This window comes from Myotis daubentonii, chromosome 5 (genome assembly GCF_963259705.1).
Source record: "Myotis daubentonii chromosome 5, mMyoDau2.1, whole genome shotgun sequence".
NCBI classification, from domain to species: Eukaryota; Metazoa; Chordata; class Mammalia; order Chiroptera; family Vespertilionidae; genus Myotis; species Myotis daubentonii.
Window position 1 is genome coordinate 8,038,039 of NC_081844.1, and position 144,179 is coordinate 8,182,217.

The window sequence follows — 144,179 nt, forward strand, 5'->3', positions numbered from 1 at the left end:
ATGATAACATACCCTTGAAATGTCTGGGTAACTTGTGATTTCCCTGTATCTGGAGCCCCTGGGGCAGGGCCAGGTGTGCTGGGCCCAGGACAGATGCAGCAGATTCTTTCATTTGTCATGTTAATTGTTCCTGCACCCACCTAAGTATATGTCCATCATTTTACTTTTTATCCTATCACAGAGGTTTCCCCCACTTCGTTTAATCCCACCTCCTTAAATGTGTCACCAATGAATTTCATGTATAAATACGGATGTAACCCTGCCATTCTCCGGAGCATTATCTCAATTCATTGAGGTTCTGCTTCCCGGCCTATGTCGGCAGTTTGGCTCAAATAAACTCACAAAAATTCTTTACAGGTTTCAATGGTTTTTTACGTTAACATTAATTGGCGTAGTCAGCAGGATTCCAAAGCAGCTCACCCAGGACCATCCCTTGGACTTTGACTCGGTGCTAGGATCCAGCAAAGGGCCCATTGAGCCCGCCGGTTCTCCGCCCATTGGGTGAACATGGGTGAGTTTCTCTTGGATCCAGAACCTTCCCTTCCTTTGGTCGAAGGTCGGACTTTATTTGAGCTGTTTTAAATCCTCGATGTGGAACCAGGGTTGCTAAGACCCCAGGTTAAGGGTTCACAGCAGAACCCAGGGTAAGGCAGGATTGGAGGAAAAAATGGGAGGCTGGGTTTGATTTCGGCTTTTTTTTTTTTTAATTAAAACGTCTTTCTGAGAGTCTGAGCAAAAAAGAAAACCTTCACTGTATAAATGGCTTATCTAGGGGGCCACCTTAAGGCTTGGTCTGTCTGGGCCCTAAACCTTTCCTGTGGTTTTAGACAGCCTGGAGAGAAACTGAGGCCACATTTGACCCACTGCATAACATGTCTAGAAAGTTTGCTCAGACTACAGATATTCAATAATAATAAAAATTTAACATGGGAAATTGTGCCTCCAAGGCCAGAAACTCCCGAGACACCAGCCCTCATTTAATACTCCTGATAGGAAGCCTTTACTTGCAAGTACTTTAAAATATTAACTGAGAAATGGCTAAAATGCAGTTTGTTTGGAGTACCTATGTTAATATTTTGCATGCAGAAATTAGAAAATGCCAGCTCTGAAATTAAACTGAATGAGTACATGGGAAGCATATCTTAATTTGGAAATTAGAAGCTTCTAGAGAAAAGCATAGGAAAAATTTTTTCTAATAAGATGGAAATTAATAAAATTTTAGAGACTGTCTCAGAACTATTTTGAAGTTAATTAATGTCTAGTCTACACCCTGTTTTTCCCTAAGCCCATTGTTTGTTTGTTTTTTGAATAGTCCATTGGGAATATACTGAAATTCTAGAGAGGGGAAGTTCTTGAACCAGGGACAAAAAGACACTGCTTTGGTAGTTTCTAATGCTGGACATTCTTTGGTGTAAACTTTTAGTGTGTTCTGTGCGCCTTGATGTTTTTGTGTCTTTGTTGTAGTGAAATAGGAAAAAATTTAAAATGTCTTTCTATTAGTCATGACTTTGGGAAAAATACGCCATTTGAGTCATTTGCTGAAACTTCTCCAAAGCAGGATGTGGGGAAGGGGAGAAGGGAACACATGGCGATCCAATATAGATGCCTCCTCCCCAAGTATTCTAATTTAAAGTCTCCTTTGAAAAGTTTTACAAAATTTAAAAATGCATCTGGTACTTCTGTTCACATGTGAAGAGAAAAGTTGGTTTAAAACTAATGTGCGCAATTGTCCTGTTTTTGGACATTTAGATAGAGTTTTAAACTGGAGTCTCTTCATACACGTACAGAATAAAACCCAAGACTGATTATTTCTTAGAAAAAAAATGGCGAATTTTACCCAGGGAAGAAATGCAGGCTTGTTCTAGCAACAAGCCTCCAAAAGAAAATTCAGTAAAATTGTCTCTGTTACAAAAATTTGCCAAAGTAAATGCCTTAATAATAATAATTGGATTTGAATCTCAAGAAATTATGTAGCTACAAATTTGCTTCTTGATTTTCCCCAGAGAAAAATGGTCGTTTTAAAGTCAAGGGCTGGGCCAGGCCCATTTGCCAGTCTCAGGTGTGGTTTTCCAGAGCTGCTGGGAACTTGAGACCTTAAAGTTTACTGAATCAAATGATAAAAACTTATGTCTAGGTATTTTGAAGTGACATAATACATAATATTGATCTGAGTGTGCCTCGTACGAAATCTAGAGGGTAGAATTGAATCTGTTGGTTGATTGTGTCTTATATTTTTGAAGTTTATTCTTAAAAATGTTACTGATTAAGAAATGCTAAGTATTTGACTTGCCAGATAAAAGTTTAAGGTCGGATTGAATTGGGAGAAATGTGTAGTTGTGGTAGCTAGATGCCTAAAATGTAGAAATTTTTGAGAAAATAATTTTGCTTTCTCTGAAATAATTAGGAATTCAAAATATGCTGCTTATTGGTCTGGAAAAAAAATGAAAGAAAGAGGATTAACTCTATGATCTCAACTGAAATTCTTAATACAAAAAACCAGTTTAAATTTAATTGCAAAGAACAGTGCAGACAGCCATCACTTTGGGCTGCGTGATTTGGCAGCCGCCATGGTGGCCACATGGCTTGCCCCTCCCCTGGGGGCCGCCATCTTGAAACAGCAAGGCCAACCCATCCCTTTGAATTAGCCAATCGGGAGAGACCATGCCCTTGAGTTCTAGTCAGGAGTAAGGGATGGTCACTGGGTTGTTAAGGCATCTGCATCGGAAAGAACTCGCAGGGCCAGGTTCAGACAGGAGGCTCTCAATGGGGTAGGGTAGCAGCTGTCCCGTCAAGGACTGTGCAGCCAAGAGTCGGGATCCCCGTGGGGGCGTCTGCCAGTGATGCTCTGGTGTTTGCTTTTCACAGATTGGGAGTTTATGAATTATTTTCAATGCTGAATACGCTGCTTGCAATAAGCCATGTGCCTCACTTTAAAATCCTACATATTATTTATTAATTATAATGGAGTCTAAAGGTATACAAATTTTATATTCTCTATGTCATTTTACAGAGATTATTACTTACCAAAATTGTTGTCTTGGAATGTTAAAAGCAAAGTTTTTATCAAATCTATAACCATGCCACTTTTAAATTTTGTCATTCATGGACAGCTTTATTCTGATGCATTTGTAAGGTATATTATATGTTTGAGAAAAAAAATCCAAAGGACTCTGACTTAATCTAAATTGCAGGCTTGTAAGCAGGTCATATTTTTAAACTGGATGAAGATTTATAGAACTTCAAGGAATAACTGGATTCAAAACCTACTGGCAAATAATCAGGATAAACAAAAATAACTATGGGACTAAATGAATTGAGGATAATTTTTCTTATGACTGTTTAAAATATTGTTGACTTTTAAATCTTTTGTTTCCCAAATATAAGGAAAAGTAAAGAGCAGACATTCTGCATTGTAGGAACTTACAAAATTGGTAACAGATTCATTTCACAGTGCACTCCCGGGCAACGAAGATTTCAAAGATCATGGCTTACAACCAGGAGATTTGGTGTGTTGGAAAAGATACCAAATAAAAGACTTTCTCCAACCTCGTTGGAGACGACCTTACCAGGTATTACTAACTAACCCATGTGCAGCTAAACTTAAAGGAGTTAGCTTTGGATTCACATTTTTCATTTGAAAAAGGCACCTGACTGTGAATGGACATCTACTTCCATCTCTGACACCCATCTCCATCTGGAGCGGAGATCAAAGACTTTTCAAGGACGAGAAACAGCAGAGGTCTTTCAAGGATGAGAAGTTGCTGACCACGAAGGCAGACAGCTATCCCAAGATGACATCAAAAAGGCCTGTATACTCATAAACTGATACTGCTAGCCGTGGTGATTCAAAGTTTTTGATGGGGAATGTTATCTGACTTTATTGTTTAAGTATGTGTCTTTGTTTAAAATTATTTAGCTAGTAAAATTTCTGTGTCTCTTAAAAAAAAATACGTATGTATTGCTAATCTGAGAATGTTAATTATTTACATGTCACCTAAAAATTAAGGCTAAGAGTTCTAACTAGCTGGGAAGTATGGCCTAGGTGTGATGGAGGAAGGTAAAGAGAAATACTTAATGGAAGGTCTGAGGCATGGTTATGCATTTTTGAAGGACATAGAAAGAAGGTTTGAAGGCTAATTTGAAAGTGTGAAATTTATGAAGGTTTTGTATGTGATGAGAAGGAAAAGAGAAATGTTAAAAGAAAGTTGAATGCATGATAGGCCAGTAAGCTGGAACAAGTAGAATAGGGAAACTGAGCAGAAAGCCTGTCTTCCTTAAACCAAGGACACTTGGGAGTAAATGATTTGCATTTGCCACCCTAAACAAAGGTTAAATCGTTTATGTCAATCTGATTAGTGTCTTTTGCGGTCCACACCCAACGACAAATGAAGTTAGAAAATAAGCCTTATTTTGATTAGTTCTTTTAGAATGTATGTTAAGGAATTTTAAAATTGCTCAAACCTTGCTGCCTTGGGTCCGGTTCTGCGTGTGTAAGAAGGGACAGAGTAAGGTTTTTAGTAGCAGGAGTGAAGAGGCAGGCAGGGCAGGAGCAGGCCAGAAGAAGCCGGCAAAGCCATCCAAACCACCCAGCCACTATTGGCCAGAGCCGCCTCGGACTGGCAACAGCTGACTCTGACTAGGATGGTTGATACAGGAGCAGAGCACTCAGTAGTTACTCAGAAGGTAGCTCCCCTCACCATTATTGGAGCTACCGGGACCACAGCTGCAGACTGTTCTGCTGCCCCTGCTGATGTCAGTTAGGCGGCCACCAGGTGGTTCATGAATTCCTGTATTTGCCAGAATGCCTGTACCCCCTTTCTTGGATGTGATCTCTTACAGAGATTACAAGCCACCCATAAGCTTGTTCGAGACGCCCTGCGAATGCCACCTCGGACTCTGTACATCCTTTCCAGCCTGGGGACTCGGTGTGGGTAAAGAAGTTCATGACCCAAGGACTCATCCCAACTTGGAAAGGACTATACACTGTTGTCCTGCTGACGGCATCCAGACCAGGCTACACCACTCCCAGCTCCTGCACCAGAAAACGGCCTTGATCCCGGCAGCCAGCGGCCTCACCCGTGAGAGCCAGGAGGAGGCTCGACGTCCGCAAGAGTGGAACTGGACTTCAGTGAGGACAGTACTAATGGGGACCGTGGCACTAGGGCACTTGGTAACTGTAAGAACATTTTTTCTAGCCGGTGAGAAAGTCCATGGCCAAGTGGAGCTAGATGCACTAGGAGACAGGAGAGCAGGAACAGAATAGAGAATGCCCTTAGAAGAACTGGGGTGAGTAAATATGCCAAACTGGCAGTTTAGAAAAATTAATTCGGTCAAACTACTTGTAGTTAGGGGGCAGTACAATCCCCTAACTAGTAAAGATGAGTCCATGATTTGACTCATGTACATAAAACCAGTGGGGAATGAAGTATACATCATCCCATTCAATTGAATGACCATCCCATTGATTGTTATCTTACTGGTTTTGGAAAGCACGTTCTTCTGTACCTGGGAAACAGGACAGCGCAATTATCCTAGGTTGTTTTAGTGACCACAGATAATGCATTCCAGTTGACTCAGTGGTCCCAAGGCCAGGGCAGCGCAATTACTCTAAATTTAATAAATTCCTGGCAACTCAGTGGTCTCAAGACCCGAGGACTCTGGATAAGGTGTTTCTGTCAATTCAGTAACCCCGAGACCCAGGTCTATAATTGACATGCTTGGTTCTGCTTCTGTAAACTGTTCTTTTGTGAACCAGGTTCCTCATTCCAAACCCTGGGATGTAATCAATACCTTTGTGACTTTTGTGTTCATGATATGTAAATGTTATACTAGATGCAGAAAAGTAAAACTTAAGACAAACAGCAAAAAGACTCGGATTATGATGGCTCAAAAATTAGAAACGATCCAGAATACTTTTTAACAAGGACATATAGGACCTGACTGCCTCCCATTTACCTGCCCTTTTTAAAATAATAATAATTCGACCTTAAATGCCATCTAAGGTTATGGTCTTGCCCCATCGCCAGTGATCCACCTGTTCAGCAAGACATGCTGACACTGAGACATCCTAGGAATGAGCCTTCCTAGCACTGTGGGACTCCATTATCCAACCAAAAGGTTGGTCATCAAATGCATCCTTTGGATTGATTTATGACCAAAAGGGGGATGTGTGAAAGAAAGGGGCCACATGCTGACCTGACAAGCTCAGGAGAGGCCTGCATGGCGGTTTTGCAGACTCAGAGACCTAAAGTAACCACAAAGGATGGTCTGAAATTAACCTTAACTAAAAGCAGTTATGGTGGGCAGTTACGTCCTAAGCCGATATCTTCACTGATAAGGTCAACCTTTACTGTAGCTGAGCCTATCTGTCTTTTTGCATCTATGATAACATACCCTTGAAATGTCTGGGTAACTTGTGATTTCCCTGTATCTGGAGCCCCTGGGGCAGGGCCAGGTGTGCTGGGCCCAGGACAGATGCAGCAGATTCTTTCATTTGTCATGTTAATTGTTCCTGCACCCACCTAAGTATGTGTCCATCATTTTACTTTTTATCCTATCACAGAGGTTTCCCCCACTTCGTTTAATCCCACCTCCTTAAATGTGTCACCAATGAATTTCATGTATAAATACGGATGTAACCCTGCCATTCTCCGGAGCATTATCTCAATTCATTGAGGTTCTGCTTCCCGGCCTATGTCGACAGTTTGGCTCAAATAAACTCACAAAAATTCTTTACAGGTTTCAATGGTTTTTTACGTTAACAAACCTTATCAAGAGTAAATTGAGAAGTCGTCTTATTGATGAGAACCTGGAATCGTGCCTAAAATTAAAAACAACAACATGCAAACCTGACTTACCCAAACTTTCCAAGGAGATGCAAGGCCATTGTTCACATTAGTGTTTGTCAGTCATTGTCATGATTTAATTTTATGGATATTGTAAGGTAAATTGTAAGGAATTTAATTTTATCAATAAATAATATCATTATTAAGTTTGATATCAAGTTTTATTCAACGTACCTATAGTTTAACTAAGATTTAAAACTTTAAGTAAAGTTTATTAAGTTAATTTTAGGGAATGTTGTGGGGTGAAAGAAGATGTAGTGTCGAGGACTGAGAAAGGTATGTTGAGATGGTTTGGACGTATAGAGTGGATGAACGAAAGGAGATAGATGAAACAAGTCTACAGGATGAGTGTGGATGGGAGAGTTGGAAGGGTTCAACCTCAGTGAACGTATCTCAATCAGATTGAGGACGTATTTAGCAAAGGCCAGTTTAGGAGTACCCTAATTAAGTTAATAACAATGTACCTACCTATATAGTTTAAGTTTAAAAAATTTGGCTCTCAAAAGAAATTTCAATCATTGTACTGTTGATATTTGGCTCTGTTGACTAATGAGTTTGCCGACCACTGTCCTAAGCCAGTATTTTCTCTGCCTAGGTCAATTTTTACCTTAACTGAGCCTATGTCTTTTTGCATCTAGGATAACTTCCCTTTCCCGCCCACCCCCATCCCTGGGGCACAACCAAATGCCCTGGGTGTCAGTACAGGAGACCATAAATTCCTTCATTGTTATTGTTATCATGTTAATTGTGTTAACTATCCTCCACCCACCTAAGTATGTGTGTATCATTTTACTTTTTACCCAATCCCGGAGGTTTCCCTGCTTTGCTTTCTCCAAATCTATCACCAGTGGCCTCCTTCGATTGCAATGTATAAAAATAGATGAGAAACCGCCATTCTTGGGAGCATTATCCCAATACGTTGAGGTTTTGCTTCCCGCAATTGTCGACAGTGTGGTTCAAATAAACTCACAAAAATTCTTTACAGATTTGAATGGTTTTTTGTTTTTAACAATGGAAAGGAACACTTTATATTTTTAATTTTTTATTTATTTTTAGAGAGATAGGAAGGGAGAGGGATAAAGAGATAGAAATGAAAGGAAACATCAATCAGCTGCCTCCTGCACAGCCCCTACTGGGGATCCAGCCTGAAACCCGGGCATGAGCCCTGACCAGGAATTGAACTTGGTTCGTGGGTTGATGCTCAACCATTGAGCCACTCCAGCCAGGCATAAGGAACACTTTATACAGGACAATTATAACAGAGGCAATGCAACGATGGAACCAGATCTGCTCAACTCCAAATACAGTAAAGATGGCTGAGGTTTTACAGCCAGGGAGAAGAGTGAAAATTCCTAATAGAGACCCCCAGTAGAAGTTGCCAGAAGCTCTACCCTCTGAGTTTCTTCAGCACCCTCTCCACCAGACTGACTGATTTAGCAGACCTGGGTTTTTGTTTTTTTGTTTTGTTGCCCTTACATTCATTTTGGTATGGTTTTCCCCTTTTCAGTCGATCTGAGTACTGTCAGCCCCCTCATTTCAACTCCTTTTCTTCATGTTGCCCTCATTGTCTAGCCCTTTATGTCTCTTTTTCAGTCTCTTACTTTGATAGATACTATGTTCTGTAAATTATTTGATTTCATGAAAAACCAGTGCTTTTTGTTTTTTGGCTGCCATAACAAATTGCCACAAATGTATTGGCTAAAAATTTTTTAAAAATTGCCCTGACTGGGTAGCTCAGTTGGCTAGAATATCCTTCTGAAATCTCAAGGTTGTGGGATAGATCCTTGGTCAGGACACATACAAGAGTCAACCAATGAATGCATAAATAAATGGAACAACAAATCTCTCTCTCTTTTAAAAAAATCAATAAAAAATTACCTTATAGTTCTTCAGGTCTGAAGTCAACTATAGGTCTCACTGGGCTAAACTCGTGTTGTCAGCAGGCTGAGTTCCTATCTGGAGTTTCAGGGAGAGAATCAGCTTCCTCACCTTTTCCAGACCCAGAGGCCTATTTCCTGAGTCCCTCCCAGTGGGATCACCCTGAAACCTTTTCTTCTACTTCTGAGGGCTTTTGTGATTGTATTAGTGATACCTGGATAACCCAGGACACTCTCCATAATTTAAGGTCAAATGACAGCAAATTTATCCCTTCTGCTGCCTCAATCCCCCATTTTTATGTAATGTGACATACTCATAGATTGGGGATTTCCATGTCTCCATGGTGGTTGGCCATGACTGTGTGACCACACTAATTGTTGTAATGTAGCCCGCGAATCACAGAAGGACGCCTCAAGAAGTCGAATTAAAGAGTCACATTTATTGCAATCCGGGACTATGAGGGGTCATCCCCAAATCTCATAGTAACCATTTAGTCACAGTTCCAGGATTATATAGGCAAAAAATCACACAGGTATTGATTACATCTCAGGGTTTGGAATGAGGCACCTGGCTCGCAAAACAGCAGATTACAGAAGCAGAATTAAGCATGTTAATTACAGTTTCGGGTCTTGGGGTCACTGAATTGACAGAAATACATTATCTAGAGCCCTTGGGTAACCTGGGTTAAACTTAGGCATGTTATCTAAATTACAGTTTTGGGTCTCGGGATCACTGAGTTGATAGAAACACATTATCTAGAGCCCCCAGGTCTCCCGACCACTGAGTTGTCAGGACAATTTAGAGTAATTGTGCTGTCCTGGTCTCGGGACCACTGAGGCAGCTGGAACGCACCACCTGTGGCCACTAAAACAACAATTTAGAGTAATTGTGCTGTCCTGCTTCCCAGGTACAGAAGAATGTGCTTCGATAACCAGTAAGATCACAATTAATGGGATAGTCATTCAATCAATAAGGCGTTCAATCAAAAGGGATGATTTATACAATTCAGAAAATCAAAATAACCTGTCCATTGTTAAAAAAGCAAATAGGTACCATACTTCATTCCCCACTGGTTTTATGTACATGAGTCAAATCATGGACTCATCTTCATTAGTGAGAGGTTTGCACTGTTCTTTAACGACCAGTAATTTTACAGAATTGATTCTTTTCTGTATGGTTCTTAGGAGGCAGTTTACTAGGCAAGGTCCAATGGTTAAAGCTAAGATCAGTAGGGCCAGAGGCCCTGCTGCTGCAGACAAGAGGGTAGTTAACCAGGGGGACCAATTAAACATACTTTGGAACCATGTTTCTGATTGTTCTCTTTTTCTTTCTCTCTCATCTAAGTTTCTTCTCACTAAGGTCAAACTCTCTCGGATTATTCCTGAATTATTGGCATAAAAACAGCAAGTTTCCCCAAGAGCCATGCATAATCCTCCTTGTTTCATGAAGAGAAGGTCCAATCCTCATCTATTCTGTAATACTACTTCAGCTAAGGAGTCTACTTGCTTCTCTAGACGGGAGATGGAACTTTCAAGGTGTCTTATGTCCATATCTACCTGCTTACTTAGTTCCCTTAGATTCATATCCCCTTTTATTAGAGCCGAGGCTCCAATAGCAGTTGATCCTGCAATACCCAGGCTTATTAGGAGGGGAACCAAGACAGGAGCCCTTTTGTATCGGTTTGATGAAAGGCCTGAGTACATGTGGGCTCTTCCTTTGTTCCCGTTGTATATGAAAATCTGTGGGAGGATATAAACCAGGACACAGAGGAGGGGGTCCTCCCCTTCCTTGAATAGGTCTGAGGAGGCACACTTGGTTAAGCCATTTGTGCAAGCTAACCAGGTCTGTTCAGGCGCTTGGTAATAGGTAGTGAAGCTACTATCTCCCCAATGGGTTTGATTACATGAGTCTGCATAAGGGGATCGTTGGAGGGGAAAGTTTGGCGAGAGCAGACAGGTACCTTGTCCTTGAAGATCCCCCAAGGTTAGCCTAGGCTGATCCCAGGAACAACTACTCGTTCCCTGGAACTGGGGGATCTCCTGGGAAATTCCCACACCTACATAATAGGGTGGTCTGGGGTCTAAACATAACCAACAGTCCCCCCCCCAACCGTAGGCTGTGAGGTATTAATGAACTGATGCACAGTTCCCAACATCTTCAGAAGGGAAGACTCCTGAGAAGGGCTGTGAGGTAAAAGTGAGGTGCTTGCCCTAGTTTCTCTGGTGGGCTCAGGCGAATTGGGCAAGGCCTGGGGTGGCTTAACAGGTATGGGCAGGACCAGGCTGAGGGCGGATCTGTAGGTTTCTCAGGCTCTGGTTTGGCCCTCCTCTGGAGTGTGAAGAGAGCTCCTGGGTCTACACTATAGGAATAGATTCTTATTCCCCAGGTCCTTCCTGTTGACCAATAGAAATCTCCTTTGCTGATAACTTTTATTTCTACTGGGTTACATTCTGTTATTTTACAAGGGAAAGAGGGGCCCGTGAGGAGTTTCTGGAAGCTTATATGGGGGTCACTATTTTTCTCATGTCCTGAGATGGTAGAGATAGTCTCACATCCCCAGGAGGGGCAGTAAAATTGCCTTGAATCCCGGCATTTGGCCTCAACCTCCCCGGAGCCAGGGCAGATGTAGACTCCCATTGTCTGCAATCTCCTCTCTTGGCCTACCGTGCCACAACTTGCTTGAAGCCCCCCTAACACCCGGCGGCCTAAAGGGACAGGTCTAGGGGGGGTCCTTACTACTACCAAAGAACATAGATCAAGGACGAAGACTGCTTGTTGTCTTTCCTCTACAGTAGTACGGGCGATTACTTGCCCCATGACCCCTTTTCGGACGGAGTTCCCAGTCCCATAGTATTGGTTTATGGGGATTCCCATTTATACAGAACAGAAAAAAGATTAGGACCTTGATACCCGAGAGAGTCTTATCTTTAAGGGGTCCGAGGTGGTGTCGGCGGTCCATTCTTCTCCTGCAGCCTTCAGTTGAGAGTGGTGTAGCCAGGTCTGGATGCCGTCAACCTTGATAGCTGTGGGCGTAGTCAGGATGACAGTGTAAGGTCCCTTCCAAGTTGGGGTGAGTCCTTGGGCAGTGAACTTCTTTACCCACACGGAGTCCCCAGGCTGAAAGGGATGTGCAGGGTCCGAGGTGGGCACTGGCAGGGTGTCTCGACGAAGCTATGGGTGGCTCTCTGGGTATACTGCAGAGCCTGCAAGGACTTGAGCAATGAACGGTTATGACTTTTAATTCCTCCCCTAACTTTGGGCAGGATAGGGGAAGGTTTACCAAACATGATTTCAAAAGGAGAGAACCCCTCCCGGTTAGGGGTACACCTGGCCTGTAAGTAGGCAAAGGGCAGGAGGTTGGTCCAGTTTTCACCAGTTTCTGGGATAAATTTAGTTAAAATCCTTTTAGAGTCCTGTTCATACCTGCCCTGAATCTGTGGCCGGTATGCACAATGGAGTTTCCGATTTATGCCTAAGACCTTAGCTATACTTTGAGATACCTTGACTACAAGGGCGGGGCTGTTATCTGATCCTATGACTGCTAATAGCCCAAATCTAGGTATAGGCAGTTTCTGTCCTGGTGGCATAGGCTTAAACCCATCCCGAGAAAGAGTCTATAAAAAACTAGCAGGTACTCATACCCTGATGCTGGTGGCTTAATCTCTGTGAAATCCACCTCCCAATGCTCTCCTGGGGAGTTTCCCCGGGCCTGAATTCCCAGGGGGACTCTCTTACCTTGCTTAGCATTTACCTGTGATCTGCCTCACAAAAGTTCAGAAGTCTTGGTGACGCCTAAGTGGGCAGCCTGGTGTAACTGGGCAACTGAAGTCCGACCTGGAGCCTCTGGGACCAACAGTCTGCCATCTGGTAGAGTCCACCAACCATTTGGTCCTCTGGTAGCTCACTTCTGTTCTGCCAATACCTTCTCTTGTAAAGGCCCTACTGGTTTTTGGGCGGCTTCCTTGGCAGCTTGGTCTGCAGCTCGGTTTCCTTGGGCAGTCTAGGCTGACTACCACCTCCCACTGTCCCATCTTGTACATAACAGTACCTTGTCTGGTGAAGATAGCAGGACATCTGTCAAGTCTGGGCAAGCTGCATCTGTTACCTCTATGCAGTCATCATCTGGGAGCAGGCTGGCAGGGTTGATGTAATCAGATGCGAGGCTGGTCCAGGAGAAGAACTTGGTACTGGGTCACCCTGGTGTTTGACATCCATCTCTCCGGAGCACCTCGAAGGAGGGCTTCCACAGCATGGGGTGTTGTCAGGGCTAGTTCCTGGCCCAAAGTCAGCTTATCTGCCTCCTTTACCAGCAATGCTGTGCTGGCCACTGCCTGGAGGCATGCTGGCCACCCTGCAGCCATGGGGTCCAGTCTCTTAGACAGATAGGCCACAGGTCTCTTCCAGGGATCTAGAGTCTGGGTGAGAACCGCTTTGGCAATGCCCCTTACCTCACTCACGTAGAGGTGGAAGGGCTTCCTGAGGTCTGGCAAGGCTAGGGCAGGTGCTGAGACAAGAGCCTTCTTTAGTTTCTCAAAGGCCCGTTGCTCCACTTCGGTCCAGTTTAGCAATCTCTGCAAACGCCAATATCCACAGGCGGCAGTATCCAACTGCCCCTAAGAATTCCCGAACCGGAGCTGGAGTGGCGGTGGCTTGCAATTGGACTACTACAGGAGCTTGATGACTTGCTAACCCCGGGGGGTTGTTTTCTGCCCAAACCATGGGAAAGAGACGTACTTTCCCCAAGTAAGCAGAGTCACATTGGCCCTTTCCTGCAAGAGATATTCATCTGAGAGAGGACAGGTTAGAAGAATGCAGCCAGGGGAGGATGGGTCTGGGCCTGGGTTTCTTGGATCCATGGTGAAGTGTGCTCCATCCCCCTCAAAGGATATGGTGTCTTGTAGTTTCTGTAAGAGATCACGTCCAAGTAAGGGGTACGGGCAAACTGGCATGACCAGAAACAAATGTGTTACCATGTTCTTTCCAAGGTCCACAGTCCTCTTTGATGTCCAAGGAAAAAGGCAGTTCGTCTGGTGGCTCCCTGGACCGATGTCTTCTTAGATGTTACGGGTCCCATTGGCTCTGTCAAGACTGAATAGGCTGCTCCAGAACACACCAGGAAACTAACTGGGAGTCCTATTTATAAAAATGATTATTCTGGGTTCTAAGGGGTTCAAGGAAAAGGAGTCCTGGCCCTATTAGTCCCCTTCCCTGAGTGTAAATCCTTCAGAGCCTGGGTTTTCCCTCAGCCTTCCGCTTTCCTTTGTAAACCTACCAGGATTTTTTCTCTTCCAGTGCCCCTACTTCCTACAATAGGCATACTAATGCCTTCCTAGTTTGCTGCCGGCCTTTTCTTTCCTTAAGTCCTATTTCTCCTCCGTGGTGTCCCTATTGTTAAAGACTTTCTGGGCTACCTCTACCAGCTGTGACCATTCATTCCTTCTACTGTCTTTTAAGCAGCCCCCCCCCCCCAAACCCCAACAGAACGCGGTGAAAAGTGTCCAAGGAGGCCTTGTCCCTGGGGGTTCTTGGGGCTCATTGGGGCAGAGGGAGGCACAAGGAGGCACAGGGAAATTTCCTCCTCACCACCTACTCAAAATAACCCCTCGGGGGATGAGAGGCAGTTACACCCCGGTGAGCAGAGGACCGGAGGGCATGGGAGATGGGAGCCGGATAGGCGGAGGCGGGGAGCTCGGCGCAGGTCCCCAGGTGACCAGTGGAGGTGCTCCCGCCACAGGGGAAGAGGCATTTTCATCTGGCAGCCCTTTTCTCTCTGTTCCCACTGGGAAAAAAGCGCTTGCCTCCATCCAGCAATGGTGGCATGGTGGGGGCCAGCAGCCCTTAGCTGGCCAGGGGAAATATGCCCTGCATATTACAATGCGCTCCTGTGGCAGTGGGTTGGGTACCAGGCCCCTGCCATTGTACCCATCCCCTGTGACAGAGCAGCGATCAGGCCTCTCCCAAGGGAGTGCACTGGAAGCGGATATCAGCCCCTCCTCTGCTAGCAGCAACAGGTACCGAACCCTTTCAGTACGATTAACCAGCTTCATTCCAGCCCAACCTTACAGATTCCAGGGCCCGTTGCCTTCCTTTAACCAGCAAGCCAAATGACACTGGCCTGTATTATTTAATTCAGGACAAGCAGGGGGAAGGGCCCATAAAATCTCTGCCCTGAGGAACTGTGAGCCCCACCCTTAAATGTCCCAATCAGACTAGAAAAGCCACAAATACCTTTTAAATCTACCCCAGAATTCCAAAATTTCAACCCAGCACAGAAATATCACACAGCAAATCAAAGTCCCTAGTAAACAAACAGAAATTTTTACTAGTTAGGCGGGCCGATTCCACCTCTGACAGAGAGCAAGCGCCCTTGGGAAAAGAACCCAGTTTGCTGTCGGTCAGAGCACTCAGCCTTGAAGAAATCAAGTGTGTGTGTTTTTTTTCGCAGACTTCCACACTTACATGAACAAATAATTATACACAGGCGCGCGCCACATTTACACCACAAAATACCAACAAATCAGTTTCAATTGTAGAGATACAGAACAAGTCCCTGAACAGAGGCAGTAGAAAACTGCCTAGGAACGCTTCTCTTCTACCTTTTTTTTTTTTTAAAAGACAGGCCAGACTCGAACCCTTTGCCAGTCCGAGTTTTGACTTCCCTCCTGGAAGTCCCAGAGACGGTGAATACCATCTAGAAGCCATTCCTCCAGATACAGGACAGGGCCTATGCCAGCTTCCCCTCCATATAAGGACTCACAAAGACTCAGCAATGCAAAATTATAACTTTACTTTCTAACACTGAATTCCCCCCCTCTGCTTTTCTTTATTAATGACTTGAGATACACACAGATGTAATAAAAATTTACATAAAAGGCTCAAGCATCTTCGAGATCTTCAGGCATCACGCTCATTTCATGACAATTGCCTCCTGTTAATACTGTGTAACAGAAACTGGGCATTCACAGGTATGCCATTACTCAAATATATTCCTATCTTTTTCAAAATAATTCTTCATTGTTGAAAGTATTACATATGTCTCCTTTTCCTCCCTATTGACCCCCTCCAGTCTGCCCCCACCCCAGGCACTCACCACTCCATTGTCTGTATCCATGGGCCATGCGTGTATGCATACAAGGTCCTTGGTTGATTATCTCCCACCTATCCTCCCTCACCTTCCCTCCAAGAGTCCACACTCTGTTCCATGCTTCCTTGTCTCTGGATCCACTTCTTCATCAGTTTATTTTGTTACTTAGATTCCACATATGAGTGAGATCATATAATACTTGTCTTTCTCTGACTAACTTATTTCACTTATCATGATACTCTCCACTCCTTCCATGCTTTCTCAAAGAGTAAGATATTCTACTTTTCACTGCTGCATAGTATTCCATGGTATAAATGTACCACAGCTTTTTTTTTGTATTTTTTTTTTATTGATTAAGGTATTACATATGTGTCCTTATCTCCCCATTGCCCCCCACTCCCCACTCATGCCCTCACCCCCCTGTTGTCTGTGTCCATTGGTTAGGCTTATATGCATGCATACAAGTCCTTTGGTTGATCTCTTCCCCTTACCCCCACCCTCCCCTACCTTCCCTGTGAGGTTTGAAGGTCTGATCGACGTTTCTCTGTCTCTGGATCTGTTTTTGTTCATCAGTTTATGTTCATTATATTCCACACATGAGTGAGATCATGTGATATTTATCTTTCTCTGACTGGCTTATTTCGCTCTAGCATAATGCCCTCCAGTTCCATCCATGCTGTTGCAAATGGTAAGAATTCCTTCTTTTTTTACAGCAGCATAGTATTCCATTATGTATATGTATCATAGTTTTCTAACCATTCATCTGCTGATGGGCACTTAGGCTATTTCCAAATCTTAGCTATGGTAAATGGTGCTGCTATGAACATAGAGGTGCATATATCCTTTCTGACTGGTATTTCTGGTTTCTTGGGATATATTCCTAGAAGTGGCATCACTGAGTTAAATGGGAGTTCCATTTTTATTTTTTTGAGAAAACTCCATACTGTTCTCCACAGTGGCTACACCAGTCTGCATTCCCACTAGCTGTGCACGAGGAGCCCTTTTTCTCCACATCCTTTCCAGCACTTGTCTTTTGTTGATTTGTTGATGATAGCCAGTCTGACAGGTGTGAAATGGTACCGCATTGTCATTTTGATTTGCATTTCTCGGATGATTAGTGACTTTGAGCATGTTTACATGTCTCTTGGCCTTCCTTATGGCCTCTTTTGAAAAGTTTCTATTTAGGTTTGCTGCCCATTTTTTGATTGGGTTGTTTATCTTCCTTTTGTTAAGTTGTATGAGTTCCCTGTAAATTTTGGAGATTAAACCCTTATCAGTGATAACATTGGCAAATATGTTCTCCCATGCAGTGGGCTTTCTTGTTTTGTTGATGGTTTCTTTTGCTGTACTGAAGCTTTTTACTTTGATGTAGTCCCATTTGTTTATTTTCTCTTTAGTTTCCATTGCCCTAGGAGCTGTATCAGTGAAGATGTTGCTTTGGCATATGTCTGCTATTTTGCTGCCTGTGGATTCCTCTAATATTTTTATGGTTTCCCGTCTTATGTTTCAGTCCTTTATTCATTTTAGTTTACTCTTGTGTATGGTGTAAGTGGTGGTCTCGTTTCATATTTTTGTCCAATTTTCCCAACACTATTGAAGAGACTATCTTGACTCCATTGTATGTTCTTGCCTCCTTTGTCAAATATTGATTGAGCATAGTGGTTTGGGTCGATTTCTGTGTTCTCTCTTTTGTTCCATTGATCTATATGTCTGTTCTTGTGCCAGTACCAGGCAGTTTTGAGAACAGAGGCTTTGCAATAGAGCTTGATATCTGGTATTGAGATCCCTCCAACTTTGTTCTTCTTTCTCAGGATACTGCAGCTTTTCGGGGTCTTTCTTTTATTCCAGATGAATTTTTGGAGAGTTCGTTCTAGGTCTGTGTAATATGCTGTTGGTATTTTAATGGGGAGTGCATTGAATCTATAAATTGCTTTGGGTAGTATGGACATTTTAATGATGTTGATTCTACCAATCCATGAACACGGTATGTTCTTCCATTTGTTTATATCTTCCTCCATCTCTTTTTTCAGTGTCCTATACTTTTCCAAGTACACGTCTTTTACCTCCTTAGTTAAGTTTATTTCTAGGTATCTTAAATTTATTGTGTGCGATGGTAAATGGGATTATTTTTAAAAACTTTTTCTGTAAGTTCACTACTGGTATATAAAAATGCCATAGAATTCTTGGTGTTAAATTTTTATCCTGCTACATTGCTGAATTCATTTATTAAGTCTAATAATTTTTTGATGGAGAATTTAGGGTTTTCTATGTACAGTATCATGTCATCTACAAATAATGACAGTTTTACACCTTTTTTTTCCAATTTGGATACCTTTCATTTCTTCTTCTTGTCTAATTTCTTTGTCTAACACTTCCAGAACTTTGTTGAACAGGTGTGGTAAGAGTGGGCATCCTTGTCTTGTTCCTGTTCTTAGGTGAAATGGTTTTTGCCCATTGAATATGATGTTGGCTGTAGGTTTGTCATATATGGCTTTTCTTAATATCCCTCTATTCCCATTTTTTTGAGGGTTTTTTTTATCAAGAAAGGGTGTTGGATTTTGTCAAACGCTTTTTCTGCAGCAAGTGATATGACTCTTTAATTTTTATCGTTCAATTTATTTATGTGATTTATCACGTTTATTGATTTTTGGATATTATACCAGCCTTGCATCCCTGGAACAAATCCTACTTGGTCATGGAGTATATGATCTTTCTGATGTAATGCTGGATCTAAATTGGTAGAATTTTGTTGAAGATTTTGGCATCTAAGTTCATGAGGGATATTGGCCTGTAATTCTCTTTCATAGTGTTGTCTTTATCTTGCTTTGGTATTAGGGTAATGCTGGCTTCATTGAGCTTGGAAATTTCCTTCCTCTGAGTTTTTGGGAATAGTCTGAGGAGGATAGGTTTTAGTTTTTCCTTGAATGTTTGGTAAAACTCCCCTGTGAAGCTCTCTGGCCCTGGGCTTTTGCTTGCTGGAAGCTTTTTGATGACTGCTTCAATTTCCTCCATAGTTATGAGCTGTTGAGATTTTTAGATTCTTCCTGATTGAGTTTTGAAAGGTTGTATTTTTCTAGGAATATGTCCACTTCCTCTAGGTTGTCTAGTTTGTTGGAACAGAGTTGTTCATAGTATTTTTTAACAATCTTTTGTATTTCTGTGAGTTCTGTTGTTATTTCACATCTTTCATTTCTAATTTTGTTTTTTTGGGTCCTCTCTCTTTGCTTCTTGGTGAGCTCGGCTAGAGGTTCATTAATCTTGTTTATCCTTTCAAAGAACCAGCTCTTGGTGTTGTTGATCTTTTGTATTGTTTTTTTGTGTTTTTTTTTTTTTTTGGTCTCTATGTCATTTATTTCTGCTCTGCTCTTTATTATCTCCTTCCTTCTGCTCACTCTGGGCTTTTCTTATTGCTCTCTTTCTAATTGTTTAAGTTGTATAGTTAGATAATTTATCACCATTTTTTCTTGTGTGTGTGTGTGTGTGTTTTTCAGGTATGCCTGTAGAGCTATAAACTTCCTTCTCAGGACTGCTTTCACTGTATCCCATAGATTTTGGATTGTTGTGTTTTCATTGTCATTCGTTTCCAGGATGTTTTTAATTTCTTCTTTGATCTCTTTGGTAACCCCATAATTGTTTAATAGCATGCTATTCAGCTTCCAAGTGTTTGAATTTTTTGATTGTTTTTATTGTAGTTTATTTCTAATACTAGTGGCCTGGTGCACGAAATTCGTGCACAGGGGAGGGGGTGTTCCTCAGCCTGGCCTGCACCTTCTCCAATCTGGGACCCCTCAAAGGATTTCCTACTGCCAGTTTACAGGGTCAGGCCTAAACCGGCAGTCGGACATCTCTCTAGCAATTCGGAACTGCTGGCTCCTAACCACTCACCTGCCTGCCTGATTGTCCCTAACCACTCTGCCTGCCAGCGTGCTTGCCCCCAACTCTCCCCCGCTGCCGGCCTGCTTGCCCCCAAATGCCCCCCACCAGCCTGATTACCCCCAACTGCCTCCCCTGCCAGCCTGCTCACCTCCAACTGCCCCCCTTGCTGGCTTGATTGCCCCCACCATCCCTCCCCACTGGCCTGCTCCCCCGCAACTGCCCCTACCCCTGCTGTCCTGATCACCTCCAACTGACTCCCACTGATGGCCTGCTTGCCCCCAATTGGCCCCACTGCTGGTCTGCTTACCTCCAATGGCCCCGTCCCCCACCAGCCTGATCACCCACAACTCCCCTCCCCTGTTGGCCTCTAATTGCCTCTACCTCAACCCTGCCACCATGGCTTTGTCCAAAAGAATGTGCGGAAAGTCTCCCGGAAGGTCTCCCAGTCTAATTATCATATTACCCTTTTATTAGTATAGATAGAGGCCTGGTGCATGGGTGGGGGCTGGCTGGTTTGCCCTGAAGGGTGTCTTGGATCAGGGTAGGGGTTCCCTTGGGGCATGGGGTGGCCTGGGAGAGGGGCCTGTGGTAGTTTTCAGGCCAGCCACACCCTAATGGGGTGAGGGTCCCCGCTGGGGGTGTGTAGCCAGCCTGGATGAGGGGCTGAGGGCTGTTTTCAAGCTGGTCACAGCCCCTTCAGGGTGGGGGTCCCTGCTGGGGTGCCTGGCCACCCTGGGTGAGGGGCTGATCACTGTTTGCAGGCTGGCCACACCCCCTTCAGGGTGGGTTCCCACTGGGGTGCCTGGCCAGCCTGGGTGAGAGGCTGATGGCTGTTTGAAGGCTGGCTATATCCCCTGGTGACCCAAGCTCCCAGCCCCTCCTTTTTTCTTTTTCTTTTTTTTCAGTGCCTCCTTGAGTGGAGGGAAGCTGGTATCTAGGATTTATTTATCTTCTATAATTGAAACTTTGTAGCCTTGAGTGGAGCCCAGGGTGGGCCAGACCAGGTGGGAAGCTTGGCTTCCTCCATTGCCGGGGGCAACCCAAGCCTCCTACTTGCTCCAGCTCCGTGGCCGCTGCCATCTTGGTTGGGTTAATTTGCATACTCACTTCTAATTGGCTTGTGGGAATGGTTTGTGGGTGTAGCAGAGTGATGGTTTATTTGCATGTTTCTCTTTTATTAGTTTAGATTATGCCATTGTGATCTGAGAAGATGCTTGATATGATTTCAATCTTCTTGAATTGGAGAGACTTTTCCTGTGACCCAATATGTGGTCTATCTTTGAAAATGTCCCATGTGCACTTGAGAAGTTTGTATATTCCATGACTTTGAGGTGAAATGTTCTGAAGATGTCAATTAAATCCATCTGTACTTGTGAGTCATTTAGGATTGTTGTTTCATTGCTGATTTTTTGCCTAGAGGATTTATCCAGTGATGTCAGTGGGGTATTAAAGTCCCCTACTATAATTGTACTGTTGTTGATCTCTCCCTTGATATCTTCCAGGAGTTTTTTTTTTTTTAATATTTGGGTGCTCCTGCATTGGGTGCATAAACGTTTACCAGGGTTATATCCTCTTGTATCAATCCCTTTAGTATTATGAAGTGGCCTTCCTTATCTCTTGTTATGGCCTTCACTCTGAGGTCTGTTTTGTAAGATATAAGTATTCCTACCCCAGCTTTTTAAAAAATTTCCATTTGCCTCAAAGATATTTTTCCATCCCTTCACTTTCAGTCTGTGTGAGTCCCTTGTTCTGAAGTGGGTCTTTTGTAGAGAGCATATATCTATGGGTCATTTTTTTTTATCCATTCAGCCAATTGATGTCTCTTGATTGGAGCATTTAGTGCCTTCAAGTTTAAAGTTATTATTATTTTTTTAAATATATTTTATTGATTTTTTACAGAGAAGAAGGGAGAGGGATAGAAAGTCAGAAACATCGATGAGAGAGATCAATCAGCTGCCTCCTGCATGCCCCACAGTGGAGACATGCCTGCAACCAAGGTACATGCCCTTGACCGGAATCGAACCCGGGATTCTTGAGTCCGCAGGCCGACGCTCTATCCACTGAGCCAAACCGGTCCGGCTAAAGTTATTATTGATAGGTACTTATTTGTAGCCATTTAAATTTTTTTTTTTATGCCTATGTCCCTTCTTCCCTTTTTATTTCATCTTTTTACACCAGTCCGTTTAGCATTTCTTGCATTGCTGGCTTAGTAGTGATAAACTCCCTTAGTTTGTTTTGTTTTGTTTGTGAAGCTCCTTATTTCCCCTTCAATTTTGAATGATAGCCTTGTTGGATAGAGTATTCTTGGTTTCAGTCCCTTGCTTTGCATCACTTTGTATACTTCCTTCCATTCCTGTCTGGCCTGATGTGTTTTTGTTGAGAAATCATTTGACAACCTAGTGGGAGATCCCTTGCATGTAACTTTCTGTCTCTCTCTTGCAGCCTTTAAGATTCTCTCTTTGTCCTGAACGTCTCCCATAATAATTACAATGTATCCTGGTGTGGGTCTTTTCAGTTCATTTTGTTTGGGACTCTGCTTGTGTGACTTTTTTCTTCCCCACATAGAAAGTTTTCTGATATTATTTCTTCAAATAGGTTTTTTAACCCTTGTTCCTCTTCCTGTCATTCTGGCATTCCTATTATTTGTATGTTGCTTTGTTTCATGTTGTCCCAAAGCTCCCTTAGGCTCTCTTCCTGATTTTAATTTGTTTTCTCCAATTGCAGTTCAGTTTGGCTGTATTTTGCTTCTCTGTCTTCTAATTCACTAATTTGGTCCTCTGCTTCTCCTAGTCTACTGTTGAAACTTTTCATGGTGATTTTTTTTTTATTGCAGCTATATCACTCTTTATTTCTTCTTGATTCTTACCTAAGTTGTTGATTTTTTTCATCCATCTGGTTTATGAACAGCATGACCCTTATTCTGAATTCTTTTTCTGACATATTGCATGTCTCTATTTCACTTAGCTGCTTTTCTGGCAATTCTTCCTTTTCTTTCTTTTGGGGGTTTCTTTGTCTCCCCATTTTTGGTCTGACTGAGGAATCTAGTTGTCAAGTTGTGCAGGGTCTGCTCTTTGGGTGGCGTTTGCTTCTCGGGCAGTGGCTGTTCCTCAGGTGGTCGTGACAGTGACTGCTCTTCAGTTGGAGGTGGCTCCTCTGATGGGTGCTGCTCACAGAAGTAGTGGTTCCACTGGCTTCTGGGGGCAGGCTGCTCATGCAGCTGCTGCTCCTTTGACTGGGGCAGGCTGCTCACAAGGCTGCTGCTCTATAGACAGGGTTGGAATGCTCATGGGGCTGCTGCTCCTTGGATGGGGGTGGGCTGCTCACACAGCTGCTGCTCCTTGGGTGGGGGCAGGTTGCTCACAGGGCTGCTGCTCTTTGTATGTGGGCAGACTGCTCACGCAGCTGCTGCTCCTCGGACGGGGGTGAGCTGCTTGTGCAGCTGCTGCTCCTTGGATGGGGACGGGCTGCATTGGGCTGCAGCTCCTCAAATGTGGGCAGGCTGCTTGTGTGCCTACTGCTCCTGGGGCAGGCTGCTCACATGCTGTTTGCATGGTCACAATGCCCTGGGCTAAAGCATTGGTACAGTCAGAAGGGAGTGTGCTTTGAAACTCACAGGAGCCCACACCTGGGGTGGCTGGAGTCTTGGTGATCATGGGACTACAGCTGAGGCAGCAGGTCCCTGGTAGGGGTGGCTGTATTGTTCCAGGTGTTATCTGAGGGCACCCTGGGTGGAGGTGAGGCTGGAGTCCCAGTCACAGCAGCTCTCCCCTTCAAAAAGGTGCAGCCTCCATGGAAGAGCTGGCTGCTCCAGGACTGTTTGCAATGGTAGCAGAGGCTGCCTGGTTAGGCGTGCCCAGTCAGCCTGCCCCCAGAGGTCCTGCGGGAAATAACTGTGCCTCACTCATGCACAGACATGCACCCCACACGTCCACACACTCCTATTTTGCTCCCTTACTCACTCAGGCTCTCTCCCTCACTGCTACCTTCTTCCTGCCTCTGTAGTTTGGTCTGGAGTGTTATTGACCCATTCGTGGATGGAGTCTCCTCTCTGGGTCTCTGCTTATGTGGCTTGCTCTCTACCACATTGGTCAAACAGGATAAAATTTCACCTTGACAAGACACGACACAAAGGGAACAAAACACAAATGTACTCACAACACTGATAACCCCAATATAAGTGACCACCAGAGAAAAGAAAATTAGGAGAGAGGAAAGAGAGCACAAATGATATCGAAGAGAGAAAAAATGGTATGAGAGAAAAGAAAAAGAACAAAAAGGAAGAAAAAGGAAAAAAAAATATATATGGGGAGAAAACACCAGAGAACAAACAGATAAACCAAAACATACAAACACCAACTACTCAGTAAAAAGGGTGGGGGCAGAATCTTATATACAAAAAGTAAGGTTAAAGAATTGCATGAACATGGGGAGGACCTCAGTTCAGAATAGAGAAAGTAGAAAGAGGATGCGTGGATAAGAAGAAAGAGAAAGAGAAGAAAAAAATAATAATAATTAATTTAAAAAATAAGATAAAATAATTAGAATGATAAAAAATAATGCAAAAAGAAATAGAAAATAAACAAACAAAAAAGTAAAATAAAGATAAGTAGAGAAAAAAACAATAATAAAATAAAATAAAAATAAAAATGAAAAAGTCAAATGTTGTTCCTTTCTGCCAATTAAGATCCCACTCTTCTGTAATGTCTGCCACTTCTCAGTTTCCTGTTGCTGGGACTGAGGCCTCTCTTTAGGCCAATGCCTAAGGGCTCTCAGGGACTATTCTGATTTTTTTTTATGGTATCCTTGTTCCACTCAGTGTGTGGCTGTATTGGTTGCTTGGAGACTGCAGGGAGGGGCGATCTCTTCAGGAGAAAATGGCTGCCTAGGTGCTCTGTGTCAGGTATGACTCAATGCCAGACTCATGGCCACCTCTCTCTGACGCTCTCTTCTCCTTGGCCTCTCCCCGGACTCCACAAGTCTGTACCTCCACCTGCACCTCATTCATGGGTGAGTGTCTGTATTTGAAAGGTCCTACTAACTAGGTTCAGCAAGCAAAAGTAAAGACAAAAAAGAGGGGAAAGAGCTGAACCACTGCGAGCCCCTCTACTCCTGGCATGGCGTGGCCTGGGCTCAGTCTTTCATGGCTGTGGACCCAGATCTAGAATCCCCTGCCACCAACAGTCCTGTGGACCTCCTTTCCACAGTCAGATGCTGTGCTATGCCTGTCCCAAGGGACGTGTCCTCGGTGCCATGTGGTTTCCCTTTGATCCTCTGGGCTTGGAGGTCTCGCAGTTCTCTCCAGCCAAATCCCTGATTTTACCATTCTCCAGGCATCCTCTTCCCTTCCTGGCTGCAAATTGTCTCACCAGCAGTGTCTACTTTGTCAATTCAGGGTGGATGTTATTTGATTTAGTTGCTCATTCTATCTGCTGTGGGATAAGGCTCGGGACACTTCCCTCTATTCCGCCACCATTTTGTCTCCTCCTGTACCACAGCTCTTTTATCCACTCATCTACTGATGGGCACTTGGACTGTTTCTAGATCTTAGCTATTGTAACTTGTGCTTCTATGAACATAAGGGTGCATATATTCTTTCTGATTGGTGTTTTGGGTTTCTTAGGATATATTCCTAGAAGTAATAGCACTGGGTCAAATGGCATTTCCATATATATTTTTTTGAGGATACTCTATACTGTTTTCCATAATGGCTGCACCAGTCTGAATTACCACCAGCAGTTTACTAGGATTCCCTTTTCTCCACATCCTCACCAGCACTTGTCATTTGTTGATTTGTCGATGGTAGCTATTCTGACAGGTGTGAGGTGATATATCAGTGTTGCTTTAATTTGCATCTCTCTGATGATCAGTGACTTTGAGCATTTTATAATTATTATTTTTTGTTGTTAATCCTCACCCAAGGATATTTTCCCATTGATTTTTAGGGAGAATGGAAGAGAGAGGGAAAGACAGAGAGAAACATTGATATGAGAGAAACACATCGATTGGTTGCCTCCTGCATGAGCCCAGGGCTCAGGCCAGAGGGGTGCCAGCAACCAAGGTACATGGCCTTGCCCAGAATTGAACCCAGGACCCTTTGGTCTGCAGGCCAATGCTCTATCTACTGAGCCAAACCAGCAAAGGCTCATATGTCTTTTGGCCATCTATATGTCCTCTTTGGAGAAGTGTCTATTTAGGTCCTTTGCCCATTTTTTTTTTTTTATTGCTTAAAGTATTACAAAGGGTATTACATATGTATCCATTTTATCCCCCCGCCCTAGACAGTCCCCTAGCCTCCCCTATCACCCAGTGTCTTATGTCCATTGGTTATGCTTATATGCATGCATACAAGTCCTTTAGTTGATCTCTTACCCCCCTACCTCCTGCCCCCCAACCCTCCCCGGCCTTCCCGCTGCAGTTTGACAATCTGTTTGAGGCAGCTCTGCCTCTGTATCTATTATTGTTCAAAAGTTTATAATGGTCTCTATTGTCCATGAATGAGTGAGATCATGTGGTATTTTTCCTTTATTGACTGGCTTATTTCACTTAGCATAATGCTCTCCAGTTCCATCCATGACGTTGCAAATGGTAAGAGTTCCTTCCTTTTTACAGCAGCATAGTATTCCATCGTGTAGATGTACCACAGTTTTCTAATCCATTCATCTACTGATGGGCACTTAGGCTGTTTCCAGATCTTAGCTATGGTGAATTGTGCTGCTATGAACATAGGGGTACATATATCCTTTCTGATTGGTGTTTCTGGTTTCTTGGGATATATTCCAGAAGTGGGATCACAGGGTCAAATGGGAGTTCTATTTTCAGTTTTTTAAGGAAACTCCATACTGTCTTCCATAGCGGCTGCACCAGTCTGCATTCCCACCAGCAGTGCACAAGTGTTCCTTTTTCTCCACATCCTCTCCAGCACTTGTCGTTTGTTGATTTGTTGATGATAGCCAGTCTGACAGGTGTGAGATGGTACCTCATTGCTGTTTGGATTTGCATCTCTCGGATGATTAGTGACTTTGAGCATGTTTTCATATGTCTCTTGGCTTTCTGAATGTCCTCTTTTGAAAGGTGTCTATTTAGGTCCTTTGCCCATTTTTTGATTGGATTGTTTATCTTCCTTTTGTTAAGTTGTATGAGTTCCCTATAAATTTTGGAGATTAGGCCCTTATCAGATATGTCATTGGCAAATATGTTTTCCCACACAGTGGGTTTTCTCGTTGTTTTGTTGATGGTTTCTTTTGCTGTGCAGAAGCTTTTTATTTTGATGTAGTCCCATTTGTTCATTTTTTCTTTAGTTTCAAGTGCCCTAGGAGCTGTATCAGTGAAGAAATTGCTTCGGCATATGTCTGAGATTTTCTTGCCTTTGGATTCTTCTAGAATTTTTATGGTATCCTGTCGTACATTTAAGTCCTTTATCCATTTTGAGTTTATTTTTGTGTATGGTGTAAGTTGGTGGTCTAGTTTCATTTTCTTGCATATATCTGTCCAATTTTCCCAGCACCATTTATTGAAGAGACTATCTTGGCTCCATTGTATGTTCTTGCCTCCTTTGTCAAATATTAATTGAGCATATTGGTTCGGGCCGATTTCTGGGCTCTCTATTCTATTCCATTGATCTATATGCCTATTCTTGTGCCAGTACCAGGCAGTTTTGAGAACAGTGGCTTTGTAATACAACTTGATATCTGGTATTGAGATCCCACCTACTTTGTTCTTTTTCAGGATTGCTGCAGCTATTCGGGGGCTTTTTTTATTCCAGATGAATTTTTGGAAAGTTCGTTGTAGATCTCTGAAGTATGCTGTTGGTATTTTAATGGGAAGTGCGTTGAATTTATAGATTGCTTTGGGTAGTATGGACATTTTAATGATGTTGATTCTACCAATCCATGAACACGGTATGTTCTTCCATCTGTTTATGTCTTCCTCTATGTCTTTTTTCAACGTCCTGTAGTTTTCTGAGTAGAGGTCTTTTACCTCTTTAGTTAAGTTTATTCCTAGGTAGCTTAGTTTTTTTGGTGCAATGGTAAACGGGATTGTTTTTATAATCTCTCTTTCTGAAAGTTCACTATTGGTGTATAGAAATGCCTCAGATTTCTTGGGGTTAATTTTGTATCCTGCTACATTGCCAAATTCATGTATTAAGTCTAGTAGCTTTTTGATGGAATCTCTAGGGTTTTGTATGTATAATATCATGTCGTCTGCAAATAAGGACAGTTTTACTTCCTCTTTTCCAATTTGGATGCCTTTTATTTCTTCTTCTTGCCGAATTGCAATGGCTAACACTTCCAGTACTATGTTGAACAGGAGTGGTGAGAGGGGGCATCCCTGTCTTGTTCCTGTTCTTAGGGGAAATGGTGTTAGTTTTTGTCCGTTGAGTATGATGTTGGCTGTGGGCCTGTCATATATGGCTTTTATTATGTTGAGGTATGATCCTTCTACTCCCACCTTGCTGAGAGTTTTTATCAAAAATGGGTGTTGAATTTTGTCAAATGCTTTTTCTGCATCAATTGATATGACCATGTGGTTTTTTTCTTTCAATTTGTTTATGTGATGTATCACGTTTATTGATTTGCGGATATTGTACCATCCTTGCATCCCTGGGATAAATCCTACTTGGTCATGGTGTATGATCTTTCTGATGTACTGCTGGATCCGATTTGCTAAGATTTTGTTGAGGATTTTGGCATCTATGTTCATGAGGGATATTGGCCTGTAATTCTCTTTCATTGTGTTGTCTTTACCTGGTTTTGGTATTAGGGTGATGCTGGCTTCATAGAATGAGCTTGGAAGTGTTCCTTCCTCTTGAATTTTTTGTAGTAGTCTGAGGAGGATAGGTTTTAGTTCTTCCTTGAATGTTTGGTAAAACTCCCCTGTGAAGCCGTCTGGTCCTGGGCTTTTGTTTGATGGAAGCTTTTTGATGACTGCTTCAATTTCTTCCATAGTTATTGGCCTGTTGAGATTTTTAGATTCTTCTTGATTGAGTTTTGGAAGGTTGTATTTTTCTAGGAATTTGTCCATTTCCTCCAGGTGGTCTAGTTTGTTGGAGTAAAGCTGTCCATAGTATTTTTTAACAATCATTTGTATTTCTGTGGGGTCTGTTGTTATTTCGCCTCTATCGTTTCTGATTTTATTTATTTGGGTCCTCTCTCTCTGCTTCTTGGTGAGTCTGGCTAGAGGTTTATCAATCTTGTTTATCCTTTCAAAGAACCAGCTCTTGGTTTCATTGATTTTCTGTATTGTTTTTTTGGTCTCTATGTCATTTATTTCTGCTCTAAGCTTTATTATCTCCTTCCTTCTGCTCACTCTGGGGTTTTCTTGTTGCTCTCTTTCTAATTCTTTGAGTTGTAGAGTTAGATGATTTACTACCATTTTTTCTTGTTTTTTGAGATAGGCCTGTAGAGCTATAAACTTCCCTCTCAGGACTGCTTTCAATGTGTCCCATAGGTTTTGGATTGTTGTGTTTTCATTGTCATTAGTTTCCAGGATGTTTTTAATTTCTTCTTTGATCTCATTGGTAACCCAATCAATATTTAATAGGATGCTATTCAGCTTCCAGGTGTTTGAGTATTTTGGGTTGTTCTTATTGTAGTTTATTTCTAATATTATGCCATTGTGGTCTGCGAAGACGCTTTTTATGATTTCAATCTTCTTGAATTTGGGGATACTTTGCTTGTGACCCAATATGTGGTCTATTTTTGAAGATGTCCCATGAGCACCTGAGAAGAACGTATATTCTCTGGCTTTGGGGTGAAGTGTTCTGAAGATGTCTATTAAGTCCATCTGATCTAGTGAGTCATTTAGGATTGCTGTATCTTTGCTGGTTGTTTGTCTGTAGGACTTATCCAGTGATGTCAATGGTGTATTAAAGTCCCCTACTATGATTGTATTGTTGTCGATCTCTCCTTTGATATTTTCCAGGAGTTTTTTTATGAATTTGGGTGCTCCTACATTGGGTGCATATATGTTTACCAGGGTTATATCTTCTTGTTGTATTGATCCCTTTAGTATTATGAAGTGGCCTTCCTTATCTCTTGTTAAGGCCTTCACTTTGAGGTCTATTTTGTCTGATATAAGTATTGCTACCCCAGCTTTCTTTTCCTTTCCATTTGCCTGAAAGATATTTTTCCATCCTTTCACTTTCAGTCTGTGTGAGTCCCTTCTAATGAGGTGGGTTTCTTGTAGACAGCAGATGTATGGGTCATGTTTTTTTATCCATTCAGCCACTCGATGTCTTTTGGTTGGAGCATTTAGTCCGTTTACGTTTAAAGTTATTATTGAAAGGAACTTGTTTGTAGCCATGTCTTTTTTTGTGTGGCTGTTTTCTTTCTGAGCTTTTTATTTCTTATTTTTATACCAGTCCCTTTAGCATTCCTTGCATTGCTGGCTTGGTGGTTACAAACTCCCTTAGCCTTTTTTTGTCTGTGAAGCTTCTTATTTCCCCTTCAAGTTTGAATGATAGCCTTGCTGGATAGAGTATTCTTGGATTCAGTCCTTTGCTTTGCATCACTTTGTAAATTTCAGTCCATTCTTTTCTGGCCTGATGTGTTTCTGTTGAGAAGTCATTTGACAATCTAATGGGAGATCCCTTGTATGTAACTTTCCGTCTCTCTCTTGCAGCCTGTAAGATTCTCTCTTTGTCCTGAACATTTGCCATGGTGATTATGATGTGTCTTGGTGTGGGTCTTTTCGGGTTCACCTTGTTTGGGACTCTCTGGGCTTGTGTGACTTTTTTCTTCCCCACCTCAGGAAAGTTTTCTGATATTATTTCTTCGAGTAGGTTTTCTAATCCTTGTTCATCCTTCTGTTGTTCTGGTACTCCTATTATTCGTATGTTGTTTCGTTTCATGTTGTCCCAAAGCTCCCTTAGGCTCTCCTCCTGTCTTTTAATTTTTTTCTCCAATTGCAGTACATTTTGGGTGTGTTTTGCTTCCTTGTCTTCTAATTCACTAATTCGGTCCTCCGCTTCTCCTAGTCTACTGTTGATACTTTCAATGGAGTTCTTCATTGCAGCTATATCACTCTTCATTTCTTCTTGGGTCTTACTTAGGTTGTTGATTTTTTCATCTGTTTCTTCTAGCTTCTTCCATATGTTATCGATTTTTTCATCTGTTTCTCCTAGCTTCTTCCATATGTTATCGATTTTTTCATCTGTTTCTTCTTGCTTCTTGCAGAGGTTGTCGATTTTTTCCTCCATCCGGTTTATGCACTCTAGGATCCTTATTCTGAATTCTTTATCTGTCATGTTGCATGCCTCTGTATTACTTAGCTGCTTTTCTGGAGAGTCCTCCTTCTCTTTCCTTTGGGGGTTTCTTTGTCTACCCATGTTTGATCTCACTGACATATCTAGACATTGAGTTGTTCAGTGGTTGCTCCCTTGGTGGCAGTGACTGCTTGGTCTGTGGTTGCTCTTCGGGCGGTTGCGGTAGCAGCTGCTCTTCAGTTGTCAGCAGCTCCTCTGGTGGGTGCTGTTCACAGCTGTGGTGGCTCTTCTGGCTGGTGGGGCGAGGTTTCACGTACAGCTGCTGTTCCTCAGCAGAGGATGTGGTGCTCAGGAGGTTGCTGTTGCTTGGATCTGCTGCGTTGATTTAAAGGCACAAAATACAACACAACAAGGCACCACGTACCAGGCACTATACACAAATATATTCACGATATTAATAACCCCAATTCAAGGTGACCACCTGAATTAAGAGAATTAGGGGATAAGGAAGAAGGAAGAGAAAAAGATAAAAGAGAAAAAGGAAAAGAAAAGTAGGGACCAAAAAAAGGGAGTGCAAAAATGAAATTGGGAAAAAGGAAGGGGGAAAATAAAAGCGAGAAAAGAAAAGAAAAAAAAAAAGAGCGAAAAGAGAGAATGAAGTGGAAGAGGGAAGAGACTTTTTATATGAGGAGAATACTCCTAAAGAACAGCCATTAATCCCAACAAATTCCAGCAACAGGTCCCTGGATATGAATGCAAACTAGAAACAACCAATAATATAACGATGAAAATACAATGGTGAACACTAATCCCAAAATAAAATAAAGAAAAAATAAAATGGCACTTTAAAAAATGGTAAAATGGTAGCAGTAATAATACTGGTTAAAAATAAGAAGGTAGTAATTAAAAGGGTAAAATCAGGTGATTGAAAAAGAAGAAAAGAAAGAAAAAAAAAGAACAGAAAAAAAAGAATGAAAAAAAATTGGTTTCTTAGTTAAAAAGTGAAAAAAGAAAAAAAAAAATTGCAGTAGTGAAGGTCCTTCGTTTCTTCTATTCTTCTGTGTGGCTCGCCTTAGACCTTCCAGGTATTCAGGAGAGTGTTGAGTTTCCCTGCGATACACTGTTCCTCTGTGTTGTAAACCACAGTCCTTATTTTAAAGCATGCCGCATTTATTTCCCAGACTGCCTTATTTTGTGTTTAGCAAAGAGTCAGTTTGTGGGTCAGCCTCTGGGTGGCAGTGTTCTGGGGTTGGCCTCTGAGGCTATAGGGCCTCTCTGTCCAGTGGAAGTTTACTGCCCAGAGCTGACTGCGTAATAGTTAGTTACCGGTGCTATGTTGTTGCTGGGATTGAAAATCCCCCTATAGGCCAGACCCTGTTAACTCCCAGGGACTGATCAGGTTATCTTAATCCTTTATCTCGTACAGGGTGGAATCTGGGTGTGGCTGTGCTCCTTGCATGGGGGCTGGTGGGAGGAGACTCACTCTCAGGAGAGGGTGGCTGCCCCAGTCCTGGGCTCAGGGGTGTCTCAGCACTCAATTCACTACCACCTCTCCCGGCTCCCCCTCTTTCCCCAGTCTCTCCCCAGATTCCACTCCTCAGCACACTCTCCCTCTCTTCAGCACAGGTGAGTGTCTGTATCCGAAATGTCCCATGAACAGGATTCAGTGAAAACAAACAAACAAATGCTGGCCGCGGAAACGGGGAAGGCTTGGTTTCTGTAAGCTTCTTCTCTTACCGGGACTGCATGGTCAGGTCAGCTCTTCAGGCTGCCCCCTTTAGGCTCAGTCCTCCGTGATCACAGAACCCAGCTCTCAATTTCCCTGGCGGCGCCAGGAATCCCGCGGTTCTCCTTTCCCCCGTCAGGGGCTGTGCCTGTCCCAAGGGATGCGGCTGTCTGCCACGTGGTCTCCCTCCGACTCTCTGGGCTCAGAGGTCTGGCAAACTTTCCTGCCCAAATCCCTGGTTTTTTTTTTACCTTTCCAGGGGAGTTCTGCTCTTCCCGGCTGCAAACCCTCTCACCAGCTGAGCAATTTCGCCAATTCGGTGTGAGTGTTACTAGCTTCAGCTGCTCGCTCCATTTGCTCCGGGACACGACCTGGGACACGTCTGCCTTTATCGCCGCCATCTTGGTTCTCCAAGCCCTTTGCCCACTTTTTAATTGGATTTTTTTGTCTTCCTTCTGTTAAGTTGTATGAGTTCCTTATATATTTTAGATATTGACCCTTTATCAGATGTATTATTGACAAATATGTTCTCCCATACAGTGGTCTCCCTTTTCTTTTGTGATGTTTTCTTTTGCTGTGCAGAAGTTTTTTATTTTGAGATAGTCCCATTTGTTTATTTTCTCTGCCTTAGAAGATATATCCATAAATATATTGTTACTAGAGGCCTGTTGCACGAAGAAATTCATGCAATAGGTCTTCCTTCCCCTGCCTGCTGGCACCAGTTTTCCTTCAGCGCCCAGGACCCAGGCCTTTGCTCAGGCCACAGCGAAGAAACCAAGCCTCTTCAGTCTTCAGTCGTCTTCAGCTTTCAGTCGTCTTCAGTCTTCAGTCATCTTCAGTCTTCAGCCGTCAGTCTTTGCTCTGTGCCTGCACATGCAAATTAACTTCCATCTTTGTTGGGTTAATTTGCATACTCATCCTGATTGGCTGGTGGGCATAGTGGAGTGACACCAATTTGCATGTTTCTCTTTTATTAGTGTAGATGAGAGATGTCTGACATCCAGCACGGCTAGGGTTCAGGATTTGAAGAAGGGGTCAACACACAAATGAAAACACTGACAAGAAATATGAATTATTAAGGGGTGGGGGCCAGATGGAAACCTCTCTCTAGGAGAAGCTCTCTGAAACCTTGGCGTTGTCAGCTTTTATTCAATTTTAGATAGCAGACAGACCATCTCAAAGGTCAGTAAAGATCAGTAAAGATTTACTTTGAGGCTATTAGGTCAGGAAATTGCGTCGAACCATTGCTATCTCAACACAGAACAATTGGTGCATAGCTTTAGCCCTGCTAAAGCTCAAGATTCATCAGCCTTCCGAGTTCCTTGATGCACTCTCACGATAGCATTGACGATAGATGGCTTCCCGTGTCTGACCTTTTGCTGCCTATGTTTTCTTCTAGGACAGTGGTTCTCAACCTGTGGGTCATGAACAATGAAAATACATCCTGCATATCAGATATTTACATTACGATTCATAATAGTAGCAAAATTACAGTTATGAAGTAGCAATGAAAATAATTTTATGGTTGGGGGTCACCACAACATGAGGAACTGTATTAAAGAGTCGTGGCATTAGGAAGGTTGAGAACCACTGTTCTAGGAGTTTTATGGTTTCATGACTTACATTTAAGTGTTTTATCCATTTTGAGTTTATTCTTGTTTATGGTGTAAGTTGGTGATCTAGTTTCATTTTTATGCATGTATCTGTCCAATTTTCCCAATATCATTTATTGAAGAAACTGTCTTGACTCTATTGTTTGCTCTTACCTCTTTTGTCAAATATTAATTGAGCTTAATGGCTTGGGTCAATTTCAGGAGTCTCTGTTCGGTTCCATTGATCTATATGTCTATTCTTGTGTCATTACTAGGTTGTTTTGATTACAGTGGCTTTGTAGAATAACTTGAAATATGGTATTGTGATTCTTCCAACTTTGTTCTTTCTCAAGATTGCTGAGAATATTTGGAGGCTTCTTTGGTTCCATATAAATTTTTGGAGTGTTTGTTCCAGGTCTGTGAAATATGCTGTTAGTATTTTAATAGGGATTGCATTGAATCTGTAGATTGCCTTGGGTAGTATGAACATTTTAATGATGTTGATTCTACCCATTCATGAACATGGTATATTCTTCTACTTGTTTATATCTTCTATTTCTTTCTTCAACATCCTGCAGTTTTCTGAATACAGGTCTTTAGCTTCGTTGGTTAAGTTTTTTCCTAAGTTTTTTATTTTTTTTAATTTTTATTTATTTATTTATTTTTATTTTTTATTATTATTATTTTTATTATTTTTATTTTTTATTGCTTAAAGTATTACAAAAAGTATTATATGGTAAATGGGATTGATTGTTTAGTTTCTCTTTCTGAGAATTAATTATTTGTGTATAAAAAAGCCATCAAGGTTTTTCAATATGGTGGCCAATGGAACAGGTAGGCTGCAAGATAGTGTGTGAATGAGAGAGCGAAAGGAGAGTGTATGGATTTGCGGAGAGTGTCTGTATTTGTGAATGAGGGACAGCTATATTCAATAGGACTGTTGGGGACTGGTGCACTAGGCTCCCTTGGCTGGGAAGCCTCTATTACTGCTGAAATCTCTCCCAGAGTGGCCAGCTCTGCTGCAGAGATCATGTCACATTGAAGGGGAGAGCAGCTGTGATGGAAGCCCAGCCTTACCTTCAACCGAGGAGACCTCGAATACCTCCTGGGACCCTACAACCACAGTGCCCAGGGACCAGCTGCCTCAGCTGTGAACCCATGAACACCAAGACTCCAGCCTCCCTGTTCTGTGGGTGCCTAAAATGTTTGTCCAGGGGAGACAAAGTGGCGCTGAATATGTGGACAGGTCCTGCACCTTCTCAAAGAGCAGATAAAAGAAACAGCTGAATTGAATAACATCCACCTGGAATTGGTGAATTAAACACAGCTGGGGAGGCAATCAATGGACAGTAAGTCAGAGATCACCTAGAGCCGTGGTCGGCAAATTGTGGCTCGTGAGCACATGCGGCTCTTTGGCTCCTTGAGTGTGGCTCTTCCTAAGCCTTAGGAGTACCCTAATTAAGTTAATAACAATGTACCTACCTATATAGTTTAACTTTAAAAAATGTGGCTCTCAAAAGAAATTTCAATCATTGTACTGTTGATATTTGGCTCTGTTGACTAATGAGTTTGCTGACCATTGACCTAGAGCAGTGGTTCTCAACCTTGGCTGCATATTAGAATCACCTGGGAATCTTTTAAAAATCCTCAGAGGCCCAGAAATCAGGATTTTAAAAATATTTCCAGGTGATTCTAATGTGAAGCCAAGGTTGAGAACCACTGACCTAGAGGGAGGTGAGATCTTGGATCCAGGCTGGAGGGAGAAATGCCTGCACTGGGGAATAGAGTATCAGACGGAGACTGCAAAGGGGGTCCAGAGGGCTCCTAGCAGAGGGGGACTCTAGATCTAAGCCCAGAGCCATGGGAAACTGTGCCAAGAACGGCAGCCTGAAGTTCTATATTGGCCACGCAGTGCCAGGGGAAGAAGATGCAAGTCAGTGCAGTTCCTTTAACTTTTTTTTTTTTTTTAACAGCTTTGCTTTTGCTTGCTAAGTCCAGTACATAGGATCTCCAATTAAAGACACTCACCGAGACTGCAGGGGAAAGTTGTTTTTTTGGAAACTGGGGATCAGAATAAGGAGAGATGAGCAGCAAATCAGCTCTGGGTCAGTGCATCCCTCCAACCCAGCATTAAGTGCGGCAGGGAAAGAAGAATCTAAACACTGGGTAGAGGAGTCATTTGGTCCTGGAAATTAATACAGAAACACCACAACCCAGGGCTTGTGTCAGAAATTGACTTTTAGACACAGCTGATTCTCACAGCCACTTGGCCTGGAGCTCAAATCCCCTCTAGTATTACCTACAACAATCAAGGCTTAACTACAATGAGACTGCACACAAAGACCACTAGGGGGTGCACCAAGAAAGCATAAAAAAATGCGGAGACAAAGAAACAGGACGCAAATATCACAAATGGAAGATATAGAGCTCAAAACCACACTTTTAAGGTCTTTCAATAATTTTCTAAAAACTGCCGATAAATGTAGTGAGGTCCTCCAGAAATCTAATGAGACCCTCGATGTTGTGATAAAGAACCAACTAGAAATTAAGCATACACTGACTGAAAAAGAATATTATACAGACTCCCAACAGCAGACCAGAGGAGCGCAAGAATCAAGTCAAAGATTTGAAATGCAAAGAAGCAAAAAACACCCAACCAGAAAAGCAAAATGAAAAAAGAATCCGAAAATACAAAGATAGTGTAAGGAGCCTCTGGAACAGCTTCAAGCGTATCAACATCAGAATTATAGGGGTGGCAGAAGATGAGAGAGAGCAAGACATTTAAAACCTATTTGAAGAAATAATGACAGAAAACTTCCCCCACTTGGTGAAAGAAATAGACTTACAGGTCCAAGAAGCGCAGAGAACCCCAAACAAAAGGAATCTAAAGAGTACCACACCAAGACACATCATAATTAAAATGCCAAGAGCAAAAGACAAAGAGAGTATTTTAAAGGCAGCAAGAGAAAGAAACTCAGTTACCTATAAGGGAATACCCATACGACTGTCAGCGGATTTCTCAGCAGAAACTTTGTAGGCCAGAAGGGAGTGGCAAGAAATATTCAAAGTGATGAATACCAAGAACCTACAACCAAGATTACTTTATCCAGCAAAGCTATCATTCAGAATTGAAGGTCAGATAAAGAGCTTCACAGATAAGGAAAAGCTAAAGGAGTTCATCACCACCAAACCAGTATTATATGAAATGCTGAAAGGTATCCTTTAAGAAGAGGAAGAAGAGAAAGGTAAAGATACAAATTATGAATAACAAATATGCATCTATCAACAAGTGAATAAATAATCTGATGAACAGAATAAACTGGTGATTATAATGAGAAAAAAAAAGAAATTGACTCTTGTGTAAATACAACTGAAGGCAGGCAGAGAAATAAAGTGAGCAGACAGATCCTGCCTGCTTGAAAACAAGTTTGTGGCTTATGAGGCAGAAGAGTGGTGGACCACAGGGAACTTCAACACTGTGCTGACTACCTGACAGGAAACAGACATTCCAGACAGAAGAGTAGAGGAAGTGAACGTCCTTCACTAGTTCACTTTTGTATTTTTTTTCTTTTACTTAAGAAACTAAAATTTTTTCTCACTTGATTTTACTTTTTTTATTATATTTTTATTTATTATTATTACTACTATTATTTTACCTCTTTTTAAGTTTTTTTCCCCTCTATTTTATTTTATTTTATTTTGGGATTAGTGTTCTATATTCTATTTTTCTTTTTCTTTTAGCATTATTTTACTCTATCTCAATTTTTTCTTTATGCCAACACTCTCCTCCTCATTTTTTCCATTTTTCGTCCTATTTCTCTTACCCTGTTCCTGCTTTAGTTTTTCTCTATCCTTTGTTTTTGCTTCCTGTTAAAAATTGATCTTACTCATATATCTAATTTCCTTTCCCCTCCTCCAAGTCCATGCACACTTCTCTCTTCTCTTTCTTCACTAGCCATTTTTTTCCTTTTTCTTTGTTTCTGTCTTGTTGTTGCTATTTTTTTGATTTTTGGTTAGTTTGTTTTTGTCCTTTTTTTTTGCTTCTGTTTTTCCTCTCCTCACTTGTTCTCTTCTTCTACTAATAGCTTAATTAATTCCAACCACCAACTCAGGCCTGTCTACTCTCTACTCTCCTTTTCCAATAATGGATGAATACATAGATAGATAGATTAAAGAAAGGGAAAAATTATATATATATAATTTCCTCTCTTTTTTTGTATTTTGTATTTTGTTTTTCACTTTTCTTCTTATACAACTCATTCTCTTTCTACCTCCTCTATACTAAATTGTGGCCATTTCACCATTCATTGAATTCCTTGATCTTACCTTCTGGAAATAAGCTCCACCTCCTAGGATTCATCTGGGTGTTTTTTGTTTGCATTTTTTTGATTAGTTATTTTTTTTTTAGTTTTCTCCCCTTATACACATATTTTTTCCCCTTCTGTTTTATTCTCTTTCTTTTCTCTCTCACAATTTTTTCCCTTTTTAAATATCATTTTTGCACTCTTTTCCCTAATTCTCCTTTCTCTGGTGGTCACCTTTATTTGGAGGTATTGGTGTTGTGAATACGTTTGTGTCTGGTGCCCTGTGTGTTGTGTCTTGTTGTGTTGTATTTTGTGCCTTTAAGTCAACACAGAAGGGAAAGAGCCACATAACCAGACACCGTGTGAGGAGCAAACATGGGGAGACAAAGAAACAGCCTCTATCCGAAAGAAAAGAAGGAATCACTGGAAAAGGAAGTAAATGAAATGAAGGCAAGCAATATGTCAGAGAAAGAATTCAGAACAATGGTCATAAGGATGCTGAAAAGGATGGAAGACAAATTCAACAACGTGTAAGAACCAAGAGGAAATGAAGAAGAACTAAGAAGAAATAAAAAATGACATCACTGCAATAAAGAACACAATAGAAAGCATTGCCGGTTTCTGTAGTGTGGTGGTTATCACGTTCACCTAACACAATAGAAAGCATCAACAGTAAGCTAAAAGAAGTGGAGGACCACATCTGTGAGCTAAAGACAAGGTGGAAAAAAATACCCAAGCAGAGTAGCAACGGGAAAAAAAAAACTTAGAAAAACAGGAGGAGAGCCTAAGGGAACTTTGGGATAACGTGAAGTGAAACAACATCAGCATAATAGGGGTGCCAGAAGGAGATGAAACTAAGCAAGGAATAGAAAACATGTTTGAAGAAATAATGATAGAAAACATCCCTGATATTGGGAAGAAGAAAAAACTCATACAAGTCCAAGAAGATGACAGAGTCCCAAACAAGATGAATCCAAAAAGACCAACACCAAGACACATTATAATTAAATTGACAAACACCAATGACAAAGTAAGAATCTTAAAGGCTGCCAGAGAGAGACAGAAAGTCACCTACAAGGGATCTCTCATCAGACTATCAACTGATTTCTCAACAGAAACACATCAGACCAGAAGGGAATGGAATGAAATATACAAAGTCATGCAGGCAAGGGTCTGCATGTAAGAATACTGTACCTAGCAAGGCTATCAATCAAAGTTGAGGGTGAAATCAGGAGCTTCACAGATAAAAAAAAAGGACTAAGGGAGTTTATTACCACCAAACCAGCAATGCAAGAGGGGCTAAAGGTTCTGCTACAAAAAGAAGAAATAGGAAAGGACGAAGAAATACAGGCATAAAGAATAAAAATGGGAGGAGAACCAAGATGGCGGCGATATAGGCAGACGTGTCCCAGGTTGTGTCCCGGAGCAAATGGAGCGAGCAGCTGAAGCTAGTAACACTCACACCGAATTGGCGAAATTGCTCAGCTGGTGAGAGGGTTTGCAGCCGGGAAGAGCAGAACTCCCCTGGAAAGGTAAAAAAAAACCCAGGGATTTGGGCAGGAAAGTTTGCCAGACCTCTGAGCCCAGAGAGTCGGAGGGAGACCGCGTGGCAGACAGCCGCATCCCTTGGGACAGGCACAGCCCCTGACGGGGGAAAGGAGAACCGCGGGATTCCTGGCGCCGCCAGGGAAATTGAGAGCTGGGTTCTGTGATCACGGAGGACTGAGCCTAAAGGGGGCAGCCTGAAGAGCTGACCTGACCATGCAGTCCCGATAAGAGAAGAAGCTTACAGAAACCAAGCCTTCCCCGTTTCCGCGGCCGGCATTTGTTTGTTTGTTTTCACTGAATCCTGTTCATGGGACATTTTGGATACAGACACTCACCTGTGCTGAAGAGAGGGAGAGTGTGCTGAGGAGTGGAATCTGGGGAGAGACTGGGGAAAGAGGGGGAGCCGGGAGAGGTGGTAGTGAATTGAGTGCTGAGACACCCCTGAGCCCAGGACTGGGGCAGCCACCCTCTCCTGTGAGTGAGTCTCCTCCCACCAGCCCCCATGCAAGGAGCACAGCCACACCCAGATTCCACCCTGTACGAGATAAAGGATTAAGATAACCTGATCAGTCCCTGGAAGTTAACAGGGTCTGGCCTATAGGGGGATTTTCAATCCCAGCAACAACATAGCACCGGTAACTAACTATTACGCAGTCAGCTCTGGGCAGTGAACTTCCACTGGACAGAGAGGCCCTATAGCCTCAGAGGCCAACCCCAGAACACTGCCACCCAGAGGCTGACCCACAAACTGACTCTTTGCTAAACACAAAATAAGGCAGTCTGGGAAATAAATGCGGCATGCTTTAAAATAAGGACTGTGGTTTACAACACAGAGGAACAGTGTATCGCAGGGAAACTCAACACTCTCCTGAATACCTGGAAGGTCTAAGGCGAGCCACACAGAAGAATAGAAGAAACGAAGGACCTTCACTACTGCAATTTTTTTTTTTCTTTTTTCACTTTTTAACTAAGAAACCAATTTTTTTTCATTCTTTTTTTTCTGTTCTTTTTTTTTCTTTCTTTTCTTCTTTTTCAATCACCTGATTTTACCCTTTTAATTACTACCTTCTTATTTTTAACCAGTATTATTACTGCTACCATTTTACCATTTTTTAAAGTGCCATTTTATTTTTTCTTTATTTTATTTTGGGATTAGTGTTCACCATTGTATTTTCATCGTTATATTATTGGTTGTTTCTAGTTTGCATTCATATCCAGGGACCTGTTGCTGGAATTTGTTGGGATTAATGGCTGTTCTTTAGGAGTATTCTCCTCATATAAAAAGTCTCTTCCCTCTTCCACTTCATTCTCTCTTTTCGCTCTTTTTTTTTTTTCTTTTCTTTTCTCGCTTTTATTTTCCCCCTTCCTTTTTCCCAATTTCATTTTTGCACTCCCTTTTTTTGGTCCCTACTTTTCTTTTCCTTTTTCTCTTTTATCTTTTTCTCTTCCTTCTTCCTTATCCCCTAATTCTCTTAATTCAGGTGGTCACCTTGAATTGGGGTTATTAATATCGTGAATATATTTGTGTATAGTGCCTGGTACGTGGTGCCTTGTTGTGTTGTATTTTGTGCCTTTAAATCAACGCAGCAGATCCAAGCAACAGCAACCTCCTGAGCACCACATCCTCTGCTGAGGAACAGCAGCTGTACGTGAAACCTCGCCCCACCAGCCAGAAGAGCCACCACAGCTGTGAACAGCACCCACCAGAGGAGCTGCTGACAACTGAAGAGCAGCTGCTACCGCAACCGCCCGAAGAGCAACCACAGACCAAGCAGTCACTGCCACCAAGGGAGCAACCACTGAACAACTCAATGTCTAGATATGTCAGTGAGATCAAACATGGGTAGACAAAGAAACCCCCAAAGGAAAGAGAAGGAGGACTCTCCGGAAAAGCAGCTAAGTAATACAGAGGCATGCAACATGACAGATAAAGAATTCAGAATAAGGATCCTAGAGTGCATAAACCGGATGGAGGAAAAAATCGACAACCTCTGCAAGAAGCAAGAAGAAACAGATGAAAAAATCGATAACATATGGAAGAAGCTAGGAGAAACAGATGAAAAAATCGATAACATATGGAAGAAGCTAGAAGAAACAGATGAAAAAATCAACAACCTAAGTAAGACCCAAGAAGAAATGAAGAGTGATATAGCTGCAATGAAGAACTCCATTGAAAGTATCAACAGTAGACTAGGAGAAGCGGAGGACCGAATTAGTGAATTAGAAGACAAGGAAGCAAAACACACCCAAAATGTACTGCAATTGGAGAAAAAAATTAAAAGACAGGAGGAGAGCCTAAGGGAGCTTTGGGACAACATGAAACGAAACAACATACGAATAATAGGAGTACCAGAACAACAGAAGGATGAACAAGGATTAGAAAACCTACTCGAAGAAATAATATCAGAAAACTTTCCTGAGGTGGGGAAGAAAAAAGTCACACAAGCCCAGAGAGTCCCAAACAAGGTGAACCCGAAAAGACCCACACCAAGACACATCATAATCACCATGGCAAATGTTCAGGACAAAGAGAGAATCTTACAGGCTGCAAGAGAGAGACGGAAAGTTACATACAAGGGATCTCCCATTAGATTGTCAAATGACTTCTCAACAGAAACACATCAGGCCAGAAAAGAATGGACTGAAATTTACAAAGTGATGCAAAGCAAAGGATTGAATCCAAGAATACTCTATCCAGCAAGGCTATCATTCAAACTTGAAGGGGAAATAAGAAGCTTCACAGACAAAAAAAGGCTAAGGGAGTTTGTCACCACCAAGCCAGCAATGCAAGGAATGCTAAAGGGACTGGTATAAAAATAAGAAATAAAAAGCTCAGAAAGAAAACAGCCACACAAAAAAAGACATGGCTACAAACAAGTACCTTTCAATAATAACTTTAAACGTAAACGGACTAAATGCTCCAACCAAAAGACATCGAGTGGCTGAATGGATAAAAAAACATGACCCATACATCTGCTGTCTACAAGAAACCCACCTCATTAGAAGGGACTCACACAGACTGAAAGTGAAAGGATGGAAAAATATCTTTCAGGCAAATGGAAAGGAAAAGAAAGCTGGGGTAGCAATACTTATATCGGACAAAATAGACCTCAAAGTGAAGGCCTTAACAAGAGATAAGGAAGGCCACTTCATAATACTAAAGGGATCAATACAACAAGAAGATATAACCCTGGTAAACATATATGCACCCAATGTAGGAGCACCCAAATTCATAAAAAAACTCCTGGAAAATATCAAAGGAGAGATCGACAACAATACAATCATAGTAGGGGACTTTAATACACCATTGACATCACTGGATAAGTCCTACAGACAAACAACCAGCAAAGATACAGCAATCCTAAATGACTCACTAGATCAGATGGACTTAATAGACATCTTCAGAACACTTCACCCCAAAGCCAGAGAATATACGTTCTTCTCAGGTGCTCATGGGACATCTTCAAAAATAGACCACATATTGGGTCACAAGCAAAGTATCCCCAAATTCAAGAAGATTGAAATCATAAAAAGCGTCTTCGCAGACCACAATGGCATAATACTAGAAATAAACTACAATAAGAACAACCCAAAATACTCAAACACCTGGAAGCTGAATAGCATCCTATTAAATATTGATTGGGTTACCAATGAGATCAAAGAAGAAATTAAAAACATCCTGGAAACTAATGACAATGAAAACACAACAATCCAAAACCTATGGGACACATTGAAAGCAGTCCTGAGAGGGAAGTTTATAGCTCTACAGGCCTATCTCAAAAAACAAGAAAAAATGGTAGTAAATCATCTAACTCTACAACTCAAAGAATTAGAAAGAGAGCAACAAGAAAACCCCAGAGTGAGCAGAAGGAAGGAGATAATAAAGCTTAGAGCAGAAATAAATGACATAGAGACCAAAAAAACAATACAGAAAATCAATGAAACCAAGAGCTGGTTCTTTGAAAGGATAAACAAGATTGATAAACCTCTAGCCAGACTCACCAAGAAGCAGAGAGAGAGGACCCAAATAAATAAAATCAGAAACGATAGAGGCGAAATAACAACAGACCCCACAGAAATACAAATGATTGTTAAAAAATACTATGGACAGCTTTACTCCAACAAACTAGACCACCTGGAGGAAATGGACAAATTCCTAGAAAAATACAACCTTCCAAAACTCAATCAAGAAGAATCTAAAAATCTCAACAGGCCAATAACTATGGAAGAAATTGAAGCAGTCATCAAAAAGCTTCCATCAAACAAAAGCCCAGGACCAGACGGCTTCACAGGGGAGTTTTACCAAACATTCAAGGAAGAACTAAAACCTATCCTCCTCAGACTACTACAAAAAATTCAAGAGGAAGGAACACTTCCAAGCTCATTCTATGAAGCCAGCATCACCCTAATACCAAAACCAGGTAAAGACAACACAATGAAAGAGAATTACAGGCCAATATCCCTCATGAACATAGATGCCAAAATCCTCAACAAAATCTTAGCAAATCGGATCCAGCAGTACATCAGAAAGATCATACACCATGACCAAGTAGGATTTATCCCAGGGATGCAAGGATGGTACAATATCCGCAAATCAATAAACGTGATACATCACATAAACAAATTGAAAGAAAAAAACCACATGGTCATATCAATTGATGCAGAAAAAGCATTTGACAAAATTCAACACCCATTTTTGATAAAAACTCTCAGCAAGGTGGGAGTAGAAGGATCATACCTCAACATAATAAAAGCCATATATGACAGGCCCACAGCCAACATCATACTCAACGGACAAAAACTAACACCATTTCCCCTAAGAACAGGAACAAGACAGGGATGCCCCCTCTCACCACTCCTGTTCAACATAGTACTGGAAGTGTTAGCCATTGCAATTCGGCAAGAAGAAGAAATAAAAGGCATCCAAATTGGAAAAGAGGAAGTAAAACTGTCCTTATTTGCAGACGACATGATATTATACATACAAAACCCTAGAGATTCCATCAAAAAGCTACTAGACTTAATACATGAATTTGGCAATGTAGCAGGATACAAAATTAACCCCAAGAAATCTGAGGCATTTCTATACACCAATAGTGAACTTTCAGAAAGAGAGATTATAAAAACAATCCCGTTTACCATTGCACCAAAAAAACTAAGCTACCTAGGAATAAACTTAACTAAAGAGGTAAAAGACCTCTACTCAGAAAACTACAGGACGTTGAAAAAAGACATAGAGGAAGACATAAACAGATGGAAGAACATACCGTGTTCATGGATTGGTAGAATCAACATCATTAAAATGTCCATACTACCCAAAGCAATCTATAAATTCAACGCACTTCCCATTAAAATACCAACAGCATACTTCAGAGATCTACAACGAACTTTCCAAAAATTCATCTGGAATAAAAAAAGCCCCCGAATAGCTGCAGCAATCCTGAAAAAGAACAAAGTAGGTGGGATCTCAATACCAGATATCAAGTTGTATTACAAAGCCACTGTTCTCAAAACTGCCTGGTACTGGCACAAGAATAGGCATATAGATCAATGGAATAGAATAGAGAGCCCAGAAATCGGCCCGAACCAATATGCTCAATTAATATTTGACAAAGGAGGCAAGAACATACAATGGAGCCAAGATAGTCTCTTCAATAAATGGTGTTGGGAAAATTGGACAGATATATGCAAGAAAATGAAACTAGACCACCAACTTACACCATACACAAAAATAAACTCAAAATGGATAAAGGACTTAAATGTACGACAGGATACCATAAAAATTCTAGAAGAATCCAAAGGCAAGAAAATCTCAGACATATGCCGAAGCAATTTCTTCATTGAAACAGCTCCTAGGGCACTTGAAACTAAAGAAAAAATGAACAAATGGGACTACATCAAAATAAAAAGCTTCTGCACAGCAAAAGAAACCATCAACAAAACAACGAGAAAACCCACTGTGTGGGAAAACATATTTGCCAATGACATATCTGATAAGGGCTTAATCTCCAAAATTTATAGGGAACTCATACAACTTAACAAAAGGAAGATAAACAATCCAATCAAAAAATGGGCAAAGGACCTAAATAGACACCTTTCAAAAGAGGACATTCAGAAAGCCAAGAGACATATGAAAACATGCTCAAAGTCACTAATCATCCGAGAGATGCAAATCCAAACAGCAATGAGGTACCATCTCACACCTGTCAGACTGGCTATCATCAACAAATCAACAAACGACAAGTGCTGGAGAGGATGTGGAGAAAAAGGAACACTTGTGCACTGCTGGTGGGAATGCAGACTGGTGCAGCCGCTATGGAAGACAGTATGGAGTTTCCTTAAAAAACTGAAAATGGAACTCCCATTTGACCCTGTGATCCCACTTCTAGGAATATATCCCAAGAAACCAGAAACACCAATCAGAAAGGATATATGTACCCCTATGTTCATAGCAGCACAATTCACCATAGCTAAGATCTGGAAACAGCCTAAGTGCCCATCAGTAGATGAATGGATTAGAAAACTGTGGTACATCTACACGATGGAATACTATGCTGCTGTAAAAAGGAAGGAACTCTTACCATTTGCAACGTCATAGATGGAACTGGAGAGCATTATGCTAAGTGAAATAAGCCAGTCAATAAAGGAAAAATACCACATGATCTCACTCATTCATGGACAATAGAGACCATTATAAACTTTTGAACAATAATAGATACAGAGGCAGAGCTGCCTCAAACAGATTGTCAAACTGCAGCGGGAAGGCCGGGGAGGGTTGGGGGGCAGGAGGTAGGGGGGTAAGAGATCAACTAAAGGACTTGTATGCATGCATATAAGCATAACCAATGGACATAAGACACTGGGTGATAGGGGAGGCTAGGGGACTGTCTTGGGCGGGGGGATAAAATGGATACATATGTAATACCCTTTGTAATACTTTAAGCAATAAAAAAAAAGAATAAAAATGGTGACAAACACGTACCTATCAATAATAACTTTAAATGTAAATGGATTAAATTCCCCAATCAAAAGACATAGGGTAGCTGAATGGATAAGAAAACATGACCCATATATCTGTGGTCTAGAGGAGACCCACCTCAGAACAAAGTACTAACACAGACTGATGGTGAAGGAATGGAAAAAGGTTTTTCAGGCGAATGGAAATGAAAAAAAAGCTGGGGTAGCAATACTTATATCTGACAAAATAGACCTCAAAGTAAAGGCCATAACAAGAGATAAGGAAGGCCACTTCATAATACTAAAGGGAGCAATTCAACAAGAAGTTATAACTCTGGTAAACATATATGCACCCAATATAGGAGTACCCCAATATATAAAAAAATCTTTGGGGGGATATCAAGGGAGAGATTGAAAGCAATACAGTCATAGTAGGGGACTTTAATACACCACTAACACCACTGGATAAAATCCTCTGAACAAAAAATCAGCAAAGAAATATCAATCCTAAATGACTAACCAGATCAGGTAAAATTAATTGACATCTTCAGAACATTTCACCCCAAAGCCAAAGAATATACATTCTTCTCAAGTGCACATGGGTCATTTTCAAAGATAGACCACATATTGGGATACAGGAAAAGTCTTTTTAAATTCAAGAAGATAGAAATCATATCAAGCATCTTCTCAGATAACAATGGCATAAAATAATAAATAACTACAATAAAAACAATAAAAAAATAAAACACCTGGAGGTTAAATAGCATGCTATTGAACAATGATTGGATTACCAAAGAGATCAAAGAAAAAATAAAAAGCATCATGGCAACAAATGACAATGAAATCACAAACTCTATAGGACTCGGTGAAAGCAGTCTTGAGAGGGAAGTTTGTAGCTCTACAGGCCTACCTCAAAAAACAAGAAAAAAAATGGTAATAAATTATCTAACCCTACAACTCAAAGAGTTGGAAAGAGAGCAATAAGAAAAGCTCAGCATAAGCAGAAGGAAGGAAATAATAAAGATCAGAGTGGAAATAAATGACACAGAGTCCAAGAAAAAAAAATACAAAAGATCAACAAAACCAAGAGCTAGTTCTTTGAAAGGATAAACAAGATTGATGAACCTCTAGCCAGGCTCACCAAGAAGCAAAGAGAGAGGACCCAAATAAAAAAAATCAGAAAATAAAGAGGTGAAGTAACAATTGATCTCACAGAAATACAAAGAATTATGAAAAAATACTATGAACAACTCTATTCCAATGAAATGGACAACTTAGATTAAATGGACATATTCTTAGAAAAATATAAGCTCCCAAAACTCAATCAGGAAGAATAAAAAAGCCTAAATAGGCCATTCACTACCAAATAAATTGAAGCAGTGATCAAAAATCTTCCAGCAAACAAAAGCCCTGGTCCTAATGTCTTTACAGGGGATTTCTACCAAGCACTCAAAGAAGAATTAAAACCTATACTCCTCACACTATCCCAAAAAATTCAAGAGGAAGGCACACTTCCAACTCTTTCTATGAAGCCAGCATTACCCTAATCCCCAAACCAGATAAAGACACCACAAAAACAAAAAAAGAGAACTACAGGCCAATATCCTTGATGAACATAGATGCTAGAATCCTCAACAAAATTCTAGCAAATCAGATGCAGCATTACATTAGAAAGATCATACACCATCACCATGGGATTTATTCCTGGAATGCAAGAATTGTACAATATCTGCAAATCAATGAATGTGATACATCATATAAACAAATTGAGAGACAAAAATCACATAATCATATCAATTGATGCAGAAGAAGCATTTGACAAAATCCAACACCAATTCTTGATAAAAACTCTCAGCAAAGTGAGAATAGAAGGATCCTACCTCAACATAATAAAGCCTTATATGAGAAAACCTACAGCCAACATACTCAATGGTAAAAACTAAATTCATTTCCCCTAGGAACAGGAACAAGACAGGGTTGCCCACTTTCAGCACTCCTCTTCGACATAGTACATAGTGATCAGACAAGAAGAAATAAAAGGCATCTAAATTGGAAAAGAAGCAAAACTGTCATTATTCACAGATGACATGATACTGTACATAGAAACCCCAAAGACTATCAAAAACTGCTAGTCTTAATAAATTGAATTCATCAATATAGCAGGATACAAAATTAACACCAAAAACCTATGGCTTTAAAAAAACATATTTTTATTGATTTCAGATAGGAAGGGAGAGGGAGAGAGATAGAAACATCAATGCTCGTCTCCTACTGGGGATCTAGACTGCAACCAGGCATGTGCCAATTGAACCTGGGATCCTTCAGTCTGGAGACCTGCGCTCTATCCAGAGTCAAACTGTCTAGGGCTCTATGGCTTTTTTATACAACAGCAATGAACTCACAGAAGGAGGAACTAAAAAAAAAATCCCATTTACCATTACACCAAAGAATTAAGATACCTAGGAATAAACTGTACTACAGACGTAAAAGATCTGTACTCAGAAAACTACAGGACATTGAAAAAAGACATAGAGGAAGACATAAACAAATGGAAGAATATACCATGTTCATGGATTGGTAGGATCAACATCATTAAAATGTCCATATTAACCAAAGCAATTTTTAGATTCAATCCAATCCCCATTAAAATACCAACAGCATATTTCACAGACTTAGTAAAAACTTGCCAAAAATTCATCTGGAATAAAAAAAAAACAAAACACCCATCATAGCCACAGCAATCCTGAGAAAGAAGAATAAAGTTGGAGGGATCACAATACCAGATATCAAGCTATATTACCAAGCCATGGTTCTCAAAACTGCCTGGTACTGGCACAAGAATAGACGTATAGACCAATGGAACAGAACAGAAATCAATGAACCCAGAAATCAACCCAAGCCATTATGCTCAATTAATATTTGACAAAGGAGGCAAGAGGATACAATGGAGTCAAGACAGTCTCTTCAATAAATGGTGCTGGGAAATTTGGTCAGATACATGTAAAAAAATGAAACTTGATCACCAACTTACACCATACACAAAAACAAGCTCAAGTGGATAAAGGACTTAAATATAAGACGGGAAACTATAAAAATCTTAGAAGACTTCATAAGCAGCACAATATCAGACATGTTGTAGCAATATTTTTACTGATATAGCTCCTAGGGCAATGGAAACTAAGGAGAAAATATACAAATGGTACTACGTCAAAATAAAAAGCTCCTGCATAGCAAAAGAAACCATCAACAAAACAACCAGAAAGCCCACTGCATGGGAGAACATATTTGCCAATGCTATTTCAGATAAGGGTTTAATCTCCAAAATTTACAGGGAACTCATATAATTTAGCAAAAAGAAGATAAATGATCCAATCAAAAAATGGGCAAAGGACCTAAATAAGCACTTTTTGAAAGAAGGCATACAGAAGGCCTAGAGACATATGAAAACATGCTCAAGTCACTAATCATCTAAGAGATGCAAATAAAAACATCAATGAGATATCATGTCACACTTGTCAGAATGGCTATCATCAAATAGGTTTTCAATTTCTTGTTCTCTCTCTTCTCCTTCTGGCATCATGATGATGTGACTATTGGTACACTTGATATTGTCCCAGAGGCCCCTTACACTATCCTCATTTTTCTGGATTCTATTTTTCTTTTTGCTCTTCTGTTTGGGTGTTTTTTGCTTCCTTATATTACAAATTAATGATTTGAGTCTTGGCTTCACCTACTCTGCTGTTGACTTCCTGTAAATTATTCTTTATTTCAGTTAGTGTATCCTTCATCTCTGACCTGTTCTTTTTTATGCTATGAGGTCCTCACTAAGTTCCTTGAGCACCCTTATAACCAGTGTTTTGAACTCTGCATTTAGTAGATTGCTGGTCTCCATTTTGTTCGGTTCTTTTTCTGGAGTTTTGTTCTGTTCTTTCATTTGGGCCATGTTTCTCTGTTTCCTCAATTTGACTCCTTCCCTGTGTTTGTTTCTATGTATTAGGTAGAGCTTTTATGTCTCCTAGGCTTGGTAGGTGTCCTGTAGGGCCTACTGGCAGCCTCCCTGATCACCCCAGGTGGGCACCCGAGGTGCATCCCCTGTGTAGGCTGTACATCCTTCTGTTGTAAATGAGTCTTGATTTCTGTAGGCATGTCAATGGGAGGGATTTACCCAGGCTTATCAGTTACCAGGCCTGGCTGTGACAACTGGCCACCTACTTCTGACTACCTTGGAGGATCAGTTATGCAGGAGCCCACCACACAGAGCAGAACTTACTTCATTGGGGCTCTGGTATCCTCTAAGTCCATCACTTCTGTGTATCGCTTGTGGAGGTGGTTGAGTGGTGGTGCTTTGATGTGGTCTGAAATTGTCCACTGAGTGCACTGATGCTGGCACCTCTGGGGAGGTGCAGGCCAAGGTCATCCACTGCCTGTGTTCTGCCCGGGGCCATCTGACATAAGTTGCAAAGTAATCTTCAGGTGGCTGCTTCTTGTCCTGGGCTTGGAGTTGCCCAGGTGAGGCCAAGCTGTGAAAAAACACCAGCTTCTGCTAGTGGTGGGCCTGGGGCCACTTAGTAAGAGATATGGGGTTTGTTGAGGCCAGATACTGCTTTTCTTGAGATATTTTAGAAAAATCTGAAGCATGAGCAAAGACAGGCTGTTCAAGGTAAAGGCTCTCGAAACAGCTCAGGTGGGCCCTGAAGTTGGGTGGGACAGGGCCTCAGGGAATCACCAGGGTGGAGCAAACAGTTGGAGCCAGGTGATGGAGTCTCAGATTTGGTGCCTATCTGCTGTGAGGAAGGGCTCATCAAAGGAACAATGGCTTCTGCCAGCACTTCTATCTTAAAGAAAGTTACCCCTCCAGCTCTCTCCCTGATGCCAAACAATTCAATTCCTCCCCATATGTCTCCAGTGCCTTTCAAGCTGATGTTCCTGTACTAAAGCTCAGAGGGAGTAAGTCCAGAGTAAGTCCATGTATAGACCCTTTAAGAGGAACTGCCTGGGATTCCAACAGCCTCAGCCTCCCTCAGTCACAGTCACCACTGGTTTTTACAGCCAAAAGTTATGGGGACTTTTCTTCCTGACATTGGAAACCTGGGATGGGGACCTGATATAGATCAAAGACTCCTCACTCCTCAGGGGGAACTGCACAGTTGAGATATCCCTTCTGATTATTTCTGCCACATGTGGGTCTGGGACCAGCCCTTCCCCAACTCTTCCCCTTCTGCCAATCTAGATATGGCTTCTTCTTTATATCTTTAGTTGTAGGACTTCTGTTCAGCTCAATATCAGGTTCTGAATGATGGTTGTTCTCTAGTTTAGTTGTAATTTTGATGTGGTTGTTTTTGAAGGTGAGTACCACATTTACCTACACCGCCATCTTGGCCAGAAGTCCAGTTTCCTCATTCTTGCAAAGAAAATCCCTGGTTCCTGGTTTGGCCAATGAGCTCCTTTTACTTTGAAACTTGACCTTATTTTTTGTCAGTAGAGCCTCAGCCTCCAAGGTCCTCATTGCTCCTGTAGGACCCTGGCCCTAGAGACATGGACAATTGGGACTTGGGTTTGCTCTCTTGCCCTGGCATCAGTAGGAGCCAGGGATTCTCTTTCATCTTAGAGCTGTGTGTAGTTCTATAACTGTGGTAGTACCAGGAGCTAATCACTGATATTGACTTCTCTGAATCTGGCTCTGTTCAAAAGACCTCACATTTATCCATTTGCTCAGTCCTTATGACAGCTGCTGTTATCCCATTTTACAGATAAAGAAACTGAAGCACAAAGAGACAAAGTCATTGCCAATGCTGCTTTGCTGAACTTGGACACTTTTTCTTGTTCCAGAGTTCCTGCACCCACCTGGGATGCTGGTTGCCCTTCACTCATCACACTCTATTGAACTCATGCCATTGTCAGACTATGGTCCTGGGGCCACTGCAAGAGCCAGGAAAGCAGGTCTGCATGCTTCTTTCTCCTCTAGCTCCTTCAGGATAAGGCAAGGTGGTTTCCAGCTTTGTTTTTGTGCCTGGTAAACATTGGGTGTTCTATAAATGTTAGTCAAACAAGTGAGTCAATGAGTCTTAAAGTAGAATTTGTGCCTATCCAAAGAAAATGAAATTAGAATTTTGGAGAGATATCTGCGCTCCCATGTTCACTGCATCTTATTCACAATATCCAAGACATGGGAGCAACCATTAAAGAATAAAATCCTGCCATTTGTGACAACATTTATGGAAAATGAAATAAGTCAGTAAGAGAAATAACATGTAACTTCACCTATATGTGTAATCTAAAATAGTTGAACTCACAGGTACAGTTTCTGTTATACAAGATGACTAAGTTGTAGAGGTCTACTGCACAGTACAGTGCCTAAATATAATAATACTGTACTGTGTACTCACTATTTGTTGAAAGGGTAGACCAGGGGTCCTCAAACTATGGCCCGTGGGCCACATGCAAATACAAATATTGTATTTGTTCCTATTTTGTTTTTTTACTTCAAAATAAGATATGTGCAGTGTGCATAGGAATTTGTTCATAGTTTTTTTTAAACTATAGTCCAGCCCTCCAACGGTCTGAGGGACAGTGAACTGAACCCCTGTTTAAAAAGTTTGAGGACCCCTGGGGTAGACCTTATCATCAGTGCCCTATACACATACACATATCATCATTATGTGGAAAGAAACTTTGGGAGGTAAAAACGTGTTTTTGGCATTGATGGTGATGGTGTCACAGTGTATATTTACCTTAATAAGGTACTTAAAAATAACAGACAATGGAGAAAAACTGCATTGTCTGCTGCTGCTTCCATAGTCTTAGAGAGCACTGGTTCTGTGGGTCACACTCTCCCTCTTGATCCCCTACTCACCAGCCCGGTGGGATCCCATCTCACTCCTCTTTGTCCTCACAACACACATCACTGCTTCTCCCTTCACCCCCACACCACCCTGGTGGCTACGTAGAGAGGCCAGACCCTGTGATGTGACTAACGGTTAGTCTCTGCCTTTGCCTGTGATGCAATCTTGTTCACTCCACACTGAGACCACATCCTTCCTGCTCCTGCTGGGCTGGGACAACTATAAATTCATCAGGTTCTCTCTTGGTCTGTTCCTGAGGTCGACATCTTTGTGAGTCCAGCTTTTGGGTGAGTCCAGCTTCATGGAACAGGGTGGCCGAATGGGCCTGGGGAGGAATGGAAAGAGTTTTTAGGACCAGAACTTGACTAGGGATTTCTTCTGCCAGCCTCCTATGTATCTTTCAACAAAGTTTATGAAATGTTCTTTTATCATTATGTGGGCTCTATGTGTGTGTGTGTGTGTGTGTGTGTGTGTGTGTGTGTAGGGACAGGAGCAGCATCACAGCTTATCCCAGGACACCCACTGATTTGCTAAGGTCATGGCAAGTGCACTAGGGTTAGGATTAGGGGAGCATGGAGAGAGTTGGAGTCCTGATGTGGATGGAAAAGTTGGTGGGGTCAGTAATTTTCAATCTTTCTCATCTCATGGCCCACATACTGGTAAACTGGTTACTAAAATTCTGCAGCACACCAAAAAATATATTTTTTGCTAATCTGACAAAAAGTAGATATAATTTTGATTCATTCACACCAGATGGCTATTGTGTTGGCTGCTGTCATTATTTTTTTTTGTTGTTAATCCTCACCTGAGAATGTTTTCTCCATTGGTCTTCAGAGAGAGTAGAAGAAGGAAGGGAAGGAGAGAGAGAGAGAGAGAGAGAGAGAGAGAGAGAGAGAGAGAGAGAAAGAGAGAGAGAATGAGAGAGAGAGGGAGAGGAAGAAACATCTATGTGAGAGAGACACATCGACTGGATGCCTTCTACCCGCATTCTGACTGGGGGCAGGGAGTGAAACCACAACCAAGGTATCAAACCTGTGGCCCTTGGGTGCACAGGCTGACACTCTAACCCCTTAGAAGCACAGGCCAGGGCTGCTGCCATTTTTTAATTTGACAATCTAAGGCAGAGATGGGGGATGTTCAGCCCTCAGGCCATATAAGGCCTGAGAAATCATTTGGTCTGGCCTTAGTAGAGGTGAGTTAATTAAATGTTTGACCAAACATAGCAGGCTAATTTTTAAGTTGATAATTTTGTATGGCCCAAGAATGATGTTATAAATATCCAAATGGCCCTTGGCAGGAAAAAGTTTCCCCACCCCTGATCTAAGGGAAAAGAGGTCAGGTATTGCATGTTTTAAAAATACTTGTGGTTCACCTGTTGGAAATCGCTGGGTGGGGTAGATAGGGAGGTCTGCATAGCTGATGGATCTGAAGATACCTTCCCCTGCTCCCACAAATGCATAGGGGATGGACTTGGGTGGATTGTGAGGCCAGAAGTGGAGAGGCAAGGTTGGAATTAGAAGAAGAGTGATGAGCATGTTTGAGGTCAAACATCAAACTATGGTCATCATGAATCATGATTTGGACACTTACTCTGTGATTATCATTTATGGCTTTGCCTGATTTGCTTTTCTCAACTCAGTTATATGAAGGGGAAAATCCCAAACAAAACCTAGGAGAGTGAAAGAACTGATTTATAGTCTTTGTGGAACTTGAAGTCTAATTAGGAAAATTGAGTTGGTGAACTCAATAATGAAAGTCTGTGTGATAGGAAGTGGGTAAAGGAGGAGAAAACGGGGACATCTGTATTAGTGTCAATAATTAATTTTTAAAAATGTAAAAAAGAAAAAGAAAGTCTATGTGTGATAAAGGCTGGAAAAGTGTCCTTGCCTTTTAACCATCTCTTTTACTGTCTTTGATCATTTCTGTTCTTATCTGGCAGAGATAACTAGTTAAGTAATGGAGCCAATGGTCTCCCACCTTTTCAGGCTATAAAAAGTGCAGATTAGAGGCATGAGCTAAGAAATCTATGAGTCCAGTCTCAATTCTGGCTTTGTCCCTATCTAGCTTCATCTTCCTGACTTGGTCTCCACTTCAATCAAATGGGGTGAGGTATACATGCACCTCACAGGGCTTTGTGTAGGTGAGATGGGAGGAAGCATCAGAGCCATGCCTAGCCCATGACACACTCAATCAGTGTGAGTTACACTAATTATTATGATCACATTTTACAGGAGACATTAAAGAGATGTATGTTCATTGTTCCCCTGTGCACCCAATTTCCGTCTCTCTGAAGGTTTTCTCCATCAGTGGGTTGTCAGAGGGACAGTCTCAGACCATGCCTTCCTCCTCCCACTGTGCATTCTCTCATCTCTCCAGTATTTCCTTAATTACTCATATTTGGGTCTTCTTTTTTTGCTCCCCATCCATTTTTCTTTAGGTCAACAGAGTAACAAGGAACCAGAGTCCTTCTGTTAGAATGAACTTAAGAACCATTTTTTTTTCCATTCTGTCATTTTATAGATGAGGAGACTAAAGTTTGCCCAAGATTGTAGCCCAGTCATTAGTGTGACCCACACTCTCCTGGTGACCCATAGAAGTGGCACCATGATGCAGTCCTGGGCATCCACCACTGTGCTGGTGTGACTATATTTCTGGGTCTAATTATTGTTTGTCTCCACAGGGATGCTTTTCTTCTATGGCTCAGGGCACTCTTGAGTTGAGCCAAGAGTAAAATTGTCTGGTAGGTATTAGGCTTATTTTTCAAAACTTCAGATGGAATTCATTACAGTTCAATGACATATTTTTTCTTTCAGTCTTCCTACTTTTTGATCATTTAGTTCTCTCTGAGGGTGAACTTTGAAAGAGACTCGCCTTACCCATATGCTGTTTTCACCCCTCTTTCTCAGTGTGGACCTATGCCCAAAGGTCCTGACGAGGGCTTCAGACAAGCATGGCCAGCGTCCGCTGCAAGCTGGCCCATTACCTGGAGGACCTGGAGGACATGGACTTGAAGAAATTCAAGATGCACTTAGAAGACTATCCTCCTCAGAAGGGCTGCATTGCACTTCCCCGGGGCCAGACAGAGAAAGCAGATCCTGTGGATCTAGCCACCCTTATGATTGACTTCAATGGGGAGGAGAAGGCATGGGCCATGGCAGTCTGGATTTTTGCTGCAATCAATAGGAGAGACCTTTATGAGAAAGCCAAGAGGGATGAGCCAAAGTGGGGTGAGTAGAAGAAGACAGTAACTGTTTTAATTGTGATAAGATATACACACAATATAAAATTTACCATCTTAACCTTCTTTAAGTGTACGTTTCTTTAGTATTCAACACATTCATGTTGCTATACAATTAATTGACAGAATTCTTTTTCATCTTGCAAAATGCTATACCCATTAAACAATTATTCATCTGCTTCCCTCAGCTCCTGGCATCCACCACCTACTTTCTGTCTCTATGAATTTGACTCCTCTAGGTACCTTTTATAAGTGGAGAATTTGTCACCCAGGTTGTCACATAAGACAGTATTTCATTCCTTTTTAAGGCAGAGTAATATTCCATGGTATTTCTATACCTTGGGATATAGTCCTAGAAGTGGGATTACTTATCAATGGGTATTCAGATTGCTTCTAGCTTTGCATTGTTGTGAATAATGCTGCTATGAATGTGGGTGTACAAATTTAAATTCTTTGGGTATATGCCCAGAAGTGGAATTACTCAATTATATGGTAATTCTATGTTTAATTTTGTTGAAGAACTGTCATACTGTTTTCCATAGTGCCTGCACCACTTTATACTTCCACCAGCAGTGCATAAAGGTTAGAATTTCTCCATATCATCACCACACTTATTTTATATTTTAATAGTAGCTAACTTAGTGGGTGTGAGATGCTATCTCATTTTGGTTTTGATTTGCATTTCCCTATTAATTAGTGATATTGAGTGCATTTTCATGTGCTTGTTGGCATTTAATCTTTGAAGGAATGCCTATTCCTTTTGCCATATTTCAATTGAGTTGCTTGGTTTGTTGTTGTTGACTTGCAGGAGTTCTTTATATATCCTGGATAGTAAGCCCCTATCTATACTAATAAAAGACAAAGATGCTAATTGACCATACCTTTGCTACTCCTATCAGCCAATCAGAAGAGTATGCAAATTAACCCAACAAAGATGGCTGTTAAATTTGCATACTGCAGGCGGGGCAGGACAGTGCAATCCGCCACCTGCCCCGCCGCCATCCACCATCTGGGCCTGCTGTGTGCGACCTGGGGCGGTGGAATGGGCGGCAGCATGATCTGCTGCCCTGCCCTGGCGACCCAGCGCGGGATCCGGGCCTGCCATCTGCCACCCGGGGAGTGGGCCTAAGCCAGCAGGTGGTTATCTCCTGAGGGGTTCCAGACTGTGAGAAGGCACAGGTTGGGCTGAGGGACACGGCCCCCTGGCCAGTGCACAAATTTTTGTGCACCAGGCCTCTAGTTAGATATATGATTTGCAAATATTTTCTCCCATTTCATCCATGGGTTGCCTTTTTAAAAAAATACTTATTTATTGTCTAAAGTTTTACATATGTCTCCTTTTTCCCCAATTGACTCCCCCAGTCCCTCCAGCCATTCTCACCCCGGGCAAACCCCCACTGCCCCAGTGTCTGTATCCATTGGTTATGCTAATATGCATTCATACAAGTGCTTTGGTTGCTCTCTAACCCCTCCCTCCCCTATCATTTCTCTGGATCTATTCTTGTTCATCAGATTATGTTGATCATTATATCCCACATATGCGTGAGATCATGTTATATTTATCTTTCTCCAACTGGCTTATTTTGCTTAGCATAATGCTCTCCAGTTCCATCCATACTGTTGCAAATGGTAAAAGTTCCTTCTTTTTTATAGCGGCATAGTATTCCATTGTGTAGATGTACCACGGTTTTTTAATCCACTCATCTGCTGATGGGCACTTAGGTTGTTTCCAAATCTTAGCTATTATAAATTGTGCTGCTATGAACATAGGGATGCATAAATCCTTTCTAATTGGTGTTTCCAGTTTCTTAGGCTATAGTCCTAGAAGTGGGATTACTGGGTCAAATGGGAGTCCCATTTTTAATTTTTTTTGAGGAAACGCCATACTGTTTTCCACAGTGGCTGCACCAGTCTGCATTCCCACCAGCAAAGCAGGAGGGTTTCTTTTTCTCCACATACTCGCCAGCACTTGTTGTTTGTTGCTTTGTTGATGATAGCCATTCTGACAGGTGTGAGATGGTACTGCATTGTCATTTTGATTTGCATCTCTCAGATGATTAGCGACTCTGAGCATGTTTTCATATGTCTCTGGGCCTTTTGTATGTCCTTTTTTGAAAAGTGTCTATTAAGATCCTTTGCCCATTTTTTGATTGGATTGTTCATCTTCCTTTTGTTAAGTTGTATGAGTTCTCTGTAAATTTTGGAGATTAAACCCTTATCGGAAATATCATTGGCAAATATGTTCTCCCATGCAGTGGGCTTTCTTGTTGTTTTGTTGATGGTTTCTTTTGCTGTGCAGAAGCTTTTTATTTTGATGCAATCCCATTTGTTTATTTTTTCCTTAGTCTCCATTGCCCTAGGAGCTGTGTCTGTAAAGATATTGCTACGACATATGTCTGCGATTTTGCTGCCTATGGAGTCTTATAGGATTTTTATGGTTTCTCATGGTACATTCAAGTCCTTTAGCCATTTTGAGTTTGTTTTTGTGTATTGTGTAAGTTGGTGGTCTAGTTTCATTTTTTTGCATGTATCTGACCAAATTTCTCAGCACCATTTATTGAAGAGACTGTCTTGACTCCATTGTATCCTCTTGCCTCCTTTGTCAAATATTAATTGAGCATAATGGCTTGGGTTGATTTCTGGGTTCTCTGTTCTGTTCCATTGGTCTATATGTCTGTTCTTGTGCCAGTACCAGGCAGTTTTGGGAGCCATGGCTTGGTAATATAGCTTGATATCTGGTATTGTGATCCTCCAACTTTATTCTTCTTTCTCAGGATTACTGTGGCTATGCTGGGTGTTGTTTTTTTATTTTTATTTTTATTCAAGATGAATTTTTGGCGAGTTTTTACTAAGTCTGTGAAATATGCTGTTGGTATTTTAATGGGGATTGCATTGAATCTAAAAATTGCTATGGGTAGTATGGACATTTTAATGATGTTGATCCTACCAATCCACGGACATGGGATGTTCATCCATTTGTTTATGTCTTCAATGTCCTGTAGTTTTCTGAGTACAGGTCTTTTACGTCTGTAGTTAACTTTATTCCTAGGTATCTTAATTTTTTTGTGTGTAATGGTAAATGGGATTTTTTTTTCATTTCTCTTTCTGTGAGTTCATTATTGGTGTATAAAAAGGCCATAGATATCTGGGTGTTAATTTTGTATCCTGCTACATTGCCAAATTTATTTATTTATTTATTAGGTCTAGTAGTTTTTTGATGGAGTCTTTGGGGTTTTCAATGTAAAGTATCATGTCATCTGCGAATAAGGACAATTTTACTTCTTTTCCAATTTGGATGCTTTTTATTTCTTCTTCTTGTCTGATCACTATGGCTAGCACTTCCAGTACTATGTTGAACAGGACTGGTTAAAGTGGGCATCCCTTTCTTTTTCCTGTTCTTAGGGGAAATGAGTTTAGTTTTTCTCCATTGAGTATGATGTTGGTTGTATGTTTGTCATATAGGCTTTTTATTATGTTGAGGTATGATCCCTCTATTCCCACTTTTCTAAGAGTTTTTATTAAGAAATGGTGTTGGATTTTGTCAAATGCTTTTTCTGCATCAATTGATATGATTATGTGATTTTTGTCTCTCAGTTTGTTTATATGATGTATCACATTTATTGATTTGCAGATATTGTACAATTCTTTCATTTCAGGAATAAATCCCAGTTCATCATGGTGTATGATCTTTCTAATGTAATGCTGCATCCGATTTGCTAGAATTCTGTTGAGGATTTTAGCATCTATGTTCATTAAAAATATTGGCCTGTAGTTCTCTTTTTTTGTGGTGTCTTTATCTGGTTTTGGGATTAGGGTAATTCTGGCTTCATAGAAAGAGTTGGAAGTGTGCCTTCCTCTTGAATTTTTTGGGATAGTCTGAGGAGGACAGGTTTTAGTTCTTCTTTGAGTGCTTGGTAGAACTCTCCTGTAAAGCCATCAGGACCAGGGCTTTTGTTTGCTGGAAGATTTTTGATCACTGTTTCAATTTCTTCGGTAGTTAATGGCCTATTCAGGTTTTTTGATTCTTCTTGATTGAGTTTTGGGAGCTTGTATTTTTCTAAGCATATGTCCATTTCATCTAGGTTGTCCATTTTGTTGGAATAGAGTTGTTCATAGTATTTTTTCATAATCATTTGTATTTCTGTGGGGTCGGTTGTTACTTCACCTCTTTCATTTCTGATTTCGTTTATTTGGGTCCTCTCTCTTTGCTTCTTGTTGAGCCTGGCTAGAGGTTCATTAATCTTGTTTATCCTTTCAAAGAACCAGCTCTTGGTGTTGTTGATCTTTTGTATTGTTTTTTTGGTCTCTACATTGGTTGCCTTTTTACTCTGTTAATGATATCCTTTGATGCATCAAAGTTGATAAGTTTTTTTTAAAATCATTTCATTTATGTTTCCTAGCTTCCTCCTCTTTCGATATGCTAGGAGAAGGTGGAAGAAAGCAGTTTTCTTTTTTCTAACTCCTTTAGAAACCCAAGTCAGGGCTTATGTACCCCTAAGAAACTTCCCTGATTAGTTCCACTTTATCCAAATCTTTTCCGTGTCTGAAACTTCCTCCAGGTCTCCATCAAATTCTTTGTCTGTTTGCATGGCTAACAGGCTCTGGCTCAGGGGCAACCTCTCACCTTACAGAGCTATGTGATGTGTGTAGAAAAGCCTCTTTTATAACCATTACTTTGGGCATGTGAAGGGCAAAATATTGTCTTCCTTTTTGTGGACAGGGTAGGGGTGAGGTTCTTCCTTTGACTTGGTGTTCTGAGCAAGGGAAGACAACAGGGAAGGCTCAGGAATCTAGAAAATCATAGGATGATGATTTTGAGCCAGTGAAAAGGAAAGATATAAATGAACCCGCAGATCAGAGGAAGCATGGCAAGGCAGGGCACCAAAGTGGGTGTGATAAGGAAGAGAAAATGACATAGGGGCACCAGGAGGGGTGCATAGCTGTGGGTGTTCACATAACACAATTATAATTGTGTCAGTACTTACATACTCAGTAACCAAATTAAAGTTAAATCATAGTTGCAGAAGTAGTTCATTAAGTAGTTTTTATAGATTTTGTTCATTTTTCACAAGAACCCCATGAGGCCAGCACTTTCAAATGAACTTTCAATTTCATTATACTAAGGGCAATAAGCCAGTCACTAAAAGAGAAATACTGTAAGAGTAGGCACAGAAAATGGTGGTTGCTAGGGGCTACAGGGAGAGGGGAATGGAAAATTATTTAATGGGCATAGATTCTCAGTTTTTGCAAGACTTCTGGAATTGATTGCCCAACAATGTGAAGAGAGCCTGTAAGAAGTTCTGATTGTCTGTGGTGGTGTCCCCATCAGGACCAAGGCCAGGATTCAATGCCAGGTGTGTCTTTGGTTCAAGCCTGGCTCATAACCACTACGACATCTTAGCTTCCACATCTGGGTTTTGAGGTAGAAAAATTATTACTAGAGTTAGAACTTCTTTGGGGAGTGGGGGTGGGAGGAGTGGCTAGAGCAAGCATGTCAAACCTGCGGCTGGGAGGACCCACTGGCTGTGAATTTGACATGCTTGGGCTAGAGTTAGGCTTTAAGTAAGAGTTAAATTGTGGTTTTGGTTTGAGTTAATGTTTGGATTTTATTTTGTGATCAAGTTACCAATAGCATTTGCATTAGGGGAAGCAGAGGCCTATTAGGAATCTTTCCTGTCCCTCTTGGGTTCCTGCCCACTTAAAGTAATCCATACTGTCTATTTCCCCTGAATTTCTCCTAGGACATGCCTCTTTGAAATGTGTCATTTAGTGACTGTTTATATCTGTAGTTCTCAACTGTGGATGCAGGTTGGAACTTTATAAATGTAATGGTGCCAGACCCCACCTCACATGGGTTGAAAATCAGTACTTTTTTTTCCAGAGGACATTCATTCTTTTACTCACTTGTTTGTGTTTTTTTTGAAAATAAGTATTTTTAAAGCTTTGTAGGTGAATCTAAAGTCAGCCAGGATTCTGCACCACTGAGTTAGACATAAACCAGATAGGTAATTCTCCCTCTTGAAGACCTAGAATGAGGGTAAGATGAATTCCAGGCACTTGGGGTCAGGGAGGGATGATCCTGCTGGCCCATGGCCATCTTGGGGATATTGGGGAGCATGGAGATGGCCTCAACACCAGAGCATTGTGATGGTGGTGGTGAGAGGGTTTGGCTGCCAAATACATATGAAGAACAGAGAAACCTGCCTGCCCCACATGTTTGCCAGGTGTTTTCTAGGCCTGGGAGAGAGATTCTGAGACTGGATTCTGTGGGTACACAATGCTCAGAGGGTGGATCAGTGACATTACTTTGAAATTAGGACCAGGAGAACACCCCTGACTGGACCTTTGGCTGCACACCTGTCATTTGCAACTCTGAGCTGTGTTTTGGGTTGGCAGATGTCCAGGCAAGTGCCTTTGACCTGTGCCTAGTGCTGAGTCTCAATTATATCACTGTAGGCAGGAGTCCTAGTTTTTGACACTTTGTGTATTTTTCTTTATAATTTCAGATAATGCACATGTTTCTGTGGTATGCCGGGAAGAAAGCCTCGAAGAAGAGTGGATGGGTTTATTGGGGTTCCTTTCCAGAATCTCTATTTGTAAAAAAAAAGAAGGTAATCATGGGGGTGGTGCTTTCATTTGGGTTTGGAGACGTAGTCTGGGAGGCACTGGAAAGCTGGTCATCCTCCTAAGTGCTCCTGCTCCTTGTAGCTGAAGACATGGATACATGTTCACCTGGCTCCTTGCTGGCCCCAAACCAAGGAGAGTCATTGCGTGTTTCAGATTTTAAAAAGCATGGCCTGCAGGGAGTAAGGCTGAATAAAAAGGATTTTTGGCTGGGGGCAGCACAAAGGCACTTTGCTGTTCTTCTGATCAACTCTGTATAGGAAGATTTATAACCAAGTAGTGGAGAGGAACTGCACCCCATCTCTTAGCTCCAGTCACCACAGGCTCCTGTTGAGAGTTCAACTTAGGTGGATGTGCTCAGGCTTTTCCCAGAGTCTAACTTTCTGTCTCTGCCATAGATTACTGTAAGAAATACAGAAATCATGTAAGAAGCAGATTCCAGTATATCAAAGACAGGAATGCCCGTCTGGGTGAAAGCGTGAACCTCAACAAACGTTACACCAGGCTGCGTCTCATCAAGGAACATCAGAGCCAGCAGGAGAGGGAGCATGAACTCCTGGCAATTGGTAGGACCTTGGCCAAGATGCAAGATGGCCCTATGAATTCCATGAACTTGGAATTGCTGTTTGATCCTGAGGATCAACACACTGAACCTGTGCACACGGTGGTGTTCCAGGGATCGGCAGGCATTGGGAAAACAATACTGGCCAGGAAGATCATGTTGGACTGGGCATCAGAGAAACTTTACCAGGGAAGGTTTGACTACTTGTTCTACATCCACTGTCGGGAGGTAAGCCTGGGGATACGAAGGAGCCTGGGGGACCTGATCGTCAGCTGCTGCCCTGACCCAAACCCACCCATAGGCAAGATTGTGAGGAAGCCTTCCAGGATCCTCTTCCTCATGGACGGCTTTGATGAGCTGCAAGGAGCATTTGATGAACACACAGAGGCGCTCTGCACAGACTGGCAGAAGGTGGAGCGGGGAGACATTCTCCTGAGCAGCCTCATCAAAAAGAGGCTGTTTCCTGAGGCCTCGCTGATCATCACCACGAGGCCCGTGGCCCTGGAGAAACTGCACCACTTGCTGGACCGTCCACGGCATGTGGAGATCCTGGGTTTCTCAGAGGCCAAGAAGAAGGAATATTTTTTCAAGTATTTCTCAGATGAACAGCAAGCTCAGGAAGCCTTTAGGTTGATTCAGGAGAATGAGGTCCTCTTCACCATGTGCTTTATTCCCCTGGTCTGCTGGATCGTGTGCACTGGACTGAAACAGCAGATGGACAGTGGCAAGAATCTTGCTCAGACATCCAAGACCACCACTGCAGTGTACATCTTCTTCCTCTCCAGTTTGTTGCAATCACAAGCAGGAAGCCAGAAGCACCACGTTTCTGCCAACCTTCGGGGCCTCTGCTCATTGGCTGCAGATGGAATCTGGAACCAGAAAATCTTGTTTGAGGAGGGTGACCTAAGGAACCATGGCCTGCAGAAGTCGGATGTGTCTGCTTTCCTGAGGGTGAATCTATTCCAAAAGGAAGTGGAATGTGAGAAATTCTACAGCTTCATCCACATGACTTTCCAGGAGTTCTTTGCTGCCATGTACTACTTGCTGGAAGAGGAGGAACAGCAGGATGCAAAGAACATGCCACAGAGTCATTCGGAGCTCCCCAACAGAGACATGACAGTTCTTCTTGAAAACTATGGCAAATTTGAAAAAGGGTATCTGATTTTTGTTGTCCGTTTCCTCTTTGGTCTTATAAACCAGGAGAGAACTTCTTACTTGGAGAGAAAACTGAGTTGTAAGATTTCTCAGCAAATCAGGCTGGAGCTGCTGAAGTGGATTGAAGCAAAAGCCAAGGCCAAGACCCTGAAGATGCAGCCCAGCCAGCTAGAGTTGTTCTACTGCTTGTATGAGATGCAGGAAGAGGACTTTGTGCAAAAGGCCATGGACTACTTCCCCAAAATTGAGATCAATCTCTCCACCAGAATGGACCATGTGGTTTCCTCTTTCTGTATCAAGAACTGTCACAATGTGCAATCCCTTTCCCTGAGGTTGCTCCATAACTCGCCCAAGGAGGAGGAGGAAGAGGAGGAGGAAGAGGAAGAGGAAGAGGAAGCTCAACACTCTGATGTGGACCAGTGTGTTGTCCCAGGTCCTCATATGGCCTCTTCTCATCGGTAAGGAAACCAATTTCAGGCAGGTGGTAGAACATGCCCTCTGATTTTTAGCCACCTTTTTCTTTGCTCTTGCTCCCTCTCCCCTCTTATCAACTGTCTTTCAAATGCAGTTGCCACAACGATGCAATGCAACCACCATTTCTAGTAGATACCTTCACGGGTAGAGACTGAGCAATAGAAGAAGGGTAGCTCGACAAATGGGATGAGAAAAAGCCAATGAAACAATAGAGTACTGAGTAAAAGTGTTTGTAAATTCAAATTGCTTATAATCCATTTGGGGATTCTAGTTCATATTAGCCAGTCAACACCAAAGGGGCAAAATAAGCCAAGTGACTTTGTTCCAGGATCACAGAGGACAGAGGGCCCTTAGCACTGAGCACCAAATGAAGTTTTCTCAGAGTGAAGCCTGAGCCTGCCTTGATAGAGTGGTGGAGATGTGGGTGAGAGGAGTAAAAGGTAAAGGGATTTGGGCAGTGGAGTCCGGTAAGAACAAGATGTGAATGCGGTCTGAGGAAGAGTGTGTGTAGGAGACAATGGGGAGGGACACAACTTCATTGGAACAAATGCAATATGGCGAAATTGAGGAAAATAGGGCTAGAAAGAGAGAGCATTCCTAGGCCCCACTGTGCTTGCAATCAGGCTATCACCAACAGCACTACATCACAGTCTGTTCACCCATGTGCTGGGGGGTTGGAAGCCCGTGGCTGGTTGGTACAGTGAAGCAGTTGTTACCCTAACTTTTTTTTTTTAAAATACATTTTTATTGATTTTTTACAGAGAGGAAGGGAGAGGGATAGAGAATTAGAAACATCGATGAGAGAGGAACATCGATCAGCTGCCTCCTGCACACCCCCACTGGGGATGTGCCTGCAACCAAGGTACATGCCCTTGACCGGAATCGAACCTGGGACCCTTCAGTCTGCAGGCCGATGCTCTATCCACCGAGCTAAACCGGTTTTGGCATTACCCAACTTCTGAAATCCTTGCATGGAACTGCCACAACCACAATAGCTGTGGGAAGGTGCATGGGTGTGACCTCTGTAGAAGACACTAGACATCAGACAAAATTAAGGAGGAAGTAGGCTGGACTCTTCCATCAGCAGCAATGAATTTTCAATAGATTTTCTCTGTCTCTCCAGCACCTTTATTGTGCCATCATCAAGGACCATCCTCTGGTCCTAATCCCAGTGACTTAAAGTTCAGTTGTGGGGACAGTTGGGAAATGCAGGTAGACTGAGGAAGATGGGCGATGGAAAGAACACTTGAAGAATGCACCTGAGGCACCCAGAAGGGGAACTCCCAATCTGCCAGATCCTAAAGGATGGGGAATGAGAGAGTTGAGTTGGGCAGAGGCAGCCCAGACAAAAGAGCAGAGGCTCAGGGGGCGGGAGGTGGGAAAGTGGGATATGCTTCTATAGTGGCAAATAGTTTCAAATAGCTAGAAAGAAGATGGGGTAGGTGGAGAGAGAAGGAGGCAGACCTGCTCATTAAAGCCCTAAAAGACCTGACCAAGAACCCACAGATGTGAGGAAGACTCACAGAGACTCTGAAACACCTAATGAAAAGCCTGATGCAGTCTCTCCAGATCTCAGATCCCTTCTTCTGAGGGCAGGTGCTTGCTTCATGTGTTCTAGAACCTTCTTGGGACCAGTGGCAGGGGCATCCACTCAGTGCCAGTTAGAGGTGCAGGCCAATGCCTGGTTGGTGTGGCTCATTGGTTGAGCATTAACCCATGGACTAGGAGATCACAGTTCAATTCCCAGTCAAGGCACATGCCCAGGTTGGGGACTCGATCCCTGGCAGGAGGCAACCGGTCAATTATTCTCTCTCATCACTGATGTTTCTATCCCTCTCTCTCTCCCCTTCCTCTCTCTGAAATCAATAGAAAACATGTAAAATATTTTTAAAAAAGAAGTGCAGGCCCAACCCGAGACCTGTGGAGTCAGAATCTGCATTTAAACAAGAGCTGCACATTGGAATCACCTGAAAATCTTTAAAATATTGATGTATCTGGTCCCATCACTGAGAGTCTGATGTTATTTCCAGGGTGTGGCTTGGCCTAGGGCAGGGGTGGGCAACCCCTGGCACACGTGCCAAACATGGCACGCCAATAATTTTTGCTGGCACATGAAACCCTCTCTTATAATCTTCCATTTACAATTGTGAATCTTTGTTCTCAGTGATGAATTCTGTTAAGTCTCGCAATAGGAGTAGCCTGACAGATGAAAGTAGTAGCTCGTGACCTTCAGAGAGAGCTGAGTTGGGCAGAGGCAACCCAGACAAAAGAGCAGAGGCTCAGGGGGCGGGAGGTGGGAAAGTGGGATATGCTTCTATAGTGGCAAATAGTTTCAAATAGCTAGAAAGAAGATGGGGTAGGTGGAGAGAGAAGGAGGCAGACCTGCTCATTAACGCCCTAAAAGACCTGACCAAGAACCCACAGATGTGAGGAAGACTCACAGAGACTCTGAAATACCTAATGAAAAGTTCAACTGAACTTTAAGTCACTGGGATTAGGACCAGAGGATGGTCCTTGATGACGGCACAATAAAGGTGCTGGAGAGACAGAGAAAATATCTCTGAAGGTCACGAAATATAAACCTGATGTAAAATCTCTGTCATCAGTGATTCAGCAGCAAAAGTCCCACTGATAATATCAAACGGAGTCATAAAGTTTTCTGTCAGACTATCAGTATACATGTATACATTTAAAAATAAATGTATTTTTCATCATCATATACTGTGTTTTTGTCGCTCGAATGAATTTTATTATTTCTTCAAGGTTCTTCACATACGTACACTTTAAGAGATATCAAGTAGGCGTAACATGTTCTCAAAAAATTAGGGTTGGCACCGTAGAAGAATTTTGAGTCGGAGATTTTGCTGGTTTTGGCTCGCACTCACAAAATGGTTGCCTACCCCTGGCCTAGGGACTTTTGAGAGTACTGCTGATGCCACTGTGCAGCCAGGGTGAGAACTGGTCTCTGCTTTACTTAGTAGAGTGACAGCTGACCAATTGGGGGGAGAGAGAGGGATAGAAACATCAATGATGAAAGAGAATTACCAAGGCTCCCTGCCTTCTTCACTCCTTGGTGGGCAATCTTTGATTTGGTGATTTATTTCTTCATCTCTGGGGGGCCATTGTCTCAATGGGTACCAGGCACTCCTGGATCCTTAGCTTGTTTGCTGTTCTTAAAGACTGATTTTCTTCTGCTTTTTCCTTCCTTTCTAGATGGGTGAACTGCTATCTCACTTCCAGCATTTGTCGGAGCCTCTTCTCTGTCCTGGGTGCTAACCAGAACCTCACTGAATTGAACCTCAGTGGCAATCCTTTGGGGGATGCAGGGATGAAGGTGTTATGTGAAATGCTCCAGAATCCTGGCTGTAATATTCAGAGATTGTGGTAAGAATCTCTCTGTGGTGTGTGTGTGTGTGTGTGTGTGTGTGTGTGTGTGTGTGTAGAGAGAAAGAGAGAGAGAGAGAGGGGGGGAGAGAGAGAGAGAGGGGGGGGGAAGAGAGAGAGCTGGAGGAATATCTCAGGGGCCAGATCAGTGGTTTTAGTTTCTCAGGGATGCCATGGCAATGTACCACAGATTGAGGGGCTTAAAAAACAGAAATATATATTTTTCACAGTCCCAGAGGCTGGAAGTTTAATATGAAGTTCTGGGCAGGGTTTGTTTCTACTGTGGATTGTTTCCTTGGGTGTAAATGGCATCTTCTTCCTGTGTGCTCACATGGTCTTTTTCTGCATGTCTGATCTCCACTTCTTACAAGGATGATTAGGACCTGCTCTAATGACCTCATTTTAGCATAATGACCTATTTAAAAAGTCCATCTCCAAATACAGTCACACTCTGAGGTCCTAGTGGTTAAACCTTCAATGTATGAATTTTTTTGTGGGGAGCACAATTCAACCCATGACAAGTGAGAAGGCAGAATAGATGAGAGTCCAGTTATTTGGGAAGTATTGGATAGAGAAGGATGAAGGGGAACGGAAAACAAGTCATTTGCTGGTGGTGGGTCAAAAGAGATATGACCTTCAAAAGCTTCCATTTCCTCATTGGCCATGCTCATAGATGTGAATCTGAGAATTTCATCACATACAATGATGGCTACTGGGCTGGAACCCATCAGGACATTTTGTACAGATTGAATTGTCACAGGGAATTTCTGGTAGCTTTATTCTAAAGTGCTTGCCACACATGAATCAGACTCATGTGCCCTGAGTTGAGCACAGGGTGTATGGGTCATCCCTGCAGCCCTGTTCCATAGCACAGCTGCATTCTTGACAGCCCACCACTCTGAGATGCCTTACCTTTGTCTCTTGCTCATCATACCCACCACATCCCCAATCTTATCAATTTTGCCTACTTTACAAGCCATTGTCCAAATTTCCTCATCTTCACTCCACCAGCCCAGATCCAACAACCACAATCACTTTTTTTGGATATTGCAATGGCTTCCAAGATCATCAACTTCCAAGGGCAAGATTTGTGTTTATCTTGACGTTGCCTTAAGAAGTGTCTTAGCACACATTAGTGCTCAAAAATACACACTGGCCCTGACTGGTGGGCTAAGTGGTTGAGCCCCCCCCTCTCTATTTCTCTCTCTCTCTCTCTCTCTCTCTCTCTCTCTCTCTCTCTTTCACACACACACACACACACACACACACCCCTTACACTTAAGTGTTGCAGGTTCAATTTCTGATCAAGGGCACGTACATGGGTTGCAGGTTCCATCCTCTGGCCCTGATTGGGTCACATGGGGAGGGGGAAAGGCAATCAATCCATGTGTCTCTCTCACATCAATGTTTCTCTCTCTCTTGTCTCTCTCCCTCTCCCTCCCTCCCTCCTTTCCACTCCCTGAAAAGCAATGCAAAAATTATCCTCAGGTGAGGTCTTACAACCACCACAACAAAATACATACCTGAAGGAATAGCATGGCTGTTTATTCTCCCTGCATCCACTTTTGCTACACTCCAACCCCTTGTTCATACAGAAGTCAGAGGGTTATTTTAAAAATTCTACCTTAATCATGACATTCCACTTGCTTAAGTGCTATCTCTTCACTTTTAAAAAATGGAATACAGTCTTTTTAAATTGATTTTATTGGGGTAAAGTTGGTTAATAAAATTATCTAGGTTTCTGGTGTACAATTCTATAATATATCATCTGTATATTGTATTGTGTGTTCACCACCCCAAGTTAAGCTCCTTTCATAACCATTTATCCCCACTATACCCTCTTTTACTTTCTCCAACCCTCTTTCCCTCTGGTAATAACCATAATGTTGTCTGTGTCCATATTTTGTGGGGGGTTTTGCTTAATCCCTTCATCTCTTTCACCTAGGCCTGCAACCTCCCACCCCTCTGATAGTTGTCAATCTGCTCTCTATCTATGAGAGTGTTTCTATTTTGTTTGTTAGTTTATTTTGTTCATTAGATTCCACATATAAATCATATGGTACTTGTCTTTCTCTGACTGGCTTATTTCATTTAGCATAAAAATCTCCAGGTCTACCCTAACCAGTTTGGCTCAGTGGATAGAGCGTTGGCCTGTGGACTGAAAGGTCCCAGGTTCAATTCTAGGCAAGGGCATGTATCTTGGTTGCAGGCACATCCCCAGTGGTAGTGGGGGGTGTGCAGGAGGCAGCTGATCGATGTTTCTCTCTCATCGATGTTTCTAACTCTCTATCCCTTTCCCTTCCTCTCTGTAAAAAAATCAATAAAATACATTTTAAAAAAAATTTCCAGGTCCATCCATGCTGTTGCAAAAGGTAAGATTCCCTTCTTTTTTGACAGCCACACAGTATTCCATTGTGCAAATGCACCACAACTTTTTAAAATATATTTTATTAATTTTTTTTAATAGAGAGGAAGGGAGAGGGATAGAGAGTTAGAAATATCGATGAGAGAGAAACATCGATCTGCTGCCTCCTGCACACCTCCTACCGGGGATGTACATATCCTTGACCGGAATCGAACCTGGGACCCTTCAGTCTGCAGGCCGATGCTCTATCCACTGAGCCAAACCGGTTACGGCGTACCACAGCTTTTTTAACCAATCATTTACTCATGGGCATTTGGACTATTTCCAAATCTTGGCAACTGTAAATAATGCTACAATTAACATAGGGGTATATCTCATTGCTCTCTTGATAAATTACAAATCCTTTCTAATTTTTGCCTTGAAGACTCCTTCTTGCCTTGAAGGCTCTGGCTGGGTTTGGCACTTCACCTGCCTCTCTGCCCTCATCCCACACTACTATCCCCATTGCCCCTCTGGATGCCCCTGTGTGATCCTAGGGAGTGAAACATAAATAGGGAGGTGTGGGTGATAATGAGTTGCTTTGCAGATAAATACATATTTAGTGGTTCATTTGCTCCTAATTGGTGTGAAGATGGAGACAGAAAGATAGGGTGGTCCAGAAACCTCTAGGATATCTGAACTATTGGCCTGGAAAGGAAATAGGTTATTGCTCTTTTTCCTATGACAGAGACAAATCATTATTTTTAGTAATGGTGAGTGAGTGTATGTGTGTTTGTATGTGTGTAAAACAAATCAAGAATCAGAACTGCTTGCTCCTCCAGTATGGCTGGGGATCTGGGATTAAATCACTGAGCAGAATAGCAGGAATGGGGCTGGCAAAGTAAAGTAGATGGGCATAACCCTAGAGAGCCCGGCATCTGTCTGAGGGAATTTCAACTGTTAAGAGCGTGTGGTAAAGAAGTGGAACCCACAGCTTCACTACCCTTTTTATTTACAGAACAGGAACATGCCATTTATATATTGGAGAGTTGACCATTATTTACAAAGGGAGTTCACTGCCTGGTGCTCAGCAGTTGTGGTCTCAGGCTGAGAGAGCTAACTTCCCTATATGACTTGGGCTGTATTCAGGAGTTCTGATAGCTTTTCAAAAACTTCATTATGCACGTGAGAGCATGTGTGTGTGAGGGGTGGGGGTGGTAGGGGAGACCGGGGGAAGGTCAATGGGAAAAACAAGGAAACATATGTACTACTATTTGTAATATTTTAAACAATAAAATAAAATTAAAAAAAAACTTCATTATGATTTTTCCTTCGTAATGTGAGAATACAAGTGTCCCTGTTTAGGCTAAAAACATGTGCAAACCAGAGGCAATATAAGGCAGCTGTGTTCTGACACTTTCTGTTTCTGTGCTTGGCATCAAGGTTGAGACAGTGTTGCCTTTCCCATCAGTGCTGTTTCCACATCTCCTCGGTCCTGAGTAGCACCTATATGCTGGTGGAACTGGATCTGAGCCACAATGCTCTGGCAGATTGCGGAGTCAAACGTGTGTGTGTGGGACTGAGGCATGCATTCTGCACTCTGAAGAAGCTGTGGTGAGTGTGAACTCATTTCCTCCTTGAAGCATGAACAGTGGCTCAATGAGCTCCCACAGGCTGGAGTGTTAGTGAGGGGATGGCCTTGGCTGCTCAGATGTCCCCTGTGTTACCTCAGGTGTTAGTCAGTAATTCCATCAGTTAGTGTTTGCTGTGGAAAAAGCCACATGCTAAGCACTGGAGGGGGAACTCAGTCAAAGTACATGTTGCCTTTAAGGTGTTCACTGCCTAGCTGAAGAAATACAACCAGTATAATGCAGTGGTCTGGAAGAGTCTTGGGACTTCATGACAGGCCCTTGGTTTCAACACTGAATAGGAAAAATGGTGCTAAAGCATTGCACACACTTAATATTCTGTGCAGCCCTTTACCAAATGCTTCTGAGACACTTGAATTTTGAAGAAGAGAAGAAAGCACTTGAAAATGGTACAGTTAATGTACACCTATTAGGATGGTTATTATAAAACAGTGATGGCGAACCTATGACACACGTGTCAGAGGTGACACCCAAACTCATTTTTTTTTTGGTTGATTTTTCTTTGTTAAATTGCATTTAAATATATAAAATAAATATCAAAAAATATAAATATTTGTTTTACTATAGTTGTAAATATCAAAAAATTTCTATATGTGACACAGCACCAGAGTTAAGTTAGAGTTTTTCAAAATGCTGACACGCCGAGCTCAAAAGGTTCACCATCACTGTTATAAAACAACACAAAACAGAAAACATCAAGTGTTGGTGAGAATGTGGAGAAAGTGGAAATCTCATACTTTGTTGGTGGGAATGTTAAATGGTGCAGCTGCTGGGGAAAACTGTGTCAGTTCCTAAAAACATTAAACGGAATTACCATACGAGTCGAATTACCAAAGAGTTGAAATGAGGCACTCAAACATGTCCTCAGCAGCGTTATTCACAATAGCCCCAAGGGGGAAACAACCCAAGTGTCCACCAATGGATAGATTTAAAAAATGTGGCATATTCACAAATAGAGCCATAAAAGGAATTCTAACACATGCTGAAACACGGGTAAACCTTGGACATTATACTAAGTAAAATAAGCCAGACACAAAGGCCAAATTCTATATGGTCCTCTTATGTAAATGAGGTTCCTAGAATGGTCAAAGTCATAGAGACAGGAAGTAGAAGGGTGGTTGTCAGGGATTGGGGGAGGAGAATTGGGAATTATTATTTAATGGAGACACAGTTTTAGTTTGGGATGATGAGAAAGTTCTGGAGATGGAGGGTGGTGATGGTTGCACAACAATGTGAATATACTTAATGCTACTGAATTGTACACTTACAAATGGTAACAGCCCTGACCAGTTTGACTGGAGCATTAGCTCATGAACCAACAGGTCTCAGGTTTGATTCCTGGTCAAGGCACATACCTTAGTTGCAGGCTCAATCCCCAGCCCTGGTCAGGGTGCATGTGGGAGGCTACCATTCTGTGTGTCTCTCTAACATCGATGTCTCTCTTTCTCTTTGTCTCTCTCCCTCCACCTTCCCCTCCATTCTCTTTAAAAAAATGGTTACAATGGTAAATTGTATATTGTGTATATTCAACACAATCCTAATATATAAAAACCCAGGGTCCGTAATGACCAACTGAAGGCTCCACCGAACACCAGAAGTCAGTCCTGCAGTCAGTGCTGGGTTGCCGTGGGGACCCAGCACTGACTGCCGCTGGTGTGGGCACAGCGACCCAGCACTGACTGCTGAGGGGGCTGCAGATCAGGCCCAGAGAGAGAGGCAGGGTCTGATCTGCAGCATCTGTGGCAGCTGTTGATCAGCCATTGCCTCTCTCTTTCTCTCTTGGCTTCATCAGCAGCTGAGCCTTTGTTTCTCCCCAGGCCTCTGTGGGGGCTGCTGATCAGCCCCAACTCTCTGATCAGGCCTGGAGATAGGCCCGGAGTCACTGACTGCCATAGAAACTGACCAATCAGAACCAAATCTGGGTCAACTGTGAGAAACCAATGGCTGCCTAGGAGGTGGAGCTTTTGACACTGACCGGCATAGAAACCAAATTGGCGGGCAGGGGAGGGCAGTTGGGGGCGAGATCAGGCCGGCAAGGGAGGGCAGTTAGGGGTGATCAGGCAGGCAGGGGAGAGTAGTTGGGGTTGAAATCAGACTGGCAGGGGAGGGCAGTTGGGGGCAATCAAGCAGGCAGGCAGAGAGGTTAGGGACGATCAGGCAGGCAGGCAGAGGCAGTTAGGGGCAATCAGGCAGGCAGGCAGGTGAGTGGTTAGGAGCCAGCAGTCCCAGATTGGGAGAGGGTGCAGGCTGGGCTGAGGGAACCCCCTTTCTGTGCACGAATTTTGTGCACTGGGCCACTAGTAATAAACACAGGGAGCTGGGAAGATGCAGTATCAGCATAGATTTAGAAGGTGTTTACTTGCTATTACACAAAGAAAAAGGAAATAAAAAGTTAATATAGAGCTTGGATGCACTCTTCCATGTGTGGATTGGGCTAGATGCAGTGACAGGACAAGTGCTTCCTTGATTCATAGCAGAGTGGGTGAAAGGTGTGTTGAATTTCTGTCATTTCTGTGGAAGGTTGGTCAACTGCAGTCTCACATTGGCATGTTGTGTGGATCTCGCATCCGTCCTGAACACCAACCAGTCCCTGACCAGACTCTACTTGGGAGAAAATGCCCTGGGAGACTCAGGAGTTGGAATTTTATGTGAAAAAGCAAAGCATCCACAATGTAAGCTGCAGAAGCTAGGGTAAGTATTCATGGTGTCTCAGCAGAAAAGCAACTTCTTTTCAAGAATGCATTATTGGGAATATGTGGAGGTTATTCTCGATGGAGTGATGGTGAAGAACAAAGGAGACAATTTCTGGAGGGATTTGAAGATACTACCTACTGATAGTAAGGTATTTATGACTATAGAGTTGGCGACTCTCAGAGTAAAAATAAACACCCCAGAGAGATTTTTCCTCTCAATTCTCCACTTGCTTCTAAGACATTCAATTTTTTATTGGATGCAGGCACTAGGGTAGTTGGATTCAGGACTGTGCAATTTGCTGTTTTCACTTGAAGGTTTTCAATCAAGGTGACCTGATATTGTAACATGCAATTGTAAGTAAGCCAGTGGGGCCCTTTGGTATTAAATAAAGGTCCTATTTGATGAGAGGCATACAGAGTAATTTCTTGTCCTAAGGATAATTTAAAAGCAAAGACATTGGCCCAGGCCTGGGCTACTCTATCCAGTTCTTTTGAGAAGTAGCCAATTGGTCTCTTGGTAGGTCCCAAGGCCTGTGTTAAAACCCCTAATGTAATCCCCTGTCATCATTTTAATTAGAAGGGGTTTTCAAAGTCCTGCAAACTCAAAGCAAGAGTTTTGAGTCAAAATCTTCTTTAGGCCTTTGATGGCCCTTTGTTGATCTTTTCCACGTTGTAAACTAGTTGTTTCCTGCTGATTGCTTTCTTTTAGGGTCTCATATAGGTGTCAGGCTTTTCCTTCATATGTTGGGATCCAGAATCTACTGTATTTGGTTAGCCCTGGAAAAGCCCGTAGCTGTCTTTGGGTAATCGGCTCCGGAATACCTAGGATAGCCTGAATTCTTTCTGAAGACAGCATTCCTTTTCCAGGAGTTAGCATAAAGCCTAGATAGTCTACTCTTTGTTGAAGGATTTAAACCTTATTTTTAGAGACCTTAAAGCCTCTCTCGGCTAGGAAATTTAGGATTTGTAAGATATGTTTGCACCCCAATTCTTCAGTAGGAGAACAGATTAGTAGGTCATCCACATATGAGATGACCTGTCCACACTCCTCAAGTCTCTTAAATATTCTGCCAAGGCCTGTGCAAATAATGTGGGCTATCTCTGAATCCTTGGAAGAGAATTGTCCATGTAAGCTGTTTTTTTTTGTCACTGGGCATCTGTCCATTCAAAGGCAAACAAAAACTGGCAATTTGGGTCTAATGGGACACAAAAGAAAGTATCTTTCAAGTCTAATGCTAAGAATCATTGAGTTTGAGAGGGAAAATTTCCCCAAATTGTATATGGATTTCGTATTATGAAGTGTATAGGAATTACAGCCTCAATAGTTCATAAATCTTGGACCAACCTATATATTCCTTCTTTTTCCCTAATAGGTAGGATAAGGGTGTTGCAAGGGGGGAATACAAGGAATCAGCAGTCTGTGACCAAGGAATATTATAATAACCTTTTGTGGGCCCCTCCCTTCTTCTGGATTTATAAGATATTGCCATGTATTTGGAAATTTGCTAAGATCCGTCAGTCTGATCATGGCCAGGTTGGCCCTCTGGGCTCAGCCTGGAGTTCTCATGGCCCAGACCTGGAGGTTAAGCTCCTGGTTTATGTCTGTATCTATTTCAGCTCTCCTCTTTTTACAAGTAAAGTTATAATTGGGATAGGATTTGAAATATCTGTTGAAAAAATCACTAAGGTTTTCACTTTATTTAAAATATCTTTCCCTAACAATGGAATGGGACATTCTGTCAAAATTAGGAATTGGTGCACAAAAGTAGTTGCTCCCTCCCTGGCTCAGTTGTTTAGGCATTGTCTGGTGCACCGAAAGATTGCTAATTCAATTTCTGGTCAGGGCACATGCCTCGGTTGTGAAATCAACCCCCAGTAGGGGGTGTGCTGGAGGCAGCCAATGGATGTTTCTCTCCCTTTCCCTTCCTCTCTCTCTCTCTCTCTCTCAAAAAAAAAAAAAATCAATGCAAATATTTCTTTAAAAGCTAGGGCTTAAAAATAAAAGGTAGTTGCTCCCCATAGGCAATTTAAAAGGTAGTGTAAAGTATTTTGCTTGGGATTTTTCATCTACTCCTTGTATAATGCTGCTGAAGAAAGAGAGAGAGCCCTACAGGAAGTTGGCATAGAGAAGGTGACTCCATGTCCAAAAGGAAATTAATGTACCTTCCTGCCACTTTGAGGGTTACCATTGCCTCTGTCACGTCAATGATGGTGTTCCTAGCAGGAGCCAACTGGGACACAGGGCCCCTTGATTTCAAGGCCATTGTGTGGGTAGGTTTTGGTCTAGGGACCTTCTGGGTCCCGGGATCGTTCGTCTTCCAGTGGCTGAATTTGAGGCAGAGGGGGCACATTTTTTGAGTAGGCAACTTCCTAGGGCACTCCCTTTTCCATCTTGGCTGCCCGAATTTATGGCAATTGCTGGGAGGAGAACTTTTGGGTTTTCCCTTCTGTGGCATCATCAGCCTCTGTTCTTTTAGGGTATAAAGAAGCTGTGCCTGACTTTTCTCTTTGTGCTTTTCATTTTCTAAAGCCCTCTCTTCATCCTCTTGGATCACTGTTGTAAAATACCAAAGATGCTACTTTTAACATCCCTTCTGTGGGAGTAGCTGGTCCTATTTTTAATATCTGTCTTTCCTCCTAATATCTGGGGCTGATTGGGTCATGAATTTGTCTTTCAGGACAATAGCTCCAACTGGATCATTGGGATCTAGTTTGGTGCACTTAATTAAAGCTTTCCTTATCCTTTCTATGAAGGTGGTGGAATTTTCTTGGGGACCTTGGTCAATGGTTGCCAGTTCATTATTATTAAAAGATTTCTTTTGGGAGGCTTTTTATTCCCTGCAGGAGGCAAAAAAAGCATGTGATCTGTGGTCTATCTCACATCCTCTGAATTATAGCCCCAATTAGGATTAGAAGATAGGATGGCCTCTGTTCCTGGTGGAGTTATCATTTTCTGTATGGACCTCATTTGCATAAGCAGGGCTTCTTGGAGGATTCAATTAATATCCTCCAAGGTAAATCATACATTAAAGTGAGCCTTTTCCATTCTTGGATAAATTTGCTGAGGCATTCTGTAAAACTTTACAACCTATTCTTTATGCCTATTAAGTCTTGCACGCTAAATGGAACCTGAGTTCTTAATATTCCCTCCTGTCTTAGGCTTTCATCGAAGGGAAATGTTGAGATTGTATTCTTTGTTTTTCTTTGAAATTTGTTGTTTAATCTTTGCTCTGACTGGTTGATTCAGTATAGGGTGATGCTAGTTCTGGGGAAATTGGTTGTTGAGGCACCATGGGTAGATTTGGGCATTCACTCTCAAGATTTAGTTCTTTCTTTGCTATGGCTGCTAAGAGCACAGGATCTACCTTATAGTACTTGCACATTTTTTAGTTATTTCTCAGGGCCATGAAGACCTGCACATATGGTATTTCAGTCCACTTGCCCTGCCTTTGACAGAATAAGTCTAGCTGCAAGATTGCATTATAATTTAGGCTTCGATTTCCTGGCCAAACGTTCCCATCTCCTAATTTATATTGAGGCCAAGCTATATTACAAAAGAAAAATAAAGTTTTTCCTTTTAAGGTTTGAGAGTCAAATTTTCCCAGTTCTTTAGGCTGTATCTCAGAAGTGAATCTTATGGTATTGGATTTTGGTTTTCCATCTAAATACTGCCTGGAGAGGCATCCCTTCTCAGGCATGGGTTTCCAAAATTAACTAGTTTTACTGTGTAACCAAAATTTCTGGCTGCAGTTACCCATAGATGTGTTTATCCCATGCCCTGAGGGTGACCTTACTAATGAGCAGGGCACTAATCAGATTTCCTGGGAATGGATTATATCTGACTCAGACAGGGAGCTCAACTCCATGCAAGTCTCCTGAGCCCCTACTGACATCTTTATTCCCATTTAATTTAAAATTTCCTTTGCCTCTGAACCCTTCTTCCCTGTACCATGGAGGGAGGTCTTGTACCTTCTGGGTACACTATTCTATTTAGGCAACAATGCCATCAGTTACTGACCTGTTTTTCCTGCCAAAGACACTGCTAGAGCAAGAATTGCACTATTTCTAGTCCCACCAGCAGTTGCAAATATGGGACCCTTCTAGGTTCTTGCAGTATTCACATTCCCTAAAAACATTTGCTATCCAACATATTTTTCTACTGGAATGTCTGAATATCTGCCATTCTCGCCTACTCCTCCACTCTCCTGGGTCCTGCAGAATCTATGCATAACAGATGCCTGAATAGAGTGAGTAACCCTTCCTTAGTTCATATCTAAGCAGGTAATTCACTGATATCCTCTATATTTTGATAAGGTTCAGTAGGACAAAGCCAACATTCCCTGCTACATCTGTCAACCTTATCAAGATACCTAACAAATTGTCTTTTGGTCTCAATGTTAGGTATTCAAGCTTGGAGTATGTACATGAAGGACATCCTCTAATCTCATTTATTTCATAAATAGAGGCCTGGTGCACAAAATTTGTGCACGTGGGTGGGGGAATCCCTCAGCTCGGCCTGTACCCTCTAGCAATCTGGGGCCACTGGCTCTCACCTCCTTGCCTGCCTGATCACCCCTAACTACCTCTGCCTCAGCCCCCACCATGGCAGCTTCATCTGAAAGGTCATCTGGGATGATGTCCGGAAGATCATTTGGCTGTCTGATCTAATTAGAATATTATACTTTTATTACTATAGATTGGCATGGAACCAGTTCCTCAATCAATGGGGTGGACTAAAGGGACCCGATCAGCCAGGCAAATAACCATAAGATCTAAGCTTCAATTTGTTCAACCAGGGTGTCTCACTTATGCCTCTGCTCACACAACAATAATAGTTGTCAATTAATAGCATCTGGCCAGTGTCTTTCCTTACAATGTTCATATAAACAAAAAAAGAAAGGGATATCCTTCCTGAACCTAGTGTAATAACTTGCAAACTTGTGGGGCCCCCAATTAGTCCTACTAGTATTTACTATGCAGCCCTGCACATACAGCAAGTTCCTCCCCTTAAAGCCCTATAGAGAGAGTATAAATGCAGATATAGAGGCCAAAAACCTGATGGAATAGAGAATTTCAGCAGCTTAGTGAATAAACAGTGGCTTAAATTAATTCCTTTAGCAGTCATGTCTATGAACAGATGAGCTAGTGATTAGAGGTAGTGGTCTCTGTGTGCAGTTTGTGAGCAGGGCTCCCAGAAGCTGTTACCCTTCTGGTCATCCCACACTCTCTTACTAGTATATCTCAGTTTCTCTCCTGGGCATCTAAAACAGCTGGGAGGGCTCAGAACACTGGATGATCAACCCTTATTTATGCATCCTTGGATGAGCCAGCCAGTTAATTACAAGTTAAATGGAAGTCCCTATGAGGCCCCTGCATGTCTTAGGGTTCCCAGACACCTCTGCAAGGTTCTTATTCACATAGGCACATTGGAAACTCAAAACAGGAGGGAGGAATTGCCTCTTTTCTTCAGATCCTAGGCAAGCCTATGTACTCATCCTTCTCCTCATTATCTGTCAATGGACATAACTTTATTCTAATTGCCTAATTTCTTATGCTGTTGATCACCCCCTCTCCCCCAAGAAAACTAACATGCATGCACAAAGGGTTAACTGGCAAAACTTACTGCATTCCTGCATCCCCAACAAAGTGAAAGCAGGTGATTCAGCAATTCTAGTCACTGCACCAGAAAGGCATTACCAGAGAGCCACTCAAGTTGGAAGGGCTCGCCCCTCAGCTCTTGTCATGCTTGTGAGAAAGAATTTAGACCAGTGACAGAAAGCAGTGTTAAAAGCAAAGCCAGAAAATTTGTAAGGAAACAAAGCAAGCAACTTTATTAGCAATACACTTGGCTTAAATCAGAAATGGACAACTCAGCAAGGGAACATCCCCAAAAGGAGTCTCTCACACATATTTGTATCTTTCCACAATGCCAAATTTATTAGGGGAGACATCCCCAATAAGCCAATAAAGTCTCATGCAGATTACATACAGAGAGGGGGAGTTTATAGAATGAGCATCCATTGTAAAGTTCTAATCACTGGAGGCTAGAGTGGTGGCATGCATGCATTGGAGTGGAAGTCCAGTAGGGCTCTGAGCATGACCAATGGTACAGCTGAGCTCAAGAATTGGGTGGTTGGAGCTTTGAATTCTCACAGCCCACAAGTGTTGGAGATCCCACTCATACCAGTGTCGAGTTTGAGTATTTATCCAAAGGTTTAGACTTGTCGTTTGGGGCATTCTGGGGTCCTCCTAAGGGCATTGCCATTACACCCCCTTACCTCCGTCTTGACATAGCACTTGACATAACAGTCATAGCTGACAGTGACTTCATTTATTGCCAAATGATTCTAAAAAGTCTGTTCTGCTCTTGCTCTATACAGGAAGGCACAGATATTTCCCACTTACTCTCTGCCCCCAGACATGCATAGGATACCCCACTATCAACATCTCTCACCAGGTGGTACTTTGTTATTATTGATGAACCTACACTGACACATCATTATCACACGAAGTCCATAGGGTACATTACAGTTCACTGTTGGTGTTGTGCATTCTACTATTTGGATAAATGAGTAATGCCATGTACATACTATTGCAGTATCATACAGAGTGGTTTCAGTGCCCCTAAATCCTGTGCTTGGCCTATTTTGTCCCTCCTCCCCCTAATCACAGGCATTTATTTATTTATTTATATTTTGGGTAACAATCTCTTATCAAATATTTTCTCCCTATGTGACTTGTCAAGAGAATGAACAGACATTTAAGAGAAAATATTTGCAAGGACATATTTGATAAGAGATTGTTACCCAAAATATACAAAAAATCTTTTAAAACAAAACAAAACAAAACAAAGAACCTGATTTAAAATGGGCCAAATACCTTAACAGACACCTTACCAAAGAAAATATACACAGAAGGCAAAAAAAGCATCTGTGAACATGCTCCATATTATATGTGAACAAGGAAATGTAAATTAAAACAAATAAATGACATCAATGGAAAAATCCTCTAGACAAAAATATCAGCAAATAAACAGCTATCCTAAATGGCTCACTAGATCAGATAGACATAATTGACATCTTCAGAACATTTCACCCCAAAGCTACAGAATATACATTTTTCTCAAGTGTACATGGGACATTTTCAAAGCTGGACCACATATTGGGTCACAGGCGAAGTCTCTCCAAATTAAAGAAGATTGAAATCATATCAAGCATCTTCTCAGACCACAATGTCATAATATTAGAAATCAACTATAATAAAAGCAATAAAAAATATTCAAACACTTGGAGGCTGAATACCATGCTATTAAAAAATGATTGGGTTACCAAAGAGATCACAGAAGAAATTAAAAACATCCTAGAAATGAATGACAATGAAAACAACAATCCAGAAGCTATGGGACACAGTGAAAGCAGTCCTAAGAGGGAAGTCCATAGCATTACAGACCTACCTCAAAACCAAGAAAAACCAATAACAAATTATCTAACTCCACAACTAAAAGAATTAGAAAGAGAGCAACAAGAAAAGCCCAGAGTGAGCAGGAGAAAGGAGATAAAAAAGATCAGAGCAGAAATAAATGACATAGAGGCCAAAACAAACAAACAAACAAAAGATCAATGAAACCAAGAGCTGGTTATTTGAAAGTAAAAACAAGATTGATGAGCCTCTAGCCATGCTTACCAAGAAGCAAAGAGAGAAGACCAAAATAAAATCAGAAAAGCAAGAGGTGAAATAACAACAGATCCTACAGAAATACATAGGATTGTAAAAAAAATACTATGAACAACTCTATTCCATCATCACACTAGAGGAAATGGACATATTCCTAGAAAAATACAAACTTCCAAAACTCAATAAAGAAGAACAAAAATATCTGAATAGGCTGATTACGAAGGAGGAAACTGAAGCAGTCATCAAAAAATATCCAGAAAACAAAAGCCTGGGGCCAGAAGTCTTCACAGGGGAGTTTTACTAAACATTCAAAGGAGAACTAAAACCTGTGCTTCTCAGACTATCCCAAAAATTTTAAGAGGAAGGCACACTTCCAACCTCTTTCTATGAAGCCAGTATTGCCCTAATTCAAAAATCAGGTTGATCTCTTACCCCCTCATTCTCCCCACCCCCAACCCCACCTTCCCTCATGGGTTGGACAGTCTGTTCAATGCTTCTATGACTCTGGTTCTGTTTTTATTCATCACTTTATGTTGTTCATTATAGTCCACAAATAAGTGAGATAATGTGATATTTCTCTTTCCCTGACTGGCTTATTTTGCTTAGCATAATGCTCTGCAGTTCCATCTATGCTGTTGGAAATGGTAAGAATTTCTTCTTTTTTACAGCAGCATAGTATTCCATTGTGTAGATGTATCACAGTTTTCTAACCACTCATCTGCTGATGGGCACGTAGGCTGTTTCCAAATCTTAGCTATTGTAAATGGTGCTGCTATGAACATAGAGGTGCATATATCCTTTCTGATTGGTGTTTCTGTTTACTTGGGATATATTCCTAGAAGTGGGATTACTGGGTCAAAAGGAAGTTCTATTTTTAATTTTTTAAGGAAACGCCATACTGTTTTCCACAGTGGCTGCACTAATCTGCATTCCCATCAGCAGTGCAAGAAGGTTCCTTTTTGTCCACATCTTCGCCAGCACTTGTCATTCATTGATTTGTTGATGATAGCCATTCTCACAGGTGTGAGATGGTACTGCATTGTCATTTTGATTTGCATCTCTCAGATGATTAGTGACTTTGAGCATGTTTTCATATGTTCCTTCACCTTCTGTATGTCTTCTTTCAAAAAGTGTTTATTTAGGTCCTTTGCCCATTTTTTGATTGGATTGTTTATCTTCCTTTTGTTAAGTTGTATGAGTTCCGTATAAATTTTGAAGATTAAAACCTTATTGGGGTTAACATTGGCAAATATGTTCTCCCATGCAGTGGACTTTCTTGTTTTGTTGATGGTTCCTTTTGCTGTGCAGAGCTTTCTATTTTGATGTAGTCCCATTTGTTTATTAGCTCCTTAGTTTTCATTGCCCTAGCTGTATCAGTAAAGATATTGCTGTGACAAAAGTCTGCTATTTTGCTGTCTATAGGTTCTTCTAAGATTTTTATGGTTTCCTGCCTTATGTTTAAGTCCTTTATTCATTTTTAGTTTATTTTTGTGTATGGTTTAAGCTGGTGGTTTCAAATTTTTGCATGTATCTGACCAAATTTCCCAATATCACTTATTAAAGAAACTGTCTTGACTCCATTGTATGCTCTTGCCTCCTCTGTCAAATATTAATTGAGCATAATGGTTTGAGTTGATTACTGGGTTCCAATGTTCTCTTCCATTGGTCTATATGTCTGTTCTTGTTCCGGTACCAGGCAGTTTTGAGAACAGTGGCTTTGTAGTATACCTTGATTTCTGGTAGTGTGATCCCTCCAACATTGTTCTTCTTTCTCAAGATTGTTGCAGCTATTTGGGGTCTTTTTTTAATCCAGATGAATTTTTGGAGAGTTTGATCTAGGTCTTTAAAGTATGCCATTGGTATTTTAATGTGCATTGCATTGAATCGATAGATTGCTTTGGGTAGTATGGACATTTTAATGATGTTGATTCTACCAATGCATGAACCAGTTATATTCATCCATTTGTTTATATCTTCCTCTATCTCTTCTTTCAGTGTCCTGAAATTTTCTGAATACAGATCCTTTGTCTCCTTGGTTAATTTTTTTCCTAGTTATATTAATTTTTTGTTGCAATAGTAAATGTTTTTTGTTTTTTTTTAGTTTCTATTTCTGTGAGCTCATTATAATAATAAAAGAATAATATGCTAATTAGACTGGACAGCCAAACGACCTTCCGGACATCCTTCCAAACATCCTTCTGGACAACCTTCCAGAGGAAGCAAGGGCTGTGAGGGCCGAAGCAAGCCACTGCAGCTGTGAGGGCTGAGGCAAACCAAAGTGACTGTGAGGGCCAAGCTCCTTGCACGAATTTCATGCATTGGGCCTCTAGTCTATTAAAAAGCCATAGGTTTATGGGTGTTAATTTTGTATCCTGCTATGTTTCAGAATTCATTTATGAAATCTAGTAGTTTTTGGATGGAGTCTTTAGGGTTTCCTATGTACATTATCATGTCATCTGCGAATAATGACAATTTTACTTCTCCTTTTCCAATTTAAATGCCTTTTATTTCTTCTTGTTGTCTGATTGCAATGGCTAAGTGGTGAAAGTGGGCATCCCTGTCCTGTTCCTGTTCTTAGGGGAAATGGTTTTAGTTTTTGCCCATTGAGTATGATGTTTGCTGTAGGTTGGTCATATAAGGCTTTTATTATGTTGAGGCATGATTCCTCTATTTCCTCTTTGCTGAGAATTTTTATCAGGAAAGGGTGTTGGATTTTGTCAAATGCCTTTTCTGCATCAATTGATATGATTATGTGATGTTTGTCTCCCAATTTGTTTATGTGGTGTATCATATTTGCTAATTTGCGGATATTGTACCAGCCTTGCATCCCTGGAACAAATCCCACTTGATCATGGTGTATGACCTTTCTAATGTAATGCTGGATCTGATTTGCTAGAATTTTGTTGAGGATTTTAGCATCTATGTTCATCAGGGATATTGGCCTGTAATTCTCTATCTTTGTAGTGTCTTTATCTGATTTTTGAATTAGGGCAATACTGGCTTCATAGAAAGAGGTTGGAAGTGTGCCTTCCTCTTGAATTTTTTGGAATAGTCTGAGAAGGATAGGTTTTAGTTCTTTGAATGTGAAGCTGTCTGGCCTAGGCTTCACAGGGGAGTTTTATCAGTCTATTCAGATTTTTTTAATTAAATCTTTATTGTTTAGATTATTATATTTGTTCCTCCCCCCCCCATAACTCCCCTCCTCCCAGTTCCCACCCCACCCTCTGCCCTCAGTCCCCACCCACTGTCCTCATCCATAGGTGCACGATTTTTGTCCAGTTTCTTCCCACATCCCCCACACCCTTTCCCCCCCAAGAATAGTCAGTCCACTCCCTTTCTATGTTCCTGATTCTATTATAATCACCAGTTCATTCTGTTCATCAGATTATTTATTCACTTGATTTTTAGATTCACTTGTTGATAGATGCGTATTTCTTGTTCAAAATTTGTATCTTTACCTTTTTCTTCTTCTTCCTCTTCTTAAAGGATACCTTTCAGCATTTCATATAATACTAGTTTGGTGGTGATGAACTCCTTTAGCTTTTCCTTATCTGTGAAGCTCTTTATCTGACCTTCAATTCTGAATGATAGCTTTGCTGGATAAAGTAATCTTGGTTGTAGGTTCTTGGTCTTCATCACTTTGAATATTTCTTGCCACTCTCTTCTGGCCTGCATGGTTTCTGTTGAGAAATCAGCTGACAGTCATATGGGTATTCCCTTTTAGGTAACTGAGTTTCTTTCTCTTGCTGTTTTTAAGATTCTCTCTTTGTCTTTTGCTCTTGGCATTTTAATTATGATGTGTCTTGGTGTGGTCCTCTTTGGATTCCTTTTGTTTGGGGTTCTCTGCACTTCCTGGACTTGTAAATCTATTTCTTTGACCAGGTAGGGGAAGTTTTCTGTCATTATTTCTTTGAATAGGTTTTCAATATCTTGCTCTCTCTCTTCTTCTGGCACCCCTATAATTTGGATGTTGGTACACTTGAAGTTGTCCCAGAGGCTCCTTACACTTTCTTCGTATTTTTGGATTGTTTTTTATTTTGCTTTTCTGGTTGGGTGTTTTTTGCGTCTTCGTATTTCAAATCTTTGACTTGATTCTTGCAATCATCTAGTCTGCTGTTGGGAGTCTGTATAATGTTCTTTATTTCAGTCAGTGTATGCTTAATTTCTAGTTGGTCCTTTATCACAACATCGAGGGTCTCATTAGATTTCTTGAGGATCTCACTACATTTATCGGCAGTTTCTAAAAAGATCTTGAAAAACTTTAAAAGTGTGCTTTTGAATTCTATATCCAGTAGTTTGCTTTCCTTCATTTCTGTCATTTGTGTCCTGTTTCTTTGTCTTGGCATTTTTTAGGCTTCACTGTGTCGATAGAGTGGCTTTCTGTGCTCTGTGTCCTCTAAGACCCAGTGGTTCAGCCTCCCCAATTACCTAAGGAGGACACTCTTGGTGCACCCCCTTGTTGGCTTTGTGCACAGTCTTGTTGTAGTAAAGCCTTGATTGTTGTAGGTAACACTGGGAGGATTTGACCTCAGGCCAATTGGCTGTGAGAATCAGCTGTGTCTACGGTGGGAGAACTTCTGTGCTGAAGATACCGTTTCTCCTGTATGAGTCTGGGTCCCCAGAGACTCGCCTGGAACTGGAGCTCAGAGCCTGAGACTCCCTCCTAATTGAAAAAGACAATCGTGACCTCAGGCTCCAGCCCTGTCCGCATGCACCTCCGCACCTTTGTATTTTACTTCTGTACCGCACGTCCTCTGAGTCTTGGTATGCTTTTCTCTTTCCTTCTAGTTGTAGAATTTCCACTCAGCCAGCCTTCCTGTGGTTCTGGATGATGTCTGTTCCGTCTTGTTTCTCCCTATTCAGATTTTTTGATTCTTCTTGATTGAGTATTGGAAGGTCATATATTTCTAGGAATATGTCCATTTCCTCTAGGTTGTTAGTTTTTTGGAATAGAGTTGTTCATAGTTTTTTTTTTTTTTACAATCCTTTGTATTTCTGTGGGGTCTGTTGTTATTTTGCCTCTTTCATTTCTGATTTTGATTATTTGGGTCCTCTCTCCTTGCTTCTTGGTGAGCGTGTCTAGAAGTTCATCAATCTTGTTTATCCTTTCAAAGAACCATCCCTTGGTTTTATTGATCTTTTGTATTGTAGTTTGTTTGTTTTTATTTTTGGTCTCTATGTCATTTATTTCTGCTCTGATCTTTATTATCTCCTTCCTTCTTCTCACTCTTGGCTGTATTTTGTTGCTCTCTTTCTAATTCTTTGTGTGTGTGTGTGTGTGTGTGTGTGTGTGTGTGTGTGTGTTTTAGGTAGGCCTGTAATGCTATGAACTTCCCTCTCAGGACTGCTTTCACCGTGTCCCATAGGTTTTGAATTGTTATGTTTTCAGTGTCATTTGTTTCCAGGATTTTTAAATTTCTTCTGTGATCCCTTTGGTAACCCATATTTTTTAAAATATATTTTATTGATTTTTTTAACAGAGAGGAAGGGAGAAGGATAGAGAGTTAGAAACATCAATGAGAGAGAAACATTGACCAGCTGCCTCCTGCACACCTCCTACTGGGATGTGCCCGCAACCAAGGTACATGCCCTTGACCAGAATCGAACCTGGGACCTTTCAGTCTGCAGGCCGACGCTCTATCCACTGAGCCAAACCAGTTTGGCCCTGATCATTTTTTAATAGCATGCCTTTCAGTCTCCAAGTGTTTGAATATTTTTTATTGTTTTTATTATATATGATTTCTAATATTATGCCATTGTGGTCTGAGAAGATGCTTGATATGATTTAAAACTTCTTTAATTTGGGGAGACTTTTCCTGTGACCCAATATGTGGTCCAGCTTTGAAAATGTCTCATGTGCACTTACGAAGAATGTATATCCTGTAGCTTTGGGGTGAAATGTTCTGAAGATGTCAATTAAATCCATCTGATCTAGTGAGCCATTTAGGATAGCTGTTTCTTTGCTGATATTTTGTCTAGAGGATTTATCCAGTGATGTCAGTGGGGTAGTAAAGCCTCCTACTATGATCGTATTGCTGTCGATCTCTCCCTTGCTATCTTCCAGAAGTTTTTGTAATACGTTTGGGTGCTCCTGCATTGTGTGCATATATGTTTACCAGAGTTATAACCTCTTGTTGTATCTATCACTTTAGTATTATGAAGTGGCCTTCCTTATGTCTTGTGATTACCTTCACTTTGAGGTCTATTTTGTCCGATATAAGTATTGCTACCCCAGCTTTTTTTTTTTTTAATTTCCATTTGCCTGAAAGATATTTTTCCATCCCTTCACTTTTAGTCTGTGTTAGTCTTTTGTTCTAAGGTGGGTGTCTTATAGACAGCATATATATGGTCATGTTTTGTTACCAATTCAGCCACTCACTGTCTTTTGATTGGAGCATTTAGGTCATTTACTTTAAAAGTTATTATTGATAGGTACTTGTTTATAGCCATTTTATTTTTTGTGCCTGTTTTTATTCTTCCCTCCCTTTCTTCTCCTTCTTTTTACAACAGTCCCTTTAGAATTTCTTGGTAATGATAAACTCTCCCAGCCTTTCTTTGTCTGTAAATATCCTGATTTCCCCTTCAATTTTGAATGATAGACTTGCTGGATAGAATATTGTTGGTTTCAGTCCCTTGCTTTGCATCACTTTGTATATTTGCTTCCATTCCTTTCTGGCCTGATGTATTTCTGTTGAGAAATCATTTGATAATCTAATGGGAGATCTCTTGTAGGTAACTTTCTGTCTCTCTCTTGCAGCCTTTAAGATTCTCTTTTTGTTGTTAACGTTTGCCATTGTAATTATGATGTGTCTTGGTGTGGATCTTTTTGGGTGTATCTTGTTTGGGATTCTGTGTGCTTGTATGATTTTTTTCTTCCCCAAATCAGGAAAGTTTTCTGACATTTCTTCAACTAGGGTTTCTAGCCCTTGTTGAAGGGCTAGAACCCCCATTCATTTCATTCCAGAACCCCCATTATACTTATGTTGATTTGTTTCATGTTTTCCCAAAGCTCCTTCAGGCTCTCCTCCTATCTTTTGATTTTTTTCTCCAATTGCAGTTCAGATTGGATGTGTTTTGCTGCTCTGTCTTCTAATTTGCTAATTCAGTCCTCCGCTTCTCCTAGTCTACTGTTGAAAGCTTCCATAGTGTTTTTAATTGTAGTTATATCTGTCTTTATTTCTTCTTTTTTCCTACATAGGTTGTTGATTTTCTCATCCATCCAGTTTATGAACTGTTTTATCCTTATTCTGAATTCTTTTTCTGATATATTACATGCCTCCGTTTCATTTAGTTCCTTTCCTGGCGCTTCCTCCTTTTTTTTTTCTTTTGGAAGTTGTTCTTCTATCTCCCCATTTTTGCTCTCACTGAGGGATCTAGGTATCAAATCATGTGGTGCCTGTGGCTGCAGCAGAGGGCCTGGTGTTGGGTCTGAGGTCTCAGGCGGTGGCTGCTCCTCTCATGGTCACAGTGTGGCAGCTGCTCCTTGGGTGGTCACAGACTGCTCCCTGGGGGTTGTGTGATGGCTGCTGGCTCCCCATGTGGTCATGGGCAGCAGCTGCTGGATCCCCTCACATGTGCTATAATGGGTGGTAGCTGCTGTCTCCCCTCATGCACACTTTTGTGGGCAGCTGCTGCTGGCTCCCCACATGGTTGCTGATGGTGGGTACTCTTCTCATGGTCATGGGGCAGCAGCTACTCCTCGTGTTTTCACCCGCTGCTCTCTGGGGGTTGTGGGGTGGCTGCTGGTTCCCCATGCTTTTGCGGGTGTGGCTGCTGTCTCCCCTCACGTGCGCTGTTGCAGGCAGTGGCTTCTGGCTCCCCTTTTGCATGCTATGGTGAGCAGTGGCTGCTGGCTCTGCTTGTGTGCGCTGACATGTGTGTTGGCTGCTGGCTCACAGTGCTATCGTGGGTGGCGGCTGCTGGCTCCCTGTTCAATCCTGGGTGGTAGCTGTTCATGCAAGTGGTCTCTGTGCCTGGGGCTAAAGTGTCTGGCTGGCAGCTGGGGAGTGCTCTCCAGAACTCACCGTAGCTCTTATCTGGGGAGGCTAAAGTCTGGGTGTTTGTGGTTCACAGCCAAGGCAGCAGTTCCCTAGCCTGTGTGACTGTAGGTTCCCAGGTGATGTTGGAGAGCACCCTCAGTGGAGATAGGCTGGGCTCACAGCAGCTCTCCCCTTTGAGATGGTGTGGCCTCTGTGGCAGCACCAGTGCTCCTGGAGAGATTATAGCAGTAGCAGCGGCTGCCCAGCTATGCAAGCTTGGTCTGACAGCCCCCGAAGGTCCTGAAAAATCTAGCTATTCCTCCCTCAGACACACACACACACATCACATGTCCACACACTCCCTTTTTGCTCCCTCTTTCACTCACACTCTTCCTCACTACCATCCTCCTGGCCCTCATCTTGGAATCTCCTATAACTAAAAGTTTGTGCCTTTTGACAAATATCTCCCTTTTCCTCACCCACCCAGCCTCTGGTAACCACCACTTGACTCTGTTACTATGAGTTTCACTTATTTTTTTTAGATTCTACATATATGTGGGATCATGCAATATTTTTCTTTTTCTATCTGACTTATTTCATTTAGCATAACATTCTCTAGATTCATCTATGTTGTTACAGATGGCAGGATTTCCTTTTTAAAAGGCTGAATAATATTCCTAATATTTTACTCTCTCTCTCTCTCTCTCTCTCTCTCTCTCTCTCTCTCTCTCTCTCTCCCCCACACATTCTTTGTGTTCTTTTGATTAGTCTTAGCATGGTCTATCTTTCTCCATTCCTTTATTTTTATTTTTTCCATCTCTTTTAATCTGTATGTGTCTTTATATTTAAAGTGGGTTTCCTGTAGACAGCATATAGTTGAGCCTTGTTTTTGTTCATTCTAGAGTACTTGTGTTCTAATTGATTTGTTTGCACCTTTGATGCTCAAAGTAATTATTGATATAGTTGACTTAATATCTATTATATTATGCCTATTTTCTGTTTACTTTTTTATTCTTTGATTCTATTTTTCTTCTCTCTTTTTTGGTGTGGTTTTAATTGAGCGTTGAATGATTTTCTTTTCTTTCCTTTCTTAGCATACGTTATATTTCTTTTTTTATTATCATTTTAGTGGTTACCCTACATTTACAACTAATTCTATTCCTTTCAAATAATAGTATACTGCTTCACAGGTAGTGTAGATACCTTATAATAACAAAATAGTCCTAATTCCTCCCTTTTGATAGTTGTATCTTTGATGTCATTCATTTCACTTTTACATAAGTGTGTATTATAAATGCATTTTTCTATTGTTATTTTAAACATGTTGCTAATTGTTTGATCAATTAAGAATAAGAAAAATAGATTCCAAGATGGCTGCAGAGTAGGTGGAAGCTATAATCACTTACTTTTGACCCCAAACTGGATTTATAGCTACATTATAGAGCAATCAACCTGCATAATCAACTGCAGGCTAGCTGGACTGAAATACTATAACCAAGGATTTACAAAAGAAGTCACATAGAGACTGGTAACAATGGCAGAGATAAGGAAAGGGCTAGCCCCTACAGCCAGGTGCAGCGACTGAAAAGCCAAAGGGATATTGTGGCTGCAAAACTCCCTCCTACCAGAAGCATGGGGTCTCAACCCTATGCAGTGAAACCTAACCCAGAGCAACAGAGATGGAAAGACAAGCATGCATGTCATCTTATGGTGAAAATCAGTGGGCATTCAGCCTGCCCAGGAGACCTAGACTCCACCTTCCCAGGGATAAGAACTATTGTCACAGCACTAGCCTGGGGAGTGCACTGCGTGGTCTCCAATTGCTGGCGAGGCCACTCTTCTGTACTTGGGGCCTGTGGAGGGGTCTGCTGGCTGCACCCAGCAGTGACTTTTAGGGCCCTTTTTTTTCTTGGGGAGGCTTTTGGTGGGAAGTGAAACAGTGACTAAGCTGTGTGGCCTTGAAAATATGGCCAATCTCCCCCCACATCAAGCACACAGTTAGTGCTCCTCACCCTACCTGTTGAATCACTTGGCTGGCCCAGTGCAGCTGAGTTCAGCCAAGCAAGGAGATCAGAGTATCAAAGAGAGCTGGGACTTTTGGACATGTCTCCCAAGGAAACTTTTGTCTGAGAATCTGATGAGTGGGTGCTGGACTGTGTGGTTACATCGTGGAAAGGGAGGCCACTCCTATCTCACTTATAAGCTCAGCCCATGCTACCTTGGGAAGGGTAAGATATGCCTCCCCGCTCCTACAGGAAACCATCAACAAAATGAAAAGACAACACACTGAATGGGAGAACATATTTGCTGATACATCCGATAAGGGATTAATATCCAAAATTTATAAAGAATTCATACAACTCAACACCACCCTGCCCCAATCCAATTAAAAAATAGGCAAATGACCTTAAAAGATAATTCTCCAAAGAGGACATACAGATGCCCAATAGATGTATGAAAAGATGCTCAACATCATTAATCATCAGAGAGATACAAACTAAAACCACAATGAGATATCACCCCACCACCTGTCAGAGTGCTACCACCAATAAATCAACAAACAACAAATATTGTGAGAATGTGGAGAAAAGGGAACCCTTGTTTCCTGTTGGTGGGAATGCAGATTGGTGCAACCACTGTGGAAAGCAGTATGGAGTTACCTCAAAAAATTAAAAATGGAACTGCCATATGACCCAGCAATTCCACTTCTGGGAATTTATCCAAAGAAACCTGAAACACAAATTCAAAAAAAATATATATGCAATCCTATGTTCATTGCAGCATTATTTACAATACCCAATATTTGGAAGCAGCCCAAGTGTCCATAAATTGATGAATGGGTAAAACAACTATGATACATTTATACAATGGAATACTACTCAGCCATAAAAAAATAAAATGTTACCCTTTGCAACAACATGGATGGACCTGGAGAATATAATGCTAAGTGAAATAAGCCAGTCAGAGAAATACAAGTAGCATATGATTTCATTCACATGTGGAACTTAATGAACAAATGGAACTACCAAACAAAATAGAGAGCTGGCAGACAGTTGTGTGTGTGTGTGTGTGTGTGTGTGTGTGTGTGTGTGTGTGTGTGTAAGGTAGGAGTTGGAGGGGGTGGAGGGATTGAACAAAAGAGAAAAAAAGTGGAAGAACTCATGAACAATGGACACAGACAACAATGTGGTGCTGTGGAAAGGAGAGGTGGGGAGTGGAGATGGGAAAGGGTATAGGAGGGATAAATGGTGATGGGAAAAATGAAATAAAGAAAAAATAAAGAATGTCTTTGATGGGTTTATTAGTAGACTATAATGAATGAGAAAAATAACTTCTGAATGTTAGCATTTCAATAGAAACTTACAAAACTAAAAAGTTTACAGGAAAAAAAGAACGAGCAAGAATATTTAAAAAGAACAGAATATCCAAGAACTGAAAGAACAATAAAAGTCATTGTATGAGAGTTACATTCAGATAATGAGAATTCCAGGAGGACAAAAAAGAGAGGGCCCTGCTCTGTGAGTGACAGGGGGCAGCGCCCCAACCACAGGTCTGGAAAGCACAGAGAACACCAAGTAGTATCCTATCTAATAAAAGAGAAACATGGTAATTAGCATATGACCGCTACCCTTCCCATTGGATAATCAGGGCAATATGCAAATTAACTGTCAGCCAAGATGGCGGCCAGCAGCCAGGGAGATTTAAACTAACATGAGGCTTGCTTGCTTCAGTGACGGAGGAAACCAACGTTCCCCGCCTGCCTTGCTGGCCTCTGAGCCGGCAGTTTGAAACATTGTAACAAATATAGAAGCTAAACAAAACCCCAGAAACCTGCTTTCAGCGAGCCGGGATCTCAGAGCTAGAGTTATACATTGTTTCGATTGTAGAACCTAAACAAACCAGATACCTGCTTTCAGCAGCGGAGGCCTAAGAGCTGGAGCCTCAGAGCTAAAGCTGGCCCAGAATAAAAAAAAAAAGAAAAAAAGGAGCAGTTGGGAGCTTTTGTCACAGGCCAGCCTGAAAACAGCCCTCATCTCCTCACCCAGGCTAGCCAGGCACCCTAGTGGGGACCCCCACCCTGATCCAGGACACCCTTCAGGGCAAACCAGCCAACCACCACCCATGCACCAGGCCTCTATTCTATATAGTAAAAGGGTAATATACCTCCCAGCATTGGGATCAGCGGAGCCGCGAGGCCTCCCGGTACCGGGATCAGCGTGACAGGGGTCAGTGCCCAAACCCCCTGATCGCTCTGCGGCTCTGTGTGTGACAGGGGGTGGGGCCACAACCTCCCTATCCGCCCTGCTTTGTTCGTGACAGGGGAAGGTGCCCCAACCCCCTGATCAGCCCTTCTCTGTGCCTGATAGCGGGGAGCTCCCCAACACCCTGATCGCCCTGCGGCTCTGTGTGTGACAGGGTGCGGCGCCCCAACCCCCCCACCCCCCGCCCACGGGCCCTGCTGTGTGCGTGATGGGGTAGAGCCATAACCTCCCCATCGGCCCTGCCCTGAGTGTGACAGGGTGCAATACCCCAACCCCCTGATCCGCCCTGCTCTGTGTGTGACAGGAGGCGGTGCCCCAACTCCCCTATAGGCCGTACTCTGTGAGTGACAGGGGGGAGCTCCACAACCCCCTGATCAGCCCTGCTCTTTGCGTGACGGGGGGGGGGGAGTTCCCCAACCCCCTGATCGACCCTGCTCTGTGCGTGACAGGGTACGGAGCCCAAACCCCCTAATGGGCCCTGCTCTGTGCATGACAGGGGGCAGCGCCCCAACCCCCTGATTGGCCCTGCTCTGTGCATGACAGGGGGTGGCACCACAACCTCCCCATCGACCCTGCCTTGAGTGTGACGGGGGCGGTGCCTCAACCCCCCAATCGGCCCTACCCTGAGCGTGACTGAGGGTGGCATCGCAACCTCCCGATCCGCCCTGCTCTCTGCATGACAGGGGCAGCACCTCAACTCCCCAATCGGCCCTGTTCTGAGCCCAACCAGGCGCTGCACCTAGGGATTGGGCCTGCCCTCTGCCACCGGGGAGTAGGCCTAAGCCAACAGGTCGTTACCTCCCGAGGGGTTCCAGACTGCGAGAGGGCACAGGCCTGGCTGAGGGACCCCTCCTTCCCCCTGAGTGCACAAATTTTTGTGCACCGGGCCTCTAGGTAAAGGATAAAACAAACAAACAAACAAACAGACACACACCTAGGCAGCCCTGGCTAGATAGCTTGGTTGGTTGAAGCATTGTCCTGTAACCAAAAAGGTTCCTGGTTTGATCCCTGGTCAGAGCACACACAGAAGGCAACCAATCAATGTTTCTTACTTCTCTCTCTCTCTCTCTCTCTCTCTCTCTCTCTCTCTCTCTCCTCTCCCTCTCTTCCTTTCTCTGTAAAAATCAACAAAACATATCCTTGAGTGAGAATTAAATAAAACCCTACAGGTAGGCATATCGTTCTTTTTTTTTTTATTGCTTAAAGTATTACAAAGGGAATTACATATGTGTCCTTTTTTTCCCCCCTGCCCTTGACAATCTATCATTCTTAAAATACAAAAAATCAAATACAACAGAAAAATCTTGACTGAGGCCAGAGAAGAAAAATAATATCTATTGAGGAGCAAATATGAGAATTAAAGCTGTCTTCTCCTCAGAAATCATGCAAACAAGAAGAGAATGGAGTGAAATATTTAGTGTTGAGAGAACAAATGTAAAAGTCTGTGCTCTGTGAAATTATCAATTAAAACTGAAAACAAATATAGACTTTTCAGACAAAAAAAAAATTGAGGAAAATTGTTGCCAATAATCCCATCTTGCACGAGATGTTTTTAAAAAGGATATTTAGAGAGAAAAAATAACATGGGTTAAATATATATATATATATATATATATATATATATATATATATATATATATATATATATATATCAGGATAAAAGGGAAGATACATAAAAACTTTTATTTTTCTTATTCTTTTTTTCTAGTAGCTGGTAATAAAGTGTCACTTTATTTATTTTTAAATTGAATTTCTTGAGGTGACATTGGTTCACAAAATCACTCAGGTTTCAAGTGTGCAACTCAACAACACATCATCTGCACACTGCATAGTGCAGCCATCACCCCAAGCAAAGTCTCTTTCCATCCCCATTTCTCCCACCTTTGCTCACATCACCTATTTTCATTTCCCCTTTCCCTCTTACTATCACCACACTATTGTCTTTGTCTTTGTGTTATGTATACTGCATATGTTTTTTGGCTAATCTCTTTACCTTCTTTCATCCAGTTCTCCTCCTCTCTCCCCTCTGACAGCTGTTCAATGTATCCATGCCTCTGTTTCTATTTTGTTTGTCATTTTTTTGTTCATTATATTCCACATATAAGTGAGATCATATGGTTTTTGTCTTTCTCTGACTGGTTTATTTCACTTAGCATAATAATATCCAGGTCCATTCATGCTATCAGAAAGGTAAGATTCCTTCCTTCCTTCCTTCCTTCCTTCCTTCCTTCCTTCCTTCCTTCCTTCCTTCCTTCCTTCCTTCCTTCCTTTCTTTCTTTCCTTCTTTCTTTCTGGCTGTACAGTATTCCACTGTGTAAATGTACCCGTTCTTTTAACCACCCATATACTGATGAGCATTTGGGCTGTTTTCAGATCATGGCTATTATAAATAACTGGAGGCCCAGTGCGTGATATCATGTGAGACCCAGACTGACTCCCGTTGCACCAGGTGGGAGGCGGGACCCAGACTGACTCCCGTCACTCTGGGCAGGATGCGGGACCCAGAGTTAAGTCCCTGCCCACCTGCATGCGCCTTGCTGCGCACGCAGCCTCCTGGTGACCAATCTTTGGTCTTTCTGCTGTTATGGTGTCATGACCACAGGCCTTTGATGATATAGATGCTGCAATGAACATAGAAGTGAATGTATGCTTTTGCATTAGTGTTATGGAATTCTTAGGATAGATTTTCCCCAAATGGGATACCTGGATCAAAAAGCAGTTCCATTTTTAATTTTTTGAGGAAACTTCATACTGTTTTCCACAGTGGCTGCATTCCCACCAGCAGCATACTAGGGTTCCCTTTACTTCACATCCTCCTGGCACTTGTTTTTTGATTTATTGACAATAGCCATTTTGGCACATGTGAGGTGATATCTCATTGTGATTTTAATTTGCATGTTTCTGATGATAAGTGACCTTTAGCATTTTTTTTCATATATCTTCCGATAGGTGAGTTGGGGCACCGCCCCCTGTCACACACAGAGCAGGGCCTATGGGGAGGTTATGGCTCTACCCCATCACACACAGAGCAGGGCCCATGGGGGGTGGTTGGGGTGCCACCCTCTATCACCCACAGAGCAGGGCCGATCAGCGGGTTGGGGCGCCGCCACTGTCACACTCAGGGCAGGGCCGATGGGGAGGTTATGGCTCTACCCCGTCACACACAGAGCAGGGCCCCTGGTGGGGGGGGCGGGTTGGGGCGCCGCACACTGTCACACACAGAGCAGGGCCGATCAGGGGGTTGGGGCACTGCAGCCTGTTACACACAGAGCCGCAGGGCGATCAGAAGGTTGGGGAGTTCCCCCCTATCAGGCACAGAGCAGGGCTGATCAGGGGGTTGGGGCATCTTCCCCTGTCATGAACAAAGCAGGGCGGATAGGGAGGTTGTGGCCCTGCCCCTTGTCACACACAGAGCCGCAGGGCGATCAGGGGGTTTGGGCACTGCCCCCTGTCACGCTGATCCCAGTGCCAGGAGGCCTCGTGGCTCCGCTGATCCCGGTGCTGGGAGGCATATTACTCTTTTACTATATAGGATAGAGGTCTGGTGCACGGGTGGGGGCCGGCTGGTGTGCCCTGAAGGGTGTCCTGGATCAGGTGGGGGTCCCCACTGAGGTGCCTGGCTAGCCTGGATGAGGGGATGATGGCTGTTTGCAGCTGGTCCCACACCCTTCAGGGTGGGGGTCCCCACTGGGGTGCCTGGCCAGTCTGGGTGAGGGGCTGAGGGCTGTTTTCAAGCTGGTGGGTGACTGAAGCTCCCAATCGCTCCTTTTTTCTTTCTTTTTTTTATTCTGGGCCAGCTTTAGCTCTGAGGCTCCAGCTCTTAGGCCTCCGCTGCTGAAAGCAGGTATCTGGTTTGTTTGGGTTCTATAATCGAAACACTGTTTCAACTCCAGCTCTGAGATCCCGGCTCGCTGAAAGCAGGTTTCTGGGGTTTTGTTTAGCTTCTATATTTGTAACAATGTTTCAAACTACAAGCTCAGAGGCCGGCAGTGGCAGGAGGGAAACGTTGGAGTCCTCCGTCACTGAAGCAAGCAAGCCTCATGTTCGCTTCCAGCTGCCTGGCTTCTGGCCGCCGTCTTGGCTGGCAGTTAATTTGCATATTGCCCTGATTAGCCAATGGGAAGGGTAGCGGATGTATGGCTAATTACCATGTTTTTCTTTTATTAGATAGGATTTGGAAATTAACCCCTTATCAGATGTATGATTGGCCAATATATTCTCCCATACAGTGGGTTCCATTTTCACTTTGTTGGTTTCTTTTGCTGTGCAAAAGCTTTTTAGTTTGATGTAATCCCATTTATTTATTTTTACCTTTGTTTCCTTTGTCTGAGGAGATATATCAGCAAAAATATTGCTATGAGAGATGTCTGAGATTTTACTGCCTATGCTTCCTTCTAGGATTTTTATGGTTTTGAGTCTAACATTTAAGTTTTTAATCCATTTTGAGTTTATATTTGTAACAGTGTAAGAAGGTGGTCTAGTTTCACTTTTTTACATGTACTTGTCCAATTTTACCAACATCATTTATTGAAGAGGTTGTCTTTGCTCTATTGTATGTTTTTGCTAATAATTTTTGTCAAATATTAATTTACCATATGAGAGTGGGTTGATTTCTGAGTTTTCTGTTGTGTTTTATTGTTGTACTAGAGGCCTGGTGCATAAAATTTGTGCACTCGAGTGGGGGGGTCCCTCAGCCTGGCCTGTGCCCTCTCGCAGTCTGGGACCCCTCGGGAGATGTCCACTTGCCAGCAGTGAGCAGGCCTAAGCTGTAGTCAGACATCCTTAGCACTGCTGAGGAGGCAGGAGAGGCTCCCACCACCACCGCTGTGCTGACAGCCATCAGCCTGGCTTGTGGCTGAGCAGAACTCCCCCTGTGGGAATGCACTGACTACCAGGGGGCAGTACCTGGCCCCTGGTGGTCAGTGTGTCATAGTGACCAGTCATTCCCAGTCATTCTGCTATTAGGGTGAATTTGCATATTACCATTTTTTTTATATAGGATAGAGGCCTGGTGCCTGGGTGGGGGCCAGCTGGTTTGCCCTGAAGGGTGTCCCAGATTAGGGTGTCAGTCTAGCTGGGGTGCCTGGCCAGCCTGGGTGAGGGACTGAGGTCCGTTTTCAGGTTGGCTACACCCTTTCAGGGTGGGGCTCCCCACTGGGGTGCCTGGCCAGCCTGGGTGAGGGATCGATGGCAGTTTTCAGGCTGGCCACGTCCCCTGGCAACCCAAGCTCCCAGCCTCTCCCTTTTTTTTTCAGTGCCTCCTTGAGCGGAGGCCAGGGTGGGCTGGAAGCAGGTGTCTGGGATTTATTTATCTTCTATAATTGAAACTTTGTAGCTTTGAGCTGAGCCCAGGGCCGGCCAGGGCAGGCAGGAAGATTGGCTTCCTCCATTTCCGGGGGCAACCCAAGCCTCCTGCTCACTCCAGCTCCATGGCCAATGCCATCTTAGTTGGGTTAATTTGCAAACTTGCTCCTGATTTGCTGGTGGGTGTAGTGGAGTGGTGGAGTGATGATTAATTTGCATCTTTCTCTTTTGTTAGTGTAGATAGTTCCATTTGTTTCTCTCTGTGTTTCTTCTTCTCATTACAGCAGCCCCTTTAGCATTTCTTTCAGTGCTGGTGTAATGGTGACAAACTCCTTTAGCCTTTTAAAAAAAAATTATTTCACCTCTATTTTGAATGATAACTTTGTTGTATATAGTAATATTGGTTTCAGATCCTTGCTTTTCATTACCTTGAACACTTCATGCAATTCCCTTCTGGGCTGATGAAAAATGACAGCCATATGAGAGCTTCTTTGTAGGTAACCAATTGCTTTTCTCTCCCTGCCTTTAAGATTCTCTGTTTGTCTTTAATTTTTGTCATTTTAATTATGATGTGTTTGGGTGTGGGCCTATTTGGGCCTTTTTTTCTTGGGGTTCTCTGTGCCTCCTGAACTTGTGTTACTTTTTCCTTCACCAGGATAGGGAAGTTTTCTGCCATTATTTATTCAAACACATTCTCTATCCCTTGCTCACTTTCTTCCCCTTTCGGCACACCTCTTATGCAAATATTGATATGTTTCATGTTGCCCCACAGCTACCTTAAGTTGTTCTCCTGTTTTTTAATTGTTTGTTGTTGTTTTTTAGTTCTCTGATTGAGTGATTTTTCGACCCTGTGTTCTAGTTCACTGATCCAATCCTCGGCTTTCCTTAATCTGCTATTTCTTTCACTGTTCTTTATATAGTTCTATGTCATCCTTCATAGTTACTATATCTTTTCTCATGCTGTTAAGAATTTTTGCCATCATTATTCTGAACTCTATGTCTGATAAATTTCTTATCTCCATTTCATTTAGCTCTTCTTCTGGAGAATTCTCTTGTTCTTTCATTTGGGAGTTGTTTTTTGTCTCCCCTTTTGGGCTCCTCTTTGGATTTGTGACTATGTATTAGATAGATGTGCTATGCCTCCCATTCTCTAGTGCAGAACAGTGTCAGATGCTGTTTCTGACTGGCCTTGTGTACCATGTTTAGAGCTATCAGCAATCTGCAGCTTGTGGCTCCCTCTGCTGGGGCTGGGTGTCTTTGGAAAGCACTAAGATGTGCATCAAAGTGTGCTTTTCCTAGCCCCAGGCCCAGAATTAGATCAGGCAAAGACTCAAAGCCTCCAGAGGTCCACCTCTGCCTGATGTCTCATTTTATTCAGTCTTGAATAGCCTCAGGCTATTGACCACAGAGTGGGTTGAAAGGTTTTTCAACAGGGTTGGGCAATTGCTTCTGCCTGCAGGCTGATTGTTATTCTTAGTCTGTTAATGGGCCTCAGAAACTCCCCTAGGTAGTGCAAGAGGTTTTCCAATAGGGTGGGGCAACTGCCTTCCCTTGCAGGCAAAAATTCCCTGGATAGCATAGATCCACCAGAGAAATACGTCCTCTGCAGTGCGAGCAAATGACTCAGCACAGGAAACTGGGTGGTTTCCTTCTGAGATCTAACCCCAGAGCTCTCAACCCTGGCTTCTGTTTACATAGCTCCAGTCCACTCTGCCAGAGCCCAAGGTGAGTGGTTACACATAAAATTTTGTGCACTAGCCCTTTAAGATTGAGTCTGCATTTCCAGCAATCTCTGGCTGGCAGACAGCAACCCTACTGCTTCTCACAGCCAGATGTTATATAGTTATCTTTCTCAGTTCTGGTTCCCTGGGCTGGGAACCTCCCACAGCTGAGATATACCTCTGGAACTTTAATTCTTCTCTGTGGGAGCCCAGCCAGCCCTTTAAGGCCCCCACACTTCATACTAGTCTCTATTTGATCTTCACTTTACATCCTTGGTTATCAAGGTTATCTCCAGCTAGTCCTCAGTTCATTATTCAGGATGTTTTTTTCTGTATTTTAGTTGTAATTCCAGTTAGGTCCTGGGAGTGTGTCAGTGTAGCATCCACTTACTCCTCTGCCATTTTTTAGTCTCTTGGCATATAGTGTTTTAATTTTTTGTTTGTTTCAAGATACTATTTTATTTTTCCTGTAATGTCTTCTTTGACCAATTGGTTATTCAGGAGAGTGTTGTTTAATTTTCTTGTATTCTTGAATTTTTCCATTTTCTTTATGTTATTGGTTTCTAGTTTCATACCATTGTAGTCAGGGAGGATACACGGTATGATTTCAAGTTTTCTTGAATTTTCTAAAACTTTTCATGTGCCCTAACTTACCTACTGCAGCAAATGTTTCATGTGACCTTGTGGAAAATGTATACTTTGCCATTGTTGTATAGAATGTTCTCAACTGAAATTTATTGTCTTTCAGTAGTGAAGACTAAAAGTCCAAGATGTTGGCAGCATTGGTTCCTTCTGAGGCTGGTATGAAAAAATCTGCTTCTTGCTTTGCTTCCAGCTCTTGGTGGTTTTCTGGTGATCTTTAGCATTCCTTGGCTTGTAGATGCATCACCTCAGTCCGAGCCTTCATCTCTACATGATGTTTGTCTTTCTTTGTGTCCAAATTTTCCCTTTTTATATAAACATCATTCATATTGGATATGACTTCATCATAACTAATTACATCTTCAGTGACCCTATTTCTAAATAAAGTCACATTCTGAAGTACTGGGGACTAGGAATTTAAGATATGAAGTTTTTTTTGGGGGGGGGGGCACAATTCAACCCATAACATTCTATTTCTCTGTCAAAACTGGAATCATAATGTGAATGCTTTCCTATGATATGACTTTTAAATTTATTATGAATACAATACTATGTTTGAATGTTCAGATCTACAGATTTGGACATAACATTTCATAGTATGTATTATAGCAATTTATTTAGCTACTCATTGAAAGATGAAACTTTGGATTCGTTTCTACTTTTTCACTATTACAAAGAACTCTGACAAAAGTGAAACTGGACAATCAATGAGTCTGGGCTGCCTGTCACTACTTGAGCCAATTCATCAGAGACAGGGTTGAATCATATATGAGCATTTATTCCAATACTGCTGGCAGTATGAGAGAGCAATAGGTCACCCACAAAAATCTGCTCTCTACCCCCTCATCCCCCGCCATAAGCCAGCTACTTATATTGGGTAGGATAAAGATTACATGGGGAAGTAGGAATTACAGGCATGGGGAAGTAGGCAATGCAGGCTGGGGTGGAACTCCATTGTTTAGACAACAAGGTTGTTAATCTTTCCATGATACTAGGCACTTCTTGAATGAGAATGGACACATTCCAAAGTTGACTCCCAGGTCCAAGATTGACTGGCAGGTCCAAAGTTGACTCCCAGGACCCAGGATCGTACAACTCCCAGTCAGATTAGAATGTACTTTCTTTAATCAGAATAAGGCAATCTCAGTTAACAGAGCATGATTAATATTTCTTATAACTATAGCTAGTCCCAGTATTCTATTTTTGTTCCTAACAAAATCATATTTATATATACAACTTTATGCATCTTTATATTTTGTTAGATATAGTCAAATTTTCTATTCTTGAACTTTAGGCCACTGTCTCTTTACCTCAATATTATACCTCATACATTGAGCTTTTACAAGATTCTTTTACTTTTGTAACTCACTCCCCACCCTACCCTTTGTCCTGTTCTTTCCCACTACTTACTGCCTTTTTTAATAGTGGGACTTTCCAGGAGGCTGATTAGCCAGTAAAGAGAGAACAATTCTAATTTTTAAAAACACTTTCAGTTCCCCCTACCTCTTATCTATCTTTTACATAACAACAGAGGGCGCTTTCAAATGAAAATTTCATAACATTGAGTTATTGCTTAAAGTACCTTCAAAAGTTCTTTTTTGAAGTCAGAGTAAAGTTGGTATATCTTACCTTGGCACACCTTACCTTGACCACCTCTAGATTGTTGCTTCTGCCCCCTTGCCTATCACACCTTCCATTCTATTTTGAGTTATATTGGATTCATTTTTAGTTCTATTTTGAGTTATATTGGATTCATTTTTAGTTCTAAGAGCCTGGCCTGCTCTTCCATCCTTCCTCACCCCTGCATACTATTTTCCTTTTGCTTGGAGGGTTACCCTTACTCTTCCACCACCACCATCCTTCTAGGAATCTCTATCTTATTCTTTAAGTACTTTCAGCTTCTGTTTTTTCTCCATTTAAAAATACAGATAAAAACAACACCTGTGACTTGGTTTAGTAATAATTCAATGAGATAATCTTGTTAAGTCATCATCACAGCCAAGTACATAGTAAATATTCAACAAATGTAAAAATCTTCTTCAGTTTTCTTTGTGAGTCATTTTTGTGACACCAAGATATATCATTATTAAAATTAAAACACACACAATGATTTAACTTAATATGGTAGATGACAAGATATCTGTGCTGTGGATGAAAAGGGGCCATATGCTAACCTGACAAGCTCAGGAAAGGCCTGTGTGGTGGCCTTACAAACTCAGAGACGTAAAGTCACCACAAAGGATGATCTGCAATTAACTTTTTAACTGAAAGCAGTTATAGCAGGTAGTCATGTCCTAGTCTAGAATCTTCCCTGACAAAAGTCAGCCTTTATCTTTTAAAAATATATATTTTTTATTGATTTCAGAGAGGAAGGGAGAGGGAGAGAGAGATAGAAACATCAATGATAAGAGAGAATAATTGATTGGCTGTCTCCTGAACACCCCACACTGGGGATTGAGCCTTCAACCCAGGCATATGTCCTGACCTGGCATTGAACTGTGCCATCACAGTTCATAGGTCAATGCTCAGCCACTGAGCCAAGCTTAACTAAGCCTATCTCATTATCTTTTGCATCTAAGATAGCATTCCTTTGGTTTGTCAGGGTAACTCCCCTTTTCCTAGACCCCTCAGATAACCAATGCACCAGGGCAGACCATAAATCCTCTCATGTTATTTTTATTATGTTAATAGTTAACTGCTAACTATCCTATACCCACCTATGTAAAAGGTGTATGTGTCTATAATTTTACTTTTCATCCAATCCTAGAGGTTTCTCCTCTCCCCTCTCACTTTGCTTTCTCCCACTTCCCTAATTTATCACCAATGACTTTCATGTAACCCACTTTGTCTTCGCTTTTGATTGTAATGTATAAAATAAGGTGCAAAACTGCCATTCTCTGGAGCATTATCTCAATCCATTGAGATTTTGCTTCCTGCAGTTGTTGACAGTTTGGCTCAAATAAACTCACAAAAATTCTCTATAGGTTTGAATGTTTTTTACATTGACAGTGCTCAGTAAATGTGGCACTGAGTTGAATGGATTGGTTGAAACCAAAATACACAATGTTAGTTACATTCTTCTAATCTAGTACTAATATATTGGTTGGTAGGTCTTGATTGTTTGATTGTCTAAGCATTTTGTTACATGATATGCACCCATCACTCAGTCTCAGTGCTTACTAACATTTTGATCATTCAGATGTGACTTATTCTTAGCAGAACATCACCATCTGATTGTGACTGCTGCCACTTCACTGTGCTCCTCAAACATCTGTTTCAAATCCCTTCTAGTCTTTTTCTGGATATACTGATAATATTTGCCATTCTATAACTTTCAAAATATTCTTTTCTTTTCTTTTTTGATGTCTGCCTCCAGTCTTCTAGCATGTTCTTCATCTTTGCCAACATATTAGACTGTTTGAGCTGTGATACAAAAATACCATAGCCCTGTCCAGTGTGGCTCAGTTGGTTAGAGTGTCATCCATGCACCAAAAGGTCATGGGTTTGATTTCTGGTCAAGCACACATCTAGATTGCAGGTTCAATTCCAGATTGGGAAGCAACCGATTGATATCTCTCTTACATCAACGTTTCTCTTTCCTCTCCCTGTCTCCCTCTCTAAAAAAAAATAAAAAAAAAATACCATAGACTTGGTGACTTAAACAACAAATATTTATTTTTTCACAGTTACAGATGCCAGAAGCACAAGATCAAGGCTCTTATAGATCTGGTTCCTGGTGAAGACTCTTACTGGCTTGCAGTCACCTTCTCACTGTGTCATCATGTAGCATAGGAGTGAAAGTGCTCACGGATCTCTATTATAAGGGCACTAATCCCATCATGAGGGCTCCACCCTCAAGACCTAATCAAATCTCTCAAAGACTCCACCTCATAATGCCATCACATTGGGAGCTACAAATTTAACATGAATTTTGGAGGATACAAACATTAGGTCTATAATAGGCAGCAATCCTGCAAGCCCTTCTGCATATTCACTGAGGATCCTGAGATGAAATTTTTAACTAGAGATAAAATGTACCAGAAGCTACTTGAAACTTGCCTTGTTTCTACTTGTCCCTCTTGGGCTTTGTTTCCCCTCTTCATCTCGCTTACTCTGTCTTTTTCATTCTGGTTCATGGGAAGGTGAAGACAGTGGGGAGGTAAGTACTTACGTTTCCTTTAGGTCATCTGTTCATGCTACACTGTCTGAATTACTTCTTTCGGTGTTTCTATTTTTCCTGATTCTAAGACTCTTTAGAGCTTAAAAACATGTGATGGTTAAGAATTCTAGCAGAAATAAATATGATTGCATGATATGCTCTTTAATCAAGGACTTGTTGAAGGCCTAGTATCTGTGCCTTCCTATATACTGTATATCACCCTCTGAAATTCTATGCAGGAGAGATCGAGCTCTCTATTCAGAGGCCCCTGTTCTTGTTGGGTAAGAAAGTAAGCTCACTTGACCTAAAAGTAGTACAAAGAAAACATTAATTCCACTGAATATAATGCATGGCTAGGGCTTTATGTTCCAAGGAGTGCCTTATAGTGCAGCGTGACATGGACAGATGGGGCAACAGATAGGGGATGACCCCAGAAGGCTTAAGTCTGGGTTTCCTCTCCATCATACACTTGTTCTTGAACCTTAAGAGAAACACATAATTTACTGACACTCAAATTTCTAATCTGTAAAAAAAATATGTAATACAGTTGCAGTGCCACCTTTCCTGGTTGATATAAGAATCAAATAAGGCAGGTTTCTGCAATGTTGTGGGATGGCCTGAGATGTCTTTATGAGGAGCATGCATGGCCAGAGGGAATATGTGTAAGAAGGAGGAGGACTGTGAAGTCAATCTGGCTCAGTTTATTTTCACTCTGACTTTTCCACTGATCCCAGCAAGATATCTGCTGAGACCATAATTTGTCTCTTTTATGGGGCCAGAAACAGGGATTTGTGCTTTCCTCGGGTTATATCTGTGATTCTAGCTCCTGGCCTTTATGTTGGAGGATGCAGCTCTTCAGATAAGATGAGGTTCCTGTGGTGAGATAGTTGTGCAAATGTCCAAGGAAGGCTGGACATTGAGGAGTTTTCTTCCCATTTCTTCTACAGGTTGGTGAAGTCAGGCCTTACATCAGTTTGTTGTCCAGCTCTATCCTCAGTGCTCAGTGGCAACCAGAATCTCACACACCTTTACCTACGGGGTAATGCTCTTGGAGACATGGGGGTGAAGCTACTGTGTGAGGGACTCTTGCACCCCAACTGCAAGCTTCAGATGTTGGAGTAAGTGCCTTAGCTTATAAAAGTGATATTGTGGAACAACCTGAGATGTCAGAATACATAGTGGGTAAGAGGAAGGGTGTATAGAGAAGTGATGATGAGATGATCTGTATCTAAGAAGTGATGTCCTCTGAAGGTTTGGCTTATTACAGAATCAAGGGACTGGGAAGAATTCTACTTCTAGATGATATAAAGGTAAAGATGAGTTCCTTTCACCACAAATCTCTCCACAACAAAAGAATGGGGGTGGTATGGCCCTTGTATTTTAAAGAATTTTGGGAGGAGACAGAATTTAGGAAACATCAATTCAGAAAGTGCTATTGCTAATTGGATCTGGATAATCCAATAGACTGGAAAAATACTCTTATCTGAAAAGAAGAGAAGAATAGTCATGACACATATAATTATTCCAAGCTTGTTTATCCTGCACTTTTTCTTTGTTTGAAATATTACAGGCTAAGATCTGGGAGACCTGGAGGAAGGGAAGGGAATATTTTCTTTGAATCATTCTCTTTCTTGCAGACTAGACAATTGCAGTCTCTCCTCACACTGCTGCTGGGATCTTTCCACACTTCTGACCTCCAACCAGAGCTTGCGGCAGCTGAACCTAGGCAACAATGACTTGGGTGATCTGGGGGTCATGCTGTTCTGTGAAGTGCTGAAACAACAAGGCTGCCTCCTAAAAAGACTTCAGTAAGTGCTCTCCTCAGACATGTGAGGGGCAGGGATCCAAGTTCTAAGGAAAAGTTGGCCAGTTACCAAAATCCAAGATGGTTCTTTTGCACTTAGGGTGAAGTTGGGCCTGGTCCAGTTATTACAGATATGTTTGTTGTTGTTGGTTTTTGTTGTTGTTGTTGTTGTTAATCCTTACCTAAGGATTTTTTTCCAGTGATCTTTTAGAGAGAGTGGAAGAGAGAGGGAAAAACAGAGAGAAATATCAATGTAAAATAAATTGATTGTTTGCCTCCTGCATGAGCCCTAACTAGGGACTGGGGAGGAGCCAGAATCAAACCCGGGATCCTTTGGTCCACAGGCCAACACTCTATCCACTGAGCCAAACCAGCTAAGGCAAAGATATTTTAAAAATAGGGTAGATGAGCCATGACCTACACATTCAACTTCATTCAGATATTTAGAATATTTAAAGTTCAGTTGGGTATGAAAACACTTTCCATCCATATTCCTAAAAGAAATGTACAGTCTAATGGAAGCAGCCAAATGGAATTATATTTCTATGCAGGGGCTTGGACTTAATAGAACTAGACCTATCTATGGTTCAGCCTTATTGCAAAGGTATTAGTATAGAGGGATGATGTTGATCTTGTTTTTGAGTATTTATAAATGGGAAGAGCATGATCCAGAAACATGAAGATGAGAAATACCATAAAATCCAGCCAATGAAGTATATTGAAACAATTGACTCCCTTCCATCACCAGGATACTACTGAGATACTCATTACTTTTGTAGTAAGAGCTTCCTGTTAGTGTCAGACTTCAGTCATCCCCGAGGATCATACCCCCCAAAGAAGATGTTTCCCTCACTTGGCTTTAGAGGCACCATACTCTCCTCTGGGTTTTCTCCTACTTTATTGGTTTTTTCTGCTCAGTCTTCTTTTTTGCTTCTCATTGCTATGACCTTTACATGCTGAATCTCTGGGACTCACCCATTGCCTAATTTTCCTTCTCTACATTTTCTCCCTTGTTCATATCGTTTAGTCTTCTGGTTTTACTACATATGTGTTATACCCCCAATTTATGTCTCCATGAATACCATGTCCAAATGCTTATCTGACATTTACACTTGGGTGTCTAATAAGGCTCCCAAATTTCACATGTTTAAATCTAAGTCTGTGCTATTCCACTCTGTCTGAAACTTGCTTCTTCCCTCTCTCAACCAATGGTAACTGTCATCCAGATGTCACCATTGATGCTTCTTCTTCCTTATGCATATTCACTCCATCAGCATGTCCTGTAAGCTCTGCTTCCACAGCATGCCCACTCATTGTCCACCTCTTGCCAGCTTTATGGTTCTTACCTTGGTTCAAGCCACCATCATTTCTTGTATGGATTGCTATGGTGGCATTCTGCCAGGCTACTCTGCATTTATTTTGATTACCATAGAAGATGGAGGGTACAACTAAAACAGGACTCACTCCTATCAACATGCTCCAGTGACTGCCTATCATATTCAAAGTGAGAGCTATAAACTCATGGCAGAGCCTAAGACCCTCTGTGATCTCAGCCTGCTGCTTCTGCAAATTCATCTTCTCCTAACCCTGTTCCTTTTGCTCCTTTCACACTGTTTCACTTAAACACTGTATTCTCTGAAATTTTGCACTTGGTGTTTCCTCTGCCTGGAACTCTCTCATTTTTTGATATACACATGCCTTGTTCTCATACATCCTTAAATTATCTTCTTAAAGATCTTCCTCTGTGTGTTTCTTTCCATACTATTGAAAGCATCAGGCCAGCAGGCTATTTCCTCTTCTCTTCATATTCCCTCCATAATGTTGACCACCATCATATATGTTATTTTCTTGTTTATTTATTGTCTACTAGAGGCCTGGTGCATGAAATTCATGCATGGGGGGTGGGGCGCGTCCCTCAGCCCGGCCTGTTCCCTCTCCAATATGGGACCTCTGCAGGGATTGGGCCTACATTGGCAGTCAGACATCTTTCTCACAATCTGGGACCGCTGGCTCCTAACCGCTTGTCTACCTGCCAGCCTGATCGCCACCTAATTGTTCCCCTGCTGGCCCGATGGCCCCCAACTGCCCTCACCTGCTGGCCTGGTCACCCCTAACTGCCCTTCCCTGCCAGCCTGGTCACCCCCAACTGCTCTCTCCTGCAGGCCTGGTTGCCCCCAACTGCCTTCCCTTTCTGGTCATCTTGTGGTGGCCATCTTGTGATGACGTGGGGGTGGCCATCTTGTGATGATGTGAGGGTGTCACATGAGGGCGCGAGGGCTACCTAGGCTTTTATTAGTATAGATACCCTCCCCCAAGAATATGAATTCTATTAGCTAGGGACTTCTGCCCTTTTCTATTACCTCAAGGCTGAGAATTGAACTGGAATGCAGGTTTGAATAAATAAAAGTTTGAATCAGCATTGCATCCTTGTGCCAACACAGGAAAAGCCAAAATTCTCAGAGCTAAGAAAATAGAGGAACAAAAGAAGAAATTGGTCAGGATGAGCTGGGACATTGCTGTATGTGGGATCACTGAGCAAGTTCTGAAGGGCATTCTGGGACAAAGGACAGGCTCAAAACAGACTTGAGAGTCTATAGATGCACTCAACCTCTCTTGTCAGCTTGGCTGCCATAAAAGAAAAAATAGCATAGATTGGGTGCCTTAAAGAACAGACATTTATTTCTCACAGTTCTAGAGGAAGGAAAGTCCAAGATCTGCTGATTCAGTTTCTGGTGAAAGCTCTCTTCTGAGCTGTCAGATGGCACTCTTGTGCTGTCATCACATGACAGAGAGAGAGAACACTCTGGTAGCTCTTCCTATAAGAACACTAATCCTATTGTGAGGACCTATCCCAGTGAACTCATCTAACCCTAATTAGATTCTAAAGGCATCATATCCAAATACCATAACACTGAGGGTTAGGGCTTCAACATACAAATTTTGGAGGAACATATACATTCAATTCACAACACAATCAAATCAAGATTCTTAAAAATGATGCAGGACAAATGGTATGATTTCTCATTTGAGTGACAAGGAAAAGAGGAGAAAGAATTCAAGTCAAAGAAGAAATGAGAGGCCTACCAAGCAATTGCAATGTGGACTTTATATGGCTTTTGATTAAATAAACATAATGTAAAAATTATCAGACAGTTGAGGAAATTTAAACATATTAGGCATATGTTAATATTAAGGAATTATTGTTAACTTTTTAAACTGTAATAATGGCATTATATTATGTTTTTAAAAATCTTCTTCAGTTAGTGTTATAGCATGAAATATTTATACATGTGTGACATGCTGTGTTTAATTGAAACAAGACTGACCATGAGCTATTAATTGTCAAACCTGCTGAACGGCTACATGGGAATTTATTATACTATTCTCTTTATGTTTATTATATGTTTAAACATTTTCAAACTTTAAGGTTACAAATATAACATAAACTATGTTAGGTATGAAGTGCAGAACTGGAGAGCTTAGAAGTGTGTGAGAATAAGGAAAGTGAGGTGATATATTTTAAGGCCAAAAATTCTGAGTGTTCATTTGAAGAGCATAACTCAAGGCTCTCTGTTTGCTTTTATAGGTTGTGTAAAATGTATTTTAATTATGATACAATCTGCGCGTTAAAAACACTTCAAGAAGAAAAGCCCGATTTGACCATTGTCTTTGAACCTTCTCAGTAGTGATGGAGGCAGTGCTGCCAGATTCCAGCCATCCATGTGTGGACAAGTATGAGTAAGCACTCCTCCAGCATGGTTAAGACCACTGCTCCTCGGGTCTTTTGGTTCCGTGTGGGAGAGCAAAGTTTGCCAGTAGTGCCTTTACAGAGAGAATGTGAGCATCTCCTTTACCCTTGGGACAATGAAATCATTCATATACTATGGTTCTCATCATAGCATTTTAGTCAGAGGATGTGTTCCTCTTGGTGACTTTATATAACTAACTCATTACTAAACCATTTTTTCTGTCTTTTCGTCCTCTTTCTAAATCTCTTTCCTTTTTTTGTTCTTTTCACTTTTGTCATCTTTCTCTCAACTGACCATAACAGAATGAGCCAACTATATATTATGTTTTAATTTTGTGGCAGCAACTTATTTATTTTTTGTAACAGTGATATTTTCTAATAAAAAATTCATGTTTATTGTATTTGGTTGAAAATTCATAAAATATAGAAATGGTTGTATTTATTGAGTTAAACTGCTTTCTTTCTTTAATTTTAAAATGGGGTGCCTAGAGATCTTTTTACTTACTTATCTAAACAACAAAAGATAAATTGCTTTATGTATTTTAAAAAATCTCTTTGCCAAATGATTCAATTGTAATGAATGTAAAAGAAAATCGCTTCACACAATCTCTGAAGATTGAAATGCCAGCTCTGGTTGGAGAGGAGGTTGAAAATCATTTAAAGTTTTAAGAGTAGATGAATCCTATACTCATAAATAGAATGTAAAAAATGTGTTTTGCCTTTAATTATAAGAAATCATCTGGGACTTATTTCATACCAAGAGCACTTAATCTACCACACTTTACATAGCATTAAATCTAATCTAATAAAAGAGAAACATGGTAATTGGAGTATGACTGCTACCCTTCCCATTGGCTAATCAGGGCGATATGCAAATTAACTGCCAACAAAGATGGCGGTTAATTTGCATATGCAGGCGCAATGCTGGGAGGTGAAAGGGGAAGAAGCCACCTGCCACACGGTGATCGGAAACCAAAGTGGCAGCTAAGAGCCGGGTGGCAAGGCAAAAGTGGCCCTGGGGCTCAAAGGAAGAAGGCGATGGTGGGGCCCTGCCCCCTGTGCCGCCAGGCCATTGGTGCAGAGATCAGGCGGAACATGGGGATGGCAGTGGCCCCGCCCCGTGTGCAGCCGGATCCCTGCCAGGCCATCCGCGGGGAGATCAGGCGGACCCGCTCCGTGTGCGGCCAGGCCATTGACAGGCAGCTCAGGCTGAACGAGGGCATGGCAGGGGCCCCCGCCCCGTGTGTAGCCCGCTCCATGTGCGGCCAGGCCATCGGCGCAGAGCTCAGGAGGAAAGCGGCGAAGGCGGGGTCACTGCCCCGTGTGCAGCCCGCTCTGTGTTCAGCCCTTCCTGAGTGCAGCCCCAGCCATCTGTGGGGCTCAGAGGAAACATGGCGATGGCGTTGGCCCTGCCCCCCCCTGTGCGCCCAGGCCATGGGAGTTGGGCTCAGGAGGCTCCACCAGCAAAGCAGGACTGTGCATTGGGAATGGGCACAGGCAGACCTCCTGGTCCTTTCCCCTCAGCTGGCAGACTCCTATCAATCTTCAGTTTCTGCTGAAAGAAATGTGGCGCCTACACTGTGCAGCCTCCCAGGACTTGCAGGCTCTGGAGTGGAGACTTCAACAAGGACTTCAGTACCTGCTCAGGGGTATAACCACCACCTCCCTACTCCACAGCTGCTTCTGTGTCTGCAAGAAGTGCGCATGCTCCTTTCTGTGACATGGGCAGGGCGAGAGCCTGAGTTGAGGGGTTCCACCATAGCATAGCAGCTGGACCAGTGCAGGGATGGAGGGAGGGAGGGCAGGGAAGGAGCAAGGGAGAAGCCCTGGTTCCCTGCTCCTCCTCCCACAGGCATGGCCCTTGCTGCTGTTATGATAAAAGGAGTTGTGTTTTTCTAACTCTGTCTGGGTAAAGGAAACAAGTGTCTGTGGATTTCTGATCTTATTCTCAGAGCTGCCAGTTAATCCCTCTGAATGCATCATATCCAACCTCCATAGGATCCGAGGGGCAGGATCAACCTTCGTTCCATAGTTGAGGAAATTGACCAATAAACACAGGTGTCTCATGCCTCAGTGTTAACTACCACAGAAATCTCCGGGTAATGACTCAGATTCTATATCTAAGGGTATATTTTCTTCTGTTTTCATGTTTAATTCAGCCCCAAGCATCAAATAATACAATAAAGAATAAAATGAGTTCAGGGGGCTCAGCATTGTATTCCCAGGGCCTTTCGTCCCACACAAACCGCAGAGCTCAGTTATCCTGAGATGAAAGGAAAGGAAAGAGAAATGTGAAAGGTTTCCTAGCTCAGTCACAAAGGCATCTCATAACCACATATTAAGGACACGGCATTAACTTAGGAGTGGAAAGGACACAAATAGAATAGAATATGGAGCCACTTGGAGTGAGCAGGCCAGCAGGGGGACAGTTGGGGGCAAGCAGGCCAGCAGGGGGTGGGGGCAGTTAGGGGCAAGCAGGCCGGCAGGGGGGTAGTTGGGGTGAGCACACTGGTACAGGGGGAAGTTGGGGCTGATCAGGCTGGCGGGGGGGGGGGGCATTTGGGGGCAAGTAGTCTGGTGGCGGGGGGAAGTTGGGGGCAAGCAGGCTGGCAGGCAGAGTGGTTAGGGGCAATCAGGGAGGCAGGCAGGTGAGTGGTTAGGAGCCAGAAGTCCCAGATTGTGAGAGGGATGTCCGACTGCCAGTTTAGGCCTGATCCCTGTAAACCAGCAGTCGGACATCCTTCCAGGGGTCCCAGATTGGAGAGGGTGCAGGCCGGGCTGAGGGACACTCCCCCCAGTCCCTGAGTGCACAAATTTTTGTGCACCGGGCCACTAGTCTTTAATAAATATTGATAATTGCTTCTCTATACAAGGGGCAACTCTGAACCACATAGAATTATTCAGGATGGAAATACTACTTCCTCTGTCAAATGAGCCATCCAGACCTCTGCTACCCAAAGTGTGGCCTATGGACTGTTGATATAAGGAACTTGGCAAAATTGTTAGTCAATGACATTATCAAGTATGCTTTTTAGATAAGCTGACTTTTTTTTCCATGGTAAGACTCTCTCTATAAAGGAAGCTATATGTGATTTATAGTCAGGTGCAAACACTTAATCTTGTCTAGGGCCAGCACTTTAAGTAACTTTGAACAAGATATCGGTTTTTGTATCTCCTCAAAGTGATCTATTGCAGACTGCCTCCTTGGTACAAACACCTTGACATGGAAGATGAAATGAGTTAAAAACACTTAGATATCAGGGATTCCAAAATGGTGGTGGAGTAAGTGGAAGGTACACTGACACTCTCCCAGGACCAAACTGGAAATACAATTAAAATAAAGAAGAACTGCCCAGAAAATTTAACTGAAGACTAGTTGGACAGAACCCTGTTACCCAAGAATGGAAAGTGGAGGGCAACCTTTTTGCAACCAGGGGTGGGCAACCTTTTTGTGAGTGCGTGCCAACACCAGGAAAATCCCTGGCTCAAAATTCTTCTGTGTGCCAACCCTAATTTTTTGAGAACATGTTATGCCTACTTGATATCTCTTAAGGTGTACATATGTGAAGAACCTTGAAGAAATAATAAAATTCATTCAAGTGACAAAAACACAGTATATGATGATTAAAAATACATTTATTCTTTAATGTATACATGTACACTGATAGTCCGACAGAAACCTTTATGACTCCGTTTGATATTATCAGTGGGATTTTTGCTGCTGCATCACGGATGACAGAGATTTTACATCAAGTTTATATTTCGTGACCTTCAGAGACTGTACGAGCTACTACTTTCATCCGTCAGGCTACTCCTATTGTGAGACTTAACAGAATTCATCACTGAGAACAAAGATTCACAATTGTAAATGGAAGATTATAAGAGAGGGTTTCGTGTGACAGCAAAAGTTACTGGCATGCCATGTTTGGCACGCGTGCCAGGGGTTGCCCACCCCTGACCTAGAGACTTGTCTAAGGTGTGAAAGTGCTGGTTGGGCTCCCATAGACAGCAGCTGAAGATCCATAGGGCTATCTCAGCTGTGGGAGGTTCCCACTGAAAACTCTGAGTCTAAACCCCAAGCTGGGTTCCCCAGTCCAGAGTACCAGACTAAAAAAAAGTGCCCATATAACATCTGGCTGTGAAAAGCAAGATTGCTATCTGCCATGGAAAGACTGCTGGAAATGCAGACACAATCACAAAATTTTGTGTGCAGCCACTCACCTTGGGCTCCAGCAGAGGTAGGGCAGAGTGGACTGTAGCTAAATGAGCAGAAACCAGGATTGGGGGCTTTGGGGATTGAACTTGGAGGGCAGACACCCAGGTTTACTGTGTTGAGTCATTCCTTCATGCTGCAGATGAACTCTCTCTGGTGGTGGAACTTTGCTATTCAGGCAATTTTTTTGCTCCAGCAAGCTTGTGTGTGTGTGTGTGGGGGGGGGGGGGGGGAAGGAGTTGCTCCAGCCTGTTAGAAGACTCTCACCCCACCCTGTGGTCAATAGCCTGAGGCTAATCAAGGCTAATGACAATCAGACTGCAGGCAGAGGAAGAGCTCTGGAGGTTTTGGATCTTTGCCTGACTAATCCTGGGATGAGGGCTAGGTAAAGCAGACCCTAGTGCACATCTTGGTCATTTCCAAAGGTACCCAGCCCCAGCAGAGGGAGCCACAGCTGTGAATTGCTGATAGCTCCAAACAGGGTACTCAGGGCCAGACAGAAACAGCATTTGACACTGTTCTGCACTAGAGATTGGGAGGAATAGCAAATCTACCTAATACATAGACACAAATGCAAATAGGCAGCCAAAACGGGGAGACAAAAACAAAAATACCCCACAAATGAAAGAACAAGAGGATTCTCCAGAAAAAGAGCTAAATGAAATAGAGATGAGAAATTTATCAGACATAGAGCTCAGGGTAATGATGGCAAAGATGCTCAAACAGCATGAGAAAATACATAGTAACTATGAAGAATGGCATAGCACTAATAAAGAACACAGTGGAAGAAATGCACAGGAGATTAAGGAAAGCCAAAGATCAGATCAGTGAATTAGAAGACAGGCCAAAAACCCCACTCAACCAGAGAACCAAAAAGAAAAAACAATTACAAAAGAGGTGAACACCAAGAACACATGAAAAAATGCTCAAAGTCACTAATTATCAGAGAAATGCAAATGAAAAGCACAATAAGATGTCACCTCACACCTGTCAGAATGGCTATTATCCCAAAATCAACAAACAAGTGCTGGCAAGTATGTGGAGAAAAGGGAACACTAGTTCACTACTGGTAGGAATACAGATTGGTGCAGCCTCTATGGAAAACAGTGTGGAGTTTCCTCAAAAACTTAAAAATAGAACTTCAGTTTGACCCAGCGGTTAGTTCCACTTCTGGGAATATATAATCAAAAGCCCCAAGACATCAATCAGAAAGAATATATACACCCTATGTTTATATTTTACAATAGCTAAGATTTACAAACAGCCCAAGTGCTCATTAGTAGATGAATGGATAAAAAAGCTGTGGACAGAAGAGATCCAAGATGGCGGCCGATGGGATGGCAGTCAGTAAGATAGTGTGAGTGACGGAGAGAGCAGAAGGAGAGTGCATAGATGTTCAGGGAGTGTGTGTATTTAAGAGTGAGGGACAGTTATATTCCACAGGACTGTTGGGGACTGGCAGACCAAGCTCCCCTGGCCAGGCAGCCTCTACTACCACTGAAATCTCTCCTGGAGTGGCCAGCTCCGCCACAGAGACCACACCATCTTGAAGGGAAGAGTGGCTATGATCGGAAGCCCAGCCTTACCTTCATCCGGGGAGACCTTGGATACCTCCCGGGACCCTAAAGCCACAATGCCCAGGGACAAGTATTGAACCCACAGCTGTGAACCCACAAACACTGAGACTCAAGTCTACCTGACTGCATGTGCCTAAAAAGTTTGTCCAGGGGGAGACAAGGTGGCGGCCAAATACTCAAACTGGTCCTGTGCCTTCTCACAGAGAAGATAAAAGAAACAGCTGAATCAAATAACATCCACCCAGAATTGGTGAATCAAACACAGCTGGTGAGGCAATCCATGGACAGAAAGGTCAGAGATCACCTGGAGAGAGGTGGGATCTGGGATCCGGGCTGGAGGGAGAACATGTTCAGCTGGGACTAGAATCTCAGAGGGAGACTGCACTGCACCAAATCCGAGGCCCTTGGGGTCAGTGTAGCCCTGAAATGTGGAAGGGAGTCCACAGGGCTGCTGGTAGTGGGGGACTCTAGATCTAAGCCCACAGCCATGGGAGACTGTGCCCAGAAAAGCAGCCTGAAGTTCTATACCGGCTGCGCAGTGCCGGGTGGAGAAAGACATGAGGCAGCACGGTTGCTTTGTCTTTATAACTTCCTTGATTTTAATTGCTAAACCCAGTGCATAGGATCTTTCAATTAAAAACACCAAAATTGCAGGGGAAGGTGGTTTTTGTGGAAACTGGGGAGCAGAATAGGGAGAGATGAGAAGGAAACCAGCTCTGGGACTCCGTCCATCCAACCCAGTCTTGAATGCAGCAGGGAAAGGATGAATCTACACATCCTGAGGAAACCCTGGGGGACTGGATTGAAGGGCCATTTGGTCCTGGAAACTAATACAGAAACACTGCCACCCAGGGGCTATGTCATACATCAACACTTGTGTAAATACAACTGAAGGCAGGCAGAGAAACAAAATGAGCAGAGTGATCCCGCATACTTGAAACCAAGGTTGTGGCCTATGACACAGAGGAGCAGTGGATCACTGGGAATTTCAACACTGTGCTGACTACTTAACAGGAAACAGACGTCCCAGGCAGAACAGTAGAGAGGGGTCTTAAGCCAGCCCCTATGGGTCATTGAAGCTTCACTGAAGCAAACAAACTTCACTACTTCTCTTTTTCATTTTTTTATCTTTTACTTAAGAAACTATTTTTTCTCACTTTATTTTACTTTTTTTTATATTTTTTATTGATTAAGATATTACATATGTGTCCTTATCCCCACGTTACCCCCTAGCCCTCCCACCACCCCGCTCATGCCCTCACCCCCCCATTGTCCGTGTCCATTGGTTAGGCCTATATGCTTGCATATAAGTCCTTTGGTTGATCTTTCCCCCTTGCCACCACCCTCCCCTACCTTCCCTCCAAGGCCCGACAGTCCATTCAATGCCTCTCCGTCTCTGGATCAGTCCTTGTTCATCAGTTTATGTTGTTCATTATATTCCACAAATGAGTGAGATTATGTGGTATTTATCCTTCTCTGACTGGCTTATTTCATGTAGCATAATGTTCTCCAGTTCCATCCATGCTGTGGCAAATGGTAAGAGTTCCTTTTTCTTCTTCCTCTTCTTAAAGAATACCTTTCAGCATTTCATATAATGCTGGTTTGGTGGTGATGAACTCCTTTATCTTTTTCTTATCTGTGAAGCTCTTTATCTGACCTTCAATTCTGAATGATAGCTTTGCTGGATAAAGTAATCTTGGTTCTAGGTTCTTGGTCTTCATCACTTTGAATATTTCTTGCCACTCTCTTCTGGCCTACATGGTTTCTGTTGAGAAATCAGCTGACAGTCGTATGGGTACTCCCTTGTAGGTAACTGAGTTTCTTTCTCTTGCTGCTTTTAAGATTCTCTCTTTGTCTTTTGCTTTTGGCATTTTAATTATGATGTGTCTTGGTGTGGTCCTCTTTGGATTCCTTTTGTTTGGGGTTCTCTGAGCTTTCTGGACTTGTAAGTTTATTTATTTCATCAGGTAGGGGAAGTTTTCTGTCATTATTTCTTCAAATAGGTTTTCAATATCTTGCCCTCTCTCTTCTTCTGGCACCCCTATAATTCTGATGTTGGTACGCTTGAAGTTCCCACAACTAAGATTACTTTTAAAAAATACCTGATTAATACCTGATCAATGTAACATATAATAATTTATAGAACTTTTGCTTCAGAAAAGGACTAACCAAAATAAGGTGTATTTTCTAACTTCATTTGTCCTTGGGTGTGATCAGCAAAAGACACTAATTGGATTTCTGCTATCGGTCTCCCTGAGTACATTGATATAAGCTATTTACTCTCTATTTAGGGAGGCAAAATGCAAATCATTTACTCTTAAGTGTCCTTGGTTTAGGGAAGATAGGATTTACTAGATGGCTCCAAATTGCTATTTAACTATTTCAATTTGTCTATTTTACTTATCCTGGCTTACTGGCCTGTGTTGTTTATTTAACATCTTTTCAATATTTTTCTTTATAAATATTCTATAATTTTCACAAATTTTTCTTTAGAAACCTTACAACTTCCAGAAATAACCAGTTTTAGAAACTACTTTTTTTCTCCTTCAAAATGTATTTTCATGCCTCATGCTTTCTCTATTATATCAAAACTAGAGGCCTAGTGCACAAACTCGTGCATGGATGGGGTCCCTAGGCCTGGTTGGTGAGCAGGACCGATTGGGGCCATCTCGCCCAGTCCCAATAGGGGCCAAGCCAATCAGATCTGGGCCAATCAGGGCCTGCCGGCTGGGAGGGATGGGACCACAGGAGGTTGGCCAGCCAGGGGGAGAGACTGAGGGGGGGAGGGACCGCAAGAGGTTGGCTGGTTGTGGGAGGTTGGCTGTGGGAATGCACTGAACACCAGGGACAGCTCCTGTATTGAGCATCTGCCCCCTGATAGTCAGTGCGCATCATAGCGACTGGTCAACCAGGCACTTTGATTGTTCCAGTTGTTTGGTCATAATGGTCACTTAGGCTTTTATATATACAGATCATAATTTCTTCCCATAATTTTTAGAATTCTTAACCCTTAGAAACCTTAACTTTTAGGTGGCATATAAATAATCAATATTCCTCAGATTAGCAATACATTTACATTTTAAAAGATATTTCAAATAAAATATAAGACTTATTCATTAATAGAATCAAATCCATCCTCTAGATTTTCCCTAAGAGGCAAACTCAAATTAATTGATATTTCAGTATCCTGTTATTTAAAATTATTTAGATGTTTATCATTTATTTTTTTTTAGTTATTTTTTTAAATTAAATATTGTTCAGATTATTACATTTGTTCCTCTTTTTTCCCCCCCATATCTCCCCTCCTCCCAGTTCCCGCCCCACCCTCCGCCCTCACTCCCCACCCACTGTCCTCATCCATAGGTGCACAATTTTTGTCCAGTCTCTTCCCGCATCTCCCACACCCCTTTCCCCCCCAAGAATAGTCAGTCCATTCCCTTTCTATGTCCCTGATTCTATTATAATCACCAGTTCATTCTGTTCATCAGATTATTTATTCACTTGATTTTTAGATTCACTTGTTGATAGATGCATATTTGTTGTTCATAATTTGTATCTTTACCTTTTTCTTCCTCTTCCTCTTCTTAAAGGATACCTTTCAGCATTTCATATAATCCTGATTTGGTGGTGATGAACTCCTTTAGCTTTTCCTTATCTGTGAAGCTCTTTATCTGACCTTCAATTCTGAATGATAGCTTTGCTGGATAAAGTAATCTTGGTTGTAGGTTCTTGCTATTCATCACTTTGAATATTGCTTGCCACTCCCTTCTGGCCTGCAAAGTTTCTGTTGAGAAATCAGCTGACAGTCGTATGGGTATTCCCTTGTAGGTAACTGAGTTTTTTTCTCTTGCTGTTTTTAAGATTCTCTCTTTATCTTTTGCTCTTGGCATTTTAATTATGATGTGTCTTGGTGTGGTCCTCTTTGGATTCCTTTTGTTTGGGGTTCTCCGCGCTTCTTGGACCTGTAAGTCCATTTCTTTCACCACGTGGGGGAAGTTTTCTGTCATTATTTCTTTAAATAGGTTTTCAATATCTTGCTCTCTCTCATCTTCTGGCACCCCTATAATTCTGATGTTGGTATGCTTGAAGCTGTCCCAGAGGCTCCTTACACTATCCTCGCATTTTTGGATTCTTTTTTTCATTTTGCTTTTCCGGTTGGATGTTTTTTGCTTCCTCGCATTTCAAATCATTGACTTGATTCTTGCGCTCCTTTGGTCTGCTGTCGGGAGTCTGTATAATATTCGTTATTTCAGTCCGTGTATGCTTAATTTCTAGTTGGTTCCCCAATATAAGATCGAGGGTCTTATTAGTTTTCATGTAGATCTCATTAAGTTTATCGGCAGCTTCTAAACAGTTCTTGAGAGACCTTAAAAGTGTGGTTCTGAACTCTATATCTTCCATTGACAATTTTGTCCTGTTTCTTTGTCTCCGCATTTTGTTATGCTTCCTTGGTGCACCCCCTAGTGGTCTTTGTTCGCAGTCTTATAGTTAAACCTTGATTGTTGTAGCTAATACCAGGGAGGGTTTGACCTCCAGGCCAAGTGGCTATGGGAATCTAGATGTTTATCATTTAACCCAGCAATGCTCCAAAGCCTTTAAGATATCAAAGACTTTGAAAAATTATGTATAGGTATATGAGACTGGAGAAAAGGGTGGAGAGAGAAAGGAGTAGGCCCCGCAGCCTGTTCCCAGACTTCTAGCTGCTTGGATTCAAAATCGCCACATTTTCCTTAGTGATAACATGCTAAGGTTTGGGTGATAATGAGTTCAGCTTCTGATAATATCAAGACTGTTATGTAAAGAAACTGTTCTTTGGGAAGGGGGTGAGAATGTGGCCTTGGGATCTAAAGGCTCAGTGAGGGGTCCCTTCCTTTTTCTCTGTGATCCATATGCTCCATTTCCCAAATAGCCATACCCAACCTTCAAATCATTCCTCCTTCTTTTCCTGAGAATACTATTCCCAAGATAGACATTAACTCAGGTCTATTTATACACTTGTGGGCCCCAAAATAGGTCTACTTGGTCAACTAAGCCACGTGGGTCTTCCAGCAGAGGTTTTAACTCTTATTTTTTACACTGCTCCAACTCCTTTCACAACCTAGAAAAAAGTGGCACAGAGGCCGCAGGGCTGGTTGGAGCCTTATCATGACAACCCTCCTCCTGAGGGGGAGGCTGGGATTGTAAATCACCATCTTGAATGTTCCCTGAGATTGTCCCTGGGTAGCATAGGGAGCAGAAGGCAAGGCAAGGGACCCCCCTTGTTCTCTTTTAGGCTTCTCTGCCTTTTCAGGGAGAAGGATGACAGGCCCCTTCCTTCAACAGAGATCACAGTCATTCTCCTCTTCAGTGACTGCACTTTTATTATTAACATATTTATAATTATTACTGAAAAGCTTTATCATAAATCCTTCATTTTAGTTACATCTATTATATCTTAACAACTTTGAGATTTTAAAGCCAATTATTACCTAAAGCATTTTCTTGACCAATTTTGTAAGAGGGATAACTCAATGTGAGAGTATTATTTTATTTTTCTCTATAAGAACAGGAGTGCCCCTGCTTCACTGTAGAGGGTACTTATACAGATCTTTCCTCCCAGTGTTATGGGAAAAAACAGAACATTGGGGACTAGTTATGGTTATGGGAAATACTAATTATGCTCTTAACCATGATTGACCTTTCTGTTCAAAGAAAGGACATACCAACCTGGCTGGGAGTCGTACACCCCCAGGACCTGGGAGTCAACCTTGGAATGTGGTCCATCCTCATTCAAGAACTGCCCATTATCATGGGAGCATTAACCTTGTTACCCAACCTAGCTTACTTCCCCATATTCATAAACTAGGGAAGAGCAAACTAAAGTCCCTAAAAGATAGAAATCCAACTTTATATTACAGACACACAGACAGAAATCTCATTAGCTAAGAGTTTCTGGTGGCTGAAGTCCTGAGAGGGAGAGCTGGAAGAGTCCCCAAGTTTGAAAATTCTTGGCAGCTCCTGGGACTTTCCTGCAGTCTCTGTCACATGTTCAGCCTCACCACACATAACTGGGTTTCCCCAAAGTGGGACTTGGCCCATCTTTAAACAAATAAAACAAACAACAAAGAGACATACAGCATCAACAGAAAAACTCTATCAGGTGCACACAAAACACTTACAGTTTACAACATAGAATGTCCTGCATTAAGAGCCACTAAAGCAGAGCAATGTCTTCTTTTCCTGAATCTCAGCATCTCCCCAATGGATTATTCGGGGAAATATATTTCCTAGGCCTAGAATTTCTGTTTCCCATCTTCAGCAGGTCCCTTGTGACTATGCACTCAACCCCCCATATTGGAGGTTTCTCGTACTCCCAGAGATCTGCTTCATCCCTCCTTGGTCACTTCCCTTGCAGGATAATAGAATCACAGATCATAACTCCACACTTGATTTAGGTCCAAGACACATCCCAGTCATATATACCTGACCTCCGAGGATACACAATCACCAAAGTAGTACTCTGTCCAATTTTCCACCTTAGCTCATGCATGAGGTTACCTGATTGCTATGGTTCTTGTTCAGGCCCTTCATGTGTTTCTAACTGACTCTTGATCCTGAGCTCATAGTTGGCCCGGGGGTAATGGTTGTTCCTTCTCACCGAGGCTGCCACAACTTGTCAGCGGGGTACACCTCCTCAGGATAGGGGTCCAACTCCCCCTGTGACAACCAATGGTATCCTGGACATGCCCCCAAATTGTAAGAAATAAGGTGAGCCCCCAAATTCAGTGGTCCTGGTAGAACACAAAACATACTTGGGAGCCAGGCAGCAAGGCAAATATCTTTATTCCTGCAGAAGGGTGCGCACACATGGTCTGGGAGCATACACACACTGAGCAGGGGGTTTGCTTGGATTTTTAAGTCTGACGCACATAACCTGTACCTCACTCTTGATTAGAGCTCAGGTGCACAGTCTTTCACGATTGGCTAATTTGAAGGGAAGGATTGGCCTTTGCCTTTTCAAGATGGTGGCCCCAAGGGTAGCTGTAAGTTATGCAGCCAAAATGGCAGTTATCAAGTCACGCAGTCCAAAATGTTCTTTGACAGAAAAGATGACTTGTTTATTCTCACACAGTGCTCCCACTTCTAAGAATATATCTGAAGAAACCCAAAACACCAATCAGAAAGAATATAGGCACCTCTATATTCATAGCAGCACAGTTTACAATAGTTGAGATTTGGAAACAGCTCAAGTGCCCATCAATAGATGAGTGGATAAAACTGTTGTGATGCATTTATACCATAGAATACTATGCAGCAGTAAAAAAGAAGGACCTCTTACCCTTTGAGACAGCATGGAGGGATCTGGAGAGTATTATGGTCATGGAAATAAAGCAGTCAGAGGAAGACAAGTATCACATTATTTCACTCATATGTAAAATCTAATGCACAAAATAAACTGATGAACCAAATATATCCAGAGACATAGATGCAAGGAACAGACTGTGAAATCTTTGAAGGAAGTTGGAGGTTGGGTTTGGGGTAGGTGAGCAGAGATCAACCAAGAACTTATATGCATATATGCATAACCTATGGAGACAGACAATAGAGTGGTAAAGGCCTACAGCGGGCTCAGGGATTGGCTAAAAAGAGTCAATGGGGGGAAAAAGAGATATATGTAATACTTTAAAGAATAAAGTTTTAATTTAAAAACAAACAAGCATAGCCCTAGCTGTTTTGGTTCAGTGGATAGAGTGTTAGCTTGGGTACCAAAGGGTCCCAAGTTTGATTCTGGTCAAGGGCATATACCTTGGTTTTAGCCTCTTCTTGGCCCAGCGCTGGTAGGGGCTCATGCAGGAGGCAAGCAATCAATGTGTTCCTCACACATTGATATTTCTTTCTGTCTTTTCCTCTCTTTTCCCCTCGCTCTAAAACACACACACACACACACACACACACACACACACACACACACACACACACCACAGAAAAACCCACTTAGGTATGCTGGAAAGAGAGAAAGAAAAACTTCTGGGGACTAGGAACTTAAAAGTGGATTAAGTGCTTGCTCCTCAGTGATTGGAAGACTTTGTAAATAGATGCAGAGACTCTACTATGTTACTATTAATATAAAAAAATTTATGAAAATTTCCACACTAGTAGAAATAAAAAATGAGTAAAGTAGCTGGATATAAAATCAATATACAAACCCCAAAGTCATGCAGTTAGGGAAAAAAAAAACATTCTTTTCAACCATTATAGTAAAGATTGGGTCAGGCATGAAGAGCAGAAGGCACTAATTCTAAAGGAAAATTTAAATGAAGAGCAGGATACTTGTCTAGTCTGAAGGTATCTTTTCACAGTTGGCTAATCAGTTGCAAAAGGAAAGTAGTGATTATATAGAAAAAGCAGAAATTGGAAAGTACCCTGACTTGACAATAAAACATATCAATGGGTCCCTGGCTGGTGTTGCTCAGTTTCTAGAGCATTGGTCAGTGCACCAAATGGTGGAAGGTTAAATTCCCAGTTGAGGGCATGTACCTGGGTTGTGGGTTCGATCCCCATCCTTTGTGATACATGTACAGGAGGCATCCAAACCAAATGTCTCTCTCACATCAATGTTTCTCTCTCTCTCTCTCTCTCTCTCTCTCTCTCTCTCTCTCTCTCTCTCTCTTTACCCTTCCCCTCCCCTCCCTCCTACTCTCTGAAAAGCAATGAAAAAAATATTTTCAGGAGAGGATTAACAACAAAAAAATATAATAATGGGGCAGATGGATATCTGCTTTGGGGTAAATTACCTTGAGAAGGAACAAATATTACCCAGAACACATGTCTGATATTTTGTTGCCTATGGATTCTTCTAAGATTTTTATGGTTACCCACCTTATGTTTAAGTCCTTTATCCATTTTGAGTTTATTTTTATATATGGTGTTATGGCTTGGGTCGATTTCTGGGTTTTCTGTTTGGTGCCATTGGTCTATATGTCTGTTCTTCTGCCAGTACCAGGTAGTTTTGAGAATGGTGGCTTTGTAGTATAACTTGATATCTGGTATTGAGATCCCTCCAACTTTATTCTTCTTTCTTAGGATTGCTGTGGCTATTAGGAGTCTTTTTTTTATTCCATATGAGTTTTTGGAGAGTTTGTTCTAAGTCTGTGAAATATGCCATTGGCATTTTAATAGGGATTGCATTGAATCTATAGATTGCTTTGGGTAGTATGGACATTTTGATGATGTTTATTCTACCATTCCATGAACATGGTATATTCTTCCATTTGTTTATGTCTTCCTCTATCTCTTTCTTTAATGTCATGTAGTTTTCTTTTGCCTCATTGGTTAAGTTTATTCCTAAGTATCTCAATTATTTTGTTGCAATGGTAAATGGGGTTGTTTGTTTAGTTTCTCTTTCTGATAATTTATTATTGGTGTATAAAAAAGCCATTGATTTCTGGGTGTTGATTTTATATCCTGCTACATTGCCAAATTTGTTTATTAAATCTAGTCGTTTTTTTTTGTGGAGTCTCTAGGGTTTTCTATGTACAATATCAAGTCATCTGCAAATAATGAGAGTTTTACTTCCTTCTTTCCATTTTGGATGCCTTTAATTTCTTCATCTTGTTGGATTGCTGTGGCTAGGACTTCCAGTTAAATGTTGAAATAGAGTGGGGAAAGCAGACATTGCTATCTTGTTCCTGTTCTTAGGGGAAATGGTTTTAGGTTTGCCCATTGAGTATAATGTTTACTGTAGGTTTGTCATATATGGCCTTTATCATGTTGAGATATGCTCCCCCTTTTCCCACTTTGCTGTGAGTTTTTATCAAAAATGGGTGTTGAATTTTGTTAAATGCTTTTTCTGCATCTATTTATATGATCATGTGAATTTTGTCTTTCATTTAATTTATGTGATGTATCATGTTTATTGACTTGCAAATATTGTACCAGCCTTGCATCCCTGGAATAAATCCCACCTGGTCTTGGTGTATGATCTTATTAATATACTAGAGGCCCGGTGCACAAAAATTTGTGCACGGGGGGGGGGGTTCCTCAGCCCAGCCTGTGCCCTCTCACAATCTGTGACCCCTCGGGGGATGACCATCTGCTGGCTGAGGCCTGCTCCCCAGGGGATTGGGCCTAAGCTGGCAATCAGACATTCCTCTGGCAGCCTGGCAGCCTGGCAGCCTTCGGGGGATGTCCACTTGCCAGTGGAGAGCAGACTTAAGCTGCAGTCGGACATCCTTAGCGCTGCTGAGGAGGCAGGAGAGGCTCCCACCACCACCGCTGTACTGGCAGCCATCAGCCTGGCTTGTGGTTGAGCAGAGCTCCTCCATGTGGGAGCTCACTGACCACCAGAAGGCAGCTCGTGCATTGAGCGTCTGCCCCCTGGTGGTCAGTGTGTTTCATAGTGACCAGTCATTCCCAGTCTTTCTGCTGTTAGGGTCAGTTTGCATATTACCCTTTTACTATATAGGATAGAGGCCTGGTGCACGGGTGGGGGCCGGCTGGTTTGCCCTGAAGGGTGCCCCGGATCAGGGTGGGGGTCCCGCTTGGGTGCCTGGCCAGCCTGGATGAGGGGGTTATGGCTGTTTTCAGATTGCCTGCACCCCTTTCATGGTGGGGCTCCCCACTGGGGTGCCTGGCCAGCCTGGATGAGGGGCTGAGGGCTGTTTTCAGGTAGGCCAAGCCTGAAACTGAAGCTCCCAGTCTCTCCTTTTTTTTATTCCTTTTTTTTTTTTATTCTGGGATTTATTTACCTTCTGTAATTGAAACTTTGTTGCAGCTCCAGCTCTGAGGCCAGCTGGCTGAAAGCAGGTACCTGGGGTTTGTTTAGCTTCTATAATTGCAACATCGTTGCATCTGGAGCCCAGAGCTGGGCCGTGGCAGGTGGGGAACCTTGGCTTCCTCCATCGTCGGGGCAACCAAGCCTCATGTTCGCTTCAGTTGCATGGCTGCCGGCCGTCATCTTGGTTGGCAGTTAATTTGCATACCACCCTGATTAGCCAATGGGAATCGTAGCGGAGGTATGGTTAATTACCATGTTTGTCTATTATTGGATAGTATTGCTGGATCCAATTTGCTAAGATTTTGTGGATTTTAGCATCAGTGTTCATCAGGGATATTGGCCTATAATTCTCTTTCTTTGTAGTGTCTTTATCTGGTTTTGGAATTAGGATAATGCTGGGTTCATAAAAAGAGGAAGTGTTCTTTCCTCTTGGAGTTTTGGGGATATTTTAAGAAGTATAGGTGTTAGTTCTTATAATGTTCGGAAAAACTCCTCTGGGAAGTTCTCCTGACAGAGGCTTTTGTTTGCTGGGAGTTTTTAATTACTGCTTCTATTTCCTCCTTTGTTTTTGGTCTATTCAGGTTTTCTGATTTTTCTTGATTCAGTTTTGGGAGATTGTATTTTTCTAGGAATTTTTCCATTTCATCCACATTGTACAGCTTGTTGGTATATAGTTATTCGTAGTATTTTCTTACAATCCTTTGTATTTCTGTGTTGTCGGTGGTTACTTCTCCCGTTTCATTTCTGATTTTATTTATTTGGGTCCTCTCTGTTTCTTGATGAATATGGCTAACGGATCATCAATCTTGTTTATCCTTTCAAAGAACCAGCTCTTGGTTCCATTGCTTTTTGTATTTTTCTTTTAGTCTCTATGTCATTTAGTTCTACTCTAATTATTACTATTTCCTTCCTTCTACATACTCTGGGCTTTTTTTGTTGTTATTTTCCTAGTTCTTTAAATTGTAGAGTTGAATAGTTTATTGTTAATTCTTCTTGTTTTTTTGAGGTAGGCCTGTAGTGCTATGAACTTCTTCCTCAGGACTATTTTTGCTATGTATGCAGTTCCACATCCTGTGTGGTTCAGGGTTCAGGATCTGGAGAAGGGGCAACACTCATATGATAGAGATGAGACAAGAAATAATAATTTGGAAATATTGGGGGCCAGGTGGGCAAGCCAAATGCAAGAGAAAGGACTTCCACTGGTGCCCAGGTCTCGCCAGCCTTTTATTCAATTTTGGATACACATCTAGCTCTTAGGCAGGTAATTGCGGTAACAGACAGACTATCTTAAAGGTCAGTAAATATTAGAAAGATTTACTCTGAGACTATTTGGTCAGGAAATAGCTTGAGCCCCCATTGTCTGGACTAAACAATCGGTGCATAGCTCTGGCCCTTGCCAGGGGCTCAAGATTCACCAGCATTCCGGGATCCTTGTTTACACTTCTCTGATAGTGAAGACAAAGGGTAGCTTACTGCATCTCCCCCTTTCTTTTCCTTAGTAATTCTTGAAAAGTAAATGCTGCCTGAAGAGTTCGAGTCCTTTTAAGACTCTTCATTCTGCATCTTTAGAATAGAAATAAACATATGAGAACAAAAATGAGACAAGCAATAGTGATTATGCTGAGAGGCAAATGTAATGAGATCCAGTGGAAGGGGTTAAATTCTTTCATGTCCTTTTTATTTTATTTTTTATTTTTTTTAATATATTTTTTATTGATTAAGATATTACATATGTGTCCTTATCCCCACGTTACCCTCTACCCCCCCCCCCCCCCGCTCATGCCCTCACCCCCCTGTTGTCCGTGTCCATTGTTTAGGCCTATATGCTTGCATATAAGTCCTTTGGTTGATCTTTCCCCCTTACCCACACCCTCCCCTACCTTCCCTCCAAGGCCCGACAGTCCATTCAATGCCTCTCCGTCTCTGGATCAGTCCTTGTTCATCAGTTTATGTTGTTCATTATATTCCACAAATGAGTGAGATCATGTGGTATTTATCTGCTCTCCAGTTCCATCCATGTTGTGACAAATGGTAAGAGTTCCTTTTTCTTTTTCCTCTTCTTAAAGAATACTTTTCAGCATTTCATATAATGCTGGTTTGGTGGTGATGAACTCCTTTAGCATTTTCTTATCTGTGAAGCTCTTTATCTGACCTTCTATTCTGAATGATAGCTTTGCTGGATAAAGTAATCTTGGTTGTAGGTTCTTGCTGTTCATCACTTTGAATATTTCTTGCCACTCTCTTCTGGCCTACATGGTTTCTGTTGAGAAATCAGCTGACAGTCGTATGGGTACTCCCTTGTAGGTAACTGAGTTTCTTTCTCTTGCTGCTTTTAAGATTCTCTCTTTGTCTTTTGCTTTTGGCATTTTAATTATGATGTGTCTTGGTGTGGTCCTCTTTGGGTTCCTTTTGTTTGGGGTTCTCTGCGCTTCCTGGACTTGTAAGTCTATTTCTTTGACCAGGTAGGGGAAGTTTTCTGTCATTATTTCTTCAAGTAGGTTTTCAATATCTTGCCCTCTCTCTTCTTCTGGTACCCCTATAATTCTGATGTTGGTACATTTGAAGCTGTCCCAGAGGCTCCTTACACTATCTTCATATTTTTGGAATCATTTTTCTTTTTTCTTTTTTGGTTGGGTCTTTTTTGTTTCTTCGTATTTCAAATCTTTGACTTGATTCTTGGGATCCTCTTGTTTGCTGTTGGATCTCTGTATATTATTCTTTAGTTCAGTCAGTGTATGCTTAATTTCTAGTTGGTCCTTTTTCATATCCTCGAGAGTCTCACTGGATTTTTCGAGGGCCTCACTAAATTTATCGGCGGTTTCCATAAAATTCTTGAAAAACCTTATAAATGTGGCCTTGAACTCTATATCCAGTCGTTTGCTTTCCTCCATTTCTGTCATTTGTGACCTGTTTCTTTGTCTCCACATTTTTTATGCTTCCCTGTGTTGGTAGAGTGGCTTTGTGTGCTAGGTGCCCTATAGGGCCCAGTGGCTCAGCCTCCCCAATTACCTGAGGTGGACACTCTTGGTGCACCCCCTTGTGGGCTTTGTGCACAGTCTTGTTGTAGTTATGCCTTGATTGTTGTAGGATCACTGGGAGGAATTGACCTCCAGGCCAACTGACAGTGAGAATAAGCTGTGTCTGCAGTGGGAGAACTTCTGTGCTGAAGACACCCTTCTGGGGCAAGACTTGCTTCAGTGGGCCTTTGGTGCTCACTGAGTCTGCCCCCTGAGCGTGTCCCTTATGGATCTGAGGAGTTGTAATCTGGATGATCCCCCTCTGACCACTGGGTACACTGGCTCTTGGATCTAAGGAGGTGCTAATTTAGCCTCTGCCTGAGGTTACACAGCAGGAGCTACGAAGAGAACTGCAGATTCCTCTTCCTTTTTTGGAGTTTGGAGGTACCCTGATGAGGCCCAGCTGTGAAGCAATGCAAGCTGCTGTGGGGCCTTGGGCCTTCTCTTGGAAGTTCTGGGTCTGTGGCCCTGCTGCAGTTTGTTAGGTAATTTTCAGGTTGCAAAGGCCGGGGCATTCATATGCAAAAGCCTCTGCTGCAGCCTGGGTGGGGCGGGGTCTCAGGGAATGAAAGGGCGGAGTAAGCAGCTATGGTGTATTCCCAGCCCTGCCCTAAGGGGCCGTGTCTCAGTGTCCTGGTAATTGCTGCAAGCACCTCTGAGGGAAAGCCGACCTCAAGTTCCGAGTTCTGCCCGCTGCCAGACAGTCCAGTTTCTCCCCGTATGAGTCCTGGGTCCCCAGAGACTTCCCGGAACCAGAGTTCAGAGCAGTTGGGAGCTTGTGACTCCCTCTCGATTTAAAAAGACAGCCACGTCCTCAGGTATGAGCCTCCGTACCTCTGTACTTTACTTCCGCAGCTCCTCTGGCTCTCATTGTGGTTTTCTTTCCTTCTAGTTGTGGAATTTCCACTCAGCCAGCTTTCCTGTAGTTCTGGATGCTGTTCGTTTTGTCTTTATGTTGTTTTTTTTTGAAGTTGTTGTGGGAGGCAGCGATTTCCCGGTGTTTATCTATGCCGCCATCTTAGTTTCTCCCCTTTCATGTCCTTTTTAAATTGTTGCCAGGCATCTAAGGAATTAGTTTGTAAGTTTGCCTGGGATAATTGTACAATATGCTGTTGTAATTCTAAAATATCAAGGTTTGTGTTACCTTTACCCAAGCACCAAGAAGATGATTTTTTTGATTTTTTATTGATTTCCAAGGGTGCAAGGTACTATTATAGGGATCAGGGGTAACACACATATGGGAAAAATTATAATGACACTGCAAGGATATTCTTTGCTCTAGGCTGTGGATTTTATCACCCATCCACAAGACTGTAGACTTTAGTGCCAACAATTCAATCTCAAACTGGCTGTCAATTGTGTTTTGCATAGACAAGGTCTTAGTTACATTTTCCTTAACTTGTACATACTGAGAAGTTTGAACAGTTTGTACCATGGATGAAGCAGCAATGCCCACAGAAGTAAGTAACATTACAAGGGCAAAGATTCCTGCAGTTAACATTCCAAGAAATCTTTTTTTAAAATTTTTTATATGTATTTTATTGAGTTTTTACAGAGAGGAAGGGAGAGAGATAGAGAGTTAGAAACATCAATGAGAGCGAAACATCGATCAGCTGCCTCCTGCATATCTCCTACTGGGGATGTGCCCGCAACCCAGGTACATGCCCTTGACCGGAATCGAACCTGGGACCTTTCAGTCCGCAGGCCGATGCTCTATCCACTGAGCCAAACCGGTTTCGGCTCCAAGAAATCTTTTTTGTCTTTTTAAGATTTTTACCAGATCATGTAACAGTTGGTAGGTTTGATGAGATTCCCAAGGCTCGATTAGGTTAGTAGGAACCCAAGCAAAAGCTGGTTGTTTTAAAATCATGAGGGAATCCGTTTGGAATGTAGAATTAATACAATGGGATAGTGTGCAGGCTGTGCATGACACCTCATACACATGGCTTGTAGCATTAAGGTGCATCTGGATGGGGCCTGAGAGGAGTACAAATGGATCAAACACACAGGCAGTGGTAAATACTGTCTTATTGGGAGTTCCCCATAAGGCATGAATGGAATTATCTGAACTATAATTAAAACTATACCATTTAATAGGTGCAAGTGCAGCAGCTAATTTTCATTGCGTATTTTGTACGGGCCAATTGTCATGTTGTAATTGAGATCCAACAAATCCTCCTCCACGCTACAAAATAGAGTGATTAGCTACAACATAGATAGGATGCATTCCCCTTCCATTTTAGGGTGCGATTGTTACTATACGCAGACATGTAGGGGCTCCAATCCACAAAGGAAAAACTGTTATTAAGTTTGCTGGTGGTGGGGTAATCACTATAACAGTCTTGCCAATTAATTTCTTCCTCGGTGGGGTGCCATTCACAAGACTTTTTACATAATAGCTTGGGGGGGGCGTGTCTTAGTACAGTTACATTATCTGCCTCTCCCTGGAGCAAGGAGTGATAGCAGATGTATTTGGGATTTTTCTTCCCCTTCCTTTGGTGTCCATGCTAGCCAGAAGACTCTCTTTAATTTTACACACAAAGGAGCAGTGGTTTGATTCTGTGTCATACAAAAGGGAAGCTGGGTGGTGACACCCATGTAATTATACTTTGCCCATATACTTCCTTGCCCCACCTGTGGTCCCCCTGGATGATCAAGGTGTTTGGTATTATTGGTGACTACATTAGGCAGGGGATCAGCCCACGAAAAGGATCTTACCTGTTAGGTTAGGTGGCTCAGGAGGCGGCGCAAGAAATAGAGTCCAGTGAATCAGAAAAGAAAGGAAAGGAAAAGATTTATTCTGTGTCCCTGGGAGACCCACGTACCCCCAGGACAGGGCACGTGGATTCACGCCAACAGGGAGGGGGGCGCTTTTTTTATACTGCGGTTGGGTGAGGGGCGGGGACATGAGCTGAGGAATTCTCTGCCACAGGGGATGGGCGGGGGTATTCAGAAGAAGTCCCTATCTGTGTGGGGGTATGTGGATTCAGGGAGAAGAAGCCGGTATCTGTGTCTGGCACGTTGATCTGTGAGAAATTCCAGGGGAAGTCCATTGTCTCATCACATGTCTGCATGTATCTGATCCTGGGCTCTCTAACATTACCCATGTGGGTCAGGAACATAAGGCCAAAATACTTCCCCATTTTCCCCTGGAATTATCACCGCACAGCTGATTACTGCGAGCATGGCAAGAAAGAGGTTCTCAGGCATTCTTGGGGTTTTGGTCTCCTCACAAATTCGCTCCGCTTTCTGGACTGTCTTCTTCACCATGCCCCAAGTGACCTCCAGGCTGTTCGCTGACCTCCTCCCACTCCTTATCTTTAGTGGGTAGTTTGAACCTACTGCTATCTGCAGCTGGGTTAGCCAATTGTCTGCAGCTGTAAGGCATGGCTCCAGGTGCAGGATCCTCATTAACCTGGCCAGTTCCTCCCTTGGATCCAGGTTGAAGTTTAATAATTCTTGTGGGAATCCACACAGGCTTGGAAAAATTTTCTGGAACTATACAAGCGTACCCTCGACCAAATGTTAAGAGGGGATCGGGGCCCTTCCATAAGCCAGACTCAGGATCTTTTCATTTAACCTGACTACGTTCCTTTGGCTTATTCTGACACCAGTGTATTTCCATGGGTGTCTTGCCATTGGCATCACAAGTGAAAAAATTTGAAGTAATTAAGGCTTGGTATAGTCTACTTACAGGCGATTTCTCCATAATCCCCCCTTTTTGTTTTTCAAGTTGGGATTTTATCTGCTGATTCTGTCATTCAATAATGGCCTGTCCTTGGGAATTATATGGTATTCCTGTAATGTGCTGAATTTTCCACTTTTTACAAAATTGCTGGAAATGACAGCTTGTGTAAGCAGGTCCATTATCGGCTTTAATAATTTTTGGAATTCCCATGACGGCAAAAGCAGCTAGGCAATGATTAGTAACCTGTTTTGCCATTTGCCCTGTAGATGCAGTAGCCCATAGGACTTTTGAAAAGGTGTCTACAGAGACATGCGATGCTCCAATATATCCAAAGGGAGTATAATGTGTCACATCCATTTGCCAGATACGGTCCCTTAGCAAACCTCTAGGGTTGACTCCTGTGTTAGGCCCTTGAGGTAGATGTAACATGCAAGTGGGACATTCCTTGACAATCTGTTTTGCCTGCTGTCAAGAGACTGAGAATTGTTTGGACAACATTTTGGCAGGCTGATGTAAAAGCTGATGAGACTCTGAGGCCTCTTTTAATAAAGCAACCAATTGATCAGCATGTGCATTTCCTTTTGTGAGCGGGCCAGGTAATGCACTGTGAACCCTGATGTGAGTGATATAAAAAAGATATTGTCTCTGTTGCACAATCTGCTGAACTTGTTTAAATAGTAAAAATAAACTTTGGTCACTGAGCCATTTCAAACAAGCAGTTTCAATTCTATTCACTAGGCCCGAAGCATAAGAAGAGTCAGAAATTATGATAAGAGGCTCTTGGAAATCCTGCAATGCAGCCTTAATAGCTTCTAATTCAATTCTTTGCACAGAAGTATGACTGGTCAGTGTCGGTCTGAATTCATTGTATGATGGGCAGCTTTCCCATTAGATGATCCATCAGTAAAAACAGTTAATGCTCCAGGGATAGGTTCCTACCTAGTATTTTTTGGTATAATAATGGGAGTATAATATAAAAATTGTAGTAATTTGTCTTTTAATAGGTGACAAGTAAGTTCCCCTGAATATCCACTTAGACCAATTTGCCAATTTAAATCAGTTTGCAACAACATTTTTAATTGCTTCCCAGTAAGGGGAAGATAGATGCATTCTGGTTCTTCTCCTCTAAGCTGCCTGCAGTGCTTTCTAAGATGAGATATCAATTGAGCCATAAGTTCTACATGTGTAACAGCAGTTTTAGAGGACTGATGCCCAAGGTGGACCCATTCAATAATAGCAGGAGAGTTTTTATTCTGGAAGATGACGCCAGTGGGACTATTTGCAGTATGGTTAATCTGTCCCAGTAAAGGCAATTCAGTCTGTACCTTTGCTACTTGGGCTGAGGAGATTGCCTGCTCAATTCTTGCAACTCCCTTCTAGCTTCATCTGTTAATGTTCAGGGTGAGGAATGGTTAGAGTCACCCCTAAGTATATTAAATAAATTTGTCATTTCTCCCGTAAAGATTTTCAGATAAGGTCTTAACCAGTTAATGTCCCCTAATGATTTCTGAAAGTCATTTTAAGTTTTAAGGCAATCTTTTCTTATTTACACTCTTTGAGGCCTAATGCATTGGTTTTCAATTATGATTCCCAGATATTTGAAAGGCATCTCTTTCTGTACCTTTTCTGGAGCAATTTTTAAGCGCCATTAGGGAGCTCCTTTTCTAATTGGGAAAAGATTGCCAAAGTCTGCTCTTATCGTGGACTTGCTAAGTGCAAGTCATCCATGCAGTGAATAACGTAACATTGGGAATATTTGTCTCTTAAAGCTGAACAGCTTGAGTCACATATTTTTGACACAAGGTGGGGCTATTGGCCATTCCTTGAGGCAAAACCTTCCATTGATATCTTTTCATGGGTTCTATATTATTAATAGATGGCACTGAAAAGGCAAATCTTTGTTTATCTTGAGGTGCCAAGGGAATGGTGATAAAACAATCCTTAAGACCTACTACTATAAGAGACCGATCTAGAGGGATTTGTGAAGGTGCTGGGAGTCCAGGCTGTAAAGCTCCCATGGTATGCATAGTGGCATTAACCTCTCTAAGATAATGTAGCAATCTCCATTTTCCTGCCACCGTCTTAGGTATAGTAAATATAGACGTATTCTAAGGGCTATTGGAAGGTTCTATGTGACCAGCTTCTATTTGTTCCTGTATTAATTCATGAATATGACCTAATTTCTCCTTGGTTAATGGCCACTGATCCACCCATATAGGTTTATAATTTTTCCATTGTATAGGGTCAGCATGAGGGTGAGGAGACTGAGAGGTGACCGCTTCTAAAAAGGTTAATATCCTAATCCTCATCTTCCTGGATCTCCTTTGGCTTGGCTGGGTTCTTTAATTCCCTGATTACTTTTTCCTAAGCCTTGACCAGTCTAATATACCATTAACTTCTGTCCTTTGCCTGTAATAATACAAGCTTGTAAACCTTCTAAAACATCCCGGCCCCATAAATTGACTGCAATTCCAGAGACTATGTAGGGCTGAAACCATCCTGCCTGTCCTTCCTCATCTTGCCACCTTAATACTGCAGCACTACATTGTGTGTTATCAGGAACTCCCACCTCCCTAATTGAGCCCATAGCTTCTACCATGAACCAACTTAGAGACCAGAATTCATTGCTGATAACACTGAAATCTGCTCCAGTGTCTATTAAACCTTTAAACATTTTTCCTTCTATTCTTAAATTAATGATAGGACAGGTTTTGCTAATTTCCTGTATCCAATAGATGTCTGAGCTTCCAAATCCTTGCATTCCTCTTTTCTTATTTATAGCTTCGCCTTGCTGAACATAAGGTAAAAGTAGTATCTGAGCAATTCTTTGTCCTGGAGTAATTTGCATAATATGATTGCATTCTAATATAACTTTAATTTCTCCCTCATAGTCTGAATCTATTACTCCAGGCAGAACAGTTAGTCCTTTTAGAGTGTTTCCACTCCTCCCTAAGTTTAATCCTAAAGTTCCTTGTGGCACAGGTCCCCAGATTCCTGTAGGAACAGCTTATTGAGCCATATCAGGGATCAAAGTGACCGCTATAGTACTGTTAAGATTTAGGCCTGCGCTCCCTGGAGCGGCTCGGATCAGGGAGTCCATTGTGGGCCTTGCAGGGCAGATTTCCCCTATTGATGATGGTACTGGGGGATGCCCCTCTGGCCATTTCCCTGCGGTTGGCCATACCCTATGTCTTGATCTAACGGCTGCCCATTTTTATGAAATTTTGATATACATTGACCGGCCCAGTGGTGGCCCTTCTGGCACCTAGGACACAGAGAGGTTGAAACTGTGTTGATTGGCAGAAACCAAGATGGCGGCATAGGTAAACACCGGAAATTGCTGCCTCGCACAACAACTTCAAACATACAACTAAAAGACAAAACAGACATCATCCAGAACCACAGGAAGGCTGGTTGAGTGGAAATTCTACAACTAGAAGGAAAGAGAAAAGCATACAGAGACTCAGAGGAGGTGCAGTGTGGAAGTAAAATACAGAGGTATGGAGGCGCATGCGGAGAGGGCTGGCTGCTGAGGACACAGTTGTCTTTTTCAATCGGGAAGGAGTCTCAAGCTCTGAGCTCCAGTTCCGGGTGAGTCTCTGGGGACCGAGACTCATACAGGAGAAACTGGACTGTCTGGCATCGGTCCGAACTCGAGGGCAGCCTTCTCTCGAAGGTGCTTGCAGTGATTGCCAGGACACTGAGAAGCGGGGCCTCTGAGGGCAGCCATAGCTGCTTGCTCTGCCCTGTTGATCCCCTGGGACCCCTGCCCCACCCAAGCTGTGCGCTGGCTTTTGTATATGAAAGGCCTGGCCCTTTGAAATCTGAAAATTACCTAACAAACTGCAGCTGGCCCAAGGCCCCAAGGCAACTCACATTGCTTCCCAGCTGAGCTCTGTTGGGTAGCCTCAGGCAAAGGCTAGATTAGCACCTCCTTAGAGATCCAGGAGCCAGTGTGCCCGGTGGTCAGAGTGGGACCATCCAGACTGCAGCTCTTCGGATCCATAAAGGACACACTCAGGGGGTAAACTCAGTGAGCACTAAAGCCCCACTGAAGCAAGTCTTGCCCTGGAGGGGTGTCTTCAGCACAGAAGTTCTCCCACTGCAGACACAGCTTATTCTCACAGCCAATTGACCTGGAGGTCAATTCCTCCCAGTGATACCTACAACAATCAAGGCTTAACTACAACAAGACTGTGCACAAAGCCAACAAGGGGATGCACCAAGTGTGTCCACCCAGGTAATTGGGGAGGCTGAGCCACTGGGCCCTATAGGGCACCTAGCACACAAAGCCACTGTATCAACACAGGGAAGCAAAAAAAATGCAGAAACAAAGGAACAGGACAGAAATTACAGAAATGGAGGAAAGCAAACTACTGGATATAGAGTTCAAAACCACACTTTTAAGGTTTTTCAAGAATTTTCTAGAAACCGCCGATAAATTTAGTAAGACCCTCAAAAAGTCTCGTGAGACCGCCAGTAAATGTAGTGAGACCCTCAAGAAATCTAGTGAGACCCTCGAGGTTATGAAAAAGGACCAACTAAAAATTAAGCATACACTGACTGAAATAAAGGATATTATGCAGAGTTCCAACAGCAGACTAGAGGATCACAAGAATCAAGTCAAAGATTTGAAATACGAAGAAGTAAAAAACACCCAACAGGAAAAACAAAATGAAAAAAGAATCCAAAATTATGAAGATAGTGTAAGGAGCCTCTGGGACAGCTTCAAGCATAACAACATCCGAATTATAGGGGTGCCAGAAGAAGAGAGAGAGCAAGATATTGAAAAGCTATTGAAGAAATAATGACAGAAAACTTCCCCTACCTGGTGAAAGAAATAGACTTACAAGTCCAGGAAGTGCAGAGAATCCCAAACAAAAGGAATCCAAAGAGGACCACACCAAGATACATCCTAATTAAAATGCCAAGAGGAAAAGACAGAGAGAGAATCTTAAAAGCAGCAGGAGAAAGACAGTCAGTTACCTACAAGGGAGTGCCCATATGACTGTCAACTGATTTCTCAACAGAAAGTTTGCAGGCCAGAAAGGAGTGGCAAGAAATATTCAAAGTGATGAATGCCAAGAACCTACAACCAAGATTACTTTATCCAGCAAAGCTATCATTCAGAATTGAAGGTCAGATAAAGAGCTTCACAGATAAGGAAAAGCTAAAGGAGTTCATCACCACCAAACCAATATTATATGAAATGCTGAAAGGTGTTCTTTAAGAAGAGGAAGAAGAAAAAGGTAAAGATACAAATTATGAACAACAAATACACATCTATCAACAAGTGAATCTAAAAATCAAGTGAATAAATAATCTGATGAACAGAATAAACTGGTGATTATAATAGATCAGGGGCATAGAAAGGGAGTGGACTGGCTATTCTTGGGGGGGGGGGAAGGGGTGTGGGGGATGTGGGAAGAGACTGGACAAAAATCGTGCACCTATGGATGAGGACAGTGGGGCGGGGGAGTGCTGAGGGGGGCGGGTGGGAACCGGGTGGAGGGGAGCTATGGGGGAAAAAAAGAGGAACAATTGTAATAATCTGAACAATAAAGATTTAATTTAAAAAAAAGAAAAGAAACTGTGTTGATTGCATTGGAAGGTGGGATGCTCACACTTTTCCCTAGAGCGCCACCTTGTGTCCTTCTTGGTTGCCTACATTCTTTTTTAAAATAGCGTGTTTTCCCATAATTATAACACCTTTTATTCCCCACTGTTTCAGCAGAGGCGAATAAATTTGCTTGAAAAGTGCCTGACCCTACATTCTGACATGCTAGAATCATTTCTGTAATGGTACTACCTTTTCTCAGAAGCATCAGGCATTTCTTACAATCTGCATTGGCATTTTCATAAGCTAATTGCTGAATTTAAATGTCTCCTGCTGTCTCATGTTGAATCTGACGTCTCACTGCTCAAGTGAGACGAGCCACAAAATCAGAAAATGATTCTAAAGGCCCCCGCATACATTTACTAAAAGCTCCCTCAGCGTCCCCTTTTGCTGGTAAAGCCCACCAACTTTCCTTCCACAAGCTCTAATTTGCTCATATGCCTGTTGCACATAGTTTAGCTGATTTTGCACATCAATATACTGTCTCATCCTGCCAGCATTTCATAAGTTATTTGAGCATTCAGCCCGTGGTTTGCATGGGCTTGCTCCTGACATTTCTCCAAAAATTCTCCCTTCCATAGTAAATAATCTCCTCCATCCAGAGTTGCACAAGCCAGAGAACACCAATCATAAGGAGCTAAGAATGCTTCAGAAATATTATTCATAATTTCTCCTGTAAAAGGAGCCATTGGACCATTTTGAACTACACTTTCACATAAGGCTTTTATCATTTTAAAGTCAAATTTTTCATGGTTTCTTATTATCTGATTCGGGAACTGTGGCTCAGATACCTGTATGATAGGAAAAGCAAGTCTTTCCTCCACCGTCATGTCCTTCAATCCTTCTCTGAAGGCTCTTTGCATAGGTGATTCTATTAATGGCAAATTAAATATTTCAGGATTAGGACATGGAGGTGGAGGGGGCCATGAAGGTCATTCCTCCAATTTTTCTTTTTGCTCCTCTTTAGGAGTGGAGGGTGCAAGGGGAAAAATTTATCTTGCTTAGCCTATCTGAAAGGCTCTAGCAAATGATATACCATGTTCCACAAGGAAAAACAGTTTGGAGGCAAGTTTTTTCCCTGCTGCTGAGCTTTTTTCAAGTTCTGACCAACTTTTTCCCAACATTCAAGATCTAATGTACCTCCTTCAAGAAACCAAGGGTTATGTTCTATAATAACATGCAAAGACTGTAAGAGAATACTTTCTGGAACTTTAATGCCTTTATCCTTAAGCATGCAAACCAAAAGCCGACAATAAAGCTTCTCCCCTTTTGACAAATTCTGCCCCATTAGTGTAGCTAAAGAAGAGATGCTCCTACCCTACAATTTCTGCAGCTGGTCCTGGGCTTTGCGTGTGGTGAAATTCTCCACCTGTCCAGTGTCCCCACCTATCTGGTGAAATCTTCGTTTTTTTGCTCTAGGCGAAGTCTTCTCCAAATTTCCCTCGTTGAGGTGCCAGATGTGAAGTTCCATGTCCCGCATGGTTCAGGGTTTGGGATCTGGAGAAAGGGCCTCATGCAAATGAAAGAGGTGAGACAAGAAATAATAATTTGGAAATATTGGGGGCCAGGCGGGCAAGCCCAATGCAAGAGAAAGGACTTCCACTGGTGCCCAGGTCTCGCCAGACTTTTATTCAATTTTGGATACACATCTAGCTCTTAGGCCGGCAGGCAATTGCAGTAACAGACAGACTATCTTAAAGGTCAGTAAATATTAGAAAGATTTACTCTGAGACTATTTGGTCAGGAAATAGCTTGAGCCCACATTGTCTGGACTAAATAATTGGTACATAGCTTTGGCCCTTGCAAGGAGCTCAAGGTTCACCAGCGTTCTGGGATTCCTGTTTACACTTCTCTTATAGTGAAGACAATGGGTGGCTTCCTGCAGCTTTGTCCCAGAGATTTGGGGATGTTGTGTGTTCATTTTTATTTGTTTACAGGAAGTGTTTTATTTCTTTCTTGATTTCATTGGTAACCAATTCATTGTTTAATAACATGCTATTTAGTCTCCATCTGTTTGAAGGTTTAGGGTGTTGTTGTTTT

At 42.2% G+C, this 144,179-nt stretch overlaps 1 protein-coding gene across 1 annotated transcript; it reads left to right on the forward strand.

Annotated features, from left to right (window-relative positions):
- Positions 1-56,776: 56,776 nt before the first annotated feature.
- NLRP3 (NLR family pyrin domain containing 3) lies at positions 56,777-113,623 on the forward strand. The gene is made up of 9 exons (XM_059695129.1): positions 56,777-57,082; positions 63,600-63,704; positions 64,116-65,892; positions 69,122-69,292; positions 73,080-73,250; positions 75,806-75,976; positions 108,667-108,837; positions 109,357-109,527; positions 113,110-113,623. The coding sequence occupies exons 1-9, from the start codon at positions 56,806-56,808 to the stop codon at positions 113,207-113,209; spliced, it is 3,114 nt and encodes a 1,037-aa protein (XP_059551112.1). The 5' UTR covers positions 56,777-56,805; the 3' UTR covers positions 113,210-113,623.
- Positions 113,624-144,179: the final 30,556 nt, after the last annotated feature.

Bases quoted from the DNA above. Each gene is read 5' to 3' on its own strand.
- NLRP3 (XM_059695129.1), top strand. From the start codon at position 56,806: ATGGCCAGCGTCCGCTGCAAGCTGGCCCATTACCTGGAGGACCTGGAG. The intron at 63,705-64,115 runs GTAATCATGGGG...TCTCTGCCATAG, and splicing joins TATTTGTAAAAAAAAAGAAG to ATTACTGTAAGAAATACAGA. The intron at 108,838-109,356 runs GTAAGTGCCTTA...TCTTTCTTGCAG, and splicing joins TGCAAGCTTCAGATGTTGGA to ACTAGACAATTGCAGTCTCT.